Source organism: Bos javanicus, chromosome 6 (assembly GCF_032452875.1).
Source record: "Bos javanicus breed banteng chromosome 6, ARS-OSU_banteng_1.0, whole genome shotgun sequence".
Taxonomy (NCBI): Eukaryota; Metazoa; Chordata; class Mammalia; order Artiodactyla; family Bovidae; genus Bos; species Bos javanicus.
The window spans coordinates 114783127-114923465 of record NC_083873.1 but is presented as its reverse complement, the minus strand read 5'-3'; the positions used below and the strand labels follow the sequence as shown (position 1 = coordinate 114923465).

The 140339-nt window shown below is 55.3% G+C and overlaps 2 protein-coding genes across 7 annotated transcripts; one reads left to right on the top strand and one right to left on the bottom strand.

The window, feature by feature from the left end:
- Positions 1–40572: 40572 nt before the first annotated feature.
- Positions 40573–65228, bottom strand: TRMT44 (tRNA methyltransferase 44 homolog). 2 transcript variants are annotated; one of them, XM_061420948.1, is made up of 12 exons: positions 64535–65228; positions 62272–62386; positions 59543–59762; positions 58132–58200; positions 56943–57050; positions 56143–56214; positions 52040–52146; positions 50507–50690; positions 47997–48411; positions 46460–46576; positions 43898–44185; positions 41193–41278 (listed from the first exon to the last, which is right to left on the bottom strand). In XM_061420948.1, exons 1-11 carry the CDS (start codon positions 65175–65177, stop codon positions 43920–43922), a joined length of 2316 nt encoding a protein of 771 aa, XP_061276932.1. In that variant the 5' UTR covers positions 65178–65228; the 3' UTR covers positions 41193–41278; positions 43898–43919. The 2 variants fall into 2 exon arrangements, with proteins under 2 accessions (XP_061276933.1, XP_061276932.1); XM_061420949.1 differs by lacking the exon at positions 43898–44185 and having other exon boundaries at positions 40573–41278; positions 64535–65227.
- Positions 65229–73588: 8360 nt separating this feature from the next.
- ACOX3 (acyl-CoA oxidase 3, pristanoyl) lies at positions 73589–123157 on the top strand. 5 transcript variants are annotated; one of them, XR_009737174.1, is made up of 18 exons: positions 73590–73749; positions 77484–77643; positions 77946–78179; positions 79202–79276; positions 79779–79868; positions 82792–82935; positions 91045–91133; positions 97949–98045; positions 100040–100222; positions 101779–101901; positions 103481–103601; positions 107045–107167; positions 107474–107587; positions 112017–112132; positions 115714–115888; positions 117364–117431; positions 119747–119903; positions 122484–122496. XR_009737174.1 is itself a non-coding variant. In XM_061420945.1 (18 exons), the coding sequence occupies exons 2-18, from the start codon at positions 77500–77502 to the stop codon at positions 122601–122603; spliced, it is 2103 nt and encodes a 700-aa protein (XP_061276929.1). In that variant the 5' UTR covers positions 73592–73749; positions 77484–77499; the 3' UTR covers positions 122604–123157. The 5 variants fall into 5 exon arrangements, 3 of the variants coding, with proteins under 3 accessions (XP_061276931.1, XP_061276930.1, XP_061276929.1); XM_061420945.1 differs by having other exon boundaries at positions 73592–73749; positions 119817–119903; positions 122484–123157; XR_009737175.1 differs by lacking the exon at positions 117364–117431 and having other exon boundaries at positions 73591–73749; positions 119817–119903.
- Positions 123158–140339: the final 17182 nt, after the last annotated feature.

The window sequence follows — 140339 nt, the reverse complement described above, 5'->3', positions numbered from 1 at the left end:
AATGGAGGCTTGGGGTGGTGGGCAGAAAGGAGGGGCCAATCGTTGTTTCCCCCTTCCCCCACAAAGCCCCTCCCCACCTCCCTCCCACCCTACTCTTCCTTCTGCCCAGAGGGAACTAAGGTCAAGATCCCTGAGGGAGGAGCCTCCTGGACTGTCGGGGGCATGGGGAGGGGTGGCGTGCGGCAGGGGCTATGGGAGCTCTGTGCACGGGAAGGCAGAGGTGGCCCCTAGCAGTGACCCCAGCTGGAGAGTCAGTGGGCGCGGACATGCCAAGCAGTGGGCAGACAGACAGAACCTGGCAAGACCCGCCCCCCCCCCCCCCGGCCCACCAAGACTCGAGTCCATGGTCAGGAAAGGCACCAGCTCAGCAGAGCAGAAATGGGGCCTGTTCAGATCCACACCCAGGAGGAGAATCCTGATGGCCCCACATCCAGACAGAAGGAAGGCACCCCCTCCCCACTGCCCTCTCCACCGGCTCCCTACAGACCTCACAGCTTGGCACAAAAGCTCCTCTCCACCTCAGATATGTATTTCACAGGCTCAGTGCTGAGAAGACTTTAGGTGTATGGGTGTACGGAGCGTACAAACAAGCCAGTGTGGAAACTCGTGAACAGCGTGCAGGGGAGGCCCGGTTCTGCAATGCCTGAGCTGATGAGGGTGCCCGCAGGCTCCTCTGGGCCACCTGCCAAGGGAGTAACAGCAGTTCGGATGCCACCATCCAGACCAGGAGGGGAGCACGGCTCTCTGCACCTAACCTGCGCGGCGAGGATGTCTCTGCGGGGAAAGTGGCCACACACCACCCGCAGCACCTTGGTGGAGGCAAGACTGAGCACCGGGAGCAAGCGGCGGGTGAGGTCGGTGGCATGGAGGCCAAGGAGGCTGAGGAAGCCAAGCGCCGCTGGCGTTGGGACACAGAAGGCAGGCGCAGCAAGCAGGACGTGAAGGTTCCAGCAGCCCCGCCACAAGCAGGGGGAGCGCGCGAGGGCCGCGAAGGCCAGCGGCAGTCCCCACGCGTGGACCAGCAGCCGGAACCGGGTGCAGGGCGCCACGCAGCTGGAAACCCACCGCCGGCCCCTGGTCCGCGCTCAGTGCCTCCACGGTCAGCGCTGCCTTGAAGGCCAAGAAAGTGTCCAGGAGGCCGACGACCTGGCACGCGCCAGCCTCCACCGGGAACGGCCCGCGCAGCCCGCCGAGCAGCAGGAAGGGCAACTCCAGCGCCGCCGGCAGCCGGTGGCCCAAGAACGGGCTCACCAGGAAGACGCCTGAGGTGCGCGCGCGCCCGCAGTTTGGTTCTGTAGGCGCAGAGCAGCACCAGCGCGCTGGACAGCGGCGGTGCCGCCCACACCGGAGCCCGCAGCCCGGCCGGCAGGGCCTCTCCCCGGCCCTTGGTGCTAGCAGGTCTCCGGGCAACCCGCAGGCGCCAAGGGCGGCAGGGGATCGACCCGGTGCGAGCCGGAGAAAGCGCGGCGAGGGAGCCGGAGCGCCCAGGGAGTCCCAAGATATGGACGCGCGCTCAGAGCGGCGGCAAGCGGCGTAGTCATGATGTGACCACCAAAACCCAGCCCAAAGGACACTCGCTTCTCTGGAACACACAAAGCCAATGTAACTAATGGTATTGCGTCATGTGGATGGAGTGTCCAAGCAGAGTGGCACCCTGCCAGAGATGAAATTTGTGAGGTTTTGTTCTGTTTTTCTTTTCTGTAGAGAGAGAATTTATCTGCTTCTTCCAGATATGGAGCATGATGTCAGGTTTAAAAAAAGCCTAGAAAAATTTTATGTAAAAGAAACATAAGATTTAGCAGCGCTGCGGAGCTGGGCGCCTCCCGGGAGGCGGAGAGCACACGCCGCCGCCCTGGCCACCGCCCGCGGCGCTGTCCGTGGTGCTGAACGCTCTCGCCATCCCCGCGCCTGGCACCATTCGGGGGCGCTGAAGCTAGGCGGGAGGGCGCGGGATGCAAGGGGGCACAGAAGTCTCATGGTTATTGCTTTGTCTTTCCTCCTCCCCTCGTGGAGTTGGTGGGAGGGGGCTCTGCGCCTGTCTGCTCTGGACCAGGTGAGTCCCTGCCGTGGTCACACCTTCACAGGAGGCTCCACGGTGACTCACGCACAGCTGAAGCGCTAGCCAGCCGGTCAGCCCCTCCTCCAATGCCTGTCACCATGCGCCTCACCCTCCTCTGAGCTGACACCAAACTGGAGGCGTTTGTGGGGTGCTCTGAGCTAGGGAGAATGAGGGGACAGGGATCTGTGCAGGGCGGGCAGAGGGTGCTGCATGGAGGGAGTTAGAGAAAGCACTCAGTGGCCGGGTCATGTTCCTTCCCCAACTCCCACCCAGCTCAGGGTCAGAGACTGCACCCTTGCCTGTTGCATCGAGTAGCGTGGCAAAACGTGGAAACAGGATTGGAGGAGCAGTGAGGGAAGGAAGGAGATGAGGAAGGGAAGGTAAAGAGGAGGACCTTAGGAGACAGAGAGGGGAGGGAGAGAAAGGCGGGGGGTGGGGTGGTGACAACTTGGGAGGGGCGGCGCCCACATCCTGCGACCTGGAAACACTTTTGGAGCTGCTTCTGTGTCTCTTGGAGCCCCTGGGAGGGGGATCCTTCTCTCCCCCCATCTCCTCTGACCCCTGTCGGCTTCTGAACCTAGTCACCCTGTGGGAATCTTCCAATCACTTCAATGGCCAGTTAGCAGGGCAAGGATGAGGGAAGGTGTGTGGAGGCCACCGGCTCCAGGAACCTTCTTGGCAGCTTCTCTGCAGTGGCAGCTCCAACTGAGGAGCCAGAAGCCAGACCTTGATCTCAGCTTTCCCCACCCCCTCTTACCCTTCTTCATCCCGAGGCTCTGCCAGCTTAGCCTTTTCTGAAGAACAAAATATGGCTAGTGGGGAGGGGACTCACCCTCGTGGGGGAGACCCTGGTGCCAGTGCTGTAAAGCCTGGAGAGAAAGCAGGGGCTGAAGGAAGCAGCAGGGCAGACTGGTCCCATCGCCCCACCTCCTAACCTCGGCAGGTCACTTGACCTCCTGGGCTTCCTTTTCTCAGGTGTGTAATGAGTGTTGACAGCTAGTAATTGCATCTGCTTTGTTGCTTTTGAACGGTGGTGTTGGAGAAGACTCTTGAGAGTCCCTTGGACTGCAAGGAGATCCAATAAGTCCATCCTAAAGGAAATCAGTCCTGAATTTTCATTGGAAAGACTGATGTTGAAGCTGAAACTCCAGTACTTTGGCCACCTGATGCAAAGAACTGACTCATTTGAAAAGACCCTGATGCTGGGAAAGACTGAAGGCAGGAGAAGAAGGGGACGACATGGGATGAGATGGTTGGATGCATCACCGACTCGATGGACATGAGTTTGAGCAAACTCTGGAAGTTGGTGGTGGACAAGGAAGCCTGGTGTGCTGCAGTCCATGGGGTCACAAAGAGTTGGACACAACTTAGCGACTGAACTGAATGGAACTGTGTGGCTGCTATTATTAGCAAATTAACAAATTGGCATAAAGCGCTTAGAATAGTGTCCAGCACACCACAGTGAGCACTCAGAACAGTGCCAGCCTCTGTTAGGATCCCCACCTTTCCATTGGGCAAGGAAGACTCAGGTAAGTTCCATGTCTTTTTCAAGGACACATAACTGGAAACCGGGGGTGCCAGGAGTCACCATCTGGCTCCAATCCCAACGCCCTTGTCATCCCTTTGCCCAGAGAGGCCATCAAACCAGCTCCATGCCCAGCCTCCACCCCTTAAAAGGAGCAGCCTCCTCTCATCCCTTCCCTCCTGTCAACCTGCCTTCAAACCCAAGAGGAGTTTTCACCAGACGAGAACTTGCACAACCAAGAATGGCAATGTAAAAGCCTTGATGACTTCCTGGGAAGAGCAGGCAGCTCTGCCACCCCTGGCATCAGTCAAGGGCACAGGGAAGGGAGCTGCAACAGGCTCCTCCAGACTCGAGTGACCAGCTGAGGCTCCGTGGATCAGCAGAGGCATTGGTATGTTCACAGGGAGACTCCAGTCCAGCCACTTTCAGCAACTGCTGTCCCCTTGGTGTCTCCAGGGAGAGTCAGATTCCAGGGAGGTCAGTCCTGGGAGATGAGACGTGAGGAAGGAGAGCTCTGCCCATCAGGATAATGTAAAGAGAAGCCATTCACTCCTTTACAAGGACTTATTGGGCTCCCAGCAGGTGTGCTTTTGTGGTGCTGGAGAAGACTCCTGAGAATCCCTTGGACTGCAAGGAGATCCAACGAGTCCATCCTAAAGGAAATCAGTCCTGAATTTTCATTGGAAGGACTGATGCTGAAGCTGAAACTCCAATACTTTGATCACCTGATGCGAAGAACTGACTCATTGGAAAAGACTGTGATGCTGGGGAAGACTGAAGGCAGGAGAAGGGGATGACAGAGGATGAGATGGTTGGATGGTGTCACCAACTCGATGGATGTGAGTTTGAGTAAACTCTGGGACTTGGTGATGGACAGGGAAGCATGGCATGCTGCAGTCCATGGGGTCGCAAAGAGTCAGACACAACTGAGCGACTGAACTGAACTGAACTGACCATGGACTTTAACCACATCTGCAAATATGTTGTTCACAGCAAAATCTAGATTTGCATTTAACTGAACAGCTAGACCTTTTCATTATAGGGGACTGGAATGCAAAAGTAGGAAGTCAAGAAACACCTGGAGTAACAGGTAAATTTGGCCTTGGAATACAGAATGAAGCAGGGCAAAGGCTAATAGAGTTTTGCCAAGAGAACACGTTGGTCATAGCAAACATCCTCTTCCAACAACACAAGAGAAGACTCTACACATGGACATCACCAGATGGACAACACAGAAATCAGATTGATTATATTCTTTGCAGCCAAAGATGGAGAAGCTCTATACAGTCAGCAAAAACAAGACCAGGAGCTGACTGTGACTCAGATCATGAACTCCTTATTGCCAAATTCAGACTTAAATTGAAGAAGTAGGGAAAACCACTAGACCATTCAGGTATGACCTAAATCAAATCCCTTATGATTATACAGTGGAAGTGAGAAATAGATTTAAGGGACTAGATCTGATAGATAGAGTGCCTGATGAACTATGGAATGAGGTTCATGACATTGTACAGGAGACAGGGATCAAGACCATCCCCATGGAAAAGAAATGCAAAAAAGCAAAATGGCTGTCTGGGGAGGCCTTACAAATAGCTGTGAAAAGAATAGAAGTGAAAAGCAAAGGAGGAAAGGAAAGATATAAACATCTGAATGCAGAGTTCCAAAGAATAGCAAGAAGAGATAAGAGAGCCTTCTTCAGCGATCAATGCAAAGAAATAGAGGAAAGCAATAGAATGGGAAAGACTAGAGATCGCTTTAAGAAAATTAGAGATACCAAAGGAACATTTCGTGCAAAGATGGGCTCGATAAAGGACAGAAATGGTATGGACCTAACAGAAGCAGAAGATATTAAGAAGAGGTGGCAAGAATACACAGAAGAACTGTACAAAAAAGATCTTCACAACCCAGATAATCACGATGGTGTGATCACTCACCTAGAGCCAGACATCCTGGAATGTGAAGTCAAGTGGGCCTTAGAAAGCATCACTACGAACAAAGCTAGTGGAGGTGATGGAATTCCAGTTGAGCTATTTCAAATCCTGAAAGATGATGCTGTGAAAGTGCTGCACTCAATATGTCAGCAAATTTGGAAAACTCAGCAGTGGCCTCAGGACTGGAAAAGGTCAGTTTTCATTCCAATCCCAAAGAAAGGCAATGCCAAAGAATGCTCAAACTACTGCACAATTGCACTCATCTCACACACTAGTAAGTAATGCTCAAAATTCTCCAAGCCAGGCTTCAGCAATATGTGAACCGTGAACTGCTTGATGTTCAAGCTGGTTTTAGAAAAGGCAGAGGAACCAGAGATCAAATTGCCAACATCCGCTGGATCATCGAAAAAGCAAGAGAGTTCCAGAAAAACATCTATTTCTGCTTTATTGACTATGCCAAAGCCTTTGACTGTGTGGATCACAATAAACTGTGGAAGATTCTGAAAGAGATGGGAATACCAGACCACCTGATCTGCCTCCTGAGAAACCTATATGCAGGTCAGGAAGCAACAGTTAGAACTGGACATGGAACAACAGACTGGTGCCAAATAGGAAAAGGAGTATGTCAAGGCTGTATATTGTCACCCTGATTATTTAACTTATACACAGAGTACATCATGAGAAAGGCTGGACTGGAAGAAGCACAAGCTGGAATCAAGATTGCCGGGAGAAATATCAGTAACCTCAGATATGCAGATGACACCACCCTTATGGCAGAAAGTGAAGAGGAACTCAAAAGCCTCTTGATGAAAGTGAAAGAGGAGAGTGAAAAAGTTGGCTTAAAGCTCAACATTCAGAAAACTAAGATCATGGCACCCAGTCCCATCACTTCATGGCAAATAGATGGGGAAACAGTGGAAACAGTGTCAGACTTTATTCTGGGGGGCTCCAAAATCACTGCAGATGGTGATTGAAGCCATGAAATTAAAAGACATTTACTCCTTGGAAGGACAGTTACAACCAACCTAGATAGCATATTGAAAAGCAGAGACATTACTTTGTCAACAAAGGTCCGTCTAGTTAAGGCTATGGTTTTTCCAGTGGTCATGTATGGATGTGAGAGTTGGACTGTGAAGAAAGCTGAGTGCCGAAGAATTAATGCTTTTGAATGTGGTGTTGGAGAAGACTCTTGAGAGTCCCTTGGGCTGCAAGGAGATCCAACCAGTCCAGCTTAAAGGAGATCAGTCCTGGGTGTTCTTTGGAAGGAATGATGCTAAAGCTGAAACTCCAGTACTTTGGCCACTTCATGCGAAGAGCTGACTCATTTGAAAAGACCCTGATTTGGGGAGGGATTGGGGGCAGAGGAGAAGGGGATGACAGAGGATGAGATGGCTGGGTGGCATCACTGACTCGATGCACATGAGTTTGGGTGAACTCCGGGAGTTGGTGATGGGCAGGGAGGCCTGGCGTGCTGCGATTCATGGAGTCGCAAAGAGTCGGACACGACTGAGTGACTGATCTGAACTGAACTGAACTGAACTGAACTTACAGCTAGAATCCATATCCTTGCCAAGACAACACATAACACTGACCATCACGACAGACACCAAGTTGAGCCAATGATGAGAGGTTACACGCACCTCATCCGAGTCAGAACAGTCAAGGCACTGTCTTTGTTGGCCCAACTGTCTCCCTGACCAGCCCCTCGAGGCTGAGGTTTGCACCTGGTTTTCCCTCCATTCTAGGAGGCAAGGGGTTCCAGGAGACACTGCTGCCCTCAAATGTGTGTGTGGCACCTGCCAGGCCCAGAGCTCTGGGTGGGGCCCCAGTACCCACAGCAAACTGGGAGAAGCTCAGGTCTCTTAATTTGTCTTAATTGCCGCATTAAGGGGTGGGCCATATTCCCAGGTGCCCTGTGGCACCACTCCATCCATCTCTGAGCTCCAGTGATATCTTTTTCCTCCCATCCCCCCATCAAAACGTGCCTGCCTCAGTGGCGGCTGACGCAGAGCGCCCGTGAGCCCTCCCCGCCCACTTTCTAACGGGGTCCCAGTGCGGTGTCTGCCTTCTCAGGGAGCTTCAGGGTCCCAACCCGCATGGCAGCCTGAGCTGTGGAGTGGGTGCTGGGTTCGGAGCTGCAGCTGGTCAGGATCCCAGGAGGCCTTCCCAAGAAGAGAGCCCCCCCCCTTCCTGTTTGTAGAAAACCTTTAGCCGCCGCAGCCTTCCTCCTGTTCCAAACAGCAAACTCAACCAAATGGTGAGACGACACGGCAACTAAGGGGCAGAGTGAAGCAAGACAAAGAAAAAAAGTTTAGCTGTGAAAGCAAAGGCCCTTTCGTTCCTCCGTAAGGGCCACAGGTAACATCCTGAGCTGCATCCTTGAGCTGTTCTGCAGACGCTGAAACCCCTCCAGGGGAAAGAAGTGAACTGCAGGCTGCCCGCTAGCCGGCAGACCCCAGACTGTTTGGAACCTGAAGGTGATGCCTGAGATTCCCGAGGTACGTCTTCATCAACCAGTCAGAGGATTGTGCACAAGCTGATCACATACCCCAGGACACGCTTCCTCCACATGAGCAGCCTGTTTGCCTTTCGGTTAAAAAAAACAAAACAAAACCAAGCCAAACTCTGTGCTGAGCTAGTAATTCCGGGAAGGTCTCGTCCATCCACACTCACACTAACTAACCACCCACTGAGCCCGCTCTGGGCCAGGCACCCTCAGGGCCCCAGCGTCTACACAGCAGTGTTGACCTCGGGGTCTACACCAACACATCACAGAACCGTGGCTGCCGACTTCCCTCCAGGAGGGGCAGAGACAGATCCCAACCATGCAGTAAGGCGCCGGCTGGAGAGGAGCGGATGGGGCATCAGGGCTAGTCCTTAGAAGGAGGGGCATCTGGGTCAGGGCTTAGCCAGGTGAAGACATAGGCGTGTTCTCAGTGAAGGGCAGAGCGTGCCCACAAGAAACTGTCCGAGAGGCACCATAAAGTGAACGTGAGGTCGCTCAGTCGTGTCCGACTCTTTGCGACCCCGTGGGCTGTAGCCCACAAGGCTCCTCCGTCCCTGGGATTCTCCAGGCAAGCATACTGGAGTGGACTGCCATTTCTTCCTCCAGGGGATCTTCCCGACTCAGGGATCGAACCTGTGTCTTCCCTCATTGCAGGCAGACACTTTACCCTCTGAGCCACCAGAGAAGCCCATAGCTTGTCAGAAATCGGGCTTGATATCCAGAGTTGGGAGGGGTCTTGCTTTAAAGGGCTCCTTCAGTTGTGGTGCCGAAGGTGGGTTGGAGGGGCACAGGGGAGCACCCAAGCTGGTGAGAAGTGACCCTACCTGGCTGGTGAGAAGAAAGGGCCTGAGAGCTGGTGGAGAAAGAAAGTCATGAGTCCCATTTCACAGATGAGGGAACTGAGGCCAGCAGGACCCCCTCCCACACACACCCTCCTGGCTTCCTTTCCATCGTACTGGCTCTGGGACACGTCGTTTCTCTCTATATGCATCAAGACGGCCTGACTCTCTGAAAACCTTCTGGAGACTTGAAGTTCTTTTCTGGAACCCGCTTTCTGCCTCTTCACAGAACGCAGTGGCCATCCCCGCCCTGCGGTGAGGAGAAGGGATGCCCGGACTCCACCCAGCAGCAAAGTGCTCCCATCGCTCCCGCCCTCTGACCCTGAAAGCCAGCCTAGTGAGGAGGCACGCTCAGAAAGCTTCAAAGGGATGAAAAATACTCAGAAAATCTGGCAGCAAACAAAGTGGAGTGAGAGAGAGGAGATGCAAACACAAACGCCTGTAAAGTAACTCAAGGCAACATTGTCCCAACTTCCTCCTGAACAAACTTACACAAGGAAGAGGAAAGACTGCTTCCTCATCACTGGTTGGGAAAATCGCTTCCCAGAGGGATGGGGAAACCATGCCACCAGAGGTTATAAAGAGGCTTTGTCCTTGGCACAGAAATCCAGGCTTTTAGTGCCAGGAGACAGTGGTGTGGCTTCGGAGGTGCAGACACGCAGAGGTCCCGTTCACCACACGGACCTGGAGATGCTCCTTCCCACATAAGCGGAGGCCGGAAGCCGGAAAACCACAGTGCGGGCTGACACTTAGGGCTCTGGGAGTCTGTCCAGGCTTCTCTCTGTGTTCGCAGGAAGAGAAGATGCGGGGTCGCGTATCACACACTATGGCAGGATCTCACTGTGACCCGAGGCCCGTGTGCGTGGGTGCAGGCGGAGGTGCGTGGGGGCGGTGATTCGTCTGAACCCAGAGAACACTGACGTTTGAGGTTCACTGGAAGTTTTTCACGTTGATTTCTCTAGGAACCGGACACGGTCTGGTTTTTAAAATCCTTTCTAATCTCCTATACATTTCATTTAACGTCTTATTTTTTTAAACTTCTATTTAAAAACAAAACCAAAAATGTTCTTTTCAAAACAACTCTTTACAAAATCACCCACGGAGAAGCCTCGGGAGAATATGCATCCGTTCTTTTATCGCCTGCGTTGAAGCACAGCTTGAGGTCACTTCCTCTGCAGCCCAGGTGATGGGTGGCCAGACGCCCCTGCCCAAGGCTGCTTCTCCCAGCAGCCCCCTCCCGGTGCAGGCCTACCCTGGGGGTGGGAGGCGAGGGGTAGGGGTCGGGGAGGGAAGTGCTCCAAGAATTGGGCAGTTCTGAAAACTCAGTCCACAGAGCTCGGGCTGGGTGGGGGTTGGGGTGGCCTGGAAATGAGCCGGTCCCTGGGGTGACTCCTGCGAGGAGGGGTGAGTGGGACTTCATGTAAACAGGGGCTTCCAGGCCCTGCTTAGTTACATGCTTGTTGCCTGCACTGCCTAAGAAATTGTTGCTGGTGCTAAGTCGTGTCTGACTCTTTGTGACCCCATGGACTGCAGCACGCCAGGCTTCCCTGTCCTTCACCATCTCCCAGAGCTTGCTCAAACTCATGTTCATTCAGTCAGTGATGCCATCCAACCAGCTTATCCTCTGTCATCCCCTTCTCCTCTTGCCTTCAATCTTTCCCAACATCAGGGTCTTTGCCAATGAGTCAGCTCTTTGCATCAGGTGGCCAAAGCTTCAGCATCAGTCCTTTCCATGAATATTCAGGACTGATTTCCTTTAGGATTGACTGGTTTGATCTCCTTGCAGTCCAAGGGACTCTCGGGTCTTCTCCAGCAACCCAGTTTGAAATCATCAATTCTTTGACACTCAGCTTTCTTTGTGGTCCAACTCTCACATCCATGCATGACTACTGGGAAAACCACAGCTCGTATCCTCATCATCTCCATCTCAGTGATGAGAAGTCCAGGCAGGGTTTGGCTGGGTCCTGGGCTCAGAGTCTCATGCAGCCAGAATGTGGTCCCCCCTAGAACACAGGGTCCTCTTCTGAGCTCACAGGGCTGTGGACCAGAGGGCTCACTCTCCATCCTGGCCACGTGGTCCTCCACCTCCAGAGCCCGTTACACAGAACATCCCTCCCGTAGAAGCCCTCTCTTCAGGAGGAGCCTTGATGAAGTCAAGCCCAGCTGGGTGCACTCCATTTCTTGAAGTCAGGAGTGAAATCCCAACAGATATGGGCCCGGCCCACATTCCAGGGGAGTTGATGATCTTGGCATGCACACCAGGGGTGGAATCTTGGGGCCACCTCAGGACTCTGCCTTCCTCACCCACCACTCCCGCATGCAGCCTCGTCCTCACCCCAAGCACTAGGCAGGGATCACAGCCCCCGGAGGGGCCTCCCCAAGTTCTCAGCCACTTAGGCACGATCAGCAGGGCTGTGGTCAGTGCTCATCTTTAGCCCGGCCCTGCAGCACTGGCTGCTGCCCTGACTCCACGCAGCTGCCTCCAGTGCTGACCTGGCTTGGGTAGGCAGGGAGGTCAGGGCCAGGAGGTCAGAAGGCAGTGTAATTGCAGGAACCTGGGCCCTGGGCCCCGGCTGAGGAGAACATGGTCCAAGATCCTCACTGCGGGCCACCTGCACCCCTGAGACCACATTGATGGCCTGGAAGGCTCCCAGAACCCCTCCTCTCCCATTTTTCAAGGGCCGGAGGCCCTCCTGGAAGGGGTGGCTAATGCAGGAAACAGCTGGTCTGGAGGCTTGGCCCCACTGGACAGCTGAGGTGGCAGCCTGGCCTGGCTCCCTGGGGCTCACTCCAGCCCAGCTGCCCTGGAATCTGGGCCAGGTCCCAGTCCTGCGGTTTTGGATGTTACGGTGTGCCCTTGGCTTTGGCCCATAAAACAATCCCGTCTTCGTTTTATGGGCAGGACACAGGGGCCTGAGGGTCTTTTCCTTACATGTACTTCTCACTCAATCTTCACCAACACCCTGGAAGAAGGGACTCGTCCCCTTTCAAGCCCCAGAAAGCAGATCCCCTGGGGCAATGGGGAGAGTGGAGGCCTCGGGCGAGTTACTGGTGAGTCTCGGGGTCTCACTTGCGGCCAGGCACTGCCCCCAGGCTGGCCACGGCTGGGCCCTGGGCAGAGAGCAGACCCACCGTGTCTCCCACCCTCAGGCACTGACAGCAGAAATGCTGGTGCAGCTGGAGGGGCTGCAGGGCCAGGGACCCCTCCACCAGCAGCAGGTTTGTCGACGAGCAGCCCCAGACTTCACTGGCCACTTGGGCACCTCTCTGTACATCACTTGGAGGTAAAAGGCACCCCAGCTTGACAGATCCGGTTCCCTGCAGGCCAGATAGATCTCGTCCTTTGTGTTTCCTGGAGACCACCCCACCTCTAGGAGTAAAGACCCCCAGAAGTCTGCCTCTGCTCACTTCCAGCCTGCTTGGGCCCTGCCAGGAGTGGACTTGATAGATGGCACTTCTCAGCTGAGCCCTGACCCTCATCCTCCCACCTCCCCTGCATGGCTCCTTCCCAGTGGCCACCACTGAGGCTCCCCCAGAGGCTCCCCTGAGTCCCTCCCATCCAGGGCAGCCCCATCCTCCCACCACCCCCGAATCCTCAGAGCACCTGTGGCTCCTCCCACTCGCTTCTCCTTGGACATCAGCTTTCACTTGAATGCCTCCAAGTGTGGGGAACTCACTCACGTATAAGGGAGCTCACTCCCTAATTTGCATGTTTTGGAACTTTTTCCTCTTATCCTCAAGTCTTTGCACATGCCAGGCCCTCTGCCAGTCCATTCCAGGTTCCACTGTTCAGGCTGGCTGTGACCTTCTTCAGGTCTCACCTCCCGGAAACCACAGACCCTTCCTCAACCTAGAGGACGTTGGCCAACAATCCCAGGCACCCGCCCCTGCCCTGTCACTGCTAGGCAATCACCTGCTCACACGAGGCTCCCCACTAAACTCTGGGCACAGGCTTCATATCTTAACAGCACCATGCCCCATACAAGGCTCCAAGCTGCCCCCCCAAACCCCAATCATTAATTCACATTCTCCCTGTGAGAGCCACACAGAAAGTCTCAAGTTTTGATTCCCAAGCAGAAAATAGCCAGCTTTCCTGCATGCACACCCCTCCCCTTCCCAGAGGAACTGGCATTCATAAGCCAGGAGCCAAGCATGGCTAGCCGTCAGCAAGGCAGTCTTCCCAATAAAAGAGCTAAGCGGACATACACCGCCTCCATTTTATAGACAGGGAAGTTGTGTCTCAGTTTTTTACTTGATAATGAAAGTCAAGACACCAATTAGATTTTGCTTAGCTGCATAAGAGAGAAACCCATGTCAATAGCTCAACAAGAGAGAGGTTTCATCTATCCCAAAAGAAAGTCCAGAAGGAAGAAAAATCAGGGGCAGTAGGCAGCTCCATGGTCACCATCAGGGACCCAAGCACCATCCTTTGTTTTGCTATCCTTAGAGAATGACTTACATCGTCAAATCTCCTCCTGGCCCAAAATGACTGCTGGAGCTCCAGCTATCGCATTCCGATTCCAGGCAGAAAGCAGAAAGAAGAGGAAAGGAAAGAAAGAAGATATAGACAAATAGCCTGTACCCTTTTAAAATTTATTTATTTTTGTCTGTGCTGGGTCCTTATTGTTGTGCAGGCTTTTCTCTAGTTGCAGAGAGCAGGGGCTACTCTCTAGCTGTGGTGCACAGGCTTCTCATCGTGGTGGCTTCTCTTGGTGCAGAGCATGGGTTCTAGGGTGTGAGGGTTTCAGTAGTCATGTCACGTGGGCTCAGTAGTCGCCCAAACTGGGCTCTAGAGCACAGGCTCAATAGCTGTGGCAGGCGACTTTGTTGCTCCAAAACTTGTGGAAGCTAGGAAATGGAGTATTTTGATAGTATGTTACCACTGTGCTGGGCACTTGCTGTTTTGCTCCCAGTCTCACTCCTGCTGTGTGTGACGGGGACATGTCTCAGGTCCCCAAGCCAGGAGGCCTCCAGGCAGGCCCCAGCAGTGGGGCGTGTGGAGAGGGGAGGGGCAGGTGGAGAAGCAACTCTGTGCTCTTCCGGTTCCACCCAGTGTCTCTGGGCACCTGAGGTGACGGCAGCAACAGCCTCAGCAGCGGTCTGCACACGTCAGGCAGCACTTCTTCGGTGGACCAGAGCTGGCTGTGACGGCATCTCCACTGCAGGCAGGGACTCGGGGCTCAGTCCAGCCTCTGATCCCAGGCATCACCCCCTTCTCCCCAGCTCCTATAACCCTTCCAACACAGTGACCAGCACCTTGCCTTCAACTCCTTCTGTTTGAATACCTGACGGGCTTCTGTTTCCCAGACCAGGAAATTACAAATCAGCTTCTCACGACAACTGAGGTTGTTTTAGGTGCAGACAGCTACAAACAAGGGCTCACAACGAAATTAGAAAGCTCCAAGTGTTGCTGCGTGCCTGGGACCTAAGGGAACCAGGAAAGCCCAGAGGCATCACGAAGAGGAAGGAACTTCGATCCTGACACCATAACACTGTTTCTGAACCCCCGGCTCGTCCCTAGACTGCATGTATGTGGAGCTGATCTACCTCAAGTAGTAGGTGGATGGGATGGACAGTGAAAAAGCTGGCTCAAAACTCAACACTCGAAAAGCAAGGATCATGGCATCCGGTCCCATCACTTCATGGCAAATGGATAGGGAAACAACGGAAACAGTGACAGACTTTATTTTCTTGGGCTCCAAAATCACTATGGACAGTGACCACAGCCATGAAATTAAAAGACACTTACTCCTTGAAAGGAAAGCTATGACAAACTTAGACAGCATATTCAAAAGTAGACCTGTCACTTTGACGACAAAGATCTTTATAGTCAAAACTATGGTTTTTCCAGTATGTATGGATGTAAGAGTTGGACCATAAAGAAGGCTGAGCACTGAAGAATTGAAGCTTGTGAACTGTGGTGTTGGAGAAGACTCTTGAGAGTCCCTTGGACTGCAAGGAGATCAAACCAGTCCATCCTAAAGGAAATCAGTCCTGAATATTCATTGGAAGGACTGATGCTGAAGCTGAAGCTCCAATACTTTGGCCGCCTGATGCAAAGAACTGATTCATTGGAAAAGACCCTGATGGTGGGAAAGACTGAAGGCAGGAGGAGAAGGGGATGACAGAAGATGAGCTGGCTGGATGTTATCACCGACTCAATGGACATGAGTTTGAGCAAACTGCAGGAGTTGGTGATGGACAGGGAAGCCTGGCGTGCTGCAGTCCATAGGGTCCCAAAGAGTTGGACACGACTAAGCTACTGAACTGACTAATTGACTGCCTCTCAGGTCCCGGATTGGCCACTGGGCGGTGCACACACAGGGTGAGTCACTGCAAAGACTGAAAACAGAACTGATGTTAAAACCGTGACCTACAGAAAGCTGGCGGATTCTTGTGAGCTGGACCCAGCTGCAGCCGTTGCCTGCTATAACAAAAATTATCAACATTCTGTACAGGATTTAAGCAAGACCCAGAGTTTCATAACATAGTATTCTAAACGTCCAGCATACAATCCAGAATTACTTGGCATACAAAGAACCAGGAAAATTTCAGCTTGCCTAGGAAGAGACCACTGACAGATTATGAAGATTCCAAGATGTCATAACTGTCTGATTAAAACTTCAAAGCAAGTATTGCAAAAGATAACTCAAGAAGAAAAGAGGAACACTACTGAAGTGAAAGGAAAGAATACAAACCTAGACAAAGAAATAGAAGATATAAAGAAGAACTAGATGAAAATATTAGAGCCGAAAGAAAAATCTGCAAAATAAAAAACTCACTGCACGTGCTCAGTAGGAGAATGGATATGATGTGAGAATACGTGAGTTAACCTGATATTAGAGCAATGAAAAGTATCCAGTATGGACGAAAGAGATAACGGAGATTTTAAAATGAACATAAAGTCCAGTTCTCTTCCATGATGAACTCACTTAACGAGCTGGGACAGACCTGAGGACGTGTCTGAGGCAAACACGGCCATCATCGTGCTCAGTGGTGAAGACTGAATGCTTTCCCCCTGGATCAGCAACAAAGCAAGGGCATCGCCTTCACTGCACATCATCCTAGAGGTTCTAGCCAGGGCAATCAGGCCAGAAAAAGATAAAAGGCATCCAGACTGTAAAAGAAGAAGCAAAACTATCTCCATTCGTGTGTGACATGATCTTATATACAGAAAACCTCAGGAATCCACAAAAACATCTATCAAGGTAAATAGAAAGCTGAGTGAGGTTGTAGAATATGCCATCAACATACAAAAATTAGTTGTATTCTTATACATTAGCCATGGACAATCCAAAAAATTAATTCCTTCAATAGCATCAAAAATAATAAAATACTTAAGCATAAATTTTGGAGAAGGCAATGGCACCCCACTCCAGTACTCTTGCCTGGGAAATCCCATGGACGGAGGGGCCTGGTAGGCTATAGTCCATGGGGTCGCTAAGAGTTGGACACGACTGAGTGACTTCACTTTCACTTTTCACTTTCATGCATTGGAGAAGGAAATGGCAACCCACTCCAGCGTTCTTGCCTGGAGAATCCCAGGCACAGGAGAGCCTGGTGGGCTGCCGTCTATGGGGTCGCACAGAGTTGGACACGACTGACGCGACTTAGCAGCAAGCATAAATTTAACCAAGCCACCAAAAAGTGTTGAAAGATATTAAAGACCTGTATAAATGTGAAGACATCTTGTGTTCATAGATTGGAAGGCTTAATATCTTAGGCAATACTCCCCCAAATGATTTACAGATTCAGTGCAATCGCCACCAAAATTCCAAATGTCTGTTTTGCAGAAATGGATACACTAATCCTGAAACTCATTGAAAGGAAGGCCAAATAGCCAAAACAACCTTTAAAAAATAAAAATAAAAATTTGAGGGATGCACACTTCCCAACTTCAAAACTTACAACCAAGCTAGTGCCATTGAGACAGTGTGGTATTGGCATGAAGGTAAAGATACAGATCACTGGAATAAAATTGATAGACCAGAAATAATCTGTAAAGTTACAGCCAATTGATTTTCTACAAGGACACTGAGACCATTCAGTGGGAAGAAAGACCAGTCTTTTTTAACAGATAGTGGAGGAATAATTGTATAGCCACATTTGAATGCAGAGTTCCAAACAATAGCAAGGAGAGATAAGAAAGCCTTCCTCAGAGATAAGTGCCAAGAAATAGAGGAAAACAATAGAATGGGAAAGACTAGAGATCTCTTCAAGAAAATTAGAGACACCAAGGGAATATTTTATGCAAAGATGGGCTCAATAAAGGACAGAAATGGTAGGGTCCTAACAGAAGCAGAAGATATTAAGAAGAGGCGGCAAGAATACACAGAAGAACTGTACAAAAAAGATCTTCACGACTAAGACAACCATGATGGTGTGATCGCTCACCTAGAGCCAGACATCCTGGAATGTGAAGCCAAGTGGGCCTTAGAAAGCATCACTACGAACAAAGCTAGTGGAGGTGATGGAATTCCAGTTGAGCTATTTCAAATCCTGAAAGATGATGCTGTGAAAGTGCTGCACTCAATATGTCAGCAAATTTGGAAAACTCAGCAGTGGCCACAGGACTGGAAAAGGTCAGTTTTCATTCCAATCCCAAAGGAAGGCAATGCCAAAGAATGCTCACACTACCGCACAATTGCACTCATCTCACACGCTAGTAAAGTAATGCTCAAAATTCTCCAAGCCAGGCTTTAGCAATACGTGAACCATGAACTTCCAGATGTTCAAGCTGGTTTTAGAAAAGGCAGAGGAACCAGAGATCAAATTGCCAACATCCTTTGGATCGTTGAAAAAGCAAGGGAGTTCCAAAAAAACATCTATTTCTGTTTTATTGACTATGCCAAAGCCTTTGACTGTGTGGATCACAATAAACTGTGGAAGATTCTGAAAGAGATGGGAATACCAGACCACCTGACCTGCCTCTTGAGAAACCTGTATGCAGGTCAGGAAGCAACAGTTAGAACTGGACATGGAACAACAGACTGGTTCCAAATAGGAAAAGTAGTATGTCAAGGCTGTATATTGTCACCCTGCTTATTTAACTTCTATGCAGAGTACATCATGATAAACGCTGGGCTGGAAGAAGCACAAGCTGGAATCAAGATTGCCAGGAGAAATATCAATAACCTAAGATATGCAGATGACACCACCCTTATGGCAGAAAGTGAAGAGGAACTCAAAAGCCTCTTGATGAAAGTGAAAGAGGAGAGTGAAAAAGTTGGCTTAAAGCTCAACATTCAGAAAACGAAGATCATGGCATCCGGTCCCACCACTTCATGGCAAATAGATGGGGAAACAGTGGAAACAGTGTCAGACTTTATTCTGGGGGGCTCCAAAATCACTGCAGATGGTGATTGCAGCCGTGAAATTAAAAGACGCTTACTCCTTGGAAGGAAAGTTATGACCAACCTAGACAACATATTAAAAAGCAGAGACATTACTTTGCCAACAAAGGTCTGTCTAGTCAAGGCTATGGTTTTTCGTGTGGTCCTGTATGGATGTGAGAGTTGGACTGTGAAGAAAGCTGAGTGCCAAAGAATTGATGCTTTTGAACTGTGGTGTTGGAGAAGACTCTTGAGAGTCCCTTGGACTGCAAGGAGATGCAACCAGTCCATCCTAAAAGAAATCAGTCCTGAATATTCATTGGAAGGACTGATGTTCAAGCTGAAACTCCAATACTTTGGCCACCTCATGCGAAGAGCTGACTCATTTGAAAAGACCCTGATGCTGGGAAAGATTAAGGGCAGGAGGAGAAGGGGATGACAGAGGATGAGATGGTTGGATGGCATCACTGACCTAATGGACATGGGTTTGGGTGGACTCCGGGAGTTGGTGATGGACAGGGAGGCCTGGTGTGCTACGGTTCATGGGGTCACAAAGAGTCTGACACGATTGAGCGACTGAACTGACATGCAAAAGGTAATTTAGGGCCCTACCTCACACTCTATATCAGAGAAGGAAATGGCAACCCACTCCAGTGTTCTTGCCTGGAGAATCCCAGGGATGGGGGAGCCTGGTGGGCTATCGTCTCTGGGGTCACACAGAGTCGTACATGACTGAAACGACTTAGCAGCAGCAGCAGCAGCCTCAAAATTAATGCAAAGACCTCAATGTAAGAGCTATTAGTAAAATTACAAAACTCTTAGAAGGAACTAAAGATATAAGACTTGCTGACCTCAGATTTAGCAATCGTTTCTTAGATAAGAAACCAAAAGCATAATCAATCAAAGGAAAAAATATATACTGGACTCCATCAAAATTAAAAATTTTGATGCCAAGGACATTCTCAAGAAAGCTAAAAGGCAGCACACAGAATGGGGTGATGTGTCTGCTGACTGCCTGGTGTCCAGTCTATAACAATAAACCCAAATGACCCAACTTTAACATGAGCAAAGGCTCTGAATAGACACTGACCCAAAGAGACACAGAAATAGCCAACAGATACCTGCAGCCCATGGGGCTGCGAGGAGTTGGACACAACTTAGCGACTGAAGAGCAGCAACAGCAAAGAGAAAGAAGTCTGACGCAAAAGCCTCACACTGTGTGATTTCACTGATAAATCTCTGTAAGGGGAAATCCATAGAGAGAGACAGAGGATTAGGGTGCTGGGGGATGAGGAAGAGGGGGCGCGACCATCGGCAGGTGTGGGGTTTCCTTTGGGGATCACAGAAACGCTCTGGAATGAGATCACAGTACTGACTGCACAACATTGTGAACATACCCAAAACCACCTAACCGTGCACTTGAAAACGGCTAACACGGTGGCTTTTGTGTTATGTGAATTGTATCTCAATTAAAAAATTCAATTTAAAAAAAGGGGGGGAATGCACAAAGTTTCACAGACCTACGAGGAAATAAAGTAAGGTGAAATGCTTGTGTCGTCAGAGTCCTAGGAGGAGAGGAGGAAGCGGGGAGTGCGGAAAAAAATCTAAAGAAATAATTGCTGAAAACTCCCCAAATGTGGCAAAAGACACAAGCTTGAGACAACCCAAAGGTCCTCCGGGGGTAAAGAGATGAAGAGCGAGGCTGCATCTGCAAGAGGGAGCACCACCCGGCACGAGAAGGGACCTCTCTCCGACACAGGCACCTCCTTGTCTGGCCCCCAAGGCGTGGCGCTGAGGAAGGAAACCCTCCAGGTCTCCCTGTCCCCTTTCTTTCCAAGTTGCTGCTTGGAGGCCTTTGTCAGATAATCCCAGGGTCTTATTCCATTTTATAAGACATTCAGGAAAAGACGTGAGGTGGTGATGGAGAGCAGGTCACTGGTTGCCAAAGCTCAGGACTGGGGGGACCACAGGCAGCTCTGGAGTGGCTGACCGGACCACAGGGCGGAGGAGAGGAAGTCCCAGCTCCCAGGAGGGGAGAGTGCTGAAAGTTAACCTCTGATGTGTGGGCACCGCATGGATCAAGGAAGGAGCTGGGGGGCACATGGAGAGGCCAGCACCAGCTCCCCAAGGAGCCACAGGAAGATACAGAAGCAGGAGGTGCCAAGACTCCGGTGCCTGGGGAACGAGACCATCACACTCACTGCCTGTCCCCACTTCACCGTGTCCACCTGCACCCCCTCCCCTCGAGCTCAGCCAGGCAGCCACCCGGACCCCTCAGCTCATGGTCATTAAACGTGTCTTCAAAAAGGAGATGTCTGGCATTGAGATGAAAGTGCTGTGTCTGGTTTCCTGGGCAGTGTTCTTGCTCTCTTAGCTGCTGCTGCTGCTAAGTCGCTTCAGTCATGTCCGACTCTGTGCGACCCCTTAGATGGCAGCCCACCAGACTCCCCCGTCCCTGGGATTCTCCAGGCAAGAACACTGGAGTGGGTTGCCATTTCCTTCTCCAATGCATGAAACTGAAAAGTGAAAGTGAAGTCGGACTACTCAGTCGTGTCTGATTCTTTGCGACCCCCTGGACTGCAGCCCACCAGGCTCCTCCGTCCATGGGATTTTCAAGGCAAGAGTACTGGAGTGGGTTGCCATTACCTTCTCCATCTTTCTCTGTTTGCAGCAGGGAAAAGGGGAAGCATCCCACAGTGGTCGTGTCTCAGTCTCAGTGGGATGTGCTGGTGGTTTACTCCTGAGGCTGACACGGGCAGCGAGCCTGCTGGGTGTCCCCCAGTAAGCCAGCGGGGGGTAGGGGTTCACTGAAGACCAAAGTCCCGGCCCAGGGCCATGGACCCTGCAGTTCCACACAAGCAGGGTGAGTGAGGGTCCCACTCTGAGCTCAACTCCAGCCTGATCCCCTGCCCTCCCCAGACACCCGCCCTGCCCTCCTCGAGTCCCTCCCCAGCCAGCTCTGAAGGCCTCCCCAGCCCTCACACTCCGGGAATACAATCCTTCCTTCCTCTTAAACTGGGAATATTTGAGATTCCACACAATGCCCCATTGAACTTTTCCAGAAATTATTTCCTGAGGAGCAAATTCTTGAGCCTCTTTTGAAATGCATTTTCCGTCTGTCCTGCTTTCTCTGCTGTGGCCCAGAAACTTCTCTGGTTCACGGGAAGGCCTGCGTCCTTTTGAGCGGGGTTCCCTGGAAGGGCCTGATTTGAGAGGCTGTGAGTTTTCAACCTCCGTGGGTCCCACGAGCCTCCATGGAGACGGAGCCTGAACCTTGTGTCCCTTCGGGAAACACCTCCCCCAGGAAGCCATCCTGACCAGCACTCCAGCCCCTGGGGGAAGCACCCAGGCAAGCTGTCTGTGAGGAAGAACCACCCCATCCCAAGGTGGACCCTACAGGTCCTACTGTGCCTGTGCGTGGAGCCACGCCTCTGGGCTCTGCCAGGGCAACTGACGTGTCTGCATCAGGATGCCATTCGATGAGCACGTGCTGCTGGGCAAAGTCTCCCAATACTTGCCAAGGACACGGGACAAGCATTCACAGCCCCTAATGTGAATTGTGCAGAATCGCCCCTTGGGGACTCCCAGCTCTGCTGTGTCCTGATCCCAGCGTGAGACACCCCAGGGAGCGTGGGCGCCACGACCCGCATTGATGGTGAGGGAGATGGCAGGGAGGTTCAGAAGGGGGGGGCTATATGTATATCTATGGCTGGTTCATGTTGAGGTTTGACAGAAAACAGCAAAATTGTGTAAAGCAATTTCCTTCAATTAAAAAATTTAAAAAATAGATACGCAAAAAAAAAAAAAAAAAAAAAAGCACGCATGAGTGCACGTGAGCCAAGAGGCAGGAGAAGGAGCCAGTGCCGGGGAGGAGGGAGGCTCTCGGCTTCCGGAAGGGCGCCGGGAGCGCTGGGCGTTGCGCTTCCGGGTCACGTGCAGTGTGGACGCCCCTCCCCGTGTGTCTGCGCCCTGCCACGCTGCACTGTGCATCGCTGTGCTCCCTCTCGGTCTGGCTTCCCCGTCCTGGTGAAGAAATCCTCCCCTAATCCAAGATCTCCTGGATGTTCTTCTCAGTGTCGTGGAGTTTGGCTTTTCCCATGCCGACCTTGAATGCATCCAGAATTTGCTTCTGTGCCTGCTGTAAAATAGGGCTTTACAGTCTTTCCTGCTCACACAGATAAGTGATCATTTGGGCCCCGTCTGTCAAAGTGCCTGCCCTTTCCACACCTGAATGACAAAGGGAAGCCAAAACCAGCTGTCTGACTTGGGGTCTAGAGTGCCCTCCCTCACCCCCTTCCCCCGACCAACTCTTATTCATCCCTCAATACCCAGCCTTGTGCCCACTGCTCCCAGGCAGACTTTTCTGATGCCACCTTAGCTTTGGTGCCTCTTTCCAGGCTCCCGCAACCTCTCTGCTTCCGTCTGCCATGGCAGAAAACACTGGGAAATGCAGTCTGACCACCTGGGATTGGTTATAAAAGGTTGAATTCCTGCTCCTCATTCAGCTGTGTGACCTTGGACAAGTTCCTTAACCTCTCTTACCTCAGTTTCTTTGTCTATAGTGAGTGAGTGAGTGAGTGAAAGTCACTCAGTCGTGTCCAATTCTTTGTGATCCCATGGACCCTAGCCCACCAGGCTCCTCTGTCCGTGGGAGTCTCCAGGCAAGAATACTGGAGAGGGTTGCCATTCCCTTTTGCAGGGGATCTTCCCAACCCAGGGATCGAACTCGGGTCTCCTGCATTGCATCCTGCACTGCAGGCAGATTCTTCACCATCGAGCCCCCAGGGAAGTCCTTAAAACGAGGGTAATAATACATGCCTTCAGGTTTGTCCCAAGTCTTAAATAAGGTCATCTCTATAAGCTTCCAGGAACTAGAAAAGCCGCATAAATGATCTTTATGGCTGCGGTGCTGACTGTGGATGCTATACCCACCTCTTTCCTTGTCTGTCTCCCCCAGTAGACAGAGCGCTTCCTGGGGGTAGGAACTGGATCTGCCCCATAAAGGGTGTGGTTTGCGTTTGCTGAACAGAACACAGCCTGGCATCCTGGGACAAATGATGGGACGCGGCCTCGGCCATCCTGGTGGGGAGGAGATGGTTAAAAGGAAGAGCGTCCTGGGCTTGGCTGGGAATGGGGCTCTGTCCACGTGGCCACCTGACTCCTTCCAGAGAGTCTCTTCACAGTGGAAACTCGCCCTGGCGCCCTCCCCGCTGGAGGAACGGCCCTGGAGGGCCCTGGAGACGCTTCTCCAGATGGCCCCCAGGCACTGCCTCTACATTCCTGCCAAGACCGCTCTCCACCCACTGCGGCTGCCCTGAGCCCGGAGCAGAGGGTGGGCTGCCCCCTGCCTGCTTGTTCCCCGCCCCCCACCCCCACCATGCCCGTCGGCCCACTGGGGACACGGGGTCAGCATGGGGACCCAGGACGCTGACTTCCTCTCCTGCACTGAAGGGCGAAACGGGAAAGCTGAAAAGTTTCAAACCCACTGGTCCTTTCAACAAGACCTCCCTGTCCTCTCTGCATCCAGCCTGGGATAGGAGAGGGGCGAGGAGGACGGAGACTGCCCCCGCCCTCCATGCGGCAGAGCCCACCTGCGTCCTGGGCCAAGACTCCGTTGCTGAGAGAGGAGGGGGCCAGACCCAGACACTCAGAGCAACACGGCACAGGGCTGCCGCTGTCCAGCCCCAGAGGGTCTGTCTTCTCCACTCAGCATGTCCACACCGAGCTACCCACCTGCCTTCAACCAAACCCAGCTCTTCATGTCAAAGGACAGTTCCAGCGGAGCCCAGGTGTGGCGGCCAAGTGTCCTTCATCCATTCCTCCATCTGTTTATTCATTCGTTCCTTCATTCATCCATCTCTCTGCGCTTCCAATTCTGAAACGTGAGGACAGTGATCGTGCCTGCCCCACAGGATGGCGTGTGGACTGCCTCCAGGAGAAAGGAGGTCTTCACAGTTGCGCTCGTCTGCTCTGCCCACGACTGGAGCCAACGGGGGACAAAGAAATCTGGCAGATGGGGCTGGGAATAAAGCATCAGCTTTATCACTTCGTAGTAAAAACCAGAGACATTACTTTGCCAACAAAGGTCTGTCTAGTCAAAGCTATGGTTTTTCCAATAGTCATGTATGGATGTGAGAGTTGGGCTATAAAGAAGGCTGAGCACCGAAGAATTGATGCTTTTGAACTGTGGTGTTGGAGAAGACTCTTGAGAGTCCCTTGGACTGCAAGGAGAACCAACCAGTCCATCCTAAAAGAAATCAGTCCTGAATATTCATTGGAAGGACTGATGCTGAAGCTGAAACTCCAATACTTTGGCCACCTGATTTGAAGAGCCGACTCATTGGAAAAGACCCTGATGCTGGGAAACATTGAAGGTGGAAGGAGAAGGGGACGACAGAGGATGAGATGGTTGGATGACGTCACCAACTCAATGGACATGAGTTTGAGTAAGCCCTGAGAGTTGGTGATGGACAGGGAGGTCTGGCATGCTGCAGTTCATGGGGTCGCAGAGTCGGATATGGCTGAGCGACTGAACTGAACTGAATAAAAATACATGGTGGGTTTTATCAAAGCTTTTTTGGTCTCTATTGACATGATCGTGTGACTTTTCATTTTTAGCTTATTAACGTGATAAATTACATCAATTGCTTTTAAAACGTTAAACCAACTTTGCATTCCTGGGATAAGTTTGCCTTGGTCATAATATGTGATTCTAGGTACATATTATTGGATGCAATTTGCTAAATTCTTGTTTAAAGCCTTTTCACCTATTCATAAGAGAGGTTAATCTGTACTTCCTCTCTGTGATGTCTGTGTCTGGTTTTGGTATCAGGATAATGCTGGCTAGAGTGAAGTGAAAAATATTCCTTCCTCTTCTATTTTCCAGAAAAGTCTGGGTATAATCCGTATTATTCCTTCCTTAGATTTTTGGTAGAATTTTCCAGTGAAGCCACCGGGGCCTGAATTTTCCATTTGAAGAGGTTTCAATTCAGTTTCTCTCTTAGATAGAGGACATTACTCAGAAAAGAGAGTCTTTTTCATCTTGAGCTTTGGTATTTCATGTCTTTCAAGGAATCTGTCCTTTGTAGCCAGGTTGTTGAGATTATTGACATGACGTTATCCATACCATTTCCTGTTTTCCCTTTAGTATCTGTAGAGTCTGTAGTGGTGTCTCGACTCTCATTCCTGATGTTGGTAGTACTGACAGGCTTTGCCCAAACACTATCTCCTACAAAATAGTAAAGACATGCTGAACCGACTTCTCCAGTAGCTACTTCACATTCTCTCTGGAACCCCTAACATCTCCCATCCTTCCCTTCTGCTTGTACCATCTGGTCCTTCACCCAGTTGGGCCCCTAGGATGGCTGAGCAAGGGAGGACCGGGTGTGGCTGCATTCAACAAAGTTCAGTCAGTTCAGTCGCTCAGTCGTGTCCAACTCTTTGGGACCCGATGGGCTACAGCACGCCAGGCCTGCATCACCAGCCATCACCAGCCCCCAGAGTTTACTCAAACTCATGTCCATTGAGCCGGTGATGCCATCCAGCCAGCTCATATTCTGTCATCCCCTTCTCCTCCTGCCTTCAGTCCTTCCCAGCCTCAGGGTCTTTTCCAATGAGTCAGCTCTTCGCATCAGGTGGCCAAAGTATTGGAGCTTCAGCTTCAGCATCAGTCCTTCCAATGAATATTCAAGAATGATTTCCTTTAGGATGGACTGGTTGGATCTCCTTGCAGTCCAAGGGACTCTCAAGAGTCTTCTCCAGCACCACAGTCCAAAAGCATCAATTCTTCCGTGCTCAACTTTCATTATAGTCCAACTCTCACATCCATACTAACCAAAAGATGAAATTAAATGGCTTAAACAAATCAGCAGTTTACTTTCTCAGGTAGAAGATGTCAGGAGGCATGAGATCAGCAGAGATCCCAGAGCCTGCTCTCTTTCTGCTTCAACATACTCAGTGTGTGGTATCTGTCTTCAAAGTCACAGTCTGGCTGCTGCAGCTCCAACTAGCACATCTGCATTCCAGCCAAGAAGAAGGGAAAAGCAGAGGTTAAGGGGTGAGCACCTGCTGTCTGTCCCCTTTAGAACATTCCTAAAGTTCTACTTGGGTAGCTCCACTCTACTTCATGGCCACACCTGCAGCTCCAGTGTGACCTGCTTCTCCCTTCAGCCTGTCTGCTGGGGTCCCAATCAAGCCCACTCATTCCTCAGCTCAACTCCACCCCAGACTTCTGCACCCCATCTCCTTCCCACCAGAAGCTCAGAGGATTATCCTCACTCCCCATCACTCTACAGGCCCCAAGAAAAGAGGCTCACCCAGGGTCTCCCAAAGTTGGTGCCCCAGCAGGGTGACCTCCCCAGCAGCTATTCCCACCCAGAGCTCTAGCTGCCTCCATCCACCTGGCTCTCTCAAGATGACATTCCAAGAGACTGGTTACAGGGTCCAGGGCCACCCAGTAAACGACTGGATGAGTCATCTCAAGGAGGATGCCAGGCGCGCCTGGGTCCTGCTGCCCACGGGGGTTCTCTCAACCACTCCCCTAGCACAGGCCAGACATGGTGCCGAGCATGGGGATTCAGCAAAGGGACAGTGCTTTAGTCCCCAACACAGCGGAGGGTGGGAGCTGCTGACCCTTGACCTTGCTCATCTCCTGGGCTGAGGGCACACCGGGACAAACGACCCATAGCATGGGCCCATCCTGTCCTACCCTCGGGCCGCCGGGCAGGAAAGACCTGGAGGAAGTCCTGGATGACCCTCCAGCGGCCCCTCCGCCTTCTGCCACCACCCCCAGCCCCCTGCTCACAGGCAAGGAGACTGAGCGTCCCAGAAACACCTTGTCCATGCTGAGGTGGCCACAGGCCTCTCTGTGAGCAGAGAGGCGTCCACACCAAGGACTACTTTGCACCCCTGGTCGTCTCCAGGCCTCCCCGCCTGGGGAAGGCCCTTCCTCACTCTGCAGATGAGAACTTGTACAAGTTCTAGAAGGCACTTCAGACCCTGAGCTCCGCTGTCCCGCCCAGAACCCTCACTCTCCGCCCGAGCGCCCCTCGCCGCCCCCTGGGTCAGGAGGACCTCGACAGGCTTCTTGCTCCCCTTCTGCCCTAACACCCAGCTGTAGCCTGGATGGACAGAGTCAGGCCAGAGAGGCCAGCGCAGGAAAAGGGCGCTGTCAAGGCGAAGAGATTCCTGAATGCAGCTCAGTTCTTGGAAGTCACTTTTTCCTTCCCTCTCCCCAGGCACCCGCCCTCTTCATGTCCTGCCAAACGCCTGTGCCTCATGTAAACCCTGAGCCATGGAGCCGCCTCCCAACATGGGCCTGCTGTTGACGTGGCCCCCGAGCCTGGCCACCGCCAGGAGGGCGAGAGAGCCCGTGCAGGGGGAAGCTAAATTGCCCTGGCCCAGCCTCCAGCGGGCATGTCTTTGAGGGTTTTCTGGGCTGGGGAAGCTGGAGATGGAGCAGGGCAGACCCCCTCAGTGGCAGCTGGGGCTCCCCTCTGTTGTCTGGCTCCAGGGGTGCACAGACCCTGCAGAGACTTCCACCCCAGCGCCCACCCCCAGCAGGCCTGCCTACCCCCACCTCCTCCCTGCCGATGGGGCAGGCTGCCCTGGCACCCACCTGTGCAGGTGTGGGCAGAGGGTCTGACCCAGGTTGCTCAGAGTGCATGGCAAGGCCAGGTGTCTGATCCCCGGGCTTGCTTCCTCTCCAGCCATGGACTCTTGGGGGCTGAAAACAGCCTCTGAAGGAGCAGGAACCCAGGAGAGTGTCCACATCAGAGGATACCTGAGCTAGAAGAACCAGAGAGTCCCCTGGCTTGCATGGTCCTCAGGGGAGGACTCAGAGGCCCAGAGAAGCTGGGGGACCCTGCCTCTCACAGCAGGTTGGTGGCAGGGCTGGGGCTTGCCTGCCATTGACTGACTTTCAACCCAGGAGACCCTGCACTTGGCTGGCCCCTCCCTCTGCTCCCTTCCTGACGCCGGGGGAAGGGAGAGAACTTCTCCAGGGCCTGGCCCTGATCACTACTGGAGAGAAATGAATTTCAAAATACATTTCTGGATGAATCATTGCACCAGGAAACCTCGAAAACTGCCCATGTCTGCTGAAGGGTCTGTCCTGCTGTCTCCCTTATAAAATCCTGGAAAGAACTCTCTGCTAATGGTCCATTTGGAAAAAACGCTGTGCGGCTACAGCGCTGGGGCCACCCAACCTGTAGAGCCGCGCAGAAGGCTCCTGGTAATGATGGCTGAGCCCCCGGGACTCAGCACCTTCTGCAGTTGCTGTTCAAGTCCATTCTCTTCCCAGACGGTAACGAACCGGGTGACGGGGCCTTGCCGTCAAGAAGAGGCTCCACTCTCACGCCAACCCCCTTGTGCAGTGCTTAAAATCTGCTAGGAGAGGGAGGCAGAGCTTCTCAAGGAATCGCTGGGTGTGCTGGTTACACTGTTGCAAGGTTTGTTATCGGTCAGTCACCAAGCGGTGCTGGACTCTTCGCGACCCCACGGACCGCAGCACGCCAGGCTTCCCTGTCCCTCACCGTCTGCAGGAGTTTGCCCAAGTTCACGTCCATTGAATCGGTGACGCCACCCAACCATCTCAACCTCAGTAACCAGCACGACTGAGCACTTTGTTGAGAAGTTGCGAGGTTACATTATCGCAAATGTCACTAGGGACCCCACAAAGAATAACACAGTGCACAGTACGTGAGATGTTCCTGGTTCAAAATCTTTTAAAAAAATTTTATTTATTTAAATATTACAAAAACAATTTTACAACATTGTGTGGGTTTCTGCCATACAACAATGCGAGCCGCCCATAATTATACCTACGCCCCTCCCTTCCTCGCCTCCCTCCCCTCCCCCACCCCATCCCTCTGGGTCATCACAGAGCATCCGTCTGGACTCCCTGCCCTACACAGCAACTCCCACCAGCTGTCCAGCTTGCGCCTGGTGTATGTGCTGACGTGCATGTGTCATGCATGTGTCGATGCTACTTTCTCTGTCCCACTCTCTCCCTCTTGTTGAACTGAAGGAAGAAAGCAGGGAGGGTGGTAAAGAGGAGGGAAGGAAAGAAAGAGGGGAGGGAGGGAGAGTGAATGGGTGGACGGACGGCTGATGGGTGGATAAAAGGATGGATGGATGAGCGGTGGGTGGGTGGATGGATGGGTGGGTGGACGCGTGGGTGGATGGCTAAACAGGCAGATGAATGGATGGGTGGGTAGGTAGATGGATGAATGGGTGGATGGATGGATGTTGGATGGCTGGAAAGATGGATAACTGTGTGGATAGATCTTGTGTTCCCACAACATGTGCATTTGTTCATTCAGTCACTCATTCCATTAATACAAACATTTACTGAATACCTATTAAGTACCAAATCCATTCCAAACGCTGCGGATGCAGGGATAATCAAGAAGGACAGACACTGTGTCTATGTTTCTGGAATTCACAGCCTGGAGCCAAAAGGGGAATAAGAAGTCAGGCTCCATTTCCACAGAAGAAATGTAGAAGGCAGTTTCCCATTTACATAAGCCAGTGACATCCAACCTTGACTGAATACATCAACATTTGTGTCATGAACAAATCTATCCACACAGTCATCCATCTTTCCAGCCATCCAACGTCCATCCGTCCACCCATCCACTCATCTGCCTGTTTAGCCATCTACCCATGCCTCCACCCACTCATCCATCATCAGTTGTAACAAAAGGCAGCGTGGTGTGCTAGAAGGAGCCAGTGCTCTGGAGTCTGATTGGGTTAAATCAACGCTTTGATGATCAGGTTAAATCAACGCTTTGATGCTTACCTACTGTATAGCACGCACAGGTCAGTTCATTTCTCTTGGTCTCAGTTTCTTCACCTATATTGTGGAAGTGAAAGCGAAAGTCACTCAGTCGTGTCTGACTCTTTGTGACCCCATGGACCATACAGTCCTTGGAATTCTCCAGGCCAGAATACTGGAGTGGGTAGCCTTTCCCTTCTCCAGGGGATCTTCTCAACCCAGGGGTCGAACGCGGGTCTCCCGCATTGCAGGTGGATTCTTTACCAGCTGAACCACCAGGGAAGCCCAAGAATACTGGAGTGGGTAGCCTATCCCTTCTCCAGTGGATTTTCCCAACCCAGGAATCGAACAGGGGTCTCTTGCATTGAAGGGGAATTCACAGCTGAGCTATCAGAGAAGCCCATAGAAGTAACTGTCCCCATTTGCAGGGCTGTCATGAACCCCCCTCCCCCAGGCAGCTCACAGACTCTGTTCAAGGCCCCCCTTCCCGTCCCATCCCCCACCCCAGCAACCACCCAATCACTTGCAATTTGCTGTCTTCATGCTGCTGGGCTGCCCTGGGCTATCGGAGGGGCGAGGAGCAAATCCTGCTCCCCCTTTCTCCCCACCCATCATTTCTCGCGTTGGCCCTCCTGGCCAAGGTGTAAAGAGTCATGAAACGCCCTCAGAAGGCTCAGAAACTAAAAGGAAGGTTCAGAAACCGAAAGACAGGACAGGGCCAAAGGGAGAGAATTGAAACGTGTCTGATCAGCCAGATATCACGTGGTCCAAGGGGAGCCGCCTCCCAAAGCTAAGCCCTCTTTCCCACCCTTTTATCTTCGGAAGCAGCCTCTCCACCTGCAAACCTCTGCCCGCGTTCCCCCATCTCTCAGGGTCACTCTGGGCACGGCCCCAGCCCGCTCCCGGGCGCTCAGTGACCTTAGCTGTACTAGGCCTGCAGCTTCACAGGAGCCCCGGCCTCCGGGACGCTCAGGCCTCTCAACTCCGGGCCACTCGCCGTCCTCTGCCAGGGACGAGCCATCTTCCTGAGGCTGACCCCACTGGGCCAGCGTGACTCTGATCGAGAGTCGATAGAAACGTTTGTGACACTTTGACAAAGCGATTTTATGTCTGTTGTTAAATTTTACCTTTAAATAATTTTATCCACTTTTAACTGCTGGGTCTTCGTCACTCCAAGAGCTTTTCATTGCAGCAAGCAAGGGCTGCTCTCGACTCGGGGTTCGAGGGCCTCTCATCTAGCTGGCTTCTCTTGTGGAGCAGGGCACCCGGGCACGTGGGCTTTGGCAGTCGCGGCTCCGGCTCTGGCGCGCAGGCTCAGTAGCCGTGGCGCCCGGCTCTGGCGCGCAGGCTCAGTAGCTGTCGTGCGTGGGCTTAGTAGCTCCGTGGCATGTGGAACCTTCCCGAGTCAGGGATGGAACCTATGACCCCCACCCCCCACTACACGAGAAGGTGGACTCCTTACTCCAGAGCCACCAGGGAAGCCCTGTTGCTAATTTTTTTTTAAATAATGATCTTTAAATGGGCCTGCCTTTTGAATGATTCTCTTTTCATTTCATTTTCTAACAGTTTATTATATTTTAAAGTATCGGTCTGACAGATTGGGAATTTTTTAAAATGGTTCTTCCCTACAGATCATTTGAGAAGGGCTGATCTGAACGCATAAGGGAAAGAGGATCTATTTTCCTGAGGGTCTATTTTTCTCCCGGCCACCGCGTGGGGACACAAGCTTGTTTTAGAAGAGGCAGAGGAACCAGAGATCAAATTGCCAACATCTGATGGATCATCGAAAAAGCAAGAGTTCCAGAAAAACATCTATTTCTGCTTTATTGACTATGCCAAAGCCTTTGACTGTGTGGATCACAATAAACTGTGGAAAATTCTGAAAGAGATGGGAATACCAGACCACCTGACCTGCCTCTTGAGAAATCTGTATGCAGGTCAGGAAGCAACAGTTACAACTGGACATGGAACAACAGATTGGTTCCAAATAGGGAAAGGAGTACGTCAAGGCTGTATATTGTCACCCCCGCTACCCTGCTTATTTAACTTATATGCAGAGTACATCATGAGAAACGCTGGGCTGGAGGAAGCACAAGCTGGAATCAAGATTGCCAGGAGAAATCTCAATAACCTCAGATATGCAGATGACACCACCCTTATGGCAGAAAGTGAAGAGGAACTAAAAAGCCTCTTGATGAAAGTGAAAGAGGAGAGTGAAAACGTTGGCTTAAAGCTCAACATTCAGAAAACAAAGATCATAGCATCGGGTCCCATCACTTCATGGCAAATAGATGGGGAAACAGTGTCAGACTTTATTTTGGGGGGCTCCAAAATCACTGCAGATGGTGATTGCAGCCATGAAATTAAAAGACGCTTACTCCTTGGAAGGAAAGTTATGACCAACCTAGACAGCATATTGAAAAGCAGAGACATTACTTTGCCAACAAAGGTCCATCTAGTCAAGGCTATGGTTTTTCCAGTGGTCATGTATGGATGTGAGAGTTGGACTATAAAGAAACCCGAGTGCCGAAGAATTGATTAACTGTGATGTTGGAAAAGACTCTTGAGTGTCCCTTGGACTGCAAGAAGATCCAACCAGTCCATCCTAAAGGAGATCAGTCCTGGGTGTTCATTGGAAGGACTGATGTTGAAGCTGAAACTCCAATACTTTGGCCACCTGATGCGAAGAGCTGACTCATTTGAAAAGACCCTGATGCTGGGAAAGATTGAGGGCAGGAGGAGAAGGGGATGATAGAGGGTGAGATGGTTGGATGGCATCACTGACTCAACGGACATGGGTTTGGGTGGACTCCGGGAGTTGGTGATGGACAGGGAGGCCTGGCGTGCTGTGGTTCATGGGGTTGCAAAGAGCTGAACACGACTGAGCAACTGAACTGAACTGATCTGAACATATAGGGGAAAGAGGATCTATTTTCCTGAGGGTCTTCCTGAGGGTCTATTTTCCTCCAGCCACCACATGGGGACTCAGAGTCTCTCATTCTCAAACAGAGCCAGGTTCCTTCCTGTCGGCCCACCCCTCCCCCATTCCCAAACTTCCCAGCTCCAGGACTTACTGGAAATAAAACCCAGCTTATATCAAGAGTCCTCCTTAACAGCTGCTCCCTGTGACCTCAGAAGCCCCAGCAAACCTTCATGATGACCGTGCAAGAGACCGCCCCCTCGCCCAGTCAAGTCAGAAGGGCGTGGAGGCCAGGCGTCAGCAGCAGAGGCGGGGGCAGGGTCTGCCCATCTGTCTGCAGGGGAGGAGCCAGCGTCTCCTCCACTCACTCGACTTCAGTAGAAGAAAAGCAGGCTGTTTACAAACAGAAGATAATGTTGGTGCAGATGGCAGCCGAGTGGAGCGAGGGTGGGGAAACACGGGTGGCCTGCACTGTATTCCTGGTCACAAGACCCGAAGCCACACAAGCGTCTGTGCGGGTCAGCATGTCAGCCCCCAGGGGCGCACTGGTCCCCTGCAGGCGGTGGCCACAGTCCTGCCTGCTCGTCTCTGAGAGTCAAGACAGCCCGATCCTGTCAATAAATGGTCTCGTGCAAAACAAGCCTGGCGTGCTGCAGTCCGTGGGGTGGCTGCAGTCCGTGGGGTGGCTGCAGTCCGTGGGGTCGCTGCAGTCCGTGGAGTGGCTGCAGTCCGTGGGGTTGCAAAGAGTCGGACACGATTCAGCGACTGAGCAACAACAACAAAGCCACAGTGTCTCCTGCACCCTCCGAGCCCCTGCCGCGTGCCGGGCTCTGATCGGGGTGGGGGAGCTTGTGTAGCGCCCTGGAGACACCGGGGAACCCGAGGCTCAGGAAAGAGATGTATTTTTATCCGAATCACAGAGCACTAAACAAGCCTTAGTGCTGAGACTGGGACTTGCAGTGCTGGTGGCAAAATCTTCGTGTTTTTAGCCAAAAGGCCCATCTCACAAGCACAGTAAAGCCGGCCCAGAGCGTGGGGGTCCTGGCTGCGACGCCAGCCAGTCTATCAAGCGTCAGCTGGACAAATATTTCTTGAGCCGCCAGGACATACCAGGCCCTGGGCTGGACCCCTGGGGTACCGTCCTGCTTCCAGAACCAAAAGTGAACCAGCTCAGACCATCCCACCCAGGGAGGGGATATTTGAGCCAAGGCTGAGGGGAGCAGAGAGTGAGCAGCTTGAGTACTTTGGGGAAAGGAATGCGGCAGCACCAACTCCCAGCCCAGCCCCAGCCTCCTTGAGGCTCATTCCACGGTCACGTCCTCCTGGAAGCCTTCCCTGATTCATCCCTCCTCCGCCTGGGTCAGGCGCTCCTCCGGCTCCCACAGCTCTGTGTTCTCTTGTTACTTTGTCTCTGAGTCCCCACCAGCCTGGGAGCAGCTTGGGGACAGGGGTTCATCTGCAATACTGTTTCCGAGCCTGGAGCTGCCAGCCACCAGGCACCCCTCACTGGTTGGTGAGCTCCTAATGGTCAGCTTGGCAGGGTTCAGCTCGGATTCTTCAAGATGGCTTCCTCTGAGCCTAGAATAGGACCCAGCTAGGGTAGGTGTTCTGAGTTGTTGTTGTTTGGTTGCTAAGTCGTGTCTGATTGTGTGTGACCCCAGGGACTGCAGCACATCAGGCTTCCCCGTCCTTCACCATCTCCCAGAGTTTATGATGCCATCCAACCATCTCCTCCTGTCCTCAATCTTTCCCAGCATCAGAGTCTTTTCCAATGAGTTGGCTCTTCGCATCAGGTGGCCCAAGTACTGGAGCTTCAGCTTCAGCATCAGTCCTTCCCGTGAATATTCAGGAGCTCTGCATTTGTTGAAGAAATGAACTTGGAGTCCTGGTGCGCGTGGACAGGCAGCTCACGCGGTCCTCCTGACACACCCGTGTGCTGGAGGGTCTGGTAACCATGCAGGCTGAGCTAGGGGGTGTGGTTGGTACATTTCTTCAGTTCGGTTCAGTTCAGTCGCTCAGTCGTGTCCGACTCTTTGCGACCCCATGAGCTGCAGCACGCCAGGCCTCCCTGTCCAACAGGAGCCCACCCCGGACCCCACTCTGGACCAACTCCCAGAGCCCACCCAAACTCACGTCCATTGAGTCGGTGATGCTATCCAACCATCTCATCCTCTGTTGTCCCCTTCTCCTCCTGCCTTCAATCTTTCCCAGCATCAGGGTCTTTTCAAATGAGTCAGCTCTTCGCATCAGGTGGCCAAAGTATTGGAGTTTCAGCTTCAACATCAGACCTTCCAATGAACACTCAGGACTGATCTTGCAGTCCAAGGGACTCTCAAGAATCTTCTCCAACACCACAGTTCAAAAGCATCAATTCTTTGGCGCTCAGCTTTCTTTATAGTCCAACTCTCACATTGATACATGACCACTGGAAAAACCATAGCCTCGACTAGATGGACCTTTGTGGACTTACCCTTCCTGACTGAGCAGCTGGATGAGGTCTCATGAAGAGGCCACACGCCTGAAGCCACCACCCAGATCGGAAGTCGCAGACCGGAGCTCTGAGGCCTCCGCCCGCCTCCCGCGGTAGTACCATGGCTCCCCAGCAGTAAGCGTGTCCTTCCTGCCGCAGACGGCCTTGCCTGGGCGGGACCTTCTCAAAGGCAGCACGCGACATGAGCCTCCGTCCGGCTGCCCACGTGGCCCTGTGCCCAGGACCCACCCGCGCCATGCGGGGTGCCACGTTAAACTCCTCCACGGTCCTGTCGCGGGTGTGTCGGCTGCTCGCCGTTGGGAGCCACTCAAGGGGCTTCCAGTGGGTGGCTCCTGTGTGTTTCCGCTGGGTGTCCACCCGGGCACGGGCGTGCCAAGTCAGAGCCCAGCGCTGGGTGTCCACCTGGGCGTGGGCGTGCCGAGTCACAGCCCAGCAGATGCTGCCAGACGGGGCGACCAAACTTTGGCTCAGAGCACCAGAACCAGCTTCCCCCCAGCGGTGACCTGTCTGCACATCTCAGGTCTTCTTTCCGGGGGGCGGTTACTGACCCTCGGCGTGGTTCGATCTGTACTTCCCCGAGGATGAAAAAGCTGAGTGCCTGCTCAGGCTCACCAATTGAATATCCTCTTTGCTCAGGTGTCTTGTGTGTCTGCTTTATCTGCTTTCTTCCTTCATGATTCGTGGTTGTTCTCTATTCTAGACGCAGATTTTTTTTGGTCCCACGTAAGTTCTGTGAACATCTCCATCTTTGGCTCGCGGGTTCCTGGTTCCGAGCCTAGAAGAGGACCCCGCCCGGAGCAGGCATTCCACTGAGTTGTTGTTCAGTCTAAGCTGTGTCTGACTATTTGCGACTGCAAAGCCTACACGGGGCTCAGGGCGCCGTGGCCCCCTGCTCACGGCAGGGCAGGGCAGGCCCCGTTCTGCCTCTTTCAGAGGGAATTGCCCTTTTTCAGGGCCTCCCCTGGGGAGTCCATTCCCCTGTCCAGCCCAGGGCACCAGGGGTACAAAGGGGGCCCTTGCTGCCAGCTGGGCTGGCTGGCTGGCTGGCACTGCTCCCACAGCTCCCGAGGGATTGGGACTCCCATGTGAGCCCACCCGAGACCCCTCTCTTGCCTGATCCCTGGCCCTGCCCAGTCCTGACATCACCAGGATCCCGCCTCACGCTCCGCGTCTCAGGGACCCAGACCCCTGCTAAGCCCAGGCTGAGTGTAGAGGTCACCAGGGCCTGTCTGGTGTTAACCGTGTGCCCCTTGCGCTGGGTGGCCCAGAGGTCAGCGGCTGCGGCCCTCAGCTGTCCTGCCCACTGGGACACGCAGGGATGGGGGGCAAAATCTACTGAGAAGTACAGGCTCAAGCCACAGGCGCCCCTCCCTCCTCACCTCCTTGGGCCCCCTTCATGGGAGGTGCTGGTACTCAGGACGATGAAGAAGCCCCGCTGCTAAGGCTAGAGTTCATCTATGATTGCTTTGTGCTCTTTTGGTTAACGCCAGGAGAGGTGTGATCACAAAAACCTCAGGCTTATCTGCCTTCTGGTTTCTGTGGAAACTCCAAAGGCTCTGGGTCACGTGCTGGGGAGAGAAGTAGCTGTCTGGGCTCCCTCTGAGCCGGCCGGCTGCCAGCCCTTGAGGGCATTGCAGGATGGGTTGCGAGGCTGGCAGGCCAGCGCCTAGGCTGGGAAGGGGCAAGAGCCCCGGGGGACCTGGGCAGCCCAAGGCCCTAGAAGTGACTGGCCTGGAGAGGGGCTCTTCCCTCCACTTTACAGGTGAGCAAACTGAGGCTCGGAGAGGGGAAGGGACACTTGCCCCAGACCCGGCGGACCGGAGTCTCAGGGCCCCGGGAAGCCTGTGTTGTGGGCACCTTGCTGGGAGTCACATCACAGTGGCTGTCCATCTACTGAAACTGTGTGACCTCGACCTCGCTCGGGACTGGCGGGGTGCAAACAGGCCTCCCCTCCACCCAGTGCGCCTGGGGCCCGAGTGTCCGCCTGCACGCCAGTGACCGGAGCCACCTTCAGATATGTTGGGGGCCTCACCCCCGACTGGCGAGGGGGCTCCGGGGCTCCTGCCGCCTTCACCCGCCCAGTGCCAACCCAAGGCCACAGGCAGAGCCTGCAGCACCCCCCGTCCCCTCAGCCCCCGGACGCGGGTCAGCAGCAGCGTGAGTTACCAGGACGTCACCTTCCTGCCTCTCCCAGCCCCGTGCGGCTCCACTGCAGGCATTTGGTGCTGGAGGCAGGTGGGCGGTGTAAGGGGTGTGCTGTCCCCAGGCTGGGCTGGGGGAACCGGTGTGGTCACAGCTCCAGTCCTGCCGGGCTGACCCCTTGACTGGGCGCCGGGTGGGCTCTGAAGGCAGCTCCACTGGCTGCTGTAAGGGGAAGCCGCCGGCACCAAGGCCCGCCCACCCCTCTCACCCCCACCCCCAGGCTGCAGCCAGGCCCTCAGTGAGCCCTTGAGTTGGGGTTTTCACTTGTGCCAGGGAAGGGCTCCCAACACCCCTAGCTGGGCCCCTGCTGGCGCCTGGGGAGCGCGGGGAGGCGGGCAGGCTCAGAGAGGAAGCGCCTGGCCCGCTTCCCTGGGCACGCCGGCTCACAGGGACCCCAGCAGGGGGAGGGACCTGAGGTTAAACCAGGCTAAGGGAGTGCTGAGCGCCCTGGGGCGCTGGCCAAGGATGGCTGGCGGTCCTTCCCGCTCTTAGGCAGCGCCGGGCAGGCTGAGAGCTGGGCTCCGCTTTGTTTTTAGTGGCGTCGAGTCCCCGTGGTTTAAACAGACTGTTTTAAGAAACGGGGAATTTGGGTAAAAATCTGGGGCACTAAGGATACAGAAGTTCCTTCCAACCCCTGCTGTTGAAGAGTCAGGGATGGGCTGTCTGGCTCTGTGACCCACTCCCCCCACAGCTCCTGGACGTCCCTCTGGGCGCCCCTCTCCTTGTGAAGTGCCTGTGAGGGCAGGGAGCCCTCTCTTTTCATGACCTGTGCGCACTCCAGCCAGCCAGCCTCGGTGCGCCTATTTCCTGTGTGGCCTTTGGCAAGTGTCTCACCCTCTCTGTCTCTGACGTCTTGTCAACATATAGAGTGATGACAAGGACAGCCCTGGGGGTTGAGGATGAGAACCCTGCTAGGCCAGATCCCTGCTCCTCCTCTGCGCCAGCTCCATCTCACCCCGTGACCATGCCCCGCCACACTGCTGCCTCTCCAGGGCCACAGAGGAGCCCTGGGGGGTCTCCACCCTCCACGCCTGACAAGCCAAGCCTGCAGCACTGCCGCTACCCCCACTCAGGGCAAGCACCCGCGACCCGTCTTCCTGGGAAGCAGAGGCGTGCCCTGCCCCTTGGCAGTGGGCACAGGACGCTGCCAGCCTTTCTGCCCAGGGACTCCCCACATCCCTTGCTCAGAGTCCCACAGGTGAGTCTGTTGCTTCAGGCTGATTCCCCAGCGTCAGACCCTCAGGCCTGGTCCCATGGGCTGAGGGCCAGGCAGGTGTGAGGTTGGGACTTCAAGGGCGAACTGTATCAGGTGCACTTTCCTGCTGGCTCAGACAGGCAGGAATCTGACTGCAGTGCGGGAGACCAAGATGGGCCAGAGAAACAACCACCTCAGATATGCGGCTGACACCACTTGAATGGCAGAAAGCGAAGGGGAACCAAAGCGCCTCTTGATGAGGGTGAAGGCGGACAGTGAAAGAGCTGGCTTAAGACTAAATACTAAAAAAAGAAAACAACTAGGATCATGGCACCTAGCCCCCTTACCGCATGGCAAATAGAAGGGGGAAAGGTGGACACAGTAACAGATTTCCTCTTCTTGGGCTCCAAAATCACTGCAGATGGTGACTGCAGCCATGAAATCAGAAGACTCTTCTTGGCAGGAACACTATGACACACCTAGACAGTGTGCTGAGAAGCAGAGACATGGCTCTGCCAGTAAAGGTCTGTACAGTCAAGACTACGGTCTGGCCGACGGTCACGTACGGTTGTGAGAGCCGGCCTGTAAAGAAGGCAGGGTGCCGGAGAACTCATGCCTTCTTCCTGTGGTGCAGGAGAAGACTCCTGAAAGGCCCCTGGACAGCAAGGAGACCAATCCAGCCAATCTTACGGTGGATCAACCCTGAATACTCCCTGGAAGGACTGATGCGGAAGCCCCAATATTTTGGTCATCTGATATGAACGACTCATTGGAAAAGTCCCTGATGCTGGGAAAGAGAGAGGGCAGAAGGAGAAGAGGGGCTCAGAGGATGAGATGGCTGGACGGCATCACCGATGCAATGAACATGAACTTGGGCGAAGTCCGGGAGACGGTGAGGGGCAGGGAGGCCTGGTGTGCTGCAGCCCATGGGGTCGCCAAGCGGTGGACACGACTGGACACCACCAGGCTCACCGCCAGCAGGAGTGGAGCACCGCGTCTCAGGTGGATGGAGGCCGGGCCCGCACCGGGTGGACCACGCGAGCCTCCCACCTTCGCAAGGCTGGTGTTCACATGCCCATCTCACAGACAGGAGAACTGAGACTCCCAGCCTGCCCAAGGCACAGAACTCAGAGGAGGGGGCCCACATTCAGACAAAGGTCTGCTTGGGCGTTTCGTTTTCTCAACACTGAGCTGGCTGCCTTTTCGTGCCCTGAGCCTGTGCCCTCTGCCTCTCTGGTGGACGGTATATCTGGCCAACGATGCCTAGGTGTAGGGAAGGAAGCAGAAAGGCCCCACATCTGGGGCAAATGCCCAGCAGCCCTCACCCGGGTAAAGCTGCCCAGATGTGCCAGGAACTGCAGCTCTGTGGCTTCAAGGATGGACACCCCTCATCTCTGGGAACAACAGCTCAGAGGCTGAGCGGGGCTCAGAGACTCCGAGGACCTGGGCTCCCAACAAGCCAACTCCACCCATTCCTGGAGCCTGGCCGGGCACCTGCTGGCTGGCCTGTCCTTGACCCGACTACCACAACCACGGTGTGGGAAGTGGGGGGCAGGGCCCTGGCCTCCTGGGGGTCTTCCTTAGAGCGGGGCCTCACACCTCTCGGCAGCTCCCTCAGGCTGCCCTGAGCAGAAAGGAATGGGCTCTTTCTCATCACCCATGAATGAACCCAGGGCGCCCGCAGGAGGAACCCTCCACAGGGAAAGGCCGGTGGACACATTCCTGAAAATCAGGGGGCGCAACAGCGTCACTGACACGGCCTTCTGTGTAAAACTGTCAACAATTTACAACAGAAACACATCATCAGGATTTTTTTTTTCTCCTGGAATCAAGAGTCAACAGTATGTGAGGGGCGAAGACCTAGAGCAGGAGGAAGCCAGCCCCCAGGCGGCTAGTGGTGGGGGCTCGGGAGTCGAGAAGGGCCGGCTCAAAGTCCTTCCTGCACCTGAGGCCATGGCTCTGCTGCTGCTAAGTCACTCAGTCGTGTCTGACTCTTCGCGACCCCATGAACTGCAGCCCACCAGGCTCCTCCGTCCATGGGATTTTCCAGGCAAGAGTACTGGAGTGGGGTGCCATTGCCTTCTCCGGAGGCCATGGCTCTGCCTGCGGTAAAGACGCAGAGCAGGAGCGAAGCCAGCACTGGGGCGGAGGGCGGGGGAGGATCGCAGGGTCTGCAGGGCATGGTCGGCAGAACCTGGAGGAAGGCGGGGCCCATGACCTCGACCGCGGCCAGGACGCAAGCCCCTGCTCGGCCCTCAGGCTCGGCCCCTCACAGAGCCGGCTTTTTCTTCTTGGTGCGGGGTGCCGGCCGCAGCTCCCCGGGCCCGTGGGCGAACGGGCAGCAGTCCGCAGGCAGGACGCAGCCATCCGGGTGATGAGCGAAGAACCAGCAGATGCGGGTTTTGAAGGTGTCGGAGGACGGCCTCCGCTTTGCCTCCGGTTCCTCCTTCTTCCACGGCCTCTCCTCCCTCCAGTCACGGATGCGCACGCGACCATGCAGAACTGGGGTTCGAACAAAGAGAAGAGACAGGGCAGAGTTAGCTGCGGGCTGTGGGCTCCCAGGGTGGGGGAGTGGGGGCGGGTGGGGAGGGCTCTGTGAGTGCAGGGATCCCAGGCTGGGGGCACAGCCCCCAGGAGGTATGGCAGTGGAGGCAGATCGAGCTCCTTACCCGCTCGAGGCCTGCAGTCCCCCCTAAAATGGAGCTGGAGGCAGGGGTGAGGGGGAAGGAGGGCAGGGTGGAAGCGCGGAGCTGGGGGTGGTCAGGAGGAGCTGCCAGACACCCTGGGGAGACTGGGGAGAGGCGAGGAGCCTGTGCCTGAGGCCCTGGTGATGACAAGACCAGAGTGACCACAGAGGGCTGGGCAGCACAGGCACCAGCTCGAGGGACGGGGCTAAGGATCGGGCGACCACGAGCGTGGTCCTGATACGGGAAGGACATCGGGACATCTGCGAGGCAGCCCTGGCCCCGAGGACTCGCGGCCACATCACAAACAGGAGGCGGAGTGAGACGGGGTGGGGTCCTTTCTGGCTGGTGAAGACCAGGGGTGAGGTTTACAACCAGAGAAAAGTGGGGGCTCAAGGCAGCCCCGGTGGCGGGCGCTGGGTGGCGGGGCGGGTGCTGGGTGGCGGAGTGACCGCAGAGCTGAGCGGCTCAAAGGCCCCGGGGAGGGGTGCACCCGTCAGCTGACCACTGCCTAGCAGCCTCCTGAGCTGGTGCCCCGACTCGCAGAAGCTGCTCCAAGGGCTTCCAATGGCCGTCACCCTGTCCCAAGAAGTCAACATCCCCACGGAAATGGGCTGAAGTAGCCAAGCCCTGGTGGTTTCCCCTGGAAGAGCTAAAACCACGTGGAGACACAACGGCTCTGGGAGAAATAAAGGCCGCTCACTGAACAAATCTGGCTACCCAACTTCTAGGGAAAACTTCAAAGTGGGAATGAAAGCTTGAATTTCCCCTGCAGATTGCCTCCTGTTATGGCAATAATGGGACTGCCTGTCTCTGGAGACTGATGATTTACTAAAACTGACCCTCGAAGCCAGAGGAAGGACGCGCAGAGGCGCCTGTGTGTGTGGAGGACACAATGAGGGATTCAGCCTCGGCGCGGCCGACAAGCACCTACGAAGGGCCAGGCAGGCCCTGCTCTCGGCGGGGCGGAACAGACAGCTTGGCTCCCTGGCCTCAGAGCCGGGCAGGAAGCCACGGCCTTCATGGTGTGCCCACAGCAGCCCCTCCTGGCGCAGCCGGGAATGACACGGCCGGCCAGAGCAGGGTGCCCGGGGCGCCCCCGGCTCCACGCACGCAGGGGGAGCCCTGGGGTGAGGCGCCCCCAAACTCCAGCAGTGTGCATCCAAAAGACGGGGGGCCCTCACTGCCTCAACGGGATGCAAAGCACCCCAAAACTCCAGCAGTGTGCATCCGAAAGACGAGGGCCCCTCACTGCCTGGACAGGATGTGAGATGTCCCCAAACTCCAGCAGTGTGCATCTGAAAGACAAGGGGCCCCTCACTGCCTGGACGGGATGCAAGGCACCCCCAAACTCCAGCAGTGTGCATCCGAAAGATGAGGGGCCCCTCATTGCCTCGACGGGATGCAAAGCACCCCAAAACTCCAGCAGTGTGCATCCGAAAGACGGGGGCCCCTAGCTGCCTGGATGGGGAGCGAGGCGCCCCCAAACTCCAGCAGTGTGCATCTGATAGACGGGGGCCCCTCACTGCCTGGACAGGATGTGAGATGTCCCCAAACTCCAGCAGTGTGCATCCAAAAGACGGGGCGCCCCTCACTGCCTGGACGGGATGTGAGATGTCCCAGAACTCCAGCAGTGTGCATCCGAAAGACGGGGGCCCCTCACTGCCTGGATGGGGTGCGAGGCACCCCCAAACTCCAGCAGTGTGCATCCGAAAGACGGGGGGCCCTCACTGCCTGGACGGGATGCAAGGTACCCCTAAACTCCAGCAGTGTGCATCCGAAAGATGAGGGGCCCCTCACTGCCTGGACAGGGTGAGAGGGCCCCCAAACTCCAGCAGTGTGCATCCGAAAGACGGGGAGGCCTCTCACTGCCTGGACAGGGTGTGAGGCGCCCCCGAACTCCAGCAGTGTGCATCCGAAAGGCAGCCTCCCGCCCCCATTCCTGGACAGGCTCGAGAGAAATTTGGGGGAAGACTGTGAGGGGTTTGCTGGGACCAAAAGCGGGGACAGACCCTGGAGCCCAGAAGGGGGCTGGTCCCCGCCCCTCAGGCAGGCAGGCTTGCAGCAGGCCCTCCACTGACCGCGTTTCCAGAGCCATCCCTGCAGGGTCGGGAGAAGGGGTCCAGCCAGGACTCGTAAGGCCGGGAGAGTGGGCGCTCAGGACGAGGGGCGGCCCCCGAGAGGGCAGAGGCCAGAGGCCAGGGCGCCCCGGGGCCGGGATGGCTGACGGCCCCTCCATTCCCCAGGACACGGCCGCCTCTGTGCCCCCCACCCCCTGCCTGGGCAGGCCTGTGCCCTGCGTGTGCGCCCCTCTAGCCAGCTCTCGGGCCAGAAGCAGCCTCTCCCCGGGTGGAAACATGCCTTGATTTTCAGGGCGTCACAGGCAGGAAACGCGCCGTGCCAGGTCACTCTCTGCCCACCCGAGCCCATCGCCTACCACGAGTGCGAGCCCCGCGGACTCACGAACCCACGGCTCTGCCCCTCCGCCATTTCTGACCACAGATGTCGCCTGGACCAAAGTGTCCTGAGGAAGCGGCAGGAGGGTCTCCCAGAAACTCTCTGCGGTGGTTTAGTCGCTCAGTCGTGTCCAATGCTTTGCGACCCCATGGACTGTAGCCCGCCAAGCTTCTCTGTCCATGGCATTCTCCAGGCAAGAACACTGGAGTGGGTAGCCTATTCCTCCTCCAGTGGAATCTTCCCGACCCAGGAATCGAACGAGGGTCTCCTGCATGGCAGGCAGATTCTTTACCAGCTAGGCTACCAGGAAAGCCCCAGAAACTCTCTGCAGAGGTAAATTTACCGAGTGCTGGGGTGCATGCGGCAGTGCCGGCTCTGGGGTCTGTCTCGGCCAGGTGACCAGCCCCGCCCCCAACTCGTCGGACACCCTGGGCTGGGGACTGCCCTCCCCAGCTGGGTCCGCATCCTCAAGGCTGGATGAGGACTCCAGCCCGGCCCACGAGAGGCTCAGCGCAGGCGGAACTCAAAGGTCTGAAACTGCCTTCACCTCCTCACTTGTGTAACCGTGACTAGAAAACCAGCCATGTTAGTTAAAAAACAAATCTACAGAGAAAAGCCTGAGCTCAGGCATATTTGTTGCGTGACTGGGAGCAGCGTGTTTACTGGCACTCAACGCCCAGGCCTCTGACTCAAAAGTGTTTCCAAAAATAAATGAATATGCCCCTCAATGCCAACCACACAGAAAGCAATCACGCACACGTGTATTTATGATGGGGGAAAAAAGACATGATTTCACGAACTCAAACCAAAAATGCGCCAGAACAGCAGAGGGCAGAGTAGCGCCCGGCACGGTGATTTTTAAGCCGCCGAAGCTCTGTACAGCAGAGCCCGGCCAGCAGGGACGCCCCCCGCATCTCCGCTCACCAGTGGGCTGCCCCCCCCACCCCCCCCACCCCCCCCCCACCCCCCCCCAGCTTGCAGCAGGAGCGCTTAGTCCAAGTAGAGATGAAAACAGCCCCAGAAGGCCAGCCAGGCCACCCAGAGGCACCGCGGGCGTGACCACCCGCGCGCTCCTCTTGGGGGTGCTTACGGGCTGCAGGAGGGGTCGGAGGTTGTGCTCCAGCCCTGCGCCTCCCCCCACCCACCCCGGCCCCATGCTGCTGCTAAGTCACTTCAGTCGTGTCCGAATCTGTGCGACCCCATAGACGGCAGTCCACCAGGCTCTGCCGTCCCTGGGATTCTCCAGGCAAGAACACTGGAGTGGGTTGCCATTTCCTTCTCCAATGCACGAAAGTGAAAAGTGAAAGTGAAGTCGCTCAGTCGTGTCCGACTCTTCGTGACCCCATGGACGGCAGCCCACCAGGCTCCTCCGTCCATGGGATTTTCCAGGCAACAGTACTGGAGTGGGGTGCCATCGCCTTCTCCGCCGGCCCCATGGGAGGACCACAAAGGTGGGCTGGGAGGGGCACTCGCCCACCCCTGGGGCTCGGATGGCTGCCCGTGTTCCCGCTTGGGATCCGCGGGCCCTGCCCCCTCAGCTCAGGGCCCTGTGTGCAGAGGTCTCAGGAAGCCGGGCCCTCCTCCACAGGGTCACAGGGGAGTCACCTTGCCCCCGCCTGTCAGAGGCCCGGGGCCGCAGCCCGCCAGCCCCAACCACGCCCACCCCCTGCCCCTTCCCACACGCTGCTCCCTCTGCCCGACGTGCTTCTCCTTGTCCCGCTTGCCACGACCAGCACAGATGCCGCGTCCTGAGTGCAAGCGTCCCTGACAGGCCTCCCTGGGCGGGGACGTCACCCCCGACACAGGGCAACGAAGGAGACGCCACTGACTTTAACGCCACACACGACGTATTTAGGAGTGAAGAGCACGCCAGCTGCGGTGTGCTGTAAGATGCTTCCAGAAAAAAGAAAGTGCACACAACCAACCACGGACCCCCTGGCGGAGGGGTCCGCAGAAGCCCCTCATGCGGCTGAAGGTAAACAGGCCTCCTCTGAGCCCTAGTGTCGTGTACACGTCTGTGACACACCCCCAGCAGGCCACAGGGAGGGCGGGGACTGCTCCCCACCCTGCAGAGCCCGCAGCCAGCGTGGAGGAGACTGCGGGCCCAGGCCCTCCTGCTGCTTGCCTGGAACCGGGGGCGGCAGGGCAGGGCTGGCTGGGAGCTCGGGGTGCTTCCAGTCTACAGGCAGCCAGAGGCCAAAGCAAAGCAGGTACCCGAGCGCCACAGGAAATGCTCCAAGACAGGAGGCCCCACCAGCAGGCTCGTCCCTCCGAGGGTAAAGGGGTGCACCCTGGACGGGGTGGGGCTGAGCCTGGGGGGCATCAGAGAGACAGTGGTGTGACCCACGCACCATCCCCGCGTGAGATGTACATGAGGGAGCCACGCTCTGGCTCCAGATTCCTCTAAGATGGAGTCACTTCCTCAGAAAGGGGACGGGGGCCCCCCAGTGCTGGAGCTGGGGGCGCAGGGCAGACAGAGTCATTCCTCGGGAAGGGGACGGGGCCCCCAGGGCCGGCGCTGGGGTGCACGGCCACGCCTCACCTTGGAACACCTGCGGGCTATTCCTCAGCAGCGTCTGCAGGCCCCCGCACTCCCGCTTCAGCCTCTGCAGCGTCTCCCGGTCCAGCTCCCCGGCCACCTCCGCCAAGGACAGGCTCCCTGTGCGAGATGGGGTTGCCCCCAAACATGAGAGCCGTAATTGAGCCTGCAGCTCCTCTGCAGCACACGGCCAGTCGGCCCCTCCATGGAGCACGGCCTGGAGGCTCTGGGCCCTTCGAGGCCCCACGTGGAGCCCATCCCCGCTTCCTCCTTGTCCAGCCTGGCCTGCCTCTGCAGGGTGCCCCGAGGAAGGGGGTGCTGACCCCCAGAACTCCTCAGAGGCCCCGGGCCTCGTCCATAATTACCTGGCAATCAGCCACCTAAACTGGCCCCCAAGAGGCTCTCCCGACCAGACAGCCACAGGATCGGGGATCCCTGGAGGGGACAGGCTCGATGGTGCTGCCACACTGCACAGACACGGGGGATGGGAGGGGTGTGGCGGTGAAGGAAGAAACTCGGGGCTACGCCCTCCACGCCGGGGGCCGGGGGAGACCCGCTGTTCACCACCACTGGTCTGGCCCAACCATGGGGCCAGCGGGCAGCAGCCCCGACTGACGGCGGGGCCTTGGCCTCCTCCCCGAAGGGTGAGCACCCCGCTCCCGGGCAGCCTCACAGAACCCTCCAGTGGCGACAGGCGCCTTCCATCAGCCCGTCTGAACACTCCTGATAACTTGATCCCTGGCTCTTTAAGTGAGGAAGTCAGTGTTACTCGCTCAGTCATGCCTGACTCTTTGCAACTGAACCCAGGTCTCCTGCACTGCAGGGAGATTCTTTACCGACTGAGCTACAAAGGGAGCCCCCTGGCTCTTTTGAGAGCCACAGATTCCAGCACGCTACTCACCCTATGAGAGCAATCAGATACAAACATCTCCCTTTCACCTCTGGCAGCCAGCAACCTGGCTTTCTGTTTGGATCATTTCAATAAACAGACAACAAGGAGCTCTGGACCCTGAGACTTCCCCATGGCCTCAGCTCCCTCCTCTGAGGCACCCACGTTCTGTGTGTTAATAGAGCCACAAGGAAGAGGGTTTTCTGAGACTTCCCCGTGGCCTCAGCTCCCTCCTCTGAGGCACCGAAGTTCTGTGTGTTAATAGAGCCACAAGGAAGAGGGTTTTCTAACGAGCTTGTGAGAAGTCTCACTGCTTCCTTAAAATATACTTAATTTAAAAAGACCATACGGTTTCAAGGTGGCTCAGATGATAAAGAATCTGCCTGCAATGCAGGACACGCGGGCTCGATCCCTGGGTCAGGAAGACCCCTGGAGAAGAGAGTGGCAACCCCCTCCGGTATCCTTGCCTGGAGAGTCCCATGGACAGAGGAGCCTGGCGGGCCACAGTCCATGGAGTCGCAAAGAGTCAGACATGACTGAGCGACTAAGCAGATGTACACATGTACATATAGTTTCAAGCTCGGTCTGAAGAAGAGAACAAGGGAAGGAGCTCCTGCCCAGCACCCGGGGGAAGCCCAGGCTGGCGGTTACCTCCTCGATTCCAGGCCTGCGCACTCCCGCCTGCAGGACTTTTTCCCAGCAACAAGTGCGCCACTTGCAAAACCACTCGGTCCACAAACTCTCGAGGAAGGGCGGCGCAGTTCCTCAGGCGCTCAGCTTTCTCCCGGGGCTGAAATCCAGACATCCAGAGTCCTTCTGCCGGGGCTCCGGCCCCTTGCTGGCCGGCTCCAGCCTCCACTGTGTGCGCGGGCCGGGCGTCCAGGGCTCCATGCCCCTTGGGGCCAGGGGCGCTGCTGGGAGCCGCCCCAGGGGGCGGAAGGGCAGGACCCCCGCTGCAGGGGCTCCCGGGACAGCCCCGCCTGCTGTTAATGTAGCGGGTCCTCTCCTCGTCCACGGAAGCCTCCCTGGCGGGCGGATATGTCCTGGACTTCCCGATGAGACAGACCTGCACAGGGAGAGCAGAGAAGGGCTTTAACAGGTCCCAGCGCTATTTCCCCACATAATTCTCTCATCCTGGAGAACAAACTCCTCAAGGCTTAGGGACCTATGTTGACAGGAATCCTTATTTTACAAACGAATACCAGCATCAGTGACCTCAAAATAAGCAACTAACAGCAAAAGCCCACAGAAAACCTCACTACTCAGACTCCCACGGCTCCTAACAAACATACAGGCCAAGGTCGCCTTTACTGAGCCAACCGGTCTCGCCCCATCTTGAACACGTTGCTTGTGTCAGCCCTCGCTGCGCACCCCCCGCCCCACACACAGACCCTGACGGGAACCCCCAGAGCCTCGAGAGGCAGCCTCGCTGGTGGGGGGACCATGTGTGCCCCCAGCAGAGCGCCGGGCACTGCATGGATGCCCTGTTCACACGGCACGTCCCTCCCCCGTGCGGCCAGACGTGGGCTGCCCTGGAGCGAGAGGCCCGGTCTGCAGATGCCGCCGCGGGGACGGTGTCTCTGGAAGTCCTCCGCGGGCCTGAACCTGACGGAAGTGCCTCCGGTCACATCGGAGCCCATCACGGCTCTGCAGCCGCGCCACCCGCTGACTGTGCCACCCCGGGCAGGGGACGACCTCCGTGTGCGTGGAGTGAGAGCACCGGACCCGTGTTCAGTCCTTGATTAACGGCTGCTGCCTGTGGACACCGATGCTTGCATCCAACCCCCGAACCAGACAATCTATATGAAAACTGAGGCTCGGAGAGGCTGAGCCAAGGGCCTGTAGTCTCCAGCTCCCAGTAACGGCAAATGCAAACTGTAGGATCCCTGCACACACGACCCAAGCTCCGTGTGCTTGCGTGCTAAGTCGCTTCAGTTGTGTCCGACTCTTTTGCGACCCCACGGACTGTAGCCCGCCAGGTTCTATCCGTGGAATTCTCCAGGCAAGAACACTGCAGTGGGTGGCCGTTTCCTTCTCCAGGGGATCTTTCCGACCCAGGGATCGAACCTGGGTCTCTCATGTCTTCTGCATTGCCAGGAGGGTTCTTTTACCTCTGGCGCCAACTGGGAAGCCCAAACGCTAGCCAAATTCAATTCCAACCTCAGAAGGCTGTGACTTGCCAAGATAGAGGGCATTTGACAGGATGACACGAAGGCTCTAAGGTGAGTGCTAAAGGACGTTTCCAAAATGATTCTGAGCAGCGACAGCAGTGGTGCGCCTGAAGCCGACTGAGGAGCCCAGCACCGCCTGGGGGCTGCTGCTCCTCCCGGGCTGGCAGCGCCTGTGCCGGCCCTGAGTGCGCTTACATCAAGTGGCAGGGCTCGAGTTAAGCTCCATCTCCACCTTTCACCGCTGTCAGGCCGTGAAGATGAGATCTGGGTAACGGGCTTTTGTGTGCGCGTATTTTTTTAAAAGCACTGACAACCTAGAGTCTCACGGAAGAAAGTGATCAGAGGTTAACATAAATCCGATGTCAACACTTGCCCTGACTCCCAGAGGTTCAAGCCCCCTGAGTGGTGAGCAGGTCAGCCCCGACCATCTGGCAGGGTGACAGGCAGTGCAAGGGTCAATATCTCCCTGGACAAATTCATTTCAAGTAAATCTGAATTAATGAGGCTTTTAAAGAGAAAAGTTGAAATCATTCTGAAGTTTGGAAGCAATTTCAGCCCATTATTTGGGAGTCTAAGTCCATGGTGTTGCAAAGAGTCAGACACAACTGAGCAACTGAACTGAACTGAAGTCAGAACTTAAAGCGTTCAACCTCCGGCAGCACCAAGCCCACAAACCAAAGCTAAGCTGACTTGACTCTGGGAGGTGCCCAAGGGCCAGTCGCCGCCTCTGGGGAGGAGATGGGGACCAGGCGAGGGCTCCTGCGGGGGCCACTGGCCTGGAGACAGGGGTCCAGAATGCCTGTGCGGGAGGGACCACAGGCACGCAGTGAGCCCCGGAAGCCGCCAGCGCCATGCTGGGGGCCGCCGGTCAGAACCCACACCTCTGGGCATCACCAACTCGTCTACAGGTCTGTGACCAGGACGGCCCCACGCTTTCCATCTAAATGCCACACATGCCCGCAGAGGACAGCCCTGGTGGCCGGCACACACCCGCTTGGTGGAAGGGATCCGAAGACAGTCTTCCTCCACGTGGAAGCCGCAGGCCGAGCCCACCTCGGTGATGAAGTCCAGGTACCCTCGGTACTGCGTCTTGCTGCTCTGCGTCCGCTGGAACTTCCCGATGAAGTCAAAGAAGCAGCAGGGCAGGACGAAGAAGCGGCAGTCGTAGGAAGACCTTCAGAGACAACCGGCGACACGGACGCTCAAAGTCCCGAACAGGCTCGGTGAGGAAAATGCCGTGGAGAGCCGCACGGCGGTGGTGTGTGGGGCAAAATGCGGATGGTGTGCTCCTGGCTAACGGCGCTTTTTATATAAAAAAAGGAATCCCAGCTTTCCTCAGTTAAATGCTAGAAACAACGTAGCACAGTACCTTTTCAATAAAATATGAGTGTAATTACTTAATATTTTCTCTATTGCAGTTGTGATCATCAGCTGGAACCTGACACTTCCTGATGCACTTGGAGACTGCGGCTGTGGACACGGATCTCAGAGGCAGGCACCACAAGGTCACGATTTGCTGCTGGGCCTATGCTATTCTTAAAAAGTCCATATTACGCTTCGTGAAATAAAGTCGGACAGACAAAGACAAATACTGTGTGCTATCACTTGTATGCTGAATCAAAAAAAAACCGGTAACAGAAGCAGAAAGTAACAAAGAAGCAGACTGACAGATGTACAGAATGAAGCAGTGGTCACCATGGGGAAAGCAGGGGTTGGCGGGGGGAGCAAGGCAGGGGTGGGGGAGAAAAGAGATCCAGACGACTCTGTAAGCTAAACGAGACACAGGATACGCTGGGCAGCACAGCATTTCATGATAGTTTACGATATAAAATAATCTATATTTATGGAGAAGGAAATGGCAACCCGCTCCAGTGTTCTTGCCTGGAGAATCCCAGGGACGGGGGAGCCTGGTGGGCTGCCGTCTATGGGGTCGCACAGAGTCGGACACGACTGAAGCGACTTAGCAGCAGCATTCTATATTTATATATTTTCTATCATATATTTTATGATAACTACAGAGTTCAACCAGTGAGTTTTCAATCGCCACACTGTACACCTGAAACCAACACTGTACATCAGCTGACCCCGCAGAGCGTCTTCATAACGACAGGCACCCCTCCTGCATGAGAAAACGTCCCAGGAAAAAACATCGCAACACTGGGTACAAACACGATAGAACGAATCACAACAAAAATACAACGTGAACGTGTGAGCCACTCACGTTACTTTATGTTTTTAAATTTAAATACAGCCAACATGGCAACCCACTCCAGTGTTCTTGCCTGGAGAATCCCAGGGACGGAGGAGCCTGGTGGGCTGCCGTCTGTGGGGTCGCACAGAGTCGGACACGACTGAAGCGACTTAGCAGCAGCAGCAGCAGTATGCCATCATCTCGACAAGGTGAACTAGCCACATTTAAGTGCTCAACAGCCACGAGCAGCCAGAAGCTATGGGTCTGGACAGCGAGACTGAGGCAACGGGACATCCCCAGCCACCATGGTGCCAACAGGCCCACCAGCTCACCTGGCTGCGATGACTGGTATCCATGGCGTCAGCTCATCAGAATGGTTACCGATGAGCCAGTCGACGTCAGGGAAAAGGCTCTTATCGTTTGGTGTGATTGCACTTTCCTAAAAGAAAGACGCAGAACAAGACTGAACGTCTAGTCCATGAAAGCAGAGCATGGGAGAAGACAAAGGCTGCAGCCCCCTGCAGAACCACAGCTGCCCGGAGCAGGTCTCAGCCCCTTGGGGCTGTGGGTCTTCACCTGCAGAAGGTAAAAAGCTGGGCCAGGAGTGAGGAAGGCGTGTGCCCAGCCCAGACCCGCCTGAGGGCATGGGAAATGGCAACTTTGAGCATCATTACCCGAGGAGTGAACACCATCCTTCTGAGTGCGCATCAGCTGCTCATAATTAAAAACACCCTTTTTACATGAAGGAGATGGGGGACATGAGAACTGCTTTACTTTTGGCAGTAGATGGAAGCAGGGAAGGCTTCCCAGGTGGCGCTAACTGTAAAGAACCTGCCTGCCAACGCAAGAGATGGACAACACGTGGGCTTGACCCCTGGGTCGGGAAGAGCTCCAGAGGAGGAAACGCCACCCCGCTGCAGCATTCTTGCTTGGACGATCCCCAGGACAGAGCAGTCTGGAGGGCTGCAGTTCACAGGGTTGCAAGAGTCGGACACGACTGAAGCGACTTAGCAGGAATGCACACACGGGAGCAAGAAATGGCCTGCAGAGTGAGCGGAAAGCAGGGAGGTCTGAGGCTGACGTGACGCATAGCCTGATGCATTTACACAACCTCGACAGTCAGTCAACCCACAGTCTGAAGCGCATCAATGAAAAGAGAAAGCACAGGAAGAATTTATAGACACAGTGTACACCAGCCTTTGCTACTAAAATACGATCTTGTGTGAACACTCCGACAGCAAGCTTTTTTACCCATGCAACAAGCATGGTCACCACTGGGACGATTTCTGTGCTTAAGCTGGGAACAGCTTGTTTTTATGACTGAAGAACTTTCAGTGAACATCTATCCCTTCTGCTAGTTAATTAGCAGGCCTTCATTAATTACTTCATTAATTACTAAAGTCAACAGTCTCAATAATTAATCTGTCAGTAAGAACTGGAGAGACAAAAGAGTCTATACAGCCACTCAAAATCCTCCTAATTTTAAAACTGAAGAACGCAGCCCCCAAGGCAAGCAAGCAAAGCCCCACCTGTTTCAGCAAAAAGCTTTAACTGAAAATTTGAATATAGAAAACTGCAATAATTCTTTTGAAACAGAGTTTTACAAACAAAATTAAGACATTTTGTGATCATCACACTGCTGTTATCAAAAGCACATGTTTTTTCCTTAACCATCTCTAGCTTACAATCAAATGAGGCATCAGAAAAAAAAGAGCTGTATCGCAGACTTGGCCTCTGAATGTCCAGACTGCATCTGTTCATGGAGATCACTTGTTCACTAGGAAACAGACAAGCGCTGAGCACTTGTGTATGGACGCACACGCGCGCACACACACACACACACACACAATGGGGCATTAGCTAATAGCTAATAATATAAAAAGACTGAAATAATGCCATTTACGGCAACATGAATGGAACTTGAAATTATCATAGTCAGTGCAGCAAGTCAGATAAAAACAAACATCAGGTGGGACCACTTACATGTAGTACCTAAAATACAACATAAATGAACTTATTTCCAAAACCGAGAGACTCATGGACACAGCAAGCAAACTTATGGTTACCAAAGGGGAACGGGGTGGGGGGAGCAGTAAGTTATGGTTTGGGATTAGCATGTACAGACCACTGTGCACACAGCAGAGAAGCAACACGGCCCTGCGGCACCCACACTCAGCACCCTGCAGTAAGCCATAACGGAACAGGACGTGGAAAACATACCAGGAATAACCGAATCCCTTTGCTATACAAAAGAAACTAACCCAACGTTACCACTTCCCTGGAGACTCAGACAGTAAAGAATCTGCCTGCAATGCAGGAGACCGGGGTTCGATCCCTGGCTTGGGAAGATCCCCTGGAGAAGGCAGTAGCTACCCACTCCAGTATTCTTGCCTGGAGAATCCCATGGACAGAGGAGCCTGGTGGGCTACAGCCCACGGGTTGCAAAGAGTCAGACATGACTGAGCAACTAACACTTTCATACTTCAACTTGAAAAAAGAGGCCCCCAAAGTCAAAAAAGAAGTAGAATCCTCTACCTGTCCTGCAAGGGGCACAGCATGCCAGCCAGCCCCCACAGAGACAGGACTTGAACAGGCAGCCTACTCAACTGCTATCTGAACTTCCCACGTGAAGAAGTTATCTTGCTTCCTCACCTGGGACACATGGGATTGTGAAATCAACCATGTTACTCCCTTAGCTTTGATCATCAGCCTCGTATTGAATTCAGAGCCCAACTTCACGACCTGTGTAAGAATACGTGGTCCGTGTATGTATCTGCAGGGCCACCCCAGCAGGAGTCCGTCCCCGCTTTACCGGAGCTCTTCAAACCTGAGGCTTTTGAGATGTTCTCCTGTTGTAATGTATGAACACATCCCTGTTGCTAAGTCGTGTCTGATTCTTTGCGACCCCATGGACTGTAGCCTCCCAGGCTCCTCTGTCCATGGGGTTCTTCAGGCAAGAATCCTGGAGTGGGTTGCCGTGCCCTCCTCCAGGGGATCTTGACCTTGGGGTCAAACCTTCGTCTCTTGCAGAGCAGGGAGATTCTTTGCCCACTGAGCCATCAGGGAAGCCCTGTTTGACTGTATGAGCAAGTGCAAACCCTCGTATCATAAAGCAGAGTGTAAATATATAATGAAACCTGAGCAAGTAAAGAGGTGTCGGGCAGCTGCAATCTATGTCACTTCCTCCAACCTTTTTCATTTTTGGCAACACTACTCTCAACTTTAAAAGAAAGGCGAAGAGAAAATAGAGCCTTGAAAACTTTGTTTCCTATTCACAGGTGAAATAATATATTGGGAGATTTGTTTCAAACACAGTGAGGCTAATGCTGGGGTTATGGGGGAGGGGATGAGGCAGAAGAACCACTGCTGAGCTGGCCCCTGAGTTTCCGGGATTTACTACAAGCTTCTCTCCACTTCTACAGGTCCCTGACATCCTCCACACTGAAAAGTAAACGCTTCTCCCACTTGTCAGTCAGCATCCTGTCCTCATGCCACGCATCTTATCAGCTCGGGGACGAGGGCCTGGAGGCGATGTGGGCATCTGGGCAGCAGAAGCCCCCACGGCACTCCAGAGCCAAGGACGGAGCCCCAGGGCCAGGCACTCCCTTGCTGACCTGGAGGTCTGGATGAGAGGCCAAGGCTGGGAAACGCTGGAGCCCAGACCTGCCAGGCGGGTGCTGTGGGGGAGATTCCCACCTGCCTGCCCCCGAGTGACCTCCCTGTCTGACAGCTTGGACCTGCTCCGGACCTCGGTGGGGCTGACTGCAGCTCTGCGGCCACAGCTGAGACCTGGCCGCCAGAGAGCTGGAAGCCGTCATGCTGTCTCCACGAGACATCCGCACATCCGCAGCCCAGCCCTGCCTGCACCTCTGTGCTCCCTTCCTCTGACTCCCTGACAACTTGTCCCTACCTAGAGGCCTCTCTTGGCCACCCTGCTCAGAGCAAGAGTACCCATGCTGCCCCCAGCCCTGACCCAGTCCCTGCAGGGAGGGCACCCACTGCCAAAGGAATGTTTCAGCTGCAGCCTGCGGCAGGCTCCAGAATGGATGCCCCCAAAGCAGCCACAGAAGACCCGGGGCCAAGACAGCACCTTCACTCCGGAGGCCAGCACCCTCCCTTCAGTATAACCGGAGGCAGGGAAGGTCTAAAGTCAGTGTCCCTCTTTCAATATAACCGGAGGCAGGGAAGTCTAAGGGGACGTCCTCTCTTCATTATAATCGGAGGCAGGGAAGTCTAAGGGGGCGTCCTCCCTTCAGTATAACCGGAGGCAGGGAAGTCTAAGGGCGTGTCCTCCGTTTAAGCCTCCGAGCAGCAAGCCGAGTGTGGACTGCTGCGTTACTGGCACCTCTGACTGGCCCCCCACACAGACTCTCTCCTGGAAACAACCGCACCGGGGAGCGGCTGCTGAAGTCAAGCGAAGGGACAGAGCCAGTACCTCTAGGCGGGTCTGGGGTCCGTACATGTCCCAGATTTTTCTTCTTCGGACGTCTATCCCTCGGCCCGGATGCTGAAACGATGAATTTCAGGAACCAAAGGTTAAGGAGGGAATGTCATTAGAAACGAGAGAGAACAAATCAAACGCTGCAGGGACCACTCCCTGAGAGGCGCAGGACCCTGAGCTGCTGAGAAACAGACGCTTTCGGCCCGGGGCCCAGACACAACCCCGGCTACGGCGCCTTCGTGAGGCAAGGCCAGGAGACACCGCCAGGCTCACTCGCAGCCCCGGGGGCAGGGGGCAGTGGGCACTGCCCCGTGTGCCCGGAACCTCTCCTGGGGCCAGGGCAGCTCCCAGTTCTCACGGCCTCTGCTTCACAACCAAGAGAATGGCTGCAGAACTGAGCATCACAGTTTCACACGTGTGTTCAGTCCACGGGCGCTGGCCCGTCCTCTGAGCTAGACCCCAGGCTCCTCGAGAGCAGAGCTGCCCTCGCCCCTTACCCCTCCCCACACCTTGAAATGCTGGGTTTTACAAAGAAAGCACCAAAAAGAACACCCCTGCTGCTGAAAGGGTGTCATCCGCAGGCCGCCTGTCCCCGAGGACCCTCTTCTCGTCCAGCGAGGCGGCTGCCTCACACTCCCGTGGACAGGCTACCTCCTCGACGGCGTCACCAACAGCCACTGCACCTCTGACAGCCCAGCCGCCTCCAAACCCAGGTTGCGCCGGTAGAGCAAGGCCTCGTGCTGGATGTGAAGACGCCCTAGAAAGGTCTAAAGACAGCCCCCAGCGTGCTTTACCCCCTCGCTGCTCAAGATGTGGACCAGGAGGCCGTTCCCACAGCCGAGGTCCACGAAGGACTGCCGGGCGGTCTCTCCCCGTTCGGCTCTCTCTTCCTCCCAGAGGATCTAAAGTCAACAGGAAAAACAAGGTCAGTCTGTGGTGCGCTCTGCCCCGGAGTAATTCACACACAAGGCCACGTGAGACTGCAGTGCCCTCCCAGGAGAGGCGGAGAGGCCTCCGGGGCCGGGGCCCCACACAGGCGTCGCCCAGGTGAGCAGAGGGAGGTGGGGATGGCCCACCGATCACCCGAGGTGGCGTGCGCACCGGACCTCCTCGTCTCCCACCCCGAGCCCACGCGTGCGCGGTCAGCTCTGGGCAAGTTTTACACATCACTGTTAGTTCCTTCCAGACTTGTTTAAGTTCTTCTGGTTTTGTACACTTTGAGAGGCCTTATTACTTCTAAGATTGAGAGAATTACAGTTGAAAGGAATTCAGAGATAGTCTAGTCATTTCTAGATATTTCATAGATAAGGAAACCCAGACTGTCAAGCTAAAGGGTGTGCCCAAGTCCAGGTGGTCAGTGAGCTGGCCAGGAAGGCCGCAAACCTGAGTCACCTGCTGTGAGGGTGGAAGGCAGGAGCTCATCAGATGGGCCCCCAAGGGCTCCCCAACGCCAGCTGGCGTCTCCGTGTTGACTAGTAATTTGGAAAAAGTCGAATTCCTGTTGGTTCACAATCCAAACTTGTTCTACATTCACACAAAAGCGCCATGTAAAACTTAAAAAAAAATTACACGTGTATCCAACCTTGACAAGTGAAAATCACTCAGTTGTGTCCAACTCTTTGTGACCCCACGGACTATACAGTCCATGAAATTCTCCATGAATACTGGAGTGGGCAGCCTTTCCCTTCTCCAGGGGATCTTCCCAACCCAGGGATTGAACCCAGGTCTCCCGCATTGCAAGTGGATTTTTTACCAGCTGAGCCACAAGGGAAGCCCAAGAATACTGGAGTGGGTGGCCTTTCTCTTCTCCAGGGAAATCTTCCCAACCCAGGGATTGAACCAGGGTCTCCTGCATTGCAGGCAGATTCTTTACCAACCGAGCTATCAGGGAAGCCCAACCTTGACAAACAGAACTATAAAAACCCTGAGCTGCCGCAGGCAACCCTCTACCCTTCCACCCACTCAGGTCACACACAGTCTTACCAGCAGGTAGGCAGCAATAGCCACATCTTCATATACAAACTTCTCAGGGTCAGTGACTTCAGGCCACACCTACAAAATTATCAAGAGCATCTGTAAATTTTCACCGTATCTGTGTGTACCAGGACACATGGAGAGCAATGGAGTCCAAAGCAAGATTTCAGAATAAAGACACTTAGACGAGGCCACTGGACATCAAAAAAAAAGGCTCAGCTACGCTACCTGCACCCCCCACCCTCAAAGACTGAGTCTGATAAACAAGGAATCGAGGGGTGGGGGTGTCAAGGAAGCCAAGGGGCGGGGTCATGGGGACAGGGGTCAGAGCTCCAGCCTGTGGTCTGTTGGTGTCTTGCTGTCATTCGCCAAGAGTGTCCCTCAGCTGTTTTGTCCCCATCTCCCTATTTATAAAGCAGGGATAAAGATTATGACCTAATGACCATGCAGGATGCCCATCAGGTTCCTTGAACCTGGAAAATGCTGGCTGTGCAAGTGTGAGGTCTCACTGTAATACCAGTAATGTGCAGAACAGGTGTCTTGCAGATGAGAAAGAAACCAATGGCCAATGTTAAAAGTCTAGATTTCTGTTTCCAGTCTAGAGGATTAGACAGTTCACACGCACCATCTCACCAAGGACAATTTAAAAAGTTGGAAGAAGAAAGGAGTGCCTCCATGAAGGTTCTAAATAGCAGGATAATGAAGGACTACTAGGCCAGGACCTGGGAGGGAAGAGGGGGGCACAGTGAGGTCAGCCAGCCCGGGACCAGAGGGTGATCCCCCAGGAATGAGCGGGTACTGCTCAAGCCTGAGACTCGGAGATGCTTTGTTATGCAGCAACAGCATACTAAGGAGAAGGCGATGGCAGCCACTCCAGTGCTCTTGCCTGGAAAATGCCATGGACAGAGGAGCCTGGTAGGCTGCAGTCCATGGGGTCGAGAAGTCACTGAGCGACTTCACTTTCCCTTTTCACTTTCATGCATTAGAGAAGGAAATGGCAACCCACTCCAGTGTCCTTGCCTGGAGAATCCCAGGGACGGCAGAGCCTGGTGGGCTGCCGTCTATGGGGTCGCACAGAGTCGGACACGACTGAAGCGACTTAGCAGCAGCAGCAGCAGCAGTAATTAATTTAATATTCAATTATTTTTAACTAAAAAGACTTCCCTTTTGTTGTCTTGAAAAAAAAAAATAACATGCCAAAAAAATAATTCTTTTCCATAACATAATTGCCAATGTGTTTATGGTTTAGTATGTCAAAGTACAGGCTGTAACAGGGGGCCACAGGTGGGTATATTTTGACTTAACATCTGTGTCTCTGTGAAACTGGAAGGCACACAGGAAAAGCGACGTTAGCTGGAGTCGTCTGGTGCGTCCCCTCTTTTAAGTGGGGGTGGGGCCAGACGCCTCTCCCCAGAATCACCTTGGCCATGTCCTTGTACTTCTCTTTAAGCGCCTGGTAAGCCGCGCTGTACTTCATGATGGAGACGAGGGACAGGGTGCTTTTGAACCCACTCTGCCTGCTCTCCACACACCACCTGGCCAACCTGGCCAGCAGCTCTTCTCCAAGCCAGGTGGGTTTGGGATACACAGTGCCGTCTGAATGCCATCGTTCTGGACAGAAAATTAAAACAGATATGAACCTTTGAAAATAAGAGAAATATGAATAAGCAGAGCTGGTTTCAGGTCTTGTTTTTAAACTCTACATTTATTTACCAAAAGAAGACAGAAGTTAAGGTAGCTATCTATCATTACCAAATATTGTACCCAAAACACAAAACAATCTCCAACTAGCTACAGAATTTTCATCCTCTAGAGAAAAACACATTTAAAAAGCAAAAAGAATTCCTCCTCTTTTGCAACTGTTGTTAAATGTGCGTTTACATATCTTAACAAAGCCCGCTGGAAGGAGGGCTGAACGACAAGGCTCCTCTCACATCCCACTCACATGCTAACCAGCCAGATTCTCGCGTGCCCGCGGTTTAATTTTTCTAGGTTTTATACATTTCACACGGGCAACCTAGATACACAGATCTGGTTCACCAAGTATTTCCTGGCCAGAAAGGTGATACTCAGTCACCAAACTGAGGACATGCAGGCAGTCGCTGGGGCTCCCAGTGCATGCGGACCCCTGCACGTCCTCCGCCAGCAGCATGCAGGGCGGCTCGGCCCGGTCTGTCCAGCTCGCCGGTGACCCGGCCCCAGTAGCACCTGGCCAGGGCAGGTGCTCGCTCCTGAGGACGCGCGTCAGGACAACATACCCTCTGGGACTGTGATCCGGGCAGCGCCATTCAGGGGACAAGTGTCAGGATTGTCGGGCTACGGTAAAGGAGGTGGTGTTCAGTGGGGGCCCCCAAGAAGGAGCAGACGCACAGGCAGCTGGGTGGGTGGGCGCAGGGTAGGCCGGTGGGAGGGGAGGCCCGGCAAGGGGTCCCCGGCTGGGGAGAGCTGCGCTGTCATGCAGCCTGTCTGGTGATCTGTCCTGTCAGGCTTTTGCCACCAGGCACGTCAGAGGACACAGCTCACTCTCATAAGAACCAGGTGCGTGTCACCAGGCGGGGAGGGGCGGAGCAGGCCTGGCTGCCCGCTTCTCCTCCCTGCCCTTCGGAAGCGATCCTTCTGGACTCACTCGGGCCCTTCCCCTGCTCTTCCTGGGCCTCGTGCTCTTTCCCATGTGACCCCGGGGCCACACTACCGCTCACCTGCTCAGGCCTCGGGGTCATCCCCTGCCCACGCTGGTACAATGGGCACAGCCCTGCCCTGGTCAACGAGGGGACTCCTCTACCTCTGCGATTGGCAGCACTGGCCTTAGTGCATCCACCTGTCTCTGGGCCTTGCTGACCCCTGGGGCCCAGTGCGACCACATGGTGGGGAGACCACAAATCCTGCTGAAACGAGGCACTGACCAGGAGTGCCGGCCCCACGAAGGCGGCCACCAAAGTCCATCCACGCTCCACTGAGAAGGGCACATCCAGCCCCACCGTGACCCGTGCCCAGCGGGGCAGCAACGGGAAGCATCAGCCGGTAACGGCGTGGGGTGGCCAGCCGAGCACTCAGAGCTCGTGGAGGACGGGGACGGATTTCACCACGTCAGCCGCACTGGGCGCCTGCCGCAGCCAGGCCCCAGGCCGGCTTCCCCACCGGGGCCGGCGGACAGTGGGCTCCAGGGCTCACCCCCCGGCGCCTGCATGAGCACTCTCCAGGCAACCCCCAGGGGCACACACGGCTCTCCCCACGGGTCTGCCCACACTCTCCAGTGGAGAGGAAGGGGCCCTCAGGGAACATTTAACACCCGTCAGGAGGCTCCCCGCCGGGGCAGAACCTGGGCATCCCACCCAGTGTCTGACCTCCACCAGGTCCCTGGGAGGCCTGGCCCAGCCCCCTCCCCAGGGGCTCACAAAGTATTAGACCTGTTTCAGAGGTGAGAAGGGTCAGGGTCAGCCACAACACTCCCAAGGTCACACTGCTGGGAGGGCCCACGTCTATAAGACGCCCAACCCCAGCTCTCCCACTGTGCCCTGGGCTCTTCGTGAAACCACGCGCACAGCTCACGGTTAAACAGACACGCTCCAAGGGCTGTCGGGGAAAAAGGGACCCATGCAGATCTCCAGGAAAAGAGCAGAAGAGCAACACGTGATCTCCCTCTCTTCTGACTTTTCCATTTAAAAAGTACCAAGTGGAAGTAAACCAAATTTCATACTTTCCGGACAGGGCCAAACACCATGTGGATTTAAGGGAACAGATTAAACGGCTGTGTTTAGAATAAAACATCACTGAATGCTCACTACGTCTAAGACCACGTGAGCCTCAGCAGGAAACACAAAAGGATGCTTCCGCCTACCCCCGTCACCAAGGTGTGAGACATAACAAAACAACAGAAGGATTGTGTTTATTTGAATTCGGTACTAGAACCAGGTGCTGTGAAGCATGAAGGCTACCCGGAAAGTAGGGGCCAAAGACTCCAGCCAGGCTGGGCCCACCAGGATGCATCAGGGTAAAACATCGACCAGAGAGCAGAGCCCACAAACCCGATCTGCCTGAGGGCGAGTCCCTGTAGCTTCTTGGGGACCTAGAATCTTTCAGCTGCCCAAAGAAATCACTGCTTGAAACCAGAGATCATTGAGAAAGAGGAATCAGTTATCCAGTACTTACCATTCTCCTTCGCTATGACTGAGCTGAATTTGATACACGTTGCTCATCTTAACCTTTAAATTCCCTTCATCATCCTCTTCCAAAGGTAAAAAAGTTACAGCTCCACTGAGGACATCTGGGGAGAAAGAAGATAGGGATGATCAATTCAAACTGCGTAGTTCAGGGGCTCACTGGAAGTGGTCTTAAAAGCACAGCGCTGAATCCACCCCCATCACTGTGCCTTCAACCCCCAGGGCTTTTCCCCACTTGACTGACCACAGTGACTATCCTGGTCATGGCTGTATCTCCACGCCTAGCCTGCCCCGCTCTTCACTGAGACCCATGTGAGCATGCAGACATCCACGTCTGAAGGCCTTGTGAGCATGGATGTGCTCATACCACAGGCCGGGAGAGTTCAGCTCAAGTCTGTCAGTCGGGTCCGACTCTTTGTGACCCCATGGACTGTAGCACACCAGGCCTCCCTGTTCATCACCAACTCCCGGAGCTTGTTCAAACTCATGTTCATTGAATTGGTGATGCCATCCAACCATCTCATCCTCTGTTGTCCCCTTCTCCTCCTGCCTTCAATCTCTCCCAGCATCAGGTTCTTTTCCAATGAGTCAGTTCTTCGCATCAGGTGGCCAAAGTCTTGGAGTTTCAGCTTCAGCATCAGTCCTTCCAATGAATATTCAGGACTGATTTCCTTTAGGATGGACTGGTTGGATCTCCTTGCAGTCCAAGGGACTCTCAAGAGTCTTCTCCAACACCACAGTTCAAAAGCAGAACTGTAAAAGGTGCTGAAAGCCGAGGGCTCCTAAACAAAGTGTGATCATCAGGATTAGAGAGGGTCTCCAGGATGAGGGGACACCTGGGAAGAGGCCAGCAGTACTGGGGGGCGGGGGTAGAGGTATGCACCCACCAGCGGCTCAGCATCACGGCTTCTGGACAGAGCCGCGTCCAGAGCAGCCCACACCCTAACCCCAGAGCCTGTGGCCACACAGTGTTACGCAGCGGAAGGGACCCACACATGGGCCAGGGTTACGGTGTGGGCCTGCGGAGAGAAAGAGGGCACCCTGGATTGCGCGGGGCGCCAGAAAGCTGAGAAGTGTGTCCAGCTAGAGGCAGAGGCGATGCAGCAGCAGGAGAGGCCACAGAGGCTCGAAGCCCGAAAAGGATCCGGCGCGGCCGCCGGCTCTGGCGCGCAGGGAGGCCGTTTTCCTCATGCCTTTCACTACTGGACGCCTCCTGACCGCTCATCGTCCCGCCCTCCTTCACCTTCTCCCCCAAGCCTTCCAGACAACACTCCAGTCAACAACCCCATCCTCTGTGTTAAGGATCCACATTTCTACGTGCCCCCTCCATAAACAATCTACAGCCTCCCTAGGGCATATGAATTTGAGCAAACTCCGGGAGACAGTGGAGGTCAGAGGAGACTGGCATGCCGCAGTCCATGGGGTGGCAAAGAGTCGGACAAGGCTTAGTAACTGAAGGACAACAAGGCCGTCATGAGGAAACAGGCAGAATAGGTGCCTTTAGTCCTTTTCACTTACTGACTGCTTTTTAACCCAGTCACATCCCCTGCCAAAGATGCTCTCCTGGACCAAACTCTAGGCATGCTCCTCTGTCTCTAGGGTTCAGCCATGGCCCATGAAGGCGGGAACAAACACTGTCACTGCTCCCAAGAACTCAAGGCCACATCCTGAGCGTGACGCTGGGCCCCCTGAAGTGCCCACTTGGGAAAACGCAAGGCTAACAGAAGAACAGACTGTTCCAGCCCATACCTGAAGATGGGGTTGCTATGACCCCAGCTTCTGTGGGAGGGGAGGACCTAACTTCAGAAAGCACCAGTTAGCAAACCCCCGGTTGGCTCTGCATGACCTATCCCCCACCTTTCCTGCTTTTTGTTAATCTTTAGCCTCCCTCACAACACTGCCCCATTCTCTTCTTTCACTCTCCCTGGAAAACACCCCCATCACTTCGTGCACTAAGCAGAGTGGAGTTAGGTTCACGCTGGACTCTCCTCCCTACCATGACAAGCCTGCGCCTTCTCAGTTGCTCAATCGGTGTCTGACTCTTTGAGACCCCCATGGGCTGTATAGCCCGCCAGACTCCTCTGTCCACGGGGATTCCCAGGCAAGGATCCTGGAGAGGACGTTGCCATTTCCCACTCCAGCGCCTGACATCCTATCACCAATTAAAACCCATCCCTGCCACCGTAACTTGTGCCTGCCTCTGTGGGGAATCTCTTGACAAATTGCCACTATCGGAAACACACTCTTTATACCTTGCACGACCATTTCTCTTCTCGGACCACGAAGCGGGCAATGCAGGTTCGTTTTGGGGATGACGGTTCTGAGCACCAAGTCGAGCTCGCGCCGACCCTCTGGCGGCGATCCTGCCCCGGAGCGGGTGAGGAAGGCTAGCACCTCTCGATTGTCGCCGGCGAGGCTCTGAGCGAAGACGTCCCAGAGAGCACCCAGGTCGGCGGCGGGGAGGTCGCCCTCCCGGGCTGCAGCCTTGCCGGGTTGCCCGGGGGTCCCTGAGAGCTGAGTCGCGGCGGCGGCTTCCCCGGGCTCCTCCTCTGGCTGGCGCCGGCCCTGGGCCTGCTGGCGGCCCTGATCGGGGCTCGCTGTCGGTCCAGGCCCCGGGCCCGCGTCGAGGGAACGCCAGACGGGTCCCGGCCCCGCGTCGGGCCCACATCCCCCCGCCTCCGCAAGCCTCTCGGGCTCGGGGCCTGCAGTGGGCCCTGGGTGGGTGTGCCCGGTCTGGGGCAAGGAGACGCTCCGCCGGGCCTCCAGGCGGACGCCACACAGCCGCTTGTTGGCCACCTGCGGCCTCTCCACCCACACGGCCACCGCCGCCCAAAAGCCGCCCGGGAGCAGCCGCGAACCCGGGTCGCTCACCGCAACCCTACCAACCTCAGCCATGACCAACCCTAGGCTCCCGGGCTCAAGCGGCGCGCGGCGATGACGCAATGGCCTGGTGCGGCCCTTTTGCGTCACGGGGCGGGGCGCTGGGGACCGGAAGTGAGAGGGAAAATGGCGGACCCATCGCTTCTCTTGTTTTGAGTTTCTTGGCGCGTGGTTCTGGTGGAGAGTTCTGAGCTGAGGAATATAACGTTTGCTCAAAGGTCCTCCTAGTCAAAGCTGTGGTTTTCTCCGTAACCATGTAGGGATGTGAGAGTCGGACCATAAAAAAAGCTGAGCGGCCAAGAATTGATGCTTTTGAACTGTGGTGTTGGGAGAAGACTCTGGAGAGTCCCTTGGACTGCAAGGAGATCCAACCAGTCCATCCTAAAGGAAATCAGTCCTGAATATTCATTGGAAGGACTGATGCTGAAGCTGGAGCTTTAATACTTCGGCCACCTGATGCAGAGAACTGACTCATTTGAAAAGACTTGATGCTGGGAAAGATTGAAGGCGGGAGGAGAAGGGGACTACAGAGGATGAAATGGTTGGATGGCATCACTGACTCATGCACATGAGTTTGAGTAAACTCTGGGAGTCAGTGATGGACAGGGAGGCCTGGTGTGCTGCAGTCCATGGGGTCTCAAAGAGTAGGACACAACTGAGTGTGTGAACTGAGTGTGTGTACCCCCAGTGACTGAACGGGGGGCACATTCAACGGTGTTGGTGCCGACAGTAACGTGACCCAAGTTGACTTTTGGAGAATTCTGGCTGTGGTGTATTTATGGAATCATTAAAATTATTCCTGTGTCTGGAATCTGGTTGTGTCCATATTGGTTCCTGATCAACGTCAAGGAGCCCATGTTTGTGAATGTTCAGGATTAGTCCTCTTATGAGAGCTCCTGCGTCTGTATTTCACTCTGGCCTTGCTTTCTTGTGTCAGAAAGTTGCAGCCGATGCATTCCTGCATCTGAGTGCTGCCCTGTGGTGTTTATTAGGACAGGTGGTCAGCTGTCACCCGCCTGTCCCCAAGTGAGACTGTTAGTCGCTCAGTTGCATCTGACTGCAACCACATGGACTGTGGCCCTCTAGGCTCCTCTGTCTTGGAATTCTCCAGGCAAGAATACTGGAGTGGGTAGCCATTCCCTTCTGCAGAGGATCTTTGCCCAGAGGTCAAACTGATCTCCTGTGTTGCAGGCAGACTCTTACTGTCTGACCCACGAGGGAAACGCTGTGTCCAAAGAGGAGCAGAAAAGGGAAGCTACTGCCAGTGTAGGCGAACATCACCTTCACGGTCTGTAGAATCTGGTGACTGAAACTGTTTACCTCAGACTGGGACTTGAACCCACATGGCTGAGACTCAAACCCAGCCAAAACCCACAGTACATGGTTTCAGGACCTCATGAAGCTCAGGTTCTTGATGTCTCATCACGGGATTAATTCAATGAGAGACAAAGTGATAGGTAAGAAGTGGATTTATTCAGATACAGAGAGAAGCAGACTCCACAGAGTGTGGGCCATCACAGAAGGCAAAGGTGGCCATGAAATGTGGCATGGTTAGTTTTTATAGGCTGGGTAATTTCATATGCTAACGAGTTGGAGGACTATTCCAACTATTTTGGGGAAGGGCGGTGGAGATTTCCTGGATTTGGACCATCACCCACTCCTTGGTCTTTTAACAGTCATTTCACTTGCTGATTCAGGATCAAGGTCTAGTCCTGTTTGCCATCTTGGTCCCATTTGATTTTAATCAGTTTATGTTGTGTCCTTGGGGTGTGTCATTCTTTCAGAAGTTGTGCCCTGCCCCTTTCCCTCCTGTTCAGATCAGATCAGATCAGTCACTCAGTCCTGTCCGACTCTTTGCGACCCCATGAATCGCAGCACGCCAGGCCTCCCTGTCCATCACCAACTCCCAGAGTTCACTCAGACTCACGTCCATTTAGTCAGTGATGCCATCCAGCCATCTCATCCTCTGTCGTCCCCTTCTCCTCCTGCCCCCAATCCCTCCCAGCATCAGAGTCTTTTCCAATGAGTCAACTCTTCACATGAGGTGGCTAAAGTACTGGAGTTTCAGCTTCAGCATCATTCCTTCCAAAGAAATCCCAGGGCTGATCTCCTTCAGAATGGACTGGTTGGATCTCCTTGCAGTCCAAGGGACTCTCAAGAGCCTTCTCCAACACCACAGTTCAAAAGCATCAATTCTTCGGTGCTCAGCCTTCTTCACAGTCCAACTCTCACATCCATACATGACCACAGGAAAAACCATAGCCTCCTTTGTTGGCAAAGTAATGTCTTTGCTTTTGAATATGCTATCTAGTTTGGTCATAACTTTCCTTCGAGGAGCAAGCGTCTTTTAATTTCATGGCTGCAGTCACCATCTGCAGTGATTTTGGAGCCCCCCAAAATAAAGTCTGCCACTGTTTCCACTGTTTCCCCATCTATTTCCCATGAAGTGATGGGACCAGATGCCATGATCTTCGTTTTCTGAATGTTGAGCTTTACGCCAACTTTTTCACTCTCCACTTTCACTTTCATCAAGAGGCTTTTGAGTTCCTCTTCACTTTCTGCCATAAGGGTGGTGTCATCTGCGTTTCTGAGGTTATTGATATTTCCCCCGGCAGTCTTGATTCCAGCTTGTGCTTCTTCCAGCCCAGTGTTTCTCATGATGTACTCTGCATAGAAGTTAAATAAGCAGAGTGACAATATACAGCCTCGACGTACTCCTTTTCCTATTTGGAACCAGTCTGTTGTTCCATGTCCAGTTCTAACTGTTGCTTCCTGACCTGCATACAGATTTCTCAAGAGGCAGATCAGGTGGTCTGGTATTCCCATCTCATTCAGAATTTTCCACAGTTTATTGTGATCCACACAGTCAAAGTCTTTGGCATAGTCAATAAAGCAGAAATAGATGCTTTTCTGGAACTCTCTTGCTTTTTCCATGATCCAATGGATGTTGGCAATTTGATCTCTGGTTCCTCTGCCTTTTCTAAAACCAGCTTGAACATCAGGAAGTTCACGGTTCACATATTGCTGAAACCTGGCTTGGAGAATTTTGAGCATTACTTTACTAGCGTGTGAGATGAGTGCAATTGTGCAGTAGTTTGAGCTTTCTTTGGCATTGCCTTTCTTGGGGATTAGAATGAAAACTGAACTTTTCCAGTCCTGTGGCCACTGCTGAGTTTTCCAAATTTGCTGACATATTGAGTGCAGCACTTTCACAGCATCATCTTTCAGGATTTGGAATAGCTCAACTGGAATTCTATCACCTCCACTAGCTTTGTTCGTAGTGATGCTTTCTAAGGCCCACTTGACTTCACATTCCAGGATGTCTGGCTCTAGGGCAGTGACCACACCAATGTGATTATCTGGGTTGTGAAGCTCTTTTTTGTCTGCAAAGATTCTTCAGTCTTTTTGAACATTAATCCCTCAGTTGGGATTTTTTTCTAAACGGTCTCTATCAGAATCAAAGATTGAAAACTAACTCAAATCATATAGTTTATCAGAGAAAAGAGCAAAGACCAATGTCTATGGAATCAAGAGATAAATGACTGCTAAACCTCATAGTCTTTGACCATGTAATTGATTTTCATGCTGTTTTGGTTTCCTAGGGTTGTCATAAGAAGTTAGCACAAACTGGGTGGTTTAAAACTGTAGAGATTTGCTATCACAGGTCTAAAGGCTTGGTGGGAGGATCTATTTCTTGCCTCTCGGCTTCTGGTGATTGCCAGCAACTGTGAGTGTTCCTGGGCCTGTGGCCATATAACTCTAATCTTTTCCTCCATGGTCACTTGGCCTTCTTGTGTTTCTCTGTGTCTCTTCTCTGGCAAAGACCTGACTTCCAAGTAAGGTCACAGGTACAGTGGGTTAGGACTTTGGTATGTCTTTGGGGGGAGGCATAATTTAACCTCCAGTGCTATCCAAAGATGTTTAGCCTGTGGGACAGCCAAAAGATCAATCATTACAAACCTTGCTAGTTTCTCACATGTGAATGGATCTGGGCTTAGCAGTGAGGATGCAGAGCTAAATAAGATCCCACCCTTGAGGAACCTTGATCGTGGGATATGAAACGTACAACAGTCAAGACATATGGGATGCAGAGGTCAGAGAAGGAGGAGGTTTTTGTTTCTTTCTTTCTTTTTTTACACTATAAAACTCCTCCAATCTTGAAGGAAAGGCGTTGTGAAAGGAGGACTTAGTGACAACTGAGTTAAATAGAACCAATTGTGGTCGGGGGAAAAAGTTCTTCAAGGGAGTCCTGACTTTGGAAGACCCGGCTCCAAATACAGAGCACAGAACAAAACAGAAAAGTTCCCAGGGGCACAGTTTTGTTCGCCCTGGGGGGTTGGGGGGGTGGAAGGCAGCCTTCTCCCATGTCTCTTAGTTCTGCAAAGACCATCGCCTATCTGCAATCATTGGTTTCACCAAAGCCAAGGGCAACGTTTTCATGAGGAACTTGGCCTGACTTTATTAGTGGAGCTCAGGATGCCAAGTGCCTTTGTTTTCTCATTCAACTTGTTATGTAATGGCCATAATCAAAACAGCATTGAAGCAAGGTGTCTACTTGGCTTCTTGTGTATAACAAGCATGCTGTTTGATTTAACTGTGGGCTCAGTTCTTCAGAAACAAAACATGCCTGTTTCTCAGCCTCTGTGCTGTTAAGCTTCTGGGCCCTGAGGCTGTCCCCTTGTGGTCCTGACTGATTTGGTCCCTGCAGCCCTGGTGCATGTCACATACACAGACGAGAGTGATCTCTGAGCAGAAACCTGGAGGCCAAGGCCTTCAGATAAGAGTGAAACAGAGCAGGACCCTTAAGTCTTTCTCCTCCATGTCCTCCACCTGCCTTTTGTCTGTAGAAAAACTTTAGCCAAAGAATAAATTAACCAGAGAAATAAGAAAATGCAGAAGCAAAGGAAAGCAGTCAAACAAGACCAAATAATAAGGGAGTTCCGCGGTGGTCCAGTGGACAGGACTCAGAGCTCTCCCTGCCATGGACTGGGTTCAAACCCTGGTTGAGGAACTAAAATGGTACAAGATGGATGGCATGGCCAAAGACACATAGAACAAAATAAAAACCTTTAAAAATACGAAATAATAATAGTTTAGTCATTAAACAAAGTCAACAACCTTTGCGTCCTCCTCAAAAGCTATGGATAATATTCTGAGCTTTATCCTTTGAGCTGTTTTGCAAATAGTGAACTCCCCACCCCCATCAAGTGGAAGAAGTTAAACTACATGATGACCAGACTATAGCCATAGCATAAGCTGCCACAATTCTGAGAATTGGTCTCAAGGAAATGGGAAGAAGCCAACCTTGGAACTGGAGATGAACTGTACATAATCAAGATGACACTGAGTAAGCAACATGAAGTGAAAGCCGCTCGGTCGTGTCCGACTCTTGGCGACACCACGGCCTACGTGGCCCATGGAATTCTCCAGTGTCGGGACCAGCCCAACGATGAACCAGCCTGAGGGAGCGATGCTGCCGAAGAAAAAGGAAACATAAGCCTCAGAAATAAGGTGGGGATAAGGGGGCTGATGCCATTCGAGGCAAAAGCCCAGGTCCTAGTCCTTGCATGCCCTTTATTGCTAACATCTCCTTCCTTGTACGTGCTCTAGAGAGATCTGTTTTTTACAATCTCGGATCAGGGATAAAGATATACAACGCACAGCTCAATGTCAAACCTTCAGGCCGTCAGCTAGTGACGACCTTTCTCAGCAACTCCCCCAAGTCTTTGGTTATGACAACGGTCACTACTGGTTTTCCATCAGTCACATCAGTGCTTCAACATCTTGTTTGCAAGATGTTTTTCCACAATGTACTTTTTACTTGCTCCCAGCCTTTTGCCTGGGGGTGATGAGAAAGTCATTCTTATTTTTCAAAGAAGCCCTGTTAATTATAGTACAGGCCTGTGCATAGCATATTCCCTACATATCCCCCTTTTTTATTTTTTGAAGCTTATTTTTGGTGATTATTGTTCAGCATAGAAGCCCAAGCGATAGTCGCTAATCGCTGTTGTTTTCCGTCGACTTTCTTGGTGATTCTCCGCCAGACGTGGTGATTACCACGGATAACATAGCCGAGAACAAGGCAGCGAGGTCAAAGCCTGTTGCTGTTCTTTGGCCACTGTTCCCCCTCAGCGGTCAGTTTCTTCAGTTGGCCTCAAGTGTGCGGTTGCTGATCGGCAGTCTTGTTGCCCCCGTCACTGGCGGCTCTCCGGGATGGTTGATGTCGGCCCGTGTCCTCTTCTTTCCTTTCTTTGACGGGCCTTCCCGGTACCCCGTGGTGGTGTCTGTCATCTGAAATGACAAGAGCACAACCTCGTCCTTTCTTAAGTCTAAGGCCCTTATGCCAATCGTTCGTAGCATTTTCCCACCACACTGGAGTATTATCCGCAATTATTTGACCAGGAGTGTAATTTTCACTAAAAAAGTTGTTCTGAAAATGCAGCGTTGCTGCTGGTGTTGTATGATCCAATCGTAAATCCAAAAAATTTAAATAAAGCTTGGGCTAATTTCTATTTTGGTATAATCAATATGCCATACTTTTCTTCCTCCTTCTGTTTAAATAACATATTTTTTAGAGAACAATGAGTGTGTTCCATAATAGCCTGGCCTTGAGAATTATATGAAATACGTAGAATGAGAAATATTCCAATCAGATAAGAATTTTGCAAAACCATGACTCACATATGTGGGGCCATTATCAGTTTTAACATGTTTTGGTAGGCCCTTGTAAGAAAAGGCTTGCCAAAAATGTGAGATAACATGAGCAGATGTTTCTCCAGAATGAGCAGAAGCATAAATCATGCCTGAATAAGTATCCACAGAAACATGAATAGCTCCCAAACATCCAAAAGAAGGGACATGAGTAACATCAGCTGGATTTAGAAAAAGCAGAGGAACCAGAGATCAAATTGCCAACATCCATTGGATCATGGAAAAAGCAAGAGAGTTCCAGAAAAGCATCTATTTCTGTTTTATTGACTATGCCAAAGCCTTTGACTGTGTGGATCACAATAAACCTTGGAAAATTCTGAAAGAGATGGGAATACCAGACCACCTGATCTGCCTCTTGAGAAACCTGTATGCAGGTCAGGAAGCAACAGTTAGAACTGGACATGGAACAACAGACTGGTTCCAAATAGGGAAAGAAGTATGTCAAGGCTATATATTGTCACCCTGCTTATTTAACTTACATGCAGAGTACATCATGAGAAACGCTGGGCTGGAGGAAGCACAAGCTGGAATCAAGATTGCCGGGAGAAATATCAGTAACCTCAAATATGCAGATGACACCACCCTTATGGCAGAAAGTGAAGAAGACTTAAAGAGCCTCTTGATGAAAATGAAAGAGGAGAGTGAAAAAGTTGGCCTAAAGCTCAACATTCAGAAAACGAAGGTCATGGCATCTGGTCCCATCACTTGATGGGAAATAGATGGGGAAACAGTGGAAACAGTGTCAGACTGTATTTTTCTGGGCTCCAAAATCACTGCAGATGGTGATTGCAGCCATGAAATTAAAAGACGCTTACTCCTTGGAAGGAAAGTTATGACCAACCTAGACAGCATATTCAAAAGCAGAGACATTACTTTGCCAACAAAGGTCCATATAGTCAAGGCTATGGTTTTCCCAGTGGTCATGTATGGATATGAGGGTTGGACCATAAAGAAAGCTGAACACCAAAGAATTGATGCTTTTGAACTGTGGTGTTGGAGAAGACTCTTCAGAGTCCCTTGGACTGCAAGGAGATCCAACCAGTCCATCCTAAAGGAAATCAGTCCTGAATATTCATTGGAAGGACTGATATTGAAACTGAAACTCCAATACTTTGGCCACCTCATGCGAAGAGTTGACTCATTTGAAAAGACCCTGATTCTGGGAGGGATTGGGGTCAGAGGAGAAGGGGACGACAGAGGATGAGATGGCTGGATGGCATCACCAACTCGATGGGCGTGAGTCTGAGTGAACTTCGGGAGTTGGTGATGGATAGGGAGGCCTGGTGTGCTGCAGTCCATGGGGTCACAAAGAGTGGGACAGGACTGAGCGACTGAAATGACTGAGTGACTGACCCACTTCAGTATTCTGGCCTGGAGAATTCCAGAGAATTCCTGGAGAAGGGAAAGGCTACCAGCTCCTCCAGTCTTCTTGGGTTTCCCTGCTGGCTCAGCTGGTAAAGAATCCTCCTGCAAAGCGGGAGAGCTGGGTTCCATCCCTGGGTTGGGAAAATCCCCTGGAAAAGGGAAAGGCTACCCACTCCAGTATTCTGGCCCGGAGAATTCTGGACTGGTTGCAAAGAGCCGGAAAGGACTGAGCGACTTTCAGTTTCATTTTCCAGCAGCCTGGGCTCGCCCAGGCGTCCTGCGTTTCCTGGGTAACAGGGCGCAGCGGGGGCCGCGATGACGTCAGGCCCGGGGACGACCCGGAAGGCTTGCCTGCGGCTGCGCGCGCGCGCGCCCTCTCCTGCCTCTAGGGTCTGGGTGGATCTCCACCGGACCAACGTTGGGAGCCTGTGGTGTGTTCGCTGGGCCCTGCGGTGGCCGTGATCGTAGAGTCTGGCGACATCTGAAGGTCCAGTCCGCCTTTGCCCAGAGGGTACGCGGGGGCGGCGCGTGCAATGGTTGGGGTGGGGTGGGGGCCCAACCGCGTCTTCTTGCTGAACTGCTGGGCTCAGAGGCTGCGAGGGTCGGCGGCCGGGCGGGTAAACCCGCGAGATGTATCGAGGAGTTCAGACACTTGTCCCCTGAGGTCAGGGGACAGCTGTCACCTAGCGGCGGGAGCATGGTCGGGTCTGCATGTTAGGGCCCCTTCTGAAATTGTCTGAAAGCGACTGTTGCGCCCCCCAAATGGTATAGATGCCTCCCCCGCCCCAAATGGTATAGACGTTCCCTCCGTGCCTGGAACTGCTCTAGGTGCCCCGGTGAGTGGTAACAGCCTTCTGGCCATGCAGGATCAGCTTTGCCCGTGTTTCACCACCCCAGGCAGGTGCAGTGACTTTGCCGAGTTGGCGCCACGCCTAAGCTCTGTAGCTGGGATCTGGCGCCAGGCGTCTGGCTTCAGATGCCTGTGTGTAGGATCATGCAGTGATGTCGGCGGCTGCAGGTGGCCTTTGAAGGCTTAGGATTCTGGAGTTTGGACCGAGGTCGTTAAGGCCCTGCACAATCAACTGACACATTGACCTTTACACCTGGAAAGTGAGAGTACAGATTGTGCTGGGGTTCCTAGTATCTGGGAGTCCGCTGCTCCACCCACACTCAGTATTTGCTCAATACCTGGAGGTTGTTGTAAGATTTCTTGGGCTCAAAGAGAAAGGATAGGATTTGTTCAGTATTAGAGAGGAGCAGTGAGGGAGGGGCTTGGTAACTAACTGGTTTCTGGGACGGGGCGGGGGGCGGGGCGGGGAGAGAACATGAGGGCTGGCACTTGGGTTTATACATCAACTAACTGTATAAAAAATGTTTTATAGTTTTCTGAGTATAAGTTTTACACTTCTTTTGTTGAATTTATTTCCAAGTATTTTTATTATTTTTGATGCTGTCATAGATAGAATTGTTTTCTTAATTTCATTTTTGAGTTGTTTACCGTTAGTGTATAGAAATCAGCTGAGTTTTGCTCCCTGATCTTGTCCCCTGCAAACTGGCTAGACTGATTTATTAATTCTAATAGTTTTTTAGTGGATTCCTTAGGAATTTCTGTACAAAATCATGTCATCTGCAGAGAGAGATAGGTTTCTAATCTGGATGCCTTTTATATCATTTCTTGCTTAATTGCATTGGCTAGCACCTCCGGTACAGTGTTGACTGGAAGTGGTAGAGTGGACATCCTTGTCTTGTTCCTAATTTTAGGGGAAAGGCATTCAATCTTTTATATTTAAGGACAAGGATAGCTAGAGGGTTTTCGTAGATGTTTTTTATCAGGTTCAATAGTTTTATCAAAGTATTTCTAGTTTGTTGAGTTTTTATCATGAAAGGGTGCCTGGTTCTGTCTCATGCTTTTCTTCATCTGTTGATATGATCATGTACTTTTTGTCTATCTGTTTTGTTGATATGCTGTATTACATGAACTGATATTCAAATGTTGAGTCAACCTTACATTCCTGGGATATATTTCACATGGTGGTGATATATAAACTTTTAATATGTTGCTGGATTCACTTTGCAAGGTTTTTTGAGGATTTTTACTTTTATATTCATGAGGGATATTAGTCTGCAGTTTTCTTGTCATACCTTTGGTTTGGTTTCAATGTAATGCTGGCTTAATGGAGCACTTTATAGGTGTGTTCCCTCCTCTTCTATTTTTTTTTTTTTTGTAAGAGTGCATAGATTTTAATTTTTCTTCTTTAAATATTTGGTAGAATTCACATTGGAAGCCCTCTGGCTTTTCTTTGTGGGTGTTGATTCCTAATTCAGTCTCATCTTCATGGATCCGATCACGTGTTCCATTTCTCCTTCAGTGTCGTCTTTATGGATCCGATCACGTGTTTCGTTTCTCCTTTAGTGTCGTCTTTATGGATCCGATCACGTGTTCCATTTCTCCATGAGTCAGTTTTGGTAGATTGTGTCTTTCTGGGAACTTGTCAGTTTCACGGAAGTTATCTAACTTATTGGCATACAGTTCATAGTATTCCCTTAGAATCCTTTTTATTTCTTTAAGGTTGGTAGTAATAGTCCATCTTTGGTCCCTCAAGTTAATAATTTGTGTTTTCCCTCTTTTTTTTTTTACTGGGTCAATCAAGCTAAAAGTCTGTCAATCTTGTCAGTCTTTTCAATGAACCAACGTTTGTTTTTGTCCATTTTCTGATTTCTAGTCCATACACTTTGCTCTAATCTTTTGTCTGTTTCCTTTCTGCTTGCTCTGGATTTAGTCTGTGGTTCTTTCTCAGCATCTTTTTTAAAAAATATATATATATATACTCGTTTTTGGTTGTGCGTCTCTTAGTTGCGGCATTTGGGATCTAGCTCCCTGACTGGGAATTGAACCCATTTTCCTTACACCAGGAGCACGGAGTCTTAGCCACTGGACCGCCAGGGAAGTTCTCTCAGCATCTTAAAGTGGTTGCTAAAGAGCTTGCCCAGGGCTTGTGTTCTGCAGAGTTCAGATCCCTCTTCTGCCACTTCTCAGTGGTGGGAGCTTGCAAAAGACAGCGAGCTTCTCTGAACTGGGGTTCTTGCATCTTTTGAGAGGGACAATAGTTCTCGGCCCACAGTTTAAGGGATGAAATAAGCTTCTGTCTGTTGAGGGCACAGTCACTTTCACACAAAATGAAAAAGTCGCTCAGTCGTGTCCGACTCTTTGCGATTTCATGGACTGTCGCCCGCCAGGCTTCAGATGGAGTTCTCTAGGCCAGAATACTGGAGTGGGTGGCCATTCCCTCCTCCAGGTGATCTTCCCAACCCAGGGTTGGAATCCATTCCCTTCTCCAAGGGATCTTTCTAGCCCAGGGATCAAACCCAGGTCTCTTGCACTGCAGGTGGATTCTTTATTGTCTGAGCCACCAGGGAAGCCCTCTGACACACATGCAGGTCTTCAAATGTGCCCTGCGGATCTTTCCCCTCTCGCCCAGAAGACACAAGGGTCTCACCAGCAAGAGGGACCACTTTTCCATCGTGTGCTAACAGTGTTGACCGTCATGCTCAGAGTTCGACCTCCCAGACTATCCTAATGTTTAACTACAGGATGTAAATGTTCTCATGAACCTTAAAGAGTTGCCCTGGGGGTCCAGGCCAGGACTCTGCTCTCCGGGTGTCTCTCTAGGTCTCTTTGTTCACAAGCCCCTCCCATCCCTGCCTTCATTGACCCAGACACTTGAAAAGGAGCTAGTCTGCTCAGTGAATTCCAGAATGATCCTTTGGCCAAGAGAGCTAGGTTGCTTTGTTAGTGGGGATCCAGATGCTTCTGTGTCAAGCAGAGTGACAGACTCTGCAGACGCCCCCCGCCCAGGTGGGCTCAAGGGGACTCCAGGGGTGTGGCTGGAGCAGGCCGGCCAGCACTGGCTGGACTCCGGGGTGAGGCTTCCCAGGCTGCGGGGCTGGTGGCCCTGGGCCGGTGAGGCGTCCTCTGGCCACGCTGAGAGCTTCGCGGCCCCGGCCACAGGGCTGCCCTTTGCCCCCGTCTGACTCCTGGTCACCTCAGTGCAGGAGCGGAACCCAGAGCACGCGCCTCACTCCCCCTCCTGGGAGAGTGGACGCCAGCTGTGCAGGGCCGTTCCAGCTACCCTCCCTTTATGATCAGAGCTTGTCTGTCTGTCTTTCACATCTCGCGGCATGTCTGCCCTTGTTGGTGATGGCGTGAGAAGGACACGCACTGACTTGGGTTGCGTGTCTGCACAGGTGGTGGCTGGGAGTGATGGCGCCCCTCAGGGAGAGCAGCGGTGACCCCGTGCTGCCGGACCCGCCCCAGGGGCCCCTGCACGTGGCCCGCGCCCGCGCTTCATTCCCCTGGAAGGAGCTGGCGCTGTTCTGGGAGGGCGAAGACACGCTGCGCTTCAAGGTGAGGCTGGGCTGGTAGCCGCTGGGCGCCTCGCTGGCACGCGGGGAGGGGACTCTGCTGGGCTTCTGGTTCATCTGCAGAAAGATGGAGCCCGGAATGAATGGACACAGGCTGGGCTTCCTAAGCCTGGTGCTCTCTGCTCTCCCCTGAGAAGCCCTCTCATCTCTGTCCCTGTGTTTCTGGGTTAGACTGCCCACCAGAGGCAGCCCGTGGCCTTGAGGAAACCATATAAGTCAGAGCTTAGTGAAAAAATTCTGTATTTTGCCTCCAAATCCGCTATTCCCCGCCTGCCGCATTTCCAGAAAGCCATCTTCTCGGCTCTGGAGAACGACCCCCTCTTCGCCCATCCCCGTGGCAGCCGGCTCTCGGTGGAGAAGTACCAGGAGCTGAACTTCCTGCGCTGTAAGAGGATCTTCGAGTACGACTTCCTCCCCGTCGGGGACATGCTGGACAGCCTGCCGAGGGTCCTGGCACTGATCGAATGCCTGGGCATGTACGACTGGTCCCTGGCCGTCAAGTTCTTCCTGCATGTGCTGGTGAGTCATCCCGGGAGAGGGGAGGAGTGGAGAGGGGGCCGCTCTCACCCCGTGCCCCGGGGCTGAACAGTGCTCTGTCCTCTGAACCTGAGATACACTTGGGAGTTGCCTTTGTGGTTCCTGGTTGGCAGCGTTTGCCCGCTTTGTGAGACTTAATGCATTTGGGAAGTGTTCATTTAAAGAGATTTCTAGAAAATGATAAAGGAAACGAGACAGAGGGACTTCCCTGCTGGTCCAGTGGCTAAGACTCCGCGTTCTCAGTGCATGGGGCCCTGAGTCTCATGGCTGGTCAGAAACTAGATTCCCGCAAGCCGCAACTAAGAGTTTGCGTGCTGCACCGAAATAAAGAAAGAAAAAGAGAGAGAGAAAAAAGAAATTTTATGCAAAACAAAAGCAGAGATGAAAATACGTAGGTAGACCTTGTGACTTGTAATGAGAAGCCCAGTTTTTCTCAGCTGTTTATGCAGACTTGCACACGTCAGTCCTTGAATGACGCATTGCGGTTAAAACTCCATAGAAATAGCAGCTCTGGGACTTTTATAAATGGAAGGAACGGAAGGAGGGAAAATAGGTCAAAGGTGAGGCCTGTGTTTCCGCCTCTTCGATATGCGGGTGGAGATGAACTTGGGAAGGTGGTGTCGTCTACATGCTGTCTGAAGGAAAGGTGGGCTCACCTTGCCCATCCCACACTCTCGCCCCCCACCCAACTCCCACCTCCTTGCTGTTCACGGACTATCTCCTGGTCCTGTTCAGCGCGTGTTAATGGCTTGCAACGAGGACCTGGGTCTCGTGACTCCGTGAGCTCAAGGCCAGGCAGCTGAGTCCAGGGGCTGTCCTGGGCCGTGGACCCCAGTGCTGCTTTGTCTTGGAAGCTGGAGCTCTTGCTGGGGGCTGGTGTGGTGCCGGGGGTGTGGTGTTTGTGTGTGTGTGTGTGTGTGTGTCGGGGTGGGGAGTGGGGTAAAGTCCCAGGGTGGCAGCAGCCTTAGCTTCCCCCTGTTTCCATGGTGATGTTGTATTTTCAGACTTTTGGATCGGCCATTTACAGCTCTGGTTCTGAACGGCACCTCAAGTACCTTCCAAAGATCTTCAGTTTGGAGGTTAGCTGGCGCTCGTGGGTGACCTCGGGTCCTGTTATGTGTTCTTCCTGGAGATGTGTGGAGAGGGCACCCTGCCGCAGAGGGTCTCCAGGTGGGGGGCCGCTCCTCCTTTCATGCTGTTCTGGGGCTGCTCACCAAATAGTTCATGCTGTTCTTTCCCAAACTGGGGTGTGCTGGATTCCCAGCACGATAGGAGCTGAGCTTTTTCTTATCGAGGAAGCGCCTTCCTTTTCTTCTGACGCCTGAGAGCTGCTCTTAGCCACTGTGCTGACTTAGAGAGACCCCAGCAGCCCACCTGCCAGCTGCCCTCCCGGGCGGGAGCTGCAGCCAGCATCTCGCACAGCAGGCTGGCTCAGTGAGCCCGCTGGGCATCAGGCAGGAAATGGAGACTTGGGGCTTTGCTCGGTGGTCTAGGCCGTAAAGGAAGCCTGGTGGCAGGGTCCCTCCAGGAAGGTGCAGAGAGGACCTTTTCACCTGACCTCATTTTGTGTTTCCATGCTAGATTTTTGGATGTTTTGCTCTGACGGAAGTGAGTCATGGGAGTAACACCAAGGGCATACGCACGACTGCTCACTACGACCCCAGCACCCAGGTAGGTGATACTCGCCCTTCTGTCTCCAGGCTTCGAGCATGTGAAACATGGTGTTGTCACATAATTAGACCAAGAAGCCTGGCTCTTGCCTAAGTGCACACCGAGATCCATCACGTTGTGAACAGTAGAGCGTAGGAGATAAAGGCTGTGAGCGGTGAAACCTGGTCATACCTAGAAGCCGCTGCAGTTTGGATTGGGCTAGGACGTGGAAGCGTGAGGGTGCAGCTGTCTTTCTATAAAATCTGTTTGTTTACCAGGTTTGTTTGCGTGCGATTAGGGAGCGGTGCCCGCTGCTCTCGTTTTATAGGACAAACAAGGAAGGTTCGACTTGACCCTCGTCCGTCTCTAGCAGCCTGTCTGGTGCCAGGCTCTCTGGACAGCAGCCCAGCCCCTCTGGTCCTGGGGCCATCCTGCACCCGTGGGCTCTCCGTGGCACCTGTGTGGTTGGCCCCCCTCCCTGCGCTGTGCACTGAAGGCTGCTCTGTGCAGGCTTGCTCCTTAGTGCCGTGGGGACCTGGCAGTCCTCGGGGAGGGTGCTCTAGAGGAGGCCCGTCCATCGGACCTGGCAGTCCTCGGGGAGGGAACACGTATTCTGTGAGCAGACAGGAGCGTGGTGTGTCGGCTGGTCTGTGCTCTGGAGGGCAGCGGGGGGCGGGGGAGAGGGCGGGGCGTGCGGGGGACCTGTGGCTTCTGCCGCTCCCCGTCCTGCGGCCCCTCTCCCATCACTGGTGTCGGGCTCCTTGGCCCCCACCTCTCCCAGATGGCCACATCCTCCTGCCCCTTCCTCACGGGTCCAGTGTCTGCGGCCCTTCCCCCAACTGGTCCATGTGGTTTTGCCGAGTTGCATGCAGCAGGGTGAAGCCCTGCCCCGTGTGTCTGCTCACCATGAGTTTATTCATGGGACAGGTGGGCTGTGTGTACTGGGGGCACTGTGGGCAAGGGGCTCAAGAGGATGAACCTGAGAAGCCCCTGGAAGAACGGGCGGTGGGGGCATGGGTCGCAGTGTGCGCCCTGCAGGCTGCTGGGGGTGCCTGGGAGCAGAGGCGGGGGTCCGCCACACCCCAGGGGCTGAGAGCGAGGTGTGTGGCCTCTTGGTATCCTTGTTGTTCAGTCGCTCAGTCGTGTCCGACTCTGTGACCCCACGGACTGCAGCACGCCCGGCCTCCCTGTCCATCACCAACTCCCGGAGCGTGCTCAAACTCATGTCCATTGAGTCAGTGATGCCATCCAACCATCTCATCCTCTGTCGTCCCCTTCTCCTCCTGCCTTGAATCTTTCCCAGCATCAGAGTCTTTTCCAGCAAGTCAGCTCTTTGCATCAGGTGGCCAAAGTATTGGAGCTTCAGCTTCAGTATCAGTCCTTCCAATGAGTATTCAGGGTTGATTTCCTTTAGGGTTCACTGCCTTGATCTCCGGAGAAGGCAATGGCACCCCACTCCAGTACTCTTGCCTGGAAAACCCCGTGGATGGAGGAGCCTGGTAGGCTGCATGCAGTTCAAGGGGTCGCCAAGAGTCGGACATGACTGAGCGACTTCACTGTTACTTTTCACTTTCATGCACTGGAGAAAGAAATGGCAACCCACTCCAGTATTCTTGACTGGAGAATCCCTGGGACGGGGCAGCCTGGTGGGCTGCCTTCTATGGGGTCATACAGAGTCGGACACGACTGAAGTGACTTAGCAGCAGTAGCCCAGCAGCCTTGATCTCCTTGCAGTCCAAGGGACTGTTGTTTAAGCCATGAGATATCTTTATATGCACCCGGGTCTTTCTGGCTCTCAGCCTTTCTTTTCGCTCAGCTCGCTGGTGTCCCTGGGCTCTCAGTGCTGGGCTAGGGGATGGGGAGGCCCTTCCTGACTCTGCAGAGGGAGGGTGGTACCTCCATGGCCTCGGGGCCTGGGTGAAACTCAGTTACCTGCGAGGCTGTTGCTTCTGACTCTCCTCCTCTTGGCGTTGGTCCTTAAATGAAGATCAGCTGAGGTTAGGAGCCCCGAGCCTCCCGCAGGCTGTTTGCTGAGCACCCTACTGTGTACTCAACACTGCTGCTAGAGACAGCTCCTGGCCACTAACATGCCGGTGGGACTCTTATGCTGGAGGGGAGACGCAGTCCTGTCAGCAGCACGGAACTTTTATGCTGGAGGGGAGACACAGTCCTGTCACCAGCGGGGAGAAACTGGCTGGGCCAGGGGCTGTGGGGCAGGGATGGGATGGGACCGGCATGACCCATCCCACCTGGGAGTGTCACTACCCGATGTCACTTCTGTTGAGTGACAAGAAGGAGATGCAGCGTCTCGATGGGGAGGAGAGAGCAGTGGTGTGCGCTCGAGGGAGCCAGCTGGCTGGGTGACGCCCACAAGCAGGTGGGACCTCCCTGGGGGCAGGCCTCAGCCCTGCTTCCCTCTGCTCCCTGCTGCCTCCCCAAGCCCCGGGCTGTGTCCTCAGGGGACCTGTCCCCTCCTGTCTGTTCCTTCTTTAATTCCTGTGCGCATCCACCCTGTGCTCCTGGACTCCCGGGGAGCTTGTTGGGGGACAGACAGGGTGGGCGAAGGAGCCAAACTTGGCGAATTGGCAGTGGGTGGGGGATGTAGGCAGGCGTGAAGCCAAGGAGGGGACCCCCGCCCCAATCTGTGCTTGGGGAAGGCTTGCTGAACGGTCAACTCGACTGGGGCGTTGGCAGCTTGGAGCTTTACGTGTGCTTTACTATTCGCATGTTGGTCATCGTCTTCCACAGGGAGGCTCTTCTTTAAGCCATAAGGCCCAGCATATGCTTTTTTTTTTAAATGGGGTTCCCCTTGCCACACGGAAATAACCTTCCATCAGCTCTTACCTATACCTCCAAGGTTTCGAACAGAGAAGACTGAACGTGTCAAAGAGATGAAGACTCCAGTGTGCGGCAGTCTCTAACGTCCATTTTTTCCCTCGTGCAGGAATTCATCATCCATTCCCCCGATTTTGAAGCTGCCAAATTCTGGGTTGGCAACATGGGCAAGACCGCTACCCATGCAGTGGTGTTTGCTCAGCTGTACACGCCGGGGGGCCAGTGCCACGGGCTGCACCCCTTTCTCGTCCAGGTAGGGGCAGGTTTCACCCCTGGGGTGGGGAGGTCTGGCCACGTCCAGAGATGTTTTTATCACAGCTGGGGGCAGGGGCGCTTCTGGCATTTCGGGGTGCAGACGCATGGTGCATACAGGTCAACACCCTGGAGCGCACAGGACACCCGCCCCCCCGCCCCCAGGAAGAACGATCAGCCCCATATGTGAGGTGCTGCCTCTGAGAAACCCCAACTCCAAGCTCATCTCGGGGAGAGCCTCCATCCTGCTGGATGGCAATGCCCAGGCTCTAGCAGCGGTCTGAGGGGCTGCAGAAGTTCCGAGATGAAGTCTGACTTGGGGGTTTTCGTGTAGCCCCCTCCCAGGTCACAAATAGAGCCCTGGCTGTTGGGGGTGCCTGGGACAGCCGGCTGGCCTGTCCCCCGCTGCCCAGGGCGGCTGCAGCGTCCACAGGCCTGGGTTGACTGGATACCGAATGAAACCCGGCTCCCGCCATCCCCAAACCCGTTCTGACATGGCTATTCTCTGAGACTGCTCTGACGGTGGGGAGGCTCTCGCGAGAGGAGAATTCGCGTCACGTACAAAGGCTTCCCAGGCGGTGCAGCAGTAAGGGGTCCGTCTGCCAGTGCCAGAGACGCAGGAGACGCGGGTTGGATCCCTGGGTCGGGAAGAAATGGCAACCCACTCCATTATTCTTGGCTGGAAAATTCCAAGCATAGAGGAGGCCTGCAGGCTATACGGTCCGTGGGGTCGCAAAGAGTCGGACACGACTCAGCGCGCACGGCTAGCCACGTGAAAGTGAATCATTCAGGGCACTGAGCTCGTTCTCCACGTCCTACTGTTCTGGTTTCAGAGCGTCTCCTCTTTGGAAGACGCCCACGCCCATGCCACACGCCCTCCCTGCCGCCCCCTGCCCAGGCCTGGCAGTCGCCTGGCTGCCTTCTGCCTCTGCCTCTGCCTCCGCCGGACGTTCTGCATGAAAGGAGTCATGCGCTACGTGACCCTTTCTGTCCGACCTCGTCCCCTTCGCCTGTGTTTGAAGTTCATCCACGTGGTGGCCTGTCCCAGAGCCCCCTTCCTTTCTGAGGCCGAATGACCCACGGTGGCTGGTCCACAGTTCGTGTATCCGCTCCTCCTCTGCTGGACGTTGGGTGCACTTCACCTTTGGGCTGTTGGGCGTGGTGTTACCGTCAGCGTTCATGAGCACTGTCTGTCTGTACGTGGGTCCTCAGTTTTTTGGGGGGCTGTTTGTACCCAGGAGAAGAATTGCACGGTCTTATGGTCACCCTGTGTTGAACTTTTTATTGAATCCCATACTGGTTGCTAGCATTTTAAACAACCCACCAGCAGGGCTGAGGGGTCTAGTTTTCCCGCATCCTCACCAGCACAGGTTATTATCAATTTTCTTTTTTTTTTTCTGTAACCACCCTAGAGGTTATGAAGCAGTATCCGGTTGTGGTTTTGATTTGCATTTCCTTAATAACCAACAGTGTGGACCATATTTTCATGTTCCAATTGGCCATTTCTGTATCTTTTTGGTAGAAATGTCTGTTCAAATCCTTTGTCCTCTGGAACCAAGCAGGGATGGTGAAAGCAAAGGCTGTTTGCTCAGAGCTGGCTGAACTTGTGCTTGGCAGAGGCTCAGAGGCAGGCGGAGGACTGCACGAGCTTCCTAGTGGAGCAGAGGGTGGCTCAGGGTGCCTGATGGGGGCTGGGGACCCAGTGGGAGCTGGGCACAGCTGCCAGAAGAAGGGGTATCCTGGGTGACTGGTCAGGTGGGGCCTTCTCCGATTGATTCTGTGTTGGAAGCAGGACAACAATTAGGGAGGCCATCAGTTATGAGTCCTGGCCAGTTGTCCGGGCCTTGCTGTGCAGCTCCCTGGGCTCTGCTGTGGGTTGAAGGTCAGAGTGCTGCTTTTCCTCGTGGTCTGATCATTGTCCGTGTGTGCATTGAGTCTTTTAGTTCATTCCTAGGTTGGGCATTTTTGTTGTTGTTGAGTCACGAGGGTTCTTTATGCACATTCAGCCTTCTCAGACAGATGATGTGCAAATGTTTCCTCTCATTCTGTAATTATCTTCACTTTCTCAGTATCATCTTCTGTGCACTAGGGTTTGAATTCCATGACATCCAGTTGATCCATTTCCTCCGATGCTCATGCCCTTATTTTCAGTTTATTTTGGCCACACCACATGGATTGTGGAATCTCAGTTCCCTGACCGGGGATTAAACCCCGTCCCTCAGCAGTGAATGTGCAGTCGTAACCACTGCACCACCAGGGAATTCCTTCGTGTTCTTAGTTTCCAATTTACAGTGATCACCGGCAGACCGTGTGTATTTTTTGATACCTGAGGCCACCATATCCTGCTTCTGGAGTATAGATTTGTACCTGGAAACTGGACCCGAAGGCGGCGTCTTCCGGCGTTTCTGTCTCTAGACTGTGGAGCTGCGCGTGATGTTCTGTGTTCCCTTACGCGTTGCTCTCCAAACCCTCAGTGGGCACTGTCGCCCCTCCATCCGGCCCGTGCTCTCTGTGTACCTAGCGTGTCTCCTGTGCGGCCCTGAGGGCAGCATGAGTCCTGTGCTCGTGGAGTTCACCGTCTACTGGGAAAGAGAGGTGGGAACAAGTCATCAAAAAAACGGTGCTGACGGTAAAGAACCCGCCTGCCAGCGCAGGAGATGTAGGAGACACGGTTCGATCCCTGGGTCGGGAAGGGTCCCCTGGAGGAGGGCGTGGCAACCCACTCACTGTTCCTGCCTGGAGAGTCCCATGGACAGAGGAGCCTGGCGGGCTACAGCCCACGCGCTGGCAGAGTTGGACACGACTGAGAGACTCAACACACACACACACCCCCGCACACACACACACGCTGTATGTCATTAGGTGATAGATAGAAGAGTGTAATTTGTTGAAAATGTAACAGAATTAGTTTAACGCACTGTAGTGACTTACACTCTCCAGGTACTAATACTCGTTTCTCTTCTTTTCTTTTTTCTGTAGCAGGAGACAGATTTATTACCTTATGTCCAAGATGTCATCAATTGTAAAATACACAGTTGGTTAGAAAACAGCTTTTTGAGAGAGGGGGGGAAAAAGCAGCCTCGTTAATGGACCCATCAGTTTTAAGACATATTCTGATTGATTAAAGTGGGAGCGAGTGTATGTCTTACAGTGGAGGAAATCCGTCACGATAGTGCTGGTTCCCACTTGTAAAGCCTCTGCTGGGTGCCAGGCCCCTCCTGAGCTGTTTCACTAAGCCCCTGACTGTTGGCTCCCCCAGAGGCAGACGTTAGTCCCAGTTCACGTTAGGAAACGGAATGGGGACGGGTCCGGTCACTCTCCCGAGGCCACACAGTCAGGAAGCAGGGCTGGGAAGGCAGGTCCTCTGAATTCCAAAATGCTTTCCCCTGTCAATAGCTTGTTCTGCAGGCTAAGGATTCAGAGGTGAGTTCTCTCTGGAAGAACGGTTTGTGCCTGTAATACTTGGAGTATATCCTGACTCTTGGCAGGGGAACCAGGAAGGGTAGTGGTAACATAGAGTTGTCATCTGATCAGCCTTCAGATACTAGGCCTTCGTGCTAAGATGGTAACTGGATAGAGGGTTACTCAACGTTCAGAGAGAGGGGAGCCAAGAAACGAGGCTGAGTCAAGCTTAACCCAGCCCCTTGCTGGGGGCGGGGTGTGGGCACCAGCCACCAGGCTCCTTCCAGGCCCGCGGACGCTGCACAAGCTTTCATCCTAGAAGCCATCCTGTGTCTTCCTCAAGGTCATCCCATGTCTTTGACTTTGACTCTGCTAAAGAAGTAGACGCCTTTGGAGAAGAATTGAGTTTTTCCCAAAGCTTTTCTTAAAGAGGGAGAAAGGCTCTGATGCATTGTCATGAGCCAGCTAGTGGTCACTTAGTGCTGGAACAAGTCATAAGGCAACAAGTCAGGTCTTTGGTTAGTAGTCCAGTAGAGTTCCCCCGTGCCTGACTGTGGGGTTGAACGTTTTGCTCTGTGAACTGTGGATGTGGCCCTCCCTCTGTGGTCACCCAGGGCAGCCCCACTCAGGAGCCTGCCTTGACCCCTGACTCCTGACCAGGAGGCTCCCCGGCTGTCTGCCTGCCTGCCTACCTGTCTGTCTAGCTGTTGTGTTTTGGGGAGACAGTCAAACCCACATCAGTGGATTCCCAACATAGCACAGCTTTCTGGAAGGGTGGTGGCAGGAATATGGACAAAGCAGGGGTGGGGCCAGGCAGGATGGGGCTGGGGGGGTGGGTTTGTGAAAGAGATGCCCTCCCTGGACCTAACTGGAAGGAGCTTACAGAGAAACAGCCAGAGGAGGACTGTGCTCAGTCTTGACCAAAAGCTGTTTGGACAGTGGCCCAGACAGCATCGTGGACCGGGTGGGCCCGAGTCCCCACCTGGATGTCTGCAGGGCTCAAGGTTGCAGCAGTGGGTGCCGGCTGCTGTGGCTTTTTGGGCCCAGGGCAGGAGGGGCGGCTGGCTCGGGGCCCAGGGCCTCCAGCTCCCGTCTCGCCCTCGTTGTCCTGCTATACCTCTTCGGCAGGATCAGAACCTCAGTGGCGATGATGACAGGCCACCACGATGGCAGCAGCAATGGCTCCAGAAGTCTCCTACACAAAGTCTTCTCCCCTGGTGGTCATGGTCCATGGGAATAAGGTGGTACACCCCGCTGTCCCCCCTGCAGGGGATGGCTGTGGTCATCTTGACCCACTGCTCAGGGGAGCCCTGCACACCAGCTGCCTCCACGAGCACCACTGCCACAACGCTTCTTTTTCTTTCATTAAAAAAGACATTTTAAATTGAGGTTAATCCATTTACAGTGTTTTATTGTTACAGCCATGTTAGTTTCCGTGTATGACACAGTGGTTCAAAATTATAGATTATCCTCCATTTAAAGTTATTCAATGTCGTGGGCTTCCTAGATAGCTCAGCTGGTAAAGAATCCACCCGCAATGCAGGACACCTGGGTTTGATTCCTGGGTCAGGAAGATCCACTGGAGAAGGGATAGGCTGCCCACCCCAGGATTCTTGGACTTCCCTGGTGGCTCAGCTGGTAAAGAATCCGCCTGCAAATGAGGGAGACCTGGGTTCGATCCTGGGTTGTGAAGATCCCCTGGAGAAGGGAAAGGATACCCGCTCCAGTATTCTGGCCCAGAGATTCCCGTGGACTTATGTATAGTCCATGGGGTCTCGAAGAGTCAGACACAACTGAGCGACTTTCACAAAGTTATTATAAAACATTGGCTCTGTGCCCTGTGCTGTGCGGTGTCTCTCTGTAGTCTGTGTACTTTCTATGGAGCAGCGTGTACCCGAGGGCATACTTTACTGCAGGGATGTTGTATCTTATGAGATTGACAGTCTCCAGTTATTGTGGGAAATGTTATATATACATCAGTTCAGTTCAGTCGCTCAGTCGTGTCCAACTCTTTGCGCCCCATGAACTGCAGCATGCCATGCCTTCCTGTCCATCAGTAACTCCCGGAGTCTGCCCAAACCCATGTCCATCGAGTCAGTGATGCCATCCAACCATCTCATCCTCTTCCATCCCCTTCTCCTCCGGCCCTCAATCTTTCCCAGCATCAGGGCCCTTTCAAATGAGTCAGCTCTTTGCATCAGGTGGCCAAAGTATTGTAGTTTCAGCTTCAACATCAGTCCTTCCAATGAACACCCAGGACTGATCTCTTTTAGGAGTGCTTGGATCTCCTTGCAGTCTAAGGGACTCTCAAGAGTCTTCTCCAACACCACAGTTCAAAAGCATCAATTCTTCAGCACTCAGCTTTCTTCACAGTCCAACTCTCACATCCATATGTGACCACTGGAAAAACCATAGCCTTGACTAGACAAACCTTTGTTAGCAAAGTAATGTCTTTGCTTTTGAATATGCTGTCTAGGTTGGTCATAACTTTCCTTCCAAGGAGTAAATGTCTTTTAATTGCATGGCTGAAGTCAGCATCTGCAGTGATTTTGGAGCCCAGAAAAATAAAGTCTGACACTGTTTCCACTGTTTCCCCATCTGTTTGCCATGAAGTGATGGGACCAGATGCCATGATCTTCGTTTTCTGAAAGTTGAGCTTTAAGCCAACTTTTTCACTCTCCTCTTTCATTTTCATCAAGAGGCTCTTTAAATCTTCTTCACTTTCTGCCATAAGGGTGGTGTCATCTGCATATGTGAGGTTATTGATATTTCTCCCAGCAATCTTGATTCTAGCTTGTGCTTCCTCCAGCCCAGCGTTTCTCATGATGTACTCTGCATATAAGTTAAATATATGTGCATTGATACAATTAAATATGTTTGAGAGGAGGATACAGTTACCTAATTCTGCTTTTGACTTTAGTGAGGATCCTGTCCTTGGTTCTGGAGGTTAGCATGAAGTCTGTAAGGACTTTGTTATTTCTTTGTAGATGAACTGAAAACCAGCATCCGCAGTAGTTTTCTGTTTGATTCCTTAAAAATCAGTGACTGGTTTTTAAAATGCGGTCTCTATCTTTTTAAAACTATTGTCTACCTTATAAGGGTTTTAAAAATAATTTTTATCTTTTTATTATTTTTTTCTTTTTTTTTTTTTAGCTGTCTGCACTGTTTGCCCTTAATTCCCCAACCAGGGATATAACCCATGCCCTGTCCCATGAGAGCGTAGCGTCCCAGCATTGTACCCCCAGGGAATTCCTAAGATTTTTTAAGAGTTTTTATCTGAATCTTTACTGAGCCTTATTGTTTGTCACTAGCATTCTATTTCATTTTAATTATCAGGATTATAAAGTTCAAGGAAGATAACTAACTGTTCCGCTGAAGTCAACAAAAACTAGCAATTCATACAAATAGCTAAACTCCAAACAGTACAGATTCAGTGCTGCTTTAATGCAGGTTTTTTCCCAGCCTTGGTGCTTTTGACATTGGGAACAGGTTAACTCCACGCTGCGGGGCTGTCCTGTGCCCTGTGAGGTGTGGGCGGTGTTGCCGGCCTTCACCCAGTAGCTTCTGTGGTAACCCCACTTGTGACAACCAGAAACGCTGGCTGATGGCCCTTGGTCGGGAGGGGAGGGTGATGGAGTCGGGCCTGGTTGGGAATCACCAAGGGTCTCTGAGAAGGACGTTGCATCCCGTCCGCAGAAAGGTCACGCAGTGAGGACTGACCGGCTAGCCATCTCTGTATGTTTCAGTAACTGTCTTTGTTGGCAGCTCATTTTGGGCTTCCCTGGTAGCTCAGTTGGTAAAGAATCTGCCTGCAATGCAGGAGACCCCGGTTCGATTCTTGGGTCAGGAGGATCCATTGGAGAAGGGAAAGGCTACCCGCTCCAGTATTCTTGGGCTTCCCTGGTGGCCTAGCTGGTAAAGAATCCGCCTGCAGTGTGGGAGACCTGGGTTCAGTCCCTGGGTTGGAAAGATCCCCTGGCAAAGGGAAAGGTTACCCACACCAGTATTCTGGCCTGGAGAATTCCATGGACTGATTAGTCCATGGGGTTGCAAAGAGTTGGGCACCATTGAGCGACTTTCACCTTTGGGGCAGCGGAAATTTACAAAAATAATCCGCACACACATGTGCACGGCCCTTTTGTCGTTGCCTTAACACCCAGCGGAAAGTCCTACATCTAAAGTGTGAATAGGAGGTGCCTGGTGTCCTGACACACACTGACCAGTGTCCTGGGGACCCGGTGACCAACCACAGTACCACAGGCTAGGGGCCCAGTCAAGGTGGCAGAAAGGCCACACGCTGCCCAGAGGCTGCAAGGGAGGGTCCCTCCTGCCTCTGCCAGCTTCTGCTGACCCCCGATGCTGCGCTGTGGCCAATTCCGACCAGTCCCCACCTCCGTCCGCCCGTGGCCCCCTCTCCCCATGTCTTCTCCTCCTCTGACCCTCGGAGGACGCGGGCCATGGGATTCAGGCCCCCGCGGGTAACTAGGGCGGTCTCCCCTCCAGATCCTCAGTCAGTATCTGCAAGGACCCTGCCTCCCAACAGGGCCACGTTTCAGGAGGTCAGTTTAACCCACGGCAGCTGCACGCAGGGACCCTATGGCTTGGTCGCAGGGTGGGGGTCTTGGACCTTTTCATCTGCTTTTCCATGTGGCCCTCACTGCTGCTGTCTGTCTTTTTTTTTTTCTTTTTTTTTTTGTGGTCTGTGCAGATTCGGGACCCGAAGACCCTTCTTCCCATGCCGGGGGTGATGGTCGGCGACATTGGGAAGAAGCTGGGGCAGAACGGCCTGGACAACGGGTGAGTCCAGCCCTTGAACTTGATGGTCGCTCCCTTGATGGGCCCATACTGCAAGGCTGCCCACTCAGCACTGCCCACCCTGGAGCCCACTGGGCCCCTCAGTGCCGCCCCGCGCCCTGCAGGATGCGCCGCACCTCCACACGCAGGACCCTGTCAGGAAGGGCGGATTCTGCTCCAAGCCCAGCCTCAGGAGCTGTTAAGTGGCCCTGCGTGCTGAGCAGCGAACTTGTCCCTGGCAGGTGGCCGCTCCAGCTCTCAGCCCAGAATCAGGGGCTGAGCCCCTGGGTCCTCAGCCCGAGACCCCGGCGTGCTCCCCTGGACTGGAGCTCAGGCACTCAGCCCACGCCCACACCGTTCTGTGGGTGAAGCTGGGGTCTGGGTAGTGGAGGCAGTGTGGTGTGAGATGAGACCTGGGCCTGGGGAGCTGGAGGGGGCAGGTGGGCAGGACAGCCACGTTAGGAGGGGCCTTGCAGCCTCCAGGAGGGATTCTCCGGCTCACTCAGGGCACAGATTTGGGAGTGAGACGGTTTGGGTTCAGATCCCGGGTCCAGCCCTGCCTCTTGGTCTGAACTTCAGCAGCTTTCCCAGCCTGTCCCCTCGCCTGTCTGCTCGTTGGCGATGTCCCCATGGTGGGCCCCTCACATAGCCCTGCCTGGGGGCTGGGCGTGTCTCCCCAGCTGTGAGCCACCCGTCGGTGCCCCCTCACCTGAGCGTTCGGGCAGGACTCACCTGCCATCTCCCAGAAATTCTGGCTGAGACGCTTGGCGCCCCTCTGTTCTCCTGAGATGCTTCCCATGTGGGGAAGCAGAGCTGGGAGGTTCCTTAGTCCTGTATCTCACGCTGCATCTTAGGAACGTCTGTGTACCTGCCACTTTGCAGGGAGAAGCATGCCCGGCCGTAGTTGGAACCCTCTGGTTACGCTGACTTTGGTCGTTTTGAATATAAATCAGGAGGCAGAAAAATAAATAAATAAATAAATAACTCAGGAGGCAGGTCTTCTCCGAGACAGAAGCCGGAGCAGGTGGTCGGCCTCCCAGCACCCGGAGGGTCCTTTCTGCTGTCCCTCCCCATAAGTTGGGGAGCTGGTGGCCTGTAGAGTGTCTCAAATCTCCGCTCAGACCCTCAGAACAGGTGAGGCCCCAGCCTGTGCCCGAGAAGGGGAGAACCATCAATTTTTTTACTCTGTAGCTTGAGGAGAAGACGGCAGGACGTTGTTAAAAAGCAAAACCAGGCCTGCACACGCACAAGCCTCCTAACTAATAGCCGTCGAGAGTTCTGAGTGCCCCTCTTGCTGGCCTGTGAGAAGACCTGTTAGTTACCTGGTGGGGAGGGGGCGTAGTTCCATCCATTGTGGCTTTGTGCGGGTGCGTGGGGCCCCTGGTCCTCTGGGCAGTCGGCGGCATCGCAGGGGCCATGAGAGCGTTGCGGGTGGAAGGCCCTGTCGCCTTTTTAGATCTGCGTGCCCTAGCATGGGGCCCAGAAAGCTTGTGTGTGGCGGCTATGTCTATGCTGGGTCTGTGAGCCCACGTGCAGCCTGGAGGCTGGTGACCCTCCAGCCGTGAACAAGTGCTACCGGGTCACTGCAGTCTGCGGACGGCATCAGGCGGGCTCACGAGTTCCCAGTCCCCATACGTTTTGGTTTTTACAAGTTAGAACCTTTAACCTTGTTTTGGGACATCAGTGAAAGGCTCTGCACTTGGTTCCCCCCCTCCAGTCAGCTCCTGTTTTAAAGACTGAGTACTGTGTCTAACTACAACGCCCCGCCCAGGAGACACAGTTACGCCAACATAGCAAAAAAAAGTGAAAGTGTTAGTTGCTCAGTCGGGTCCGACTCTTTGCGACCCCATGGCCTGTAGCTCACCAGGCTCCTCTGTCCATGGGATTCTCCAGGCAAGAATACTGGAGTGGGTCGCTGTGCCGTCGTCCAGGGGATCTTCCCGACCCAGGGACTGAGCTCTGGTGTCCCACACGACAGGCAGAAGCTTCTCTGGGCCACTAAGGCCCTCCTGCAAGTAAGCGTGTCCCGTGGGGGCACAGCTCTTGTAAGTCTCCACCGTGCCAGCCTGGGGAACCGCCAGGGGGCAGCATGGTGACCACCCTGAAGCCAGGCCCAGAGTGGCCCCCGAGATCAGAGGCACCGTTCTGAGGGGATGCTCGATGGACGGGACGTGGAAGCAGCCTCACTAGGTCCCTGAGCCTTTGAAGGTTCTGGGGCCCCTCCGCTCCCTGCCCCAGGCTGGGGCTCGGATAGGGGCCAGGGGCCCGCCTTGCTGGACATGCCGCTGTCCCTGCTGGTCGCGGGGCACATGCCCAGCAGAGGGCGCCCGGGATGGATTTGAGTCCCTGCTTCCCCCACTTGCCTGCTGCCTGCAGGGCAGCGTTGTGATGGAGTGACTTTTTGTCCAGAGACCTCTTGTATTTTAAAAAAAGCAGTAACAATTTGTAGGTAGATCACAGGAGCACCTGAGTCTGCAGGAAGGCTGTTTAGAAATCAGCGAAGTGAAATTTGCTCATTTGTGTCCAACTCTTTGCAACCTCATGGACTATAGAGTCCATGGTGATTCTCCAGGCCAGAATACTGGAGTGGGTAGCCTTTCCCTTCTCCGGGGGATCTTCCCAACCCAGAGATCCAACCCAGGTCTCCAGCATTGCAGGTGGATTCTTTTTTTTTTTTTTTAATTTATTTACTTATTTTAGTTGGAGGCTAATTACAATATTGTGGTTTTTGCCACACATTGACATGAATCAGCCATGGGTGTACATATGTCCCCCATCCTGAACCCCCCCCATCTCCCTCCCTATCCCATCCCTCTGGGTCGTCCCAGTGTACCGGCTTTAAGTGCCCTGTTTCCATGCATCGAACTTGGACTGGCAATCTATTTCGCATATGGTAATATATATGTTTCAATGCTATTCTCTCAAATCATCCCACCCTCCCCTTCTCCCACAGAGTCCAAAAGTCTGTTCTTTACATCTGTGTCTCTTTTGCGATCTTGCATGTAGGGTCATCATTACCCTCTTTCTAAATTCCATAGATGTGCGTTAATATACTGTATTGGTGTTTCTCTTTCTGGCTTACTTCACTCTGTATAACAGGCTCCAGTTTCATCCGCATCATTACAACTGACTCAAATGCAGGTGGCTTCTTTACCAGCTGAGCCACAACAGAAGCCCAAGAATACTGGAGGGGGTAGCCTATCCCTTCGCCAGGGGATCTTCCCGACCCAGGAACCGAACTGGGGTCTCCTGCATTGCAGGCGGATTCTTTACCAGCTGAGCCACCAGGCAAGCCCGTCTAGAAATCAGAGGCAGGTGTAAATTACGTGGATTACTTTTAGTCAAATAACTCTGAAAGCAAGATAGTAAAGAGCCCTTGGGTGAGCTGTTGAGCCTCACCTTCAAGATGGGCTGCAGGCATCCTCGCACCTACTCAGTGGCCCCTTGGGAAGCGTCTGGTGGTGGGCGGGGTGGGGGTGTGTGCTGAGACCTGCTGGGTGTCTTTGGTCCCAGGTGGGGCCGGGAAGGAGCAAGGAAATTGTTAGGACCTGACGTGGGGGGCCCAGGAGGGAAGGGGTGCAGGGCCGGGAGCCAGACACACTGCCTGTTCACATCCCCGTGTCACACCCGGTGCCCCCCAGCACACGCAGGCGCACACACACACACACCTGTGTCCTCCACGGACCTGGGATTCTGGCCTGCAGGCCGGGCGGCATTCACTGTCGGTGACTCAGAAAAGAATGTGTGAAATTCTGATTTCGGTTAAACCCCAAGCGACTGCTTTTCCAAGTATAAATACGTTCAGCTTGGTTCCATCCCCTGTGTGGCAGGGGCGGGTGAGGATTTTCCACTCCTTAAAAAGGGTGCTCCATGTCTACAGCGGCAGACTTGGAAGAGCATCCCGCGGCCTTCCAGTCACGGGCTGGACCACACGGGCGGCGTCGGCACCGCAGCCAGGCCTTCTCAGAACGCAGGGCTTGGAGGCCCACGGACGCCTGCTGCGTGGCCGCCTCCAGGCCAGCGCTTTCAGACGCTCAGACCTGACCTGTGTTTTGTACACCGGAGGGAGACCCCTGGCCTGGACGCTGGTGGAGGCCTCGCGGCCTGATGTGCAGAATCCTAGTCGATTCCGAGGCATCTGGGAGCGGCCTCCAGTTGCCCCTCCCCTGGGCCTCGACTCTTCCCCAGTGGCACCGGCTGTGTCAGCCCCAGGCTGTCCCTGGACCTGGGGGACCGTGCAGACTGTACCAGCTCCCAGGGGACGAAGTCTCACTCCTGGCTGGCTCATCCATGGCCCTGTCTGCTCGGTTCCGGGCACACGCCCCTTATTATAACAGGATGGCTTAGCTCCCATTGAGAGGCAGGATGACTCAGCGAGCGACGTGGACGGGACCACCCGGTGCTTGTCACGGGGAGGGGCGGGGAGGCATGGCAGGCCTCTCAGAGGAGGTGGCAGTGCTCAGAGGAGCCACCTGCCAGTCTGGAGAGGGCATGGCCAGCTTGAAGGTCGCAGGCAGATGCTACATAGTGGGGAGCCTCGAGGAGCAGGCAGTCGTCCCGTCAGAGGGCTTACTGCATCCTCCTGCGGGTTTCAATTCTGTTGGTCCCTGGGATCCAGAGTTCTCGTGCCAGGCGTGACCATTCAGAGCTGAAGTGTGCCGAGGCCTCTGCCCCTGTGTGCAGGACAGGGGGCGGCGGAGGGGGGACAAGGTGGGGTTTGGAGAGACCAAGGCGGAGACTGTTGAGGAAATCAGAAGAGGCACAGACCGTGAGGACGCTGGGTCGGAGGTGGAGGTGAGCGTGCTGACTCTGGACGGTGGTGGGTGCCGAGCGTGGCCTGGGGATCCGGGGAGGGGCCGGAGGTGAGCTGGGGGCGAGGAGCCGTCCCCCTTCTCTGAAGGGCGCTGCTGTCCCTCACAGAGCTGCTTCCTGTGGTTTAGTAAGAAAGGTTCCACATGGCGCTGAAAATGCTTAGAAACCCGATAAGGCTCTATGCTTGAGTGCCTTAAGTCGTGTCCACTTTAGTTGCATCCAGCTCTTTGTGACGCCGTGGACTGCAGCCCGCCAGGCTCCTTGGTCCATGGGATTCTCCAGGCAAGAATACTGCAGTGGGTAGCCATGCCCTCCTCCAGGGGATCTTCCCAACCCAGGGATCAAGCCTGTGTCTTTTATGAGTCCTGTATTGGGCTTCCCTTGCGGCTCACCTGGTAAAGAACCCACCTGCAATGGGTTGGGTTCGATAAAGAATCTGCCCGCAATGCGGAAGACCTGGGTTCGATTCCTGGGTTGGGAAGATCCCCTGGAGAAGGGAAAGGCTACCCACTCCAGTATCACAGCCTGGAGAATTCCATGGACTGTATAGTCCATGGGGTTGTAAAGAGTTGGACATGACTGAGTGACTTTCACTTCACAGTGGTCAATGATGCTAAGTATATTTGGGCTTCCCACGTGGCTCAGCTGGTAAAGAACCCACCTGCAATGTAGGAGACCTGGGTTCCATCCCTGGGTTGGGAAGATCCCCTGGAGAAGGGAAAGGCTACCCACTCCAGTCTTCTGGCCTGGAGAATTCCATGGCGTCCATAGGATCGCAAAGAGTCCAGCACGAATGAGTGACTTTCACTTTCCTAGATCACTCTGGGCTCCCCTGGTGGCTCAGAGGTAAAGCATCCGCCTGCAGTGCGGGAGACCTGAGTTCGATCCCTGGGTCGGGAAGATCCCCTGGAGAAGGAAATGGCAATGCACTCCAGTATTCTTACCTGGAGAATCCCATGGATGGAGAAGCCTGGTAGGCCACAGTCCATGGGGTTGCGGAGTCGGACATGACTGAGTGGCTTCACTTTCTTGGAGGCACGTTCTTTCCCACTCACGCCACTTGGGAAGCCCTCGGTGCTCTAGCAACTGTTGACATCGATGGTTTGGGGTTTTTGTTTGGCAGTTTCCGCACCACCTGCTACTTTGTACAGCCTTGTCCCTGGACTCCTGTGAGTTAGAGTTTCCTTCCCGACAACCATAGAAAACACCTTTGATCACTGACACATGCGCACGATCCCTGGGGATGTGTGGGCAGGTGTGTTCTCCAGCTGCTCAGGGGGGCTGACCCCTGCGTCTGGAGCCCCGATGGGACGGCTCGTCCTCCTGCTTGACTTGGGAGGTCTGAGGCCCAGTTTGCTGGCCCTGTCGCCCCGTGTGGGAGACTCTGGTGCGGGGTCCCAGTGTAAGAGTCAGAGATCCTCACGTTTAGGAAGAAGGTCCGCGTTTCCTGCTGGGACCTCATCTGGGCTTGTCCGGCCACTTCGAGGGCGTTCCCTCCCAGCGTAGGAGGAGCCTGCGTGCAGCCCTGAGGCCTGAGCCTGGGGGGCAGTGGGGGGCGGGGTCTCCAACATTACCAATAGATGGCGACCGATTTGTTTCACGCAGAACCCACCACTGGCACCACATCTTTTGTTTAAGCTTTCTCTGGGCAGGCTAGGCTGTCCAGTGGTTAGGACTCCACGTTCTCACTGCTGAAGGCCTGGTGGGTTCAACCCCTGGCCCAGGAAGTAAGATCGCTCAAGCCACGCAGTGCAGCAAACAGCAGCAACAACAAACGCAAAAACAAATCAGTGAATAAAGCCGGCTTTCACAGGTGGGAGGGTGTGCTGAGATGCCCCGTCTCCCACGGTCTTCCCTCCTGCGTCTGCTCTCGGGGTTTTCCAGTCTCTAGGGGATTACCTCCCCTTCTGAGCTGTCCCCTGCTTTGATTTGACCAGGTTTCGGGAGTGGGAGGTGAGCCCCAGGGCCGTCCCCGCGGTTTAACCAGAAGCCGTGTCCCCACACAGGTTCGCCATGTTCCACAAGGTCAGGATTCCCCGCCAGGACCTGCTGAACCGCTCAGGAGACGTCACCCCTGAGGGCGCCTACGTCACCCACGTCAAGGTACCGGAGCCTCCAGGGCAGGGGGTGTCTGTGGGTGAGGAAGCCGTCCCCTCCAGGTCCGCAGGACGTGCACCCCGCCGTGGGGGGAGGAGAGTTGCCAGGGGAGCCAGAGGCCTATGTGAACCTCTCCAGGCTCAGGTTCTGGAGCCTCCACCAAGGAAGGGGGTGCCTGGGTCCACCACACCCCTGGGGGCCCAGGAATGACATCCCCCCTCCCCAGTCCTCACCAGCCCCCTGGGGTTACAGATGGGGAGGCTGCCCCTACCAGCGCTGTCCCCCACAGCGGGGAGAGGAAAGGGTTGCTGGGCCGGGCACCCACGGGGCGACCATGTCCTCCGCATCTGGGACTTAACCTTGCCCGGAAGTTCACTGAGGGTGGACATGTAGGGGCCTGGCCCTGGGCCCTTTCCAGGCCTGGCCAGGTCAGGGTGGCTGAGCCCTCCCGGTCCTGAACCCACAGCCAGGATGACCCAATGCCACACGTAGGCTGCTTGGAGCCGAGAGCAGGGCTTCAACAAATGTGTCAAGTGCCTTCCGATCAGGAGAGAGGCTGGAGGTGACAGAGGGGCCATTCAGAAAAGGAAACAGTGATATGAAACCCAGGAGTACGGAGGTAGATGAGAGAACCCGGCGGAGGGGGTCAATCCAGCAGGGTTGAATATCAGTGAAGCAAGCGGCATGCGGGGATGGAGAGAGCCCAGAGACGGTTTGTAGAAACAGTGGAGACAGAGGTCTCTAAATTACAGAAGGAAGACTGCCTCGACTCGGGGGGCCCCACACAGTGGGTCAGGGGCTGTTTCCCCAGGCTCACTGTCGAGAAATACCAGAATCTCAGAGAGAAGACCCTGAGCCCCCCCGGGACAGGAGGCAGAGCAGCTCCCGTGGGATCCAAGCCCCTTTACCTCTGATTTTCCCCGCACTGCGCTGCCCGAAAGCAGTCAGGGAAAGGACGTTTCTTACCACGGATGGAAAACGACTGTACACGTGCTTTTTCCAAGCGCAGCTAGGATGCCACTCGTGCGCGAAAACACAGGAAATATTCATGGCCAGGGGCCTGGAAGGCGGCCGCACAAACACCAGAGAGGACATCGTTTTGGAAGAAAAGCCTGAATAATAAAATAAATGAAGCGGGAGAAGCAGCAGGGGTGAGGGAGGCGCACGTGATCGCGTCACTTGGCGAGACTGTCGGCCGATGTACCCGAGCGCCGCCCCTGGGCCTGCAAGCGGAGCTGCTGCTGGGGACCGTGGTACGCACCTTGGAACTTACAACAGACTGGAAACAGATGCACACAGGCAGTTACCTAGTTTTAAACCCTGGTGCTGGGAAAGATTGAGGGCAGGAGGAGAAGGGGCCGATGGAGGATGAGATGGTTGGATGGCATCACTGTCTCAATGGACTTGAGTTTGAGTAAACTCTGGGAGTTGATGATGGACAGGGGGGCCTGGCGTGCTGCAGTCCATGGGGCCACAGAGTCGGACACAACTAAGAGACTTAACAGCAACAACAAAAGATCACAGAGAACAACGGATGACCATTCCGATGACCATCACAGCCCTTGGGATGGTGGCTCAACGGGGAGGCAGGAATCCCGGATTCTGGGGGGATGGCGCCCTTTTTATGAACAAGACGTTGGTGCCAGCTCTGTTCTCTGCCCTCACCTCCAGCCCTGCTCTCGGCACAGCCGCATCTGGTCCTCAGTGAGGTCGAGAGCAGGGCTTCCTGCCTCCATGTGGCAGCTCGTAGGTCTGCACAGATGGCGTGTCTGCCCAGAGCCCCTTCCCTCGTGTGGGCTGGGTGTCCCCCATACTGTCTGTTGATGGGCACACTGGCCCCCTGCTACTCAGCCCTCCTGGCTCCAGGACCCTGTGTCTGGGGTGCCCTGGAGGCTGGGCCTGGGGTGTTGAACGAGGACAGGCACGCTCCTCCAGCCCTGTGCCCATCCCTGAGGTGGCCCACGGTCCCAGGTCCTCTGCCATCTGCTCTCCTCCCACAGGACGTGGGGCAGCGCTTCAGCGAGTCCCTGGGTAGCCTGTCGTCTGGCCGGGTTGCCATCGTGGGCACGTCCGTCGTGAACCTGAAGCTGGCCGTGTCCATTGCTCTGCGTTTCTCGGCCACCAGGCGTCAGTTTGGGCCGACGGACAAGGAGGAAGTCCCGGTGCTGCAGTACCCGATGCAGGTAGAGCGTCTGCGGGCGTGGGTTCACTGGCTTTCCATCCATGTGCAAACACACCGCCTCTCTTGGGTCTCTACAGCTGGGTCACGGGGAGCTAACCGGGCCTCTTCTGGAGTTACAGTGTGACGCCAGGCCCCGGGAAGGGGCGCAACCTCGCAGGCCACAGATGGGCTCCACGATGGTCTTTACTTGAAATGAGGGGCCTGGAGGGTGCGCTCTGGTGAGGCGGGGCAGGGGCCAGGTGTGCACGCTCACCCTGTCTCTGGGGCCCTGCACATCCAGGCTGTGCTCTGGCACATCCCTTCATCCTGGGACACCGTGGCTGAGTGGGCACGGTGTTCATGGTGGCGTCTTTTAGCAGAGGGGACACTCCCCTCTCCAGGCCCTCCACGGTCAAGGCAGCCTCGAGTGGCAGGGGGTGTGCCCCAAGCCGAGCATCACCTGGTCAGCTGGCCGGGGTGGGGCTGGGCGTGGCGTTGGATCACAGTATGCCTCCACCAGCGTCTCTGCATCCCCAGCACTTCCATGCCCACCACGCAGCTGCCCTGCGCACCAGGTGGGCTGGTGGTCCCCAGGTCACAGGTGGGGCCCCAGAGGCAGCAGGTAGACGAGCCCCAGTCTTGGGCCCAGTGATGTGTGAGCAAAGGCGCATTTGAGTGAGAGTTTCAGGACGTTGTAACTGGATCGAATGTGTTTAACCCTTAGGACCACGAACCTGGTTTAACACCAAATGAGCAAGCGAGGAAGAGCCTCGTGCCTAGTTTGTGCCTGGCCGACACGCAGCATCCACCACACCGCTGGGCCCCGTGGTCCTCGTGAGGTCACAGCACGCCCCGCTGCCTGGGCTTGAGGCCTGGCCTCAGCGGTCAGCTGAGCCCACCCGAGCCCCACGCGTGGGCTTCTAGCCCCAGTCCAGCCGCCCTTGCTGTGCGCCCCTGGGCGAGGCACTAAGCCTCTCTGCGCTCTGGTTTTCTCCTTTGCACGTTGGAGCGGCGATCACACCCCGCTGTGGGTGGTTGCAAGGACAAGCCACGTTAGGGCAGCGGCACGGTGACCACACGCAGGGGTCGCTGGCAGTGGTGGTGGTGACTGCTCTGGGCCCTCTCAGCCTCCCCCTCCATCCTCGCGGCAGCAGACATGCGCTGCTGAAATGGACGTGCTCCCTCAGCCTCCGGGAGCCTGTTTCCCCTTCTGGCCCAGGGGCAATCGCTGTCTTCCTCCTAGGCTCACAAAGGGCAAGGCATTGCCAGGTTGGCCCCGTGCTCGGGCATGGTGACCTGGCTGTCTCAGTTGTATTCTGGTTCAGTGTTTACTCTGGCTGAGGGATCACATGGCCAAGACAGCAGAGAGAGCAGTGCAGGGCAGTGCCCGTGGGCGCCTCTCCTTGAGCGGGCCTGTCGGGGTGGCCGGGCATCAGGGGGCAGGTGCCGTGGTGGGGGGGTGGGGCGTCCGGGAGAGGTGAAGGGCCTTGTGCACTAACGGGACCGTGGGGGTGGGTTCCAGCCGCCCCCGCCCTGCTGAGGACACGGAGTGTTCAGGCGGGGATTTGTCCATTTCAGCAATGGCGCTTACTGCCGTACCTGGCCGCTGCCTACGCCTTGGACCACTTTTTCAAATCGCTCTTCCTGGATCTGGGGGAGCTTCAGCAAGGCCTCCTGGGGAAAGACCGGAGCGTCAGGCAGGTGAGAGCCCCCTGCTTTTTCTCTGCAGCGTTCATCCTCATTTAAATCTCACTGGGTTTGAACAGGGCAGGCTCAGCCTTTCTTTCAAAACAACATGGGTGTGTGGATCTGCAGGGATGACGCAGGCTCGTCCGACTTGACCCCTGGGCCGTGTCCTCCCGAGCCCGTCGAGGGGACGGGGGCCTTTTCGGCACGTGTCCGCATCCCCCATTCTCAAGGACATGCTGACACGGCTCCTGGTTCCTGTCTGTGAGTTCAGCTGTTGTTCTCTTCTGGAGAACAGGATGCTTTTGCAAAATCCACATTACCGGCCCCTCCGTGGATTTCACGGTTCTGATCCTTTGGTAAACAACCCCACAAAAGGTCTGCGTCCAGCTGACTGGATGTGAGCTGACAGGCGTGGCTTTGTGCCAGATGCGAGCGTGCAGACCTGCTGAGATCAGCCCCTGTGCACAGAAAGGGTCTTCTGCTCATTTCTGTGTGTGGACGCCTCACGTGTTGATTTTTTTTCTGCTTCACTCTGCCTCCTGGGCATTGCGAAAAGTCACAGCGCAAGTGCATCTGAAAATTCATCAGAAATGCTACAGAGGGCGGGCTTACCAACCACGCCCTGAAAAGCCTGTATCGAATTAGCACATTTTGGAATATCCAGCATAGACACCCAGGCGTCAGGAGGCGGAGGGTGAAGGGGTGGGGGGCTGGCAGGGTGCACAGCCAGCCGCACAGTCAGGCTGACGTGACCCCAAGGACCGTTTCATCAGGAATGTGGAGCTAATGCATTTTTTTTTTCCCTCAAACATGAGTCACTGAAGTTTTGCCAGCTGACAATGGAATTGTCCTGTTAACAATGTTTTCAAGTGTCACCATGATCTATTTTTTTTTTCCTGAAGCTCAGAAAAAGTAGTTCAACCCAGGCATGGGTTACAAGGTAGCGCTTCTGTGAAGCTGAAAATGCTGCAAAAGCACATCACCCTATGCAACAGGTGTGTGTGCCGGCGTGTCTGTATTGTAACTGTTGTTACTGAGGATCATGTTGAAGAGAAAGAATGCTTACTAGATGTGTTAAAGCTAGGGATCCTGAGCCGGGCCTGCACAGGGGGCCCTGAATGGCCAGGGCTTTGTAGCCCTCTGGGGCTGCCCCCCACCCTCTCCCCTGGGGGCAGCGTGTGGGCAGCGTGTCGGCGCCGTGTCAGTCCCATCCCTTGGGGTTCCTCCTCGTCTCCCCATGAACGACGGGAGCTTAAACAGCTGTTGCTCAGGCTCGCGCTGTGAACTTCATATAAACGGAGTCATGACGCGTGTTCCTCCCAGATCAGCCTCCCCACCAGGGTTCACCCACTGAGCTGCCGCGGTGGTTTATCTTCAGTGCGAGGAAGCTGTGTGGCTAGACCGCAGGGTATGCATGTGTAGATGAGTCCTGTTTCTTAAGCTAAAACTGGGTTCCTGCTATTGCAGTTGTCAGCCACCTGGGGTCAGACTGGAGGGGTGTAGGTCTTTGAGGCTGAGCTTGGACTGTCCCCTGCCCTCCGGGGTCGGAGCCTCTCTTCCCCTGATCTTGTTGGCTTCTCTCCCTCCCAAGGCCGAGCTGGGACGCGAGATCCACGCCTTGTCGTCTGCCGGCAAGCCCCTGGCCTCGTGGACGGCCCAGCGGGGGATCCAGGAGTGCCGCGAGGCATGTGGAGGACACGGCTACCTGGCCAGTAGGTCTCAGAGATACGTGAGCTGGTTTCTGTCCTCATCCCTACCATGTGACTTAGGGGTCAGCGCACGACCAACCAGGGGTCAGCACACAGCCAGGGGTCAGCGCATGACCGGCCAGGGATCAGCGCACGGCCAGGGGTCAACGCATGACCAACCAGGGATCAGTGCACGACCAGGGGTCAGCGGACGACCAACCAGGGGTCAGCACACGGCCAGGGGTCAGCGCACAGCCAGGGGTCAGCATATGACCTGGATCAGTGCACAGCCAGGGGTCACCACATGACAAGGGGTCAGCGCACATCCAACCAGGGATCAGCGCATGGCCAGGGGTCAGCGCACCGCCAGGGGTCAGCACAGGACCAACCAGGGGTCAGCGCACGACCAGGGGTCAGCATATGACTGGGATCAGCGCACGGCCCGGGGTCAGCATACGACCAACCAGGGGTCAGCACATGGCCAGGAGTTAGCGCACGACCAGGGTTTAGCACATGGCCAGGGGTCAATGCACGACCAACAGGGGTCAACTCAAGACCAGGGGTCAGCACATGGCCAGGGGTCAGCGCACGACCAACCAGGGGTCAGCACACGGCCAGGGGTTAGCGCATGACCAGCCAGGGATCAGCGCACGACCAGGGGTCAGCATATGACCGGGATCAGCGCACGGCCAGGGGTCAGCACACAGCCAGGGGTCAACGCATGACCAACCAGGGATCAGCGCACGACCAGGGGTCAGCGGACGACCAACCAGGGGTCAGCACACAGCCAGGGGTCAGCGCATGACCGGCCAGGGATCAGCACACAGCCAGGGGTCAGCACACAGCCAGGGGTCAGCATATGACCTGGATCAGTGCACAGCCAGGGGTCAGCACATGACAAGGGGTCAGCGCACGACCAACCAGGGATCAGCGCATGACCAGGGGTCAGCGCACGGCCAAGGGTCAGCACAGGACCAACCAGGGGTCAGCGCACGACCAGGGGTCAGCATATGACTGGGATCAGCGCACGGCCAGGGGTCAGCGTACGACCAACCAGGGGTCAGCACACGGCCAGGAGTTAGCGCACGACCAGGGTTTAGCACATGGCCAGGGGTCAATGCACGACCAACAGGGGTCAACTCAAGACCAGGGGTCAGCACACGACCAGGGGTCAGCGCACGACCAACCAGGGGTCAACTCACGGCCAGGGGTCAGCACACGACCAGGATCAACACACGACCAGGGGTCAGCACACGGCCAGGGGTCAGCACACAACAGCCTTTGGGCCAAAGGCTTTTTCTGTGGATAAAGATTTTTGCAAATAGTGATTTATCGGCGCCCGGCTGTGACCACTCGTTTACACACTTCCTGTGGCCGTGTTCCTTCTCCCCCTGCAGAGCTGAGATGTCTCGGCAGAGCCTAAAACATTTACCGTCTGGAACTTTCCAGAGCAGGTTGGCCGGGCCCTGCCCTCGTCTCATCCCTCGGTTCCCTGCCACCTGATGCTCCTTGGCCGAAACCTGGGGGTCACGAGGCAGCGTGGAGACTGGAAACCAGATCGGAAGGGAGCTTATCGTGCATTCGTCTGAGTTGGAACTTTCTGGTTGATGACTTGGCAGTACCCTGGCATGTTTTGTTCCCATGAAGCACTCTGAGACTTGGCGTTCACTTCTGTTGGCACCGGCGGCTGTTTGAGCAGCTGGTGGGTGGTGCACAGGGCAGGTGACCCACAGGCCAGGCCCAGATCCTGTGTCCTCTGTCTCTGCCTCTGCTGGCCGCTGGTTGCGTATCTGAGGGCAAGCTGCCCCCGCACACCGCTCCTTGGTGTTCTTCTCCATAAGATGGGGCTGATGAGAGCATGGCACGACAGACGTTCTTGCAGCGAGTGAGTGAATGAATACGCTTGAAGGCTTTAGACAATGTGGGGCAGGCAGCCTGTGCCCTGTTACTCTGGTCTATTATTATTATTATAAGAGTGAAAGTGTTAGTCAACCCATCATGTCCAACTCTTGGACTGGAGCCTGCCAGGCTCCTCTGTCCATGGGATTCTCCAGGCAAGAATACCGGAGTGGGTTTCCATGCTCTTCTCCAGGGGGTTTTCCCGATGCAGGGATCAAACCCGGTCTCCTGCATGGCAGGCAGGTTCTTTGCCGTCTGAGCCATCAGAAAAACCCGTTATTATTATAGTCCTGCTTATTATTTGCAGCTCACCTGCCTAACTTCCCATGTGCTGACCTTCAGTCACCGATGGGTAAAGTCTGGTGACTCAGGCGAGACGCCAGTGGAATTGGCAGAGACCTGTCCTGACAGCTTATTCCTCTGCAGCCTTGTAGCCCCTGGTTGAGTCTGAGCATCTCGGCGACACTCTGTAGATAGCCGTGAGCTTTTGGTGAAGATGCGTTCCGGTTCCTCCTCATGTGGGGGGGGGGCCCTCAGCTTCTCCGCTCTCTGTTCTGACGTGTGGGTAACCACAGCGCCACAGAAGTTCCTCACCCGTGTGTTTTGTCTTCTGTGCACTGTTCTTTGTAGTTTTTGTTTGTTGTTACAGCTCATAGAGACGCTATAAATAGTTTAGAATGAGGAGCTTGAATCATGCAGCCCGCAGACAGCAGAAATGACTGAATCAAGTACCATCACATAATTCCTTCTGGGCTGAAGCCAGTGGGGCCAAACTCAGGGATAAATGTAAAGCCCTTTAATCTAGATTTAAATATCAGTTTCTAGTCGTCTCTCTAAGGTCGCTCTCAGGTATTCACGTTCAGTGCTCTAACTGTGGCATGGGGCAGCCAGTCAGTGGAAGACGGTCAGGGTGTCATAGGCGACCACAAGCCTCATACCTGCTACAGAGCACCTTCACACCCTCTTGGGCTGTTCACAGCAGTATGAGAGTGTGAGAAGTTAGGGGTCCTACCCATTCTCCCATCTCAGCCTCACATCTGGAGAACATTCTATTAGTACACCGAAGACCTAGGTGGGGAGGGTCTGGGAAGAATCCTTTATGAAATCTGCGAAGGAATTGGGTTATTTCACTGGTAGGAAAGGCAAGAGAAAAAGAAGCGTTGTCTTCAGATATTTGACGTCTTGTGTACAGAGAAGGGTGCCTTTAGTTGTACGAGGAAGGCGGGCACCCTCCCAGACGGCCCGCTCTGTCGGTGGCCTCCCAGAGGGAGCTTTGCAGGTGATCCGTGAGGCTCGTGGGGGTGATGCGTCGCTGGTGGCAGTGGGTGCTTCCTGAGTGCAGCACAGGGCTTCCCGGGAAACTTGGGGTGCTCCCAGTCTGTCCTTGAAGAGGGAGCAGCCGGATGGGTAGGGCACGCCGCTGGCGGGGGGTGGAGCTGCACCTGGAGAGGGCAGGAAGTGCTTCGTCCAGTCAGGCCGGGCCTGGGACCTGGCCTCAGAGTCCCAGATGGCAGGGGTGGGGCCATCTCTCCCGCCCGCACCCCAGTGATGCGCACACCCCCTCGCAGTGAACCGTCTGGGCGACCTCAGAGACGACAACGACCCCAACTGCACGTATGAAGGCGACAACAACGTCCTGCTGCAGCAGACCAGCCGCTACCTGCTCGGCCTGCTGGCCCGCCGGGGCCCTGGTGAGGCGGCCGGCCCTGCGGCCTGGGGCGTCCCCGGGCCCCCGAGCCGGCTCTTCCGCCAGGGTGGAGTCTGTGTTCACGGCCGGCCCTGCGGCCTGGGGGCGTCCCCGGGCCCCCGAGCCGGCTCTTCTGCCAGGGTGGAGTCTGTGTTTACGGGCAGGAAACATTGATCAGATGGGGCTGGACCAGCTTCTGAAGTGACGGGCCGGGGCAGGTGGCGGTGTGGGGGAGGGGGATTCGTCTTCCAGACACGCCCTGGGGTGGGGGGTCCTTGGCTCTCCCTGGAGTCACCGGCTGTGCCCCTAGGTGGTGCCCGCATCGAGAGCCCCCTGAAGACCGTGGACTTTCTGGATGGCTATGCAGACATCCTTGGCAGGAGGTTCGAGGGCTCCAGCCCCGAGGACTTGTTGGACTCCTCAGGTAAATACACGCCCTTCCCTGTCTCCAGGTGCGCTGTGCCCGGCGGGAAGCAGCCTGTTGCTTTGCCACCTCATTCATTCAATGATGATTCATCCGCGGACACCTCCCTGTGTCAGGTGCTGACGCCAGCAATGGAGAGAAGGGAGCTTGCTCCCCCCTCCCTGGAGTCCTGGCTCCCACCTGCCCCCCTCTCCCGGCTTCACAGTGAGTGGTCAAGGAGAGAGGTCACAGAAAGAGCAGGGGTGGTTACAGCCCCTCCCCTCCCTACTGCAAGTTAATGATGTCTGAAGGATGCACCTTCCTCCCCCAAGGGCCCACGCGTCTTTCTGTCAAATCCTGTGTCCACAATAGCAGCTTCACGCCACAGCGGAGCCCTGCAAAGTCCTCACCATCCGCTTTGTGGGATTCAGTGAGCGTGTGTCCCTCTGCCCCCCAAGAACCCCTGTGGCCAAGCACCTCGGGGCCCTCTTCTGTGGTCCCACCCAACCCCCAGGCACACGCTGCCCTCCCTCCCCCATAGGTGGGCAGAAGCTGACCCTCTGGCCGGTCACCCAGGAGCTGGAAAGGCAGCCCAGCTGCCAGAGATGGAGGGTGCTGGGCCTGTTGCTGGACCCGCACCAGCTGCGGGGCTTTGGGCGCGTCCCCCATCGTCCTGCCTCGCCGCAGACTGGGATAGCACCGCCTGTGCTGGCTGGTGAGGCGGGTGGGGACACATGGGTGTAACCGGCACAGCGCTCGGCTCCGCGCGGGGCTCGGGACCGGCCCGCAACATGCGGGCACCCCACCCTGTGCCAGCCGCAGTTTTCATCACAGAAATCACTGTCGAGACGCCGTTACGCACCCCCAAACACTGTTAGCAAAGAGCCTTCGGCGTGGCGGGAGGGCACCTGGCTTAGAGTGTGCGCATCCCCCGCGGTCCTCTGGACGAAGGAGCCGCCTCCACGCACCTGAAGGGCACGTGACCCAGCACAGCATCCCCGGCTGTGGGCTGTGGGGGTGTGTGTGTGGCCCTGTCAAGCCGCGCCGCTGCCCAGGTCTCCAGGAGAGGAGCTTCGGCCGCCCAGTCCACGCCCGTGGCCAGAGAGAGCGTCGGACCCGGACCGGGCCCACTTGCCAGCGGGTCGTTCCTCCATTTTCATCGACAGCTTCAAGCAGAGGCGCTTCTGCTCGTCGCTGCTTCGGCTCCCTCACCACCCTTTGCTACAGCTTTTCTGACAGTACACCTTCTTCACCTCTCTTTTTAAAGAGCTGGGATGATGCTGGGACACCCCCAAAGGTCTTTCTGATGGTTCTGGAGCCCCCAGACGTTGCTCTAGGAAGCCCAGGAAATGACCTCATCATTCTAGTAACGTCCACCCCACCGGAATGTCCCCCCTCCTCAAAGCCGTCCCCCATGGTAAAATCAGAGCGTAAACACGTGGTCGGCCAGCTCTTGGACGTGTCACGGGGCCTGCTGTGCCCCCGGGCCTGCTGTGTCCACCCCCCACCCCCACCCAGGCCTGCCACACACACCCGCCCCCCGCCCTTCTCACCGGCACTGTGAACGCAGAAGCTGCTGTGTGCACAGCAGCAGGAAGGGTGCCAGGGCAGCGTCATCTGTTTTTCCTGCGAGTGCTCTAATTTTCACTCGTTCCAACCAAGTGAAAACATCTTCTGGAGGGAAGAGCACAAGCAAAACTCATCTGGCAGAAGAGGCTTGGCGTGGAAGCAACCCTGACGACGTTCTCCATGGGGAGAAGGGAGCCCGAAGCTCATGGCCCTCCCTTCATCCTCAGGGTGCTTGATCATTTAAACCCAAGACCTCGGGGCCGGGCCTCAGCTGCATCTTTGGTAGAAGTCCCACGAGTGACGTGTGACCCTGGGGCTCTGCAGGACGGGACACTCGGGACCTTTCCAGGGTTGAGCGAGGCCTGTTTGCAAGGTCAGGAGATTTTTTTTTTTTTCCCTTCAGGAATTAGAAGGTTTATTTGGAGCGGGAGGGGCAGGGCGGCTCTCCGCCCGCTGCCTGATTTATGTGCTGTTGGGTGCGTGTGTGCCGAGGATGCGTTTAACAAATGGGCCTGAGCGCTGGGGAGCCGCACATCACGTGATCACGTGAGACCCAGTTCTTTCCTCTCGTTGGCTCCTCACTCACAAAAATATTAGATAATTGGAGTGCAGTGGGTTGGCTGGGCTCTCCTGGGGGCTAAGACGGTGAAGAATCTGCCTACAATTCCGAAGACTGGGGTCCAATCCCTGGGTTGGGAAGAGCCCCTGGAGAAGGAAATGGCAACCCACCACAGCATGCTTGCCTGAAGAATCCCCATGGACAGAGGAGCCTGGTGGGCCACAGTCTATGGGGTCGCAAAGAGTCGGACACCACTGAGCCACTAACACTCAGTGGGCTGGCTGCTCTGACCGCTGTGTGGGTCAGAGGGTCACAGGTCAGTCGGGGTGCGTTGCATCTTGTGTTCAGAGAAACGGCTCAGGCTCTGGAGTCAGCTGTGTGACCTCAGACTAGATGCTTACCCTCTCTGATCCTTCATTTCCCCGTACGGTATTAGGAGGAAGTGCCCTCTCTGCAGAAGGCAATGGCACCCCACTCCAGTACTCTTGCCTGAAAAATCCCATGGACAGAGGACCCTGGTGGGCTGCCGTCCATGGGGTTGCGAAGAGTTGGACACTACTGAGCGACTTCACTTTCACTTTTCACTTTCATGCATTGGAGAAGGAAATGGCAACCCACTCCAGTGTTCTTGCCTGGAGAATCCCAGGGACGGGGGAGCCTGGTGGGCTGCTGTCTATGGGGTCGCAAAGAGTCAGACACGACTGAAGCGACTTAGCAGCAGCAGCAGCAGCCCTCTCTGCAAAGACACTTTGTCCAAGTGAGAGCACGTTCACGGGTTCAGGGGGTCGGGACATGGACGTGACTTTGGGGGCCCCATTCCAGCCACCATACTTGGCAGAACTCTGGGAGGGGTGCCCTGTGTCAGATTCCGCACCCCCAGCCTGCCTTGCTAGGCTCACACGTGCTGTGTGAGCTGGTCAGGCTGCTTGCAGCCTCTGAGCCCTTGACTCCTCAGGCCTGAGATGGAGCGTGTGCTCGTTAATGAAGAGCTCAGCTGTGCTGCGCGGTTTGTTAACAGATACGGCAGCACGAAGCGGTTGGAAGTCTGCAGCAGTGGGTACCATGGGATGTCCTCCCAGGGAACAGGCTGTGCCACACGGAGGGAAATCCCAGGGCCCCTGTGTCCAGCCTCTGGGTCCAGGCCCAGTGCCCCCAGGTCGGTCCTGGGGGTCCAGAGCCCAGAGCAGCTGTGGGTCCCTCAGGCATGGGCCCTCTGCCTGGGGAGGGGATGAGAGTGTGGACCCAGAGCCTCGCAGCCAGCTCAGACCCCACCCCCACCCCCTGCTCCCTCGATGTGTGCCTGCGTGCCTCCTTGTCCCCTGGTCCTCACTGGAGGACGCAGGAACAGCCCTGCCGGGCTGGGTGTTCTCAGTCACCCAAGCCCTCAGAACCAGTGAGATGTGAAGACAGAAGGACCCACAGATGCAGGCACAGCACTGGGCCGGGCTGGGAAGATGGGGGTCTCCCTCCAGCCCCTTCCAGCCGGTCCCTGTCCATCCACACCCCTGTCAGCAGCTTCCTCTCCTCTCCCCTTAAGAGCCGGAGGAGGAGGCCTGAGGTGCGGCCCAGGGCCCGGGGCCTGGCCCCCCAGGTGGACGGGGCGCCACTCGTCCACCACCTGCCAGAAAGTCGCCCTGATATCGTGCAGGTCTGAGTTTCATCCGGACTCTGCATCCTCATGGTGGATGAGGTGGTTACCCTCAAGGGACCACAAAGAAGGCTGAGCATCGAAGAATTGCTGCTTTTTAACTGTGGTGCTGGAGAAGACTCTTGAGAGTCCCTTGCACACCAAGGAGATCCAACCAGTCCATCCTAAAGGAGATCAGTCCTGAATTTTCTTTGGAAGGACTGATGCTGAAGTTGAAGCTCCAATACATTGGCTACCTGATGCAAAGAGCTGACTAATTTGAAAAGACCCTGATGCTGGGAAAGATGGAAGGCAGGAGGAGAAGTGGGTGACAGAGGATGAGATGGTTGGATGGCATCACCGACTGGATGGACATGAGTTTGAGTCAACTCCGGGAGACAGTGGAGGATGGAGGAGCCATGGGGATGCAAAGAATTAGACACAACTTACTGACTGAACAGCAACAACCCCAGAAGGGGCTCCATGACTCGTGGACTCTGCGGTTGCTAGAACCGTGTAGAACTAGGGCCGGCCTCACAGCAGAGCCAGGAAACGCCCTCCCCCTTTGCCTGTCTCAGCCTGACCACCACGGAGGGGTGGGAGGCGGGTGGGACCCGTCTCACTCAGCATGAGGCTGGGCCGCGGCAGGGGGAGACGCCCTGTACTCACGGGTCTCTCCGTCTCTCACTCTGAAGTCCCGCTGGCGGCATACGAGTGGCTGGTCTGCTACCTGCTCCGTGAGAGCCACCAGAAGCTCAGTCGAGAGAAGCGCTCAGGGAAAAGCGACTTCGAAGCCATAAACGACTGTCAGGTACGTGTTTGTCTCGGGAGTTGCTTTTCTCAGGAGTTGCTCCTGATTCCCGCACCGCCACATCCTCTCGGGCCTCTGCTGCCGGGACCAGCTATACACCTGAGCCAGCTGAGCCCTGAGCCCATCCCTTTCCCCTACCCTGTGTGGCTGGTGTCCAGACTTGGACAGCTCAGAGCTCGTCTCTGCCTGAAGTATTCATAACTTAGGCTTCCCTGGTGGCTAAGCTGGTAAAGAATCTGCCTGCAAGGCGGGAGACCAGGTTCGATCCCTGGGTCAGGAGGATCCCCTGGAGAAGGGAAAGGCTAACTCACTCCAGTATTCTGGCCTGGAGAATTCCGTGGACAGAGGGCCCTGGTGGGTTACAGTACATGGGGTCGCAAAGAGTCGGACACTACTGAGCTACTGACGCTTATTCATAACTTGTTAAAACGCAAACATACTTGGAAATCAGAGCACACCAGAAATTGATACCTGGGTCGGAATGTTTTTCCTGGGCCTGGAGGTTTATCGGGGATGACGATTCGTGAGAGAGGAACCCGTGCGGGAAGCGAGGAGCGGGCCTTCCTGGCCCGCAGCGTCCAGCTGCCGGCATCTCTTGGGAGTTCTTCATGATCACGGAGCGGCAGAAACACTGGTTATGGAGCAGCTTGGGCTGTGCAGGCTAGGACTGCCCCCGAGAGTTTCTGTTCTGTGCCCCCCACCACGGCCCCAGCGCAGGCACCTCATAGGACCCCTCACGGGCGCTGGCCCAGGTCTGTTAATACTGTGGGCAGATCTCTGATGGCAAGGAAGGTCGTCCAGGAGAAGTTAAGGGTGGGCACTGAGTGTGAGGATTCGGGAGAAGGAATCAGAGGGTGCAGGAGCTGGAACAAGGCTCTCCCCTGTGGCTGTTAGAGCTGTGTGATTTGGGGGGCCCCAGCAGCACCCAGGCCTCTGCTCACTAAGATGCCAACAACACTCCTGAATTGTGACGACCCCAGACTATCTCCTGATGGTGCCAGATACCCTGGAGGGGCAAACTGGGCCTGACCAAGAACCCCTGAGCCAGTGGGGCCTCCAGTCCGGGGAGCAGGTCCACTCTGTGGCTCTGGGAATCTCTGTTCTAACGCGTCTCCCTTCAGACACTTCCTGCGTGCCCCTGGCCCAGTGTGGCTGCCTTCCTGGGTCCCTGTGACCCTCCATGCCCCCCACGCTCCGCTTTCCTGGGTCCCTGTGACCGTCCAGGCCCTCATGTCCCGCCTTCCTGGGTCCCTATGACCCTCTAGGCCCCCACGCCCCGCCTTCCTGGGTCCCTATGACCCTCTAGGCCCCCACGCCCCACCTTCCTGGGTCCCTGTCCTGGGCCGTCCAGGGCCCCCATGCGCTGCCCACGCACCATGTCCTCCATAGCTGTTCATTGGGATTCTCAGACAGCAGCTTGGCGGCCCGATGAGAAGCCAGGCGAGCCGTCCAGCCTGGCCGTGGTGCCGTCACTGGGGTCAGCTGTGGACACGGTCTACACCGGAGCATGGTCCTGGCCTGGGCAAGGAGGTCATGGAGGGCAGACCCCCAGGGCCCGCGTCCCCAGGTGGCTGATGGCCTCTGAACTTCTCCCAGAAGGAACACACAGCAGCCTGTTTCGTGTCCGATTCCAGGGATTGAGACCGGGGAGAGGAGCTCGTGGGGCACGGAGCAGGCACTGGGCCCATGAGGTCAGTCGCTGCTCCTCACGGCAGCGCCCGAGGGCCGGCTGCCTCGTGTTCCCTCTTCACAGACCAAGATGCTCTGCCCTGGATGGGAGCCACTTGCCTGTGCGCACATGCTCGTAAAAGCCAAGTGGATTTGGAAGCTGGCCCCTTGACTCCCAAGAGCTGAAGGACCGAGTAGAGGAGGGCAGAGTTTGGACTCAGTCCTCGGCTGGGACTTGCTGGGAGAATCTCCCCAAGTGGAGACGAGCCCATGGCATGTGAGCGCATCGGGGGGTGGGCATTAATTCAGGGACGCCTGCTCTCGCAGAGGTTGAGGGCGCACACGGGGGCCGGCCTCCCTGCGCCAAGTGTGTCTCCACAGTCGCCAACGGCCTGACCTTGTTTCACCCTCGGAGTCCAGGGCGGACTGAGGTGATGCCCTGGGGGGCTCTTAGCTTAGTGCCTGGCCCGGGTCAGCTTCGTCAGCTTCCCTCCTGTGAGCATGCTCCCCTCTCTGCGTCTCTCCCTCCAAAGTCAAGGGTACCCACGACATGGTGTGCATGAGAGGGTAGCTGCCCTGAAGGCCCGGCTAGCTCTGCAGGCAGGACACACGGACACAGGCCATGTGACCTGGTGGCGTCAGAGGCGCAGTGGGGTCTTCGGATCAGACCAGGCAGACTGGCCTGGGGAACATCCTCCCCTGAATTCCCTCCCGAGGGTGCCTGGTTCTCAGGCAGTCCCTGGGAGAGCCTTGGCCTCAGAAGTGAGGACCCACTGCTTGCCCTGAAAGTCCAGAGGAGGCCTTGAGCCCAGAGCCGTGCCTCCTTGGCGACCACGACCCACGGCCTCCCCGGAGCATATTCTGGACCCTGTTCTTTGGATTCTGGCTGATGCACATGTGTGCTCAGCTGCTTCGTCGTGTCCGACCCTTTGCGACCCCATGGACTGTAGCCCGCCAGGCTCCTCTGTCCATGGGGTTCTCCAGGCAAGAATACTGGAGTGGGTGGCCATTCCCTTCTCCAGGGGATCTTCCCAACTCAAGGATTGAGCCCAGGTCTCCTGCACTGCAGGCGGATTCTTTACTGTCTGAGCCATCAAGGAATTCTGGGGCAAAGTCATACAGGCATTGAATAGGGGTCTCTTTCCTCCCCAATCCCGGGTCACCTCTTTGCTGGATGATTTAATTTCAAAAGCAACCATGCTCATTATAACAAATTAGAAATGCATGTGTAATTGTTCTAATTTAAAAAAACCAAACCCAGTAAACTGATAAACTAGAGAAGGGGAAAGAAAAGCTGGCAAGCAAAGCTAATGATGAGCAGATGTGTTGGCTATTGGTTAAAAAAGAAAAAGCGGGGGCTAGAAGACCTGTGGTGACTTCCTGCTTCCACAAACCGAGCCAGCATCGGGACTCACACGCGAGTGCAACCCGGCTGGCCCTCCGTGGAGCCGTTCCCTCCATTCCGGACGTGATGGGAGTGGGAGAGAGGGGCTGTTTCCTTGAGAAAGTTGGGGGGCGGGGCGGGGCCGGGCCCCAGGAGGGGCTGCCGTTGCTTTCAGGTGAGTCCGGGGATCGTGTGGAAAACCTCTGTGGTTCCCAGTGCGAGAGAAGCGACCTTGTGCCCTCGGGAGCCCACCTCCCAGGGGACGCCCCCGTCCCTAGGGCCAGGACGACCCGGGCGAGCCCCTGGTGGCTGTGTCAGCTGTAGGGTCACACAGGTCCCAGGTAGCGCTGAGCTGAGCGGGGTCGCTGGGCCCGAGGTCCAGAGCAGCTGCTGCAGGCGGGCTTGTGTTCCTGCCGGCCTTCCCCAGAGGCGCTGCCCAGCCGCGGCTGGCTGTGCCCTCTCACCCGGGCGCTGCCGGCACGCACACCCCCGTGTGCCCTCCCCGAACGCGCGCACCATGCCGTTGCAGGTGTACCACTGCCGGCCCTTGGCCCTGGCGTTCCTGGAGCTCACGGTCGTGCGCAGGTTCCACGAGCACACGCACCAGCCCCGCGTGCCACCCCCGCTGCGGGCCGTGCTCCGGCGTCTCAGCGCCCTCTACGCCCTGTGGTCCCTGAGCCAGCACACCGCCCTGCTCTACCGAGGTGAGACCCCGCCCCGGAGCCGCGTGGGGCGCTCCTTCCGCGCGGCTTACTGAGCGCTCGTCACGGGGAGCAGATGAGCCCAGAGGCCATGGGTAGGGGGGGGAACCACCAGGGGCACAGCAGCGCCAGGGTGGTGCCCGTAGGGCTGAGCCATGGCGGGCAACCCAGGAGGGCTTCCTGGAGGAGGTGATGAAGGGCTGATTCCTGGAAGATGGGTGGAAACAGGATAAACCTGAGTTTCTTTGAAACTTTGTTTTCGTTATCCTTCTAAGGAGCATTTTTTAGACGTTTTCCCAAAGCATCCCCATGGCGTGTTAATACTAGAGCTGTCCTGGGTACCTGCTCATGCCCCAAGCGTGTGTCTGTGCTGTCTGAGGAGTACATTTTCCCCTCCCCTTGCAAAGAACCCACATTTTCCTCCTTGGGGCTGGTGTTGCCCACCCCATTTTTTTTTAAGTCGCTCAGTCATGCCTGACTCTTTGCAACCCGATGGACTGTACAGTCCATGGAATTCTCCAGGTCAGAATACTGGAGTGGGTAGCCATTTCCTTCTCCAGGGGATCTTCCCAACCCAGGGGTCGAACCCACATCCCCTGCACTGCAGGTGGATTCTTTACCAGTTGAGGTATACAAGGCTCCCTGGTGGGAGCGGTGGGTGCGGGGAAGGGAGCCCACCCTCTGTGAGTGAAGCGGGCTCTGTTCTCTATGGCAAAGATGAGACACCAGCCAGTTCTGCAGCAGACTCGGGGCTCCCTCCTGTGAGACACCTATGAGACAGCGCAGCACCGCCTGCCTGGGTGTGGGAGGCGAGGCCAAGGGGGCGGGTCTCCAGCCCATCGCCTGGTGGCTGCAGGCGCCCCCGCATGCCCTCGACGCCGCTTTGAGCCTGCAGGCCCCTGCCACCCTGCCCAGCCTCCCCGCCCAGCACTCTGCTTGGGGTCTTGCCCACTCTCGTGGACTCCTGCCTGCCGGCCCTGCCTCCTCCTCCACCCCGGCCCCCTGCGGCCGCCCTTCCTGGGCTTCAGCATCCCCAGCTCCCGGCCATGACCGCCCCCCGCCCCCCCACTAGCACCTGCTCAGTGAACTGGCCGGGAGAAGGACACAGACCCCAGGCCCGGCCTCACCTTTCTGGAAAGGGGTCGCAGCGGGACCCGGGCAGCAGAAGCGAGACATCTTCACACAGAATGGGCCGTTACACGATGTGTGTGCCATTTGTGGGTAACTTGGGGGTTTGGGCTTCCCCAGTGGCTCAGATGGTAAAGAATGCGCCTGCAGTGCAGGAGACCTGGGTTCGATCCTGGGTCGGGAAGATCACCTGGAGATGGGAATTGTAACCCACTCCAGTGTTCTTGGCTGGAGGACTCCATGGACAGAGGAGCCTGGTGGGCTACAGTCCAAAGAGTCGGGCACGGCTGAGCAACTGACCCTTGGGGGTGAGGGAATCGGACCCCAGAGTCACCCCCCTGTGCTTTCAGGTGGCTACTTCTCCGGTGAGCGTGCAGGTAAAGTGCTGGAGAGCGCCATCCTGGCCCTGTGTGCACAGGTGAGTCGTGAGCCCTTCTGTCTGAATATGACTTCCATGTGATCACACGTGTGTTAATATCTGGTGACCTCGGCTTCCCACTCATTCCTGTGTGTGCCACCATTCAGCTCAGTCGCTCAGCCGTGTCCGACTCTTTGTGACCCCATGGACTGCAGCACGCCAGTCCACCCTGTCCATCACCAACTCCCAGAGTTTACCCAAACTCGTGTCCATTGAGCCAAAGTGGTGCCACCGTTAGCACACCCAAGAAAACGACAGAGAATGTGCTTATGTCGGAGCAGTCAGGAAGCACCACTCTGAGGGACTCGTGCACACCCAGCTCACCTGATGCTTTCTACAGCGACATCGGCCTTTCAAGTTAGCTTCCAATTTAAATTCATTTCGTGGCGTTTTCTTTTTTTTTTTTTTTATTACGTCCTGCCCTCGTCACCCAGAGGAGTCAGGTGGCCCCGCGTCCCGTCCTGGAAGTGCTCTGTCCACTGGAGCTTGGTACAGGGAGGGACAGGTTCCAGGGCCAAGCTGTCCCGTGCGGTCAGCACCGGCCACCTGGGACTGCCAGGGGTAGAACCGCGGCGGGCGTGACCAAGGATTTTGGGTTTTCTTTAGTTTTAATTCAGCCATCACGTGTGTCCTGGCTGCTGTATTAAGCAGTGCAGTTGGAGGCACGTCTCTGCTGTGGATGATCAGACATGAACCAAAGCCCCCCCAGCACTCCATCCGTGGTGTTGTCTGTGATATACGTGGCAGATATACGTACACAAGTGTCTCAGTTACGGGTGAGAGGCCGCTGGGCTCCTCCCCGTGCTTCCGAGCTGAGGCAGCTCAGGTGATGTCCTTGTTGGCACCAAGCCCCTCTCCCCGCAGGCTCCTTTCTAAGTGCCTCTCTCTCCCCACATGGGTTCTGGGTAAGGGTGTCTCTGGGGTCGCTCTGTCTGCTCGGGCCATGTCAACTTAAACAGGAGGGGAGTTTACCCTCCTGCGTTTTGTGGGGCTGAGTTGCCTTTATAAAAAACAACAGCCGTCGTTCCCCTTGCTGTGCAGCGTGACGCTTGGACTGTGGAGCTGGCGGCTGGGGTAGGTGGAGGGCAGTACCTGGGCCCAAGCCGCCTGGCGGACCTGAGTCCTGGTCCCACCTCGGGGCTGGGGCAGGGGGTGCCGGCTCCTTCCCTGCTCCAGTCCGGGCCTGGAGCAGCATCGTCTATCGGGGTGTCCTCACTGTCTCACGCTCAGCTCTGCTGAGTGGCCCCCACGGCCTGCAAAGACAGGCTCTTTCCCGCCGCCCCCCTGAATGAAACGCTGGCTGACCCCCGATCTAGGGCAGGACCCACCTCTGCTGTTGTTTCTCCCTGAAGCGACCCCCTGGGACCTTGGTGCCGAGGGTGTGTGGGACTGTGGAGCAGCGCCTGAGCCCTGAAGCTGGGCTCCTCTCCTCTCGTGACTCTCTGCCCAGCGATCGCTTTAATCGGCCTTGTTCCAGTCGCCCTGCCTCCAGCGTTCTGCTCGGTTCAGCCACGGGGCCTGGATAGTTCAGTCGGTGGAGCACCAGACTTTTAACCTGAGGCTCCAGGGTTCGAGCCCCCGTTCAGGCATGCCGTCCTCTGTTTTATCTTTGGGCTTCCCCGGTGGCTCACCTGTGATGCAGCAGACCCCAGTTCGATCCCTGGGTCCAGAAGATCCCTTGGAGAGAGGAGTGGCTACCCACTGCAGAATCCTTGTCTGGAGAATTCTGTGGGCCAGGGCAGCCTGGCGAGCTGTTAGTCCACGGGGTCACAAGGAGTCGGACACGGCTGGGTGACTAAGCACACATACTGCGTATGGCATCTCACAATTATTTTAAGTAAAAAATGTTTTTTTGCATTTCAAGAAAATTCTTAGGAGTCTACTCATATAAATTCCACTTGTCATATTGTAGAATAATTTGTGTAACGGGGTGGGAGAGTAATAAAACTACCGCAAGCCAAAGCACATTGGGGTGATGGCTTTTCCAGGGGCTTATAAATGCTTTTTCTCTTACATTTTTTTTTCCTGGACATATTTTCCTCTGTTGGAACAGTCATTGCCCTGATCAGTTAGGGTTCAGAGACAAACCTCTGAAGACAGTTGCCAGTTAGTGAGCCACAGAATCATCAGTTTTACGAGCAGTCCCTGCCTTGTTGGAAAAAAAAGAAAACGTTGGAAGTCTTGAGTGGATAGCAACATGGTGAAATATTCAGACGCACACTTGGGGAACCTGTAACCCAGGCCAACGAAAAGATGGTGCCTGAGGAATGGAGCCTTGCGTCTGCTGGGGTTACCATTGCTTGTGGGTTTTGCAGGCTCTGTTACTCGGTGGTTGCCATGGAGATGCCGGGCGTTGCCAAGTGTACGGACTTTGTTTTCTAACAGCTGAAAGATGATGCTGTTGCCCTGGTGGATGTCATCGCCCCTCCGGACTTCATCCTGGACTCACCGATTGGCAGAGCAGATGGCGAGGTATGAAGAGCGGCTTTCCTCCCGTGGGTGGCGGGAGGCGCTCCGGGCCCCGGGGCAGTTGTGGCAGAGCTGAGATGGTGACAGGGCTTGGGGCAAGGCTGGGGGGCGGGGGGCGTCTCCAGCATCACGTGGGCGGCAGGGAGGGGGAGCGGCTGGGAGAAGTTGGGGTGGTCGTGGACGGGTCAGCCGCCCCCAGCCTGCCCTTCCCTGAGAGACAGGGTGGCCCTGCCACTCTCTTAGGCCGTGATGCCGAGGTCAGCGTGGGCCTGTGCGAAGCTGTGGTCTTTGCACACTCTCCTGAGGGCCCGCCCCACTCCTGGGCCTTCTGACCCCCTCGCCCCTCTGCCTGGGTTTCCGGGGCAGGCCCTAGCTGGCTTCCCAAGCTCCTCCCTTGCCCCCACTCCTCCGCATGCTCCAGAACGATTGCTTCTAAAGTAGATCTGCTCCTAAAGCTGCCCTGAAGTCCCCCACACCAAAGTGGTACCAGATCCCTCCCCGCTCCCGCCCGCCGCCAGGCTGGCCTCTGCCTGGTTCTCCAGGGTGGCCGCATACCCGCTCCTGCCCGCCGCCAGGCTGGCCTCTGCCTGGTTCTCCAGGGTGGCCGCATACCCCCTCCCGCCCTGCAGACTCCAGCCCCACTGTCCTTCCGTCTCTCTGTGGTTCGGGGCTGACTCCCACCCCAGGGCCTTTGCACCTGCATTCCCACTTCCATTCTAAGTGGAATGCCGTTCTTCTAAGAGGTCTCCTCCAGCTTCTAGGTGAAGCACCGCCCCTGTCCCCCCGGCAGGTGGGTCCCCCACTTTGTCCTGCAGTGTGACCCTCGCAGCACTCCTTCCTGAGCCCACAGGCAGCCCTGTGTGACCTCCACCATGTGGAGAGGCCTGTGCAAGACAACGCCCATGGGTCTGCTCACTGCTCCCCGGCTCCACACCACCCATGGGTGGTTGTCCCTGTGTTTCCATGGAGACGTGGCATTTCAGTGTTAAAGTCACGTGGTGAGGGCCCATGGCCATCGTGTTGTTTCTCCTGAGGCTTATCTTGCTGACCCAGGAGACTGAACGCTGGGGGACAGGCACCTTTTCTCTGTCCCCAGGGAACATTCCAAGGGGACAGGAGCCCTCTGTCCTCAGGGGACACTGCCGTCGGTCCAGGGGACAGGTGCCTGGACCTCTGCCCAGCCCAAGCCACAGCCAGGGTTGGGATGGAAGTGCAGGCGCTGGGGTGGGCAGGTCAGAAGAGCCCCCCGCCAAGTCAGGAAGGTAGGGACCACATGTCTGGGGACAGCTGGCTGTCCTCTGGCTGTCGAGCTGGGCCAGGCGTCCGGGAGAGACCCAGCCTCTGGAGGGAACAGGCAGGTTCGCCTGAGTTGGCCCAGCTGGGAGGTAACAAAGATGGGCTCCTTGGAGGGAAGGCAGGAGAGTATGAACCTTGGTCCCTGGTGTGGCCGGGGCCCAGCGGGAGCATGAGGAGGACGTGCTGACCGGCCCCCGGGCGGGGAGCTGGCCTCTGTGACGCGGGCTCCCGGCAACGCTAGCCCCGTACGGGTGGCGGGGTGCTTCTGCAGGCGGCAGCCCTGACTCACTGGCGGGTGGGCGACTGCGGAGTAGGGGAGGCCGTGCCATCCTGCCCTGGCCTGAGGTGGGGCCCTAGACTCCACACTGAGACCAGAGTACCCCAGGGCCTCGCCCGGCAGAAGGCTTTACGCGGCGCGTGCCTCTCCCAGTGTTACGGGCTGCAGCCCACACCGGGTGCCGTGTGAGATAGGAAATCCACCTTAGACGGACAAACAGCTGTCGGAGGCCGAGGCTCCGTCTTTAAGGGAAGCGCCACGTCCAGGTCACGCGGTGTCGCCTCGGATTTATGACCCGGGAGAGCCTTGTCTGTCTCCCTGGGAGCCAGGAACAGCAGCACACGGGCGGAACCACTGAGCGCGCTTAGCAGGTGCAGAGAGGGCAGCTTCTCGAAAGTAACATCTGTCCACGTCAGCCAGATGCAAGACTGGCCCCTTTCCTGCCTCCACGGACCTTGGCCTGGACGCTGGCCGTGCTGGGAGCAGGGATGGGTCAGGCGACTGCCTGCATGCTCACGACCTTCCTCTAGGATGACTAATGAGACCAGTCCCGCCTGGGGGCCCAGAGGCAGCGGCTGGCTGGTTTAGGGGGCTCAGTCTGGCGGGGTGGGCGGAGAGGGGACCAGGCCTGCCCAGGCCTGGGGGCCCAGAGGACCAGCCGCCAGCCTGCTTGCTTGGCCATGCCACCACCCACCAGCCGCGTGGCTGCGAAAGGACAGATTTCAGAGCAAATGATCAATGTCGACTTGCAGAATCCACCTTCCATGAGAATTTCCAAAGAGAAGGCCAAGCAGGATGTTTTCATCATAAGTGTACATTAGGGACCTTAATAGTTTGTATTTTCCCAATTTTTCTCTACTGACAAAGAAAGGGCTTATGCAAATTGAATTTAAATCATCTTAAAATGCTTCCAGGAAGTGACGGAGCTTCCTGTGTAATGCACAGTTGCATTGACACGCTCAGAGTCTTTCTTATTCCATCTGTGTGTATCATGTATGTATTTTTTACAGCTCTATAAAAATCTCTGGACTGCCGTCCTTCAGGAAAATAAGGTGCTGGAGCGGGCATCTTGGTGGGCGGAATTTGCGGTCAACAAGCCCGTCATAGGAAGTTTGAAACCAAAGCTGTAATAGCACCGGCTAAATCTGGCGAAGCCATGAACACCTGGACCTCAAGTTCACTTCTGGAAGCCCCAGGCCCGCAGTTCTACCTGGCTGCTTGTCCTGTTGAGTCCAGGGCTGGAGCAGCTTATCCTGGCCTGGCCCCGCCCCCCGCCCCAAGTCCCACCAGGACGGGTCACGTCCAAAGGGCAGGACTGCTTTGGGTCATCCCTATTTCTGGGTGAAAAGAAAGTTTATACATAGAATCATATCTTCCTGAGAGACTGAACACTTTTGGATAATTAGAGCTTTAGCATACTTCTATTTTCATATGCTGATTATGAAGCTGACTACTTGTAATTTGGGATTTTTCTGGCCGGGTGATCTTTTGCCTTCATCTGAGATTTCTTCCAAGGCTTTGCGTCACTAACCCCTGAACGATGCCAGTCCAATTCTTTGTTCGCCCAAGTTTGACTTTCTCACGTCATCAAATCATATCGTAACTTTACTAATTTGCACCGTGGACCACCCGAATGGCATAGTTAAAGATTTTGAAGGAAAATAAAATCAGTTTTATTACTTTCTCGTGTGGAACTAGAAGTTTCCATCAAAGAAGTGTTTCCAAAGGATAAAAAATGCATAATGATTTGAAGATCTGGTCATCCTTACATCCTGACCTCCCTGTTGTATGCACATTACGTTGTCACTTTGTTACTTGAAAGAGTTTCTTTCTACAGGCAATGGAGCTCCCAGGCTGCCTGGCCCGTGGGGGGTTTGCCCCACGCTTCTGCACGCTGTCCACCCTCAGGCCCAAGCGCCCTGCGGACAGCGGGGGCTGATGGAGGAGGCTGATGGCCATCTCCACCCATGATTCCTTTGCCCCAGGTCAGGACGATGGCCGGTGGGTGGGTTCTGACTCTCCGCCCTGTCTCGTCCTCCGCTCCCCTTCAGCTTCCGATCTCTCCAGGAGGTTCAGGACCTCTGACATCAGCATCCCCGTGCCCTCCCCACCCTGCCGTGGGGCCCACGGAGCACACTGGTACTGAACAAAGGTGTCTCTTATTTTCCAAAAGAGCCCAGAAAAACCTCTGAGCACCGAAGGGCCTGAGAAAGCATTATTTTTGGGGACCTTCCGTGGTGGTCCAGTGGTTAAGACTTCACCTTCCAATGCTGGGCAGCGGGTACAAGTTCAGCCCCTGGTCAGGGAGATAAGATACCACATGCCTCGCAGCCAAAAAACCAAAACATAAAACGAAGGTCATATTGTATTGAGGTTGGTGCAGAAGCAACTGGTTTTGCATTGTTGAGCTCAGCTGTTTGATAGTGGAATACATTCTTAAATAAAATGGTTATGTTGTGGTGGTGTTCAGTCGCTAAGTCACGTCTGACTCACTGGAGCGGATCCTGTTGCAACTACACGGGACATTCTCGGAGACCTCAGTGTCAGTGAGTCGATGTCAGTGTCAACTCAGCGCCGTTCTACGGTCACGTGGCACTGGAAGCAAATTGGAAAGGTGAGAAAGCTCAGTAAGTGGGTGCCTCGTGAGCTGACCGCAAATCAAAAAAACAGGCTTTGAGGTGTTGTCTTCTCTTTTCTATGCAACGACAATGAACCATTTCTCTACTGGGTTGTGATACGTGATGAAAAGTGGATTTTATACAACCAGCGACAACCAGCTTAAGTGGTTGGACCAAGAAGAAACTCCAAAGCACTTCCCTAAACCAAACTCACAACTAAAAAAGGTCGTGGTCACTGTGTGGTGGTCTGCTACCGGCCTGACCCACTACAGCTTTCTGAATCCTGGTGAAAAACATCTGAGACGTACGCTCGGCGAATCTGTGAAAACTGCAGCGCCTGCAGCCGGCGTTGGTCAACAGAAAGGGCCCAGGTCCTCCCCACGACGACGCCTGACCGCACATCGCACAGCCAAGGCTTCGGAAGCTGAACAAGTTGGGCTACGAAGTCTTGCCTCACCTGCCATATTCACCTGGCCTCTCACCAGCCCACTTCCACTTCTTCAAGCACCTCGACAACTTTTTGCAGGGAAAACACTTCCACAACCAGCCGGAGGCAGGAATGCTTTCCAAGAGTTCATCCAATCCTGAAGCACGGATTTTTATGCTACAGGAATTAAAAACCTTATTTCTCATTGGCAAAAATATGTTGATTGTAATGGTTCCCATTAATGATTAATTAAGATGTGTTTGAACCTAGTTAGGACTTAAAATTCATGGTTCAAAATTGCGGCTACTTTTTCACCAAACTCCTTAACAAATGTAATAAAGACTTTAAAAATAGTCCACATCAAAAAAAAAAACCAAAAAACCTTAAAAAAAAAAAAAAAAAAAGAATTGGCTTTTGAAGACTGAATTACATGGGTGGAATTACATGGGTGGTTCCTTAACTTCCCGGCCTCAGTCTTCATGCCCAGAAAAGGGGTGCACACACCCCCACCAGGAGCGTCCGAGTGGGTGCCAGGGTTAAGGGTTAAGGTCAAGGTTAAGGAGTGTATGGCCTGGCCCTCGCCCTGTTGAACTGTCACTCATCTGCCAGAAGTCATTACAGGACACACTGCCGTCCACACGTGAATAGCCCAGGGCTCTGGACACACTGACTCGTTTGTAGACAGTCTTCCCACTGGTCTGGAAGCTCTTTGAGGTCAGGGACTAGGTCTGAATCATCTGTTTCCAGCTCCCGGCTCAAGGCCACACACAGGGGACGTGTTTGGCAAGCCCTGGAGGGAAGGTATGGATGGTGGGTGGGGGAGTGTGTGGGTGGGTGGGTGGGTGGGGGATGGATGGCTGGGGGATGGGTGGATGGGTGGGTGGGGATGGATGGCTGGGGGTTAGGTAGGTGGGTGGGTGGGTGGGGGATGGATGGCTGGGTGGGTGGGTGGGGGATGGATGGCTGGGGGATGGGTAGGTGGGTGGGTGGGTGGGGGATGGGTGGATGGGTGGGTGGGGATGGATGGCTGTGGGATGGGTAGGTGGGTGGGTGGGTGGGGGATGGATGGATGGGGGATGGGTAGGTGGGTGGGGGGATGGGTGGGTAGATGGATGAATGAATGAGTGAATGACTTGCGTGATGAACGAAGGAATGAACAAGAGAAAGAATGACGCACGGGAGCCTCGGGTGGCTCTGGCTGCTGCTGAAGGAGGGCCTGTGGGCCAGTGCCCAGTGCTGGCGTATACAGCTGTGGTCCCTGTTGCTCCAGCAAGTGGGGCTGCTCTCCCTTCCTGTATGAGACGTGGGCCATCCATCCTGTCTCCACCCTGGGCTTGTGCTGTTGCTCTGAGCCCACGCCGACCCCTACCCGCCCTTCCAGCTCTGCTACTGGCTGCGTGCCGCTCCTGGTCAGCCCCGTTCCACGGCAGGAGCCAGGGGTTTCTACCCTGGGGGGGGCTGCCTCCCTCCTGGATCCATGTGACCAGGGATGGTCTCCTAGCTCAGCTTCTCACAGGGCCCTGCCCATGAGGTGCTCCGGTGGGGGAGAGGTGAGTGGAGGAGTGGACACGTCCCTCACACTGAGGACCAAAGCATCCTGTCTACAGCAGGCAGGGTGTGTGAACCACCGTGAGAACAGTGCTGGAATACAGCATGGCGTGACAGAGCCCACTCGCCAGTGTAAAATCCATTTTTCATCTTGCAATATCCTTGCGGTTAAAATTCTTTAAAAATCATCACACAGGAAAGAAAAGCCAAAGCCGCTGCTCCCCTCCGGCCCTATTAAATGAACAGATGCTGTTTCCAGAGCTACTCGCTTGTCAGCCTTAGTAACAGGGTTTTTTCAGGGTGTGCATTTCTACTCCCATGTAGAAAATCGTGCCTCTAACGACAGAACACTGGATACGGGCTTCGTGAACAGAAACTCTGACCTTGGCCAAGGAAGCCGTGGTGGTCATGCTCAGCCCTGGCCATTCAGGGAGCAGATGCCGGCCTTCCATGGGAGCTTACAGGAGGGGATATGCAGGAGGGAGTCGGCATGTGAAGGGTGGCACATGGGGAGGAGGGTCCTCGGTGTCCTTTGAAGAGGGGGGTGCTCGGCAAGGAAGACTTGGGGTCCTGGGGCTCCCTTGCGGCCAGAATGCTCCTGCACCTCGGATTTGATGTCCTCTTTCCCTAGAGGAGGGCTTCCCTGGTGGCTCAGACTGTAAAGAATCTGCCTGCAATGCAGGAGACTTGGGTTCGATCTCTGGGTCGGGAAGATCCCCTGGAGAATGAAAGGGCAACCCACTCCAGTATTCTTGCCTGGAGAATCCCATGGACAGAGGAGCCTGGCGGGCTGCAGTCCATGGGGTCACAAAGAGTCGGACACGACTGAGTGACTTAACACTTTTCTTTTTCCTAAAGTTGTATTTCCCTGGTGGCTCAGATGGTAAAGACTCCACCTGCAATGTGGGAGTCTGAGTTCGATCCCTGGGTTGGGAAGATCCCCTGGAGAAGGGAATGGCAACCCACTCCAGTATGCTTGCCTGGAGAATCCCATGGACAGAAGAGCCTAGCGGGCTACAGTCCACGGGGTCACAAAGAGTCAGACATGAGTGAGTGACTAACACTTTCAGTTTCACTTCCCTAAAATAATGACCACACAAGGTGTTAGGCGTGAATTGTGCACCCCTCCCTCAAATCCATGCACCAGAGCCCCACCCCAGCACTCAGACGTGACCGTACTTGGAGATGAGCCTTTACCGAGGTGACTAAGGTAAAATGAGGTCACACACGTGGTCCTGCTCAGACCGCTGTCCTCTTGAGAAGAGGGAATCAGGATACACACACACACAGAGGGTTGACCGCATGAGGACCTGGGAGAAGACAGCTGTCTACACACCGAGAGAGAGGCCTCGGAAGACATCCTCACCTTGATCTTGGACTTCGAGCCTCCAGGGCTGTGGGGAGTCAGTCTCTGTGGTTTGGAAGCCCAGGCAAGCTAGCACACACGACCCATTCCCATGCAATGTCTGTGAGCCCAGCCAGCGGCCAGGTGGTTCCACCCATTTCAGAGGGTGGTTGGGTGGCTGGCCCAAGGTCCCTCTGACGGCGGGCACTCTGCACCCAGAGTGTGCAGTTTTCTACTTCTGTTAGCGTTGTCCAGAGGTAAGAGGCTGAGGGGACAGGGACGATGCGTGTCCAGGGAATTCCCGGGTGTGTGGATGCCGGCCAATGGGGACATTGAAAGGGGAGCCGGGAAGAGGTGTGTGCGAGGCTTGCTTGGGGACGGGGCCCAGGTGGTGCCTGATCTATAGTCAGCATCCCCTGCCTGCAGCTGGGGGTGGGGGTGGTGGCCAGAGCGAGGAGGGTGCAGACTCAGGTCCCCTGGTCCACAGCGTGCCGGGCTGCCTCTGGGGAGAAATGCAGCCACCCGATTCCAGGGGTGGTTTGTCCCCACTTTCCAGGTGAGGACGTGGCTCCTTGAGAGCTCAGGTGGCCCGCCTACAGCCCCAGGTGCTTCCACAGCCCCCGCCGGGGGAGGGGGGAGGTTCCCGGCTGGGGCCTGAGCCCCTCCCTTGAGAGCTAATGTTTGTGAGTCCAAAGGAGACCGCAGGCCCTCTGCCCGTGTGCTAAAAAGGGTGTGAGAGAGGAGACCAGCTGCCTGGTGTTCTGTCTGGGTGGTCTGCTGTGAAATCATCTTTCCAGAAGTTTCCTTTCTCCTCCCTCTCCAGGCGATGGAGACAGCAGGGCCTCCACCAGTGCGGAGGTGCTGTCCAGAGCGCTGGGTGGGTAGGTGGGTGGGTGTTAGGAGTGGAAAGGACGAGAAGCTGGGGTGACAATCCTCCCCAGGACCGCGAGGAACCACGGGCATCCGGCCGGCCCCCAGGGCATTTTCCAGGCCCGAGGTTGGGAGAGTCTCCCCAGGAGCCCGGGTTGGGGGCCAGGGATGGCATCACCAACACGATGGACATGAGTTTGAGCAAGCTCTGGGAGCTGGTGATGGACAGGCAGGCCCGGTGTGCCATAGTCCACGGGGTCGCACAGAGTCAGACACGACTGAGCGACTGAACTGAACTGAGGCTTCCTCCCAGAAAGGGTGGGCTCTTCCAGGAAGGCACCCTGTGTCCCGGGGATGTCCTGGAGGGGTGAGGACTGCAGCCTTGCTGGCACCTCTGCAGGACCCTCACTCACCTCCATGTGCAGCCTCGAAGGCGGTGACCACTCTGCAGACTGGGCCACCCCACCCCACTGGGGCCACAGGCACCAGAGACAACACTGCTCAGAGCTGTGACACGGGTCCAGCTGGGGGGACACAGGGCCCTTTGTGGGGACGGGAGGGAAGCAGGTGCGGGCGTCCTGCCCAGCTCCTGGCCTCAGACACTGTCTGGTCTGTGTTTGCTCCATGTCTTCCCACAGCTAGGCTGCAGAAGCGCCCCACCGCGGTCCAGCCACCGGGGAGGGGTTTCCTCTCCCCACTGCGCTCCGGGACCACAGGGGTTTCAACAACCCTCAGCCTTGGACCCAGTGCTACTCTTCCCTGAAGCAACCTCGAAAACTCCAGGGTGATAAGCTCTGTCTCAGAGGCATGAAAATCACTGCAGATGGTGACTTCAGCCTTGAAATTAAAAGATGCTTACTCCTTGGAAAGTTATGACCAACCTAGACAGCATATTAAAAAGCAGAGACATTACTTTGCCGATAAAGGTCTGTCTAGTCAGTTTTGGTGTTTCCAGTAGTCATATAGGGATGTGAGAGCTGGACTATAAAGAAAGCTGAACACTGAAGAATTGATACTTTTGAACTGTTGTGTTGGAGAATTCTCTTGAGAGTCCCTTGGACCGCAAGGAGATCCAGCCAGTCCATCCTGAAGGAAATCAGTCCTGAATATTCATTGGAAGGACTGATGCTGAAGCTGAAACTCCAATACGCTGGCCACCTGATGCGAAGAACTGACTCATTTGAAAAGAGCCTGATGCTGGGAAAGATTGAAGGCGGGAGAAGGCGACGATAAAGAGTGAGATGGTTGATGGCATCACCGATTCAATGGACATGAGTTTGGGTAAACTCCGGGAGTTGGTGATGGACAGGGAGGCCTGGTGTGTTGCAGTCCATGGGGTCGCAAAGAGTTGGACACGGCTGAGCAACTGAACTGAGAGGCATGAAAAGGACCAGCACCCCATCCTCCAGCCCCCACCTTTGTCTGGCTCCACCCAGCCCCGCCTACAGTCATCCAGCCCCTCCCCACCCTGCCCCCAATTCACTCAGCCCCGCCCCCATTTCCACCCAGCCCCGCCCACAACCAGCCGGCCCTGCCTAGCCCCGCCCCCAAGTCACTCAGCCCCGCCCCACTTCCATGAAAGCTTGTCCCACTCCAAGCACCGCCCTCACCACTCCGTCCCGCCTCTTGCGCCAGCAACCACTTATTAAGCAAACACATACTAAGCATTTTTTGGGCTTTGCTTGTAGGTCAGCTGGTAAAGACTGCAATAGGGGAGACCTGAGTTCGATCCCTGGGTTGGGAAGATCCCCTGGAGAAGGGAGCAGTTACCCACTCCAGTGTTCTGGCCTGGAAAACCCCATGGACGGAGGAGCCTGGCAGGCTGTAACCCATAGGGTCGCAGAGAGACAAGACTGAAGCGACTTAGCACGCAGGCATGCACTAAGCCTCTGCTGTGTGGTCTCTGCACAGGTGAGTACGTGGGCGTGCTGGCCGGTCACTGCACTCGGAGCCGCCCCGCAGAGAGAGGGCTGGCTGCTCTGGTGCTCTTGGCTGCAGCCCGTCATCCGTCCTCACGCTCCCAGGCGCTGTGGGGACAATCTGGGACGCAGAGCAGTCTGAGTGCCACCAGCAGGTGGCCGGGCCTAGCAGAGCCGCCAGGGCCGGGCAGGCTGCTGCTGTGTGCGTGGCTCCCCCGCATTGCTGCGGGTGGTGCCCTCCAGCGCCAGCGGCTCCTGAACCCCTTGACCTTGGGCGCCCGGGGGAGGCCGGGTCTGCCTGCCTTCCTGCCCCCCGCCCCACCTCCCGCAGCCCCTGCACTTCTCACACCCGCGCTCTAGCGGCTCATCTCTGAGGCCCTGCTCTTCGTGGTCCTGGCGCTCACGGCTGTCCCCCGCAAACAGGGCCGACTCTCCACGGCGGCTGATCCATCCCAGACGCGGGGCCCTGGCCGTCCCTTATCACCGAGCCTGGGCGTTGTGCGGAGCCGCCCTGTGAGGCCACGACTGTCCAGTTAATCAGCCTGCTTGTGAGTCAGGCCCAGGCCTGGGAGGCAGGCGGGCTTATGAGACGGCCCAGGCCCATGGGAGAACGTCTTGGGACAAAAAGCCCCTGGTGAACTCTTGACAGCACTCCTTTGGCAAACTCCCTGCCTCTCACCAGGCGGCACATTAACCACTCAGGTTCCCCCGAGCTCAGTGTCCACAGGTGAGCTGCAGGAGTCAGTCTGCCTCTTGGTGAGCGCCGACTGTATACTGCACCCTGAGGCTGGGCCAGGCCCCTCAGCTAATGACCTGTTGAATCTCCCGCTTCCCCAGATTTCGAAAGGTGGGCTCAGCAAGGTCATGAGCCTCACCCCAGGTCACATGACAAGGCAGTGGGTCCTGTCAGACCCACTCTCTCGGGCCCCCTTCAGTGGCCTGGGCAGACCTGTGGGCGCTCAGTCCAGAGCCAGGTTGGGGTAGAGGAGGGGTGGTGTGCAGAGCCGGGTGACGTGGGAGCACGAGGAGGATGGATGACCATGGTGAGTGGGCAGGTGTGCGCCCCACCCCCAAAGCCTGCAGAAGCAGACAGAGGGCCCCAGGCAGGACGGGGACTGTGGGGGTGAGGGGCGGGGAGGTCCATTGCCCTGCTGGGCTGGCAAACTGGGGGGCTCTTAAAGCAATTTTTAAAAATATAAGCAACAATGACTGTGTGCCCACTGATGCCACCCGTGTAAGTGGCGTGTCCTCTGGGTGTGTCGTCCCTGCCCCCCATCTCACTCCAGCTGCTCACGGTTCTTGCCTAGTATCCCTGGTCTCGGCCTCAGGCCTTCACTCCCCACAGCCCCTCCGTTCAGACCTTGTCCCTCCCCCACCCACTCCTGCCTCCCCAGGGCTGCCCCTGCCCACGGCCCACACCTGAGCTTCCAGCCCCATCTGCTGCCACCTGCCGCCCATCTGCAGGTGGCTGGGGCTTCCCCCTCCTGGGACACCCTTCCCTCTGCCCTCTGGACAGTGGCTCCACAGGAAAGTCACTCCGAGGGACCCTCCTCTGTGCTCCCAGCACTGCTGCCATGCCAGGCACACGCTAGGGGTGCTGTCAGTGCCAGCAGAGCTTCAGAAGCCCCGGCCGTGGAGGAAGCCGATGGGCTTTCCCAACTTGCTACCTTTGTGCAAACGTCTTGTCATGGCAGAGCACGTGCATATTGTCCAGCTGAAACAGCGGCAGGAAACAGCCCAAACAAGTCAGCAGTCAGGAGTGGAAGGTCTCATGGCCGTGCGGGGGTTGGGGGCTCTGTGACCTTCCTTCTTCCCGTGTGCCCTTCACCAGCCTCGGGGCAAGCGGCAGGCCCGCGTGTGTGTGGCCTGCAGCCGTTCCCTCCTCTGTGCGGCTGGGCCTGATCAGCCTGCTTTCCCAGCCTCCCTTGCAGCTAGGGGCGGCTGTGTGTTACGGGCTGGATGGTGTTCCCAAATTCAGCCCCTAAGCCCAGTACCTCGGAGTGTGCCTGGCTTTTGGGGTTAGGGCCTCTAAAGAGGTGATTAAGGTAAAACAAGGTTCTGAGCATGAGCCTCCGTCCAGTATGACTGGTGTCCTTTCAAGAAGAGATGACCACACAGGCATGGACTGCGAGATGAGCCATGAGCAAGGTGGCTGTCTTCAGGCCGAGGACAGAGGCCTTGGAAGGAACAGCCCTGCCCGCATCTTAGACCTGCAGCCTCCAGGACTGAGGAGATGAACTGCAGCCTGGTCCTTTGCTCCAGGGGCCCCAGGACCACTCAGCACAGATGGAGCTTGCCTGTCTCCTCTCGATGGGAATGGAAACACGGAGTGTGCCTGGTGCCCGGCCCCCTTCACCAGGTGCTGCATTTGAGCGTCGCCTGCTGATGTGCCTGGTTGTGGATGGCTCGTCCTGTTGCCCTGCTGTTTTTCCATCACGTGGTTATCATGTGGTTGGTCCATGCTCCCGATGATGGGCATCCACACTGTGTCCACTCTGGGGTCACTGTGAGCAGAGCTGCTCTGAATGTGTCTCGCATCTGCTGCATGTTCACCAAGGGGACCAGCGTCTGCAGGCGACCCTGCTGGACAGTCTCCAGAATGGCTGGACTGATTTCTGCTCGCACAGCCTCACCCACGCACAGCCCCGTCCTTGCACTCCGCCCCCCGGTGGTCCAGAGGGGCGGCTGGCTGGGGGTCCAGTCTGCACTCCCTGGTGGCCCCAGGGAGAGGGGCGGGGGAGCACCTCCACATGTGGACGCTGGGACATCTGCCCATGTGGAGCGCTTGTCCGCGTCCTGGTCTCTGCAGCGGTTCTGTCCCATGGCCCGTTGTGCTCTTCCCATCGGGCTCACAGCGTCTGCACTGGGGCACTCGACCCACTTTCCTTAAGGATTTCAAGATGTAGACTTTCGTCCCTGGAGAACCCGGCCTGTGGCGATGGGCTGGAGGAGGAGGAGGTCTCTAGCTTCATTAGTATTGGGGAAGTGCATGGCTCTAGGTTGTGGAGAGCAGGTTCCCAGGAGCGCTCATCTCTACCCTGGGGGGCTGTCTCCTAGTCCGCCCCCCGACCCTGTCCCTGCCTCGGCGTCAGACCCCCTGGAGCCCTCACAGCCCCTGGTCCAGCAGGGGTCACCTGGGCTTGGCGGACCTCCCCTCGCCTTCTGCACCCCAACTTCCCCAGGGACCATATGTGTGTGTTCAGTCACTTCAGTCGTGTCCAACTCTTTGCCACCCTGTGGACTGCAGCCCACCAGGCTCCTCTGTCCATGGGATTCTCCAGGCAAGAATACTGGAGCGGGTTGCCCTGCCCTCCTCCAGGGGATCGTCCTGACCCAGGGATTGAACCCGTGTCTCATGCATTAGCTAGCTGTGCCTGGGAAGCACGTGTGAACTCAAAGTTCCGTCTTGAGCATTCCAGCTGACATCATCTTTCTCCACTTAGGGATTTTAAAATCAGAAATACAATATAAACACATTGCATAAAATTTTCAGCTCAAGGAAAAGTCAGTCGCCTGGAGCCCTAGTCATTCACCTCCAAACAGCAAATCCTTCATCATGGGACGTTCCACTCCACACCTGATTTTCTGAACATAGTTATGCTCCTGGGCTCACCTGATTTTTTCCTCATTTCCTCTGTAAATATTCAATACTCAGTATTCCCCGTGGCTCCATGCAGCACCCACATCCATCTTATTAAAGAGCTGCATGGTATTCCATCCAGCGAGGGGGGCTGTGGTCGCCATTGCCATTTCCCTGCGGTCGGACAGGAGGCTGTTTCCTGGTTCCTGCTGCAGCTGCTGGCCCAGACAGGAGTGGACAAGGCTGTGTGCGTGTCCTCCCCTCAGTGTTTGGGATTATTTCTTTAGGGTGCCCTCCCAGAGTGGGAGGTCTGGGTTGAGGTTGGCACACATGATTGATGTTTTAATGGCTTGTGTGACTTTGCTTTTCACACCCGTTACCCCAGTCCGTAAAGTCAACAGTGAGGCTTGGGGATGTGGCTGCCAGCTCACTCCCCGGCCTGGGCGATGCTGCTTCAGGGCATTTAACTTTAATAGGTGGGAAGAGACAAACCGCCCCACCCCGCCCCCCACCATGGCTCTAACATGCTCTGTTTCTTGGCGGCTCAGAGGATCCACCCTGAAGGCAGGTTTTATTCTGCACTCTCTAGTGACCGACCCTCGTTCCCATGGCATAGCCAGGACTCGGGGGAGGTAGGCTGGACGCAGAGAGCTCAGGGCAGCCGGCAGCCCGGGTGCCCATCTCACCGCCCCGGCGACTGCGGTCAGTTTACCCTCTGTTCCCCAGGTCTCCCTCCAGCAAAGGGCACGGCCATGGGAACCCCCAGCCAGACACCCCGGGGTCACTGTTGTCCCCTAGGGCCTGGTTCTGACGAGGCCCTGGGGGGCCCCTTCCCTTGGAAGGCCCTTCGCCATGCCCACCCACACCCCTCCCCAACAGCACTCATCACCTGGGCCTGAGGCAGGGGCCGCGTTCTGCTCCCCAGCCCTCCGGGTCAGGTGGAGGGTCCTTGGATTGGCGTGTAGGGCCCTTCATGGCAGTCTGTGGACCCCCACCCTTCACCTTGTCCCCCCCTTGCCCCCACCCAGCACCAGCCATCCCAGGACACTCACCACCCCCTTGGCCAGCTCTACGTGGACCCTCTCTGCAGCACCGCCTGCCTCCCCCACCCAGGGAGGCTCTGCTTAACCTCTGAGGCATGTGGGGACCCTCCTTCCTGCTCTGGGCGTGGGAGGGCAGCAAGTGGAGGGTGGAGGGAGGTGGGGCCCCCACCCTAAACCTCTCTGGGGGGCACTGATGTGGGAGCCCGGCCGGCAATGCCAGCCTCCATTCCCAGGCCCGCACTGTTGCCTGAATCCTGCTGCTTCTTGCCCCTTGTCTAGGCTGGACCCACACCCCGGAGGGGAGAGAACTTGTGCATCGGCGTCAGAGGTGCCGACCCCCTCTCCGGGGTGCAGGCAAGTGACACAAACTGCTGGTGCCTCAGTTGCCACACCTGTAAAGTGGGCAGCGCCGCCTACCCGGCCTGGCTTCTGTAAAGACTAGGGGAGTGAGTGGGCCTGGCTCCTAGGACATGTCCAGGAGGCGGTGACCGGCTGCCGCTGTGCAGGGTCACAGCGGGGTGCATGGTGTTGTCTGGGGCTCTGGGGCATGGAGGGTGGTCCCAGGCCCCACAGATGTTCAGGGTGGAGCCCCGGGTTGGGCAGCTGAGGACTCAGACCTGGGCTCAGCCTGGCCAGGTTGAGCTGGGCTCCCAAGAGTGTGGGAGACACACCAAGCAGCTCTGCCTGGAGGGAGACCCTTGCTTTGAGGCCAGTGTCGTGCCAGCCTGAGTCTGAGGCCTGCGTGGGCGGGTCTGTCACCCTGCCTGGTGGGGCAGCGGGCCAGCCCTCCCGGGTAGCCCTGTGTCCAGGCCCGCGGGAGTCGGTGGGGGAACCAGCGCTGGTCAGGCCCGTGGCCTCAGGAATCTCTCCAAATGTCCATGCTCTCCTGGCCTCCCAGCTGTTTCTCCTTAAAAAGAAAACACAAGCCCAAACCCAAACAATGAAGCAGGGTTTCAGCGGCACGTTTGCCAGGCCACTGGCGGCCACGTGAGCAACACCAACAGCTATGCTGGAGAAAGTCTGCTTGAAAGGGCCCTGCACACACTCGTGTCCTCTGACTAGAACTGCTGTCCACTCCATCATCCCACCACGTCCCTCCGAGGACAGAGGGGCAGCCGGAGCCTTCTGCTCAGAGCCTTTGCACGGGCTGTTCCCTCTGCCTCCAACACTGTTCCCCTCATTGTCCTCCCAGCAGCTTCTCTTCCCCAGACCTACCTTTACCGCATCTCTGCATCCCAGGTGGCCTGCCTGTGTTCCACGGATATTCTCTGTTGCAGAAGTGGGCTCTGTGGTCCCCTCTCCAGGCCCCTCAAGCCTCACACCTATACGACAGGGTCCTGTCAATACTTGCTGGATGGACGCCTCACTGCATGGATGCCTGTAGCTCCCAAGGCCCAAGGTCGCATAGCAGGGCCTCATCCGATGCGCCTTCAAAGCTGCGTCCTGAAGAGCAGAGCTGAGCCGTCTTCCTGAGAGCCCTTGCCAATATGAGCCACTGAGTGTGGGCGACCAAGCCCACGTAGCTGAGCGCCACCTCCTCCAGGAAGCCCTCCTGGGCCCCTGGGTCAGCGCCCTTCCTTTCTCCATCAGAACACCGCGCTCTGGGTGGGCCTCCCTGCCCATGCCTGCCCTCTGATGTCTTTCTGGAAAAGGCGTGCATGCGTAGGGAGGAAACAGAGAACACTGCCCCTGGGGGGCTGACGTCCCATGGGGAGAGGTCGACTGAAACACAGACAGGAAGCACAGACCACCGGGCTGCGTGCTCCGGGGAGAATAAAGGCAGGATGGGGCCGGGCTGTGGGCCACGAGGGCAGGAGCAGGGAGACAGGTACCAGCTGACGGTGGCCCCAAGCCGCCAGGGAGGTGGGCAGGTTCTAGGTCTGCTGGAGGTGGAGCCTTTGGGACTTGTTGGTCAGATGCTTGAGATGGTCGGAGGAAGAGGGGTGATGGCCAGTCTCCTGAACGCCGAGCCCGAGTGGGTAGATTGATTTTGAAGGCGGCGGGGAGGCAGGTTCTGATGGGCCCAAACCCAGCCCTCGGACCCTGTGACTTGGGACAAGTGGGGCTTGAGTTTGCTTCCCGATGGCGGAGGGGACACCCGCCACTGGGCAGGTCTGGGCGCAGCCCCTGCCCCGAGAGCGTCGGACCCGCAGGTCTACGTTTGGGGCCGTTCCCGTGAAGGCTGGTCTGCCGGGGTCCTGCCCCGGCTGATCCAGAGTATTCGAAGCAGGGACGGCGTCGGCGACCTATTTATTTAAATATTTTATCAAAGATATAAAGAGTAATAGGATGAGGATAGCTCAGTAGGAAAATTCAGTGGAGAAAAGAGGCTGAGTAGCTTGGTTTACGCGGGAGACCAATAAAACTTCAAGACAAGAAGTTTGCACCACTTACGTAGGCCGCAGGCGTCCTTCCGTTCTCCCGAAGGAGAGGAGACACTGAGGCCTCCCCGGTCGGATCTTAGAAGCCCAGGCATAATTAGTAAGCATGGTGGGTTCCGCGCTCCAGATGGAGACTCAGCCAGAGTGGGAGAGAGAGCGACATGGGGAGACCAGTATTTCGAGAAACTGATCCCAATTCTTTATTTTCCATGGTCTACTTTTATACACTGAGATGTTATGCAAAAGTCACGCGGGGTCAGCAGTCCTGACTTTTATCAAAGTCAGGTGCTTCATACAAATGTATACAGAGGTCTTAGGGGTGTTACATCATCTTCTGGCCAGGGGGCCTGCTGACAATTTACGACCCTCTCCTTGTGACAGCGGTCAGTCAATCAGGACACTTATTTCTCCAGGGCTGATTATTCTCAAAACAGACGCCACCCAAGTAAAGTTACATTCCTACAGGGTGAGGGTGTAGTGGGTTTTAGTTAAGGAAAGAATTTACTTAGCCTAAGGTCTAACATGATTAATATCAAAGGTTAATACTTATTCCTTCTATATATTCATTAATGTGTGTAAGGGCAGGGGATATGGAGACTTAGCAACAAACGTTGGCTCAACAAATGAAAAACCCTTCACCAACACAATTTCTAATTAGCCCATTATACTTATACTAATAGTTTTCTAACTTTTCTAAGGAACCTGTTTTTAGAAGGTTTAAAGCATCTTGTGCCTCTCACGGTTGGGAGGCTGTGAGCGATCACATGTGGCCGGACGAGCCTGTCAGGCAGGCCAGAGAACCTTCAGAGGAGTTTGTAGGTTAAAACACTCTTATCACGCCCAGGAATTATTATAAACTGGAGCTCTAAGTTAACTCCTTCTCCAAAAGAGGTGGTGGGGGACAGCCCCCCGTAAAGTCAGAGATGTAGGTAAGAGCACAAAGTAGTAAAGTAGGCAGGCTCTGGTTATGGGGGTAGATGCTCGAGGATTTCCAGGGGGACTCCTGAGGCTCAATCCCGCCTTTGCGTATGTCGAGCCTCCTTCCTCATGACCTTTGCCATGGGCGGAGTACCTCATTCTGGCCCCCAACACTGGTCCTCTGCCCCGGCCCCGGGCCTTGCTTCTGGGAGGGCTCCGGGCTCTGCCTCCATGGGCCCGCTGGGCTGCTGCACAGCCTCCCTGTCCCTGTCTGGCCCGGAGCCTGTGGCCCTGGACCCGGGTCACACTCTGAGCGGCAGGCCCGGGGGGCCCAGCAGAGGGTCCCGCACGTGGAGCCCTTGAGCCACACCCCTTACGCTCCACAGCCCTGCCTGGTACATGGCACGGGGCTGGGGGCAGGACGGAGCCCTTTGTGAGGCCCCGGGGTTCACGGGGCATGAGCAGAATGTTCACAGCTGTTGTCACAACTGGAGGATTTGCCAGAAGCTAGCCCGAAGCCTGAAGGACAGATGGGGCCTAGAGTGTGATTCTGTGTGTGCGTGCACACAGACACACACACACAGACACACACACACACACATGCTTCGAGGGTTGTTTGTTCCCACGCTCGGGACAGAGGGACCAGATATTGTATTTTTCTCAGAATACAAAGGCACCTCGGCCCTCATTCCCGTATCCTCCAAAGGGCAACAACCCAGTGCTGACTTTGCATCTGGTGGAAGCAGGAGGGCAGAGTCCCCGTGGCCCCGGGGGTGGCCGAGTCAGCTCAGCGACGGACGCCAGCAATTGCCCAGGCCCATGTCACCCCCTATCCCCGACCCCGAGGGTCTCCAGTTAGGACGGAAGGGCAGGCGGGACCAGAGGGGGAAGACCTGGGTCCCATCCCTCACGGTCGGTCTTGCTGTGACTCCTTGAAGGCCTCTGGGCCCCTCAGCCGAGGGTCTTCTCCCGAGCGGCTATGGGAGGGGGACACTCCCCCCGGAGCAGGTGCCCCCGCACCGCCTGGTGATCTCTGGGACCTCCATCTCCACCAGGGAACCTCCCTCCCGCCTGCCGCTCAGGTGAGGTGGGGTCTGCACCCACCTCTGGGGGCCAAATGCTCTCTAGCCGCAGTGAGTGCCCCTTCCACCGTTCACAGGAACACCTTGTCTTTACAGGCTTTAAAATCTAAGTTGTATGTGTGCATAATCTGATGAGCTAAGTAATTCCCAGGGCTTTTATAAAAACAGCCATCCCCTGCCCCCCACCACAGTTTTTCTTCCCCAGAGGCAGCCACTTCCCCTTTCTCAAAAAAAAAAAAAAAAAAAAGGCATTTCTTTTGGTATTTATGTCTGTATTCCTAAATAACATTCTCCTATTTCTCAATCTCGTTTTTATCAGCTTATGTGGCATCTACTGACATGCCTTATGGGGGAGAGGCATAAATTTCTCTTATCCACTCCCCCTCCCTCACCACCTCCTTCCCATCACCAGCCCTGCAATGCAAAGAATGTGGCTAGATTTACATGACTGTGTAAATGGAACTGACAGCAGAGCCAGGTAATATACTGTGACTACTTGTCCTGCCTTATCTTTTTCCCCTACAGTTATCCATGGCTACATTGTTTGTTCTGTTCTTCCCCCCTCCCTGTTATGTGCTTATTGTTAATCCAACTTCAAATCCTCTGCCTCTTGTCTAAATCTCCAGGCCTCAGACACATGGGGTGTGTCCTCCTTGGTCTGGATTTATTCCCTCTCTGAGGAGCTTGTACTCTGCAGGCTTTCCAACAGGAGAGCTGGGGAGAGTTCAACTATCTGAAAAGCCTCATCCTATCCTACACTTGACCAGGAGTTTGGTGGTCCCAGAGTGTCTGTGCTGCTGCAGCAGAATGCCCCCGGGTGGCTTGGAAATAACGGGCACGTATCTCTGATGGTTTTGGAGGCTGGAAGTCCAAGATCAAGGCCCCAGCAGACTCAGCATCTGGCGAGTGAGACCAGCTTCCCGCTTCACAGAGGCCGCTGTCTTGCCGTGTCCTCACACGGAGCAGGGGTGAGTGAGCTCTCTGGGTGTCTTTGTATAAGACCTCCAGTCCTGCTCACAGGGGCTCCACGCTCATGACCCGGTGACACACGGAGACCCCACCTCTCACACCGGCACACGGGAGGTTAGGGTTCCAGCGTGTGAATTTGGGGGTAGGGGACACTCCCAAACAGCAT

Excerpts from the sequence above, each read along its gene's own strand:
- TRMT44 (XM_061420948.1), bottom strand. The coding sequence starts at position 65,177 with ATGGCTGAGGTTGGTAGGGTTGCGGTGAGCGACCCGGGTTCGCGGCTG. Across the intron at positions 58,201-59,542 it reads AGTACAAGGACATGGCCAAG|GTGTGGCCTGAAGTCACTGA; the intron begins GTGATTCTGGGG and ends ATAATTTTGTAG. Across the intron at positions 48,412-50,506 it reads GGATCCCTTCCACCAAGCGG|GTCTGTCTCATCGGGAAGTC; the intron begins GTGTGTGCCGGC and ends CTCCCTGTGCAG.
- ACOX3 (XM_061420945.1), top strand. The coding sequence starts at position 77,500 with ATGGCGCCCCTCAGGGAGAGCAGCGGTGACCCCGTGCTGCCGGACCCG. Across the intron at positions 79,869-82,791 it reads ACTACGACCCCAGCACCCAG|GAATTCATCATCCATTCCCC; the intron begins GTAGGTGATACT and ends TCCCTCGTGCAG. Across the intron at positions 98,046-100,039 it reads CCTACGTCACCCACGTCAAG|GACGTGGGGCAGCGCTTCAG; the intron begins GTACCGGAGCCT and ends CTCCTCCCACAG.